The following is a 144,179-nucleotide window of genomic DNA, read 5'->3' on the forward strand; positions in this document are numbered from 1 at the left end:
AAGAACTAATTAAAAAGAGGAAGCTGAATTAGAACATAAAGAACATGTCTGTATTCAAGATGGAATGAAAGCACTGGAAGTAGTAGAACAGGGGAAAAATTTGCAAAGTTGAAAGATTAGTTGGAATATGCAATGAACACTCAAGGGAAGGTGGTCCTGGGAATAGGGCACCAGAGCTAGGCTCAGGAGGCTTGACTCCACCATTAGCCTTAAAGGACCCTAGTTTTAGGAAGCACTGAGTATCCAAACTCTGAGAAGCTGGCCAATTTAAGGTAATAGGAAATCACAGACCACAGTGGTTGATTCTGGAAGGTCCCTCTTTGCTTATGGGAACAAAATATACCCAAGTTACAGTTCTGAATTCATTTAATTATAATCATTTCCCTAGCTCTGCTTCATGTGCCTCTTTCCCAAGAGATATACTCATTTATTTCCAAAGGGGTCCTGAGAGAAGCAAGAACGTCAACAGCAGTATTGCAAAGCAAATAATTCACTGAGCTATCCAATCCAACCCTCTACACTCTAATACTTTTCTTTTAACTGCTGCCAAGTTTGCATCTTTATTATTCAGGAAAAGTATGTTTCCCCTCATAGCTACTCTGTGAGGAGCAAACATTATTTACTATATAACATTTACATTCAGAAAGAAAAAAACCAAAGGCATAATTCATCATCACTAAGCTTTACTTCAGGGTTGCTCAGCTGAATCAGTAGAATTACAGCAGAATAAAATTGGAGTAACTTGATGACGAATCAAACTCCCAGTCTCTGGAAATTTCAGGTTACTTGTGTCCTGTGAAATGGCAGCTGCTTACAAAATCACTGTAACAATCAATTTTTTGATCTTGGTTTCCCTATGATTTACGTCATGAATAGATGTATAAAAAAGATCACAAGGAAATTTAGGAAAGTATAAATTTAATGGGAACTGAGGATCATATAGATTAGGTTATGTAAGCAAGCCTCTGACTAGGCAATAAAGAAATTATTCTCACAATCCATGACAAAAATATCAGTTTTCTTACTGAGAAGTTTTGAAAATGGTGAAGAAAAAGCTTAAAAGGAAAGTCAATACCTGATCCACAGTCATTCAGGGTTTGCATTTTTGTAGTCATGAGTATGTTACCTTTCCAAACATTAGTTCACATAACAAAATGTCAGCATAAATATCTTGGGGAATTTGGGGGTCTGTTTAAGCCAACACAGTCCAGCAATATAAATATTAAATCATCAAAACCTTTGATCAACAAAAATATCTATTTTTTTAAATTGAAAAAAAATTAAGCCAGAAAAGTCATAGAAACATAGAATCACAGAATGCTTTGGGTTGGAAGGGACCATCAAAGATCATTTAGTCCAGTCCCCCTGCCATATGCAGGGACATCTTGCACTAGATCTGGTTGCTCAAAGCCCCGTCCAGCCTGACTTTGAACACTTCCAATGATGGGGCATCCACAACTTCTCTGGGAAACCTGTTCCAGGGTCCCACCACCCTCATCATAAAAAAATATCTCCATTATATCCAATCCAAACCTACCCTCTTTCAGTTTAAAACTATTGCCCCTTGTCCTGTCACTACACACCCCGGTAGAAAGTCTTTCCCTGTCTTTCTTATAAGCCCCCTTTATATATATGAAGGGCCGCAATAAGGTCTCCTCTCTTCTCCAGGCTGAACAACCACAACTCTTTCAACCTTTCTTTATAGGAGAGGTGTTCCAGCCCTCTGATCATTTTCGTGGCCCTCCTCCAGACCCGCTCTAACAGGTCCATGTCTTTCTTGTACAATCATCTGTATCAACATAGTCCTGAGCACTGAGGCAACCAGTCCCTTCTGAGCAAAACAAGCAAGCAAACATCAACTATTTTTCCTCCGAAGTGGCACAATTAATAGTGAGTCAAAGCCTAGGAGAGGGTAAGGAGTACCAAACACCAAGTAGCACTGCTTCATGTGGCAAATTCCTTCTTCACCATATTCAGGGCCTAATCTCATTCATACTCCATTTGTAAAATTTCCATCAGTGTCAAAACCAATTCCTTGTGAGAACATCAAGGGTAAGATGAGATCCCAAAGGGCTCCAAAAGCTCTGAAAAGACTTTTGATAAGGCCTAGGGGATGGTCCTGGCAGAAACAGTACAGAAAATAGAGAGATGACAATTAGAATAAGCACTTTCAAAGTTTTGTAGCCTGAAGTCAGGGCTTGACCACTGATATTGCAATAAATAATTTCAAGCCTGTTAAAAAAGGATTGGCAACTTGCTCATAATTTTAGGTCCAGATAAGTTGTCACCTTAAAACAAACGCTTGTTCTTTTTAATGCTTTAATTTGTATTAGAATTTAATTTACAAGTCCCACTGAAAGTAATGGTCTGAGTAACAAGCAGATGCACTTTCCCTTCACAAATGTCCATGACAGATGGGATGACAAAACCCTGAGCTGATCAGTAAATTACCTGCAGTGCAACATGCAGTAATTCACCTACCCTACCATTTGCTCTTCATTTTTTACTAGGCTGGGCCAATCCCTTACTTATGTATTCAATATTGAATTGTAACACTTTTGCAACTAAGTATATCATCTCTAGTCATCCCAAGTTTGCAAAGAACAAAGCACATTTCTTAATGCAGAAAGTACTTAAGAGCAGTTAGAGGTCTAAGTAAGTAGTAGCTACTTAATGGTAGTTAGAGGTCACCAGAGCCATCACATCCCCATTCTAGGATCGCTGGCCCCTCAGTTACACTGCTAACATATCAAAGCTTTTTGGAAGTTAGCTGACTTATAACCTGCTCGTTGTATAGGAATACATTTCAAATTGAGTTGGCAAAGCTGACTTACATTGTTAGCCTGCGAACAGCTCTGCACTGGGAAAGTATCTATTCTCCTAATATGCCTCAGCCAGCTACTTCACAGCTAGCTCAAGCTTGTATGTGTCCAGGAGACAGATTTTTTTTTTTGCTGTTGGTAGTTTTACTTTTGGAGAAGTAGGGGAATGTTGAGGCTGTACTTGCTAAGAACTCTTCTCCCCTTCTCTACTCTTTCCTTTCCCCCTCGCAGAAATCACTTGGAGGCTCAGCTGTGGCCAATGAACCAAACCAGCTCCTTTAGGGAAAATTTCACTTCAGTTTTGAGTACAATCCTCTCTGGGCTAAATGGCAACTTATTATTTTCTACTCCAAGGAAATACTCAGCAAAGCTAGTACTTCTCCTGAAATGCCTTCTCAATCTCCAGCAGGCAATATGTGGATACAAGAAACCAAATGAAAGTTGAAAGTTATACATCAAGAACAAGAACCATACACACAATTATCTGCTGCTCCTCCAAAGCCACTCTCTGCATTATATATTTTTTGATTTAGATTTCAAGGCAGAAACCTATATGGTCTCCAAAACTAACAAGGACTCCTGTATGCTTTGATAACATTAATATTCTTGATTTCCATACAGTAAGTCAATCTGGTTTTTACTGTCACTAAAATCTTGATCTCAACAACTTCCTGGGGCAGTAAGTTCCACAATTTAACCATATTTCATGTGAAGAAGTTCACTAGATTAGAATTCTGTAACTATTAAATCTACCTTATATTTCCAGCTCCTGTGTTACACACCAGGGAAAATGTGGTTAATAAAAAAATCTAATTGGAAAACCCAAGACTTCTCACAGCACCTACTGTATTTCTTACAAAACCTGTGATGTGTTCTTTGGCACAGCTCTCTCATCAGTGGTTTAAAAAATTTGGGCACAAATATGAATGGAGATTTTCCTACCAACAATGTGAATATACTACTGCATTTTGAACACAATAAAGCAAATTATGACTATTTTAATTACTGCCAAATCTACTGTGTGCTTTTGTTTCCATTCAGTTAAGATTACTGTTCTGTGACATCCTCAGAACTCGTAAAGACCAACTCCCAAAAGGTATCACTGCATAATTCTCATCTTTTGATCAGTAATAAACATTCCCCAGTAAAATGAATTTATTTTCAGTGTCATTGTACTGTGCAACAGTCTGGTACTGTAGCTTATGTACTTGGTAAGTGGCAAAAATCTTACCTTACTTCCTCAGACTTTTATTTGAGAATAATAATCATAGAATCATAGAATCATTGAGGTTGGAAAAGACCTCTAAGATCATCGAGTCCAACCGTCGACCCAACACCACCATGTCCACTAAACCATGTCCCTAAGTGCCGCATCTACACGTCTTTTAAATACCTCCAAGGATGGGGACTCCACCACTTCCCTGGGCAGCCTCTTCCAATGTTTCACCACTCTTTCAGTAAAGAAATTTTTCCTTACATCCAATCTAAACCTCCCCTGGCGCAACTTGAGGCCATTTCCTCTCGTCCTATCGCTAGTTACTTGGGAGAAGAGACCGACACCCACCTCGCTACAACCTCCTTTCAGGTAGTTGTAGAGAGCGATGAGGTCTCCCCTCAGCCTCCTTTTCTCCAGGCTAAACAACCCCAGTTCCCTCAGCCGCTCCTCATAAGACTTCTTCTCCAGACCCCTCACCAGCCTCATTGCTCTTCTCTGCACACGCTCCAGCACCTCGACGTCCTTCTTGTAGTGAGGGGCCCAAAACTGAACACAGTATTCGAGGTGCGGCCTCACCAGGGCCAAGTACAGGGGCACGATCACTTCCCTCCTCCTGCTGGCCACACTATTTCTGATACAGGCCAGGATGCCATTGGCCTTCTTGGCCGCCTGGGCACACTGCCGGCTCATGTTCAGCCGGCTGTCGACCAGAACCCCCAATAATAGGCACACAAATAATTAATTGCTTATTTTACTTTTTTTTGTGCAAATTTCCATCCCCTCACAGTTGTATTTGGCTAATGCATCACCTCGGTTCACAAATGTCTCAAAATTCTCCAATATTTGTAACTGTGAGTTTGTTGTGCATATATATATACACACACACACATATATATAGCACACCAGGACTCTGATTTCTGACTGCGGTTTCTAGCTAAATAATAGTAGATCATGTTTCTCAGTAGCCATACCAGTTTACCTGAACGATGTGAGAGCAGGCAAGCATGATATATGTTCTGTGGCCACATTTTTTTTCTTTTATATAAGAAATAATTTTGAAAGAGTACTCAGGGATATAATCAGATATCTTCACAGAGCATCTAAGAGAATTTGTGTGCCTCTAATAACATCTGCACTGATGAGTGACTCCCACTGTCCAGACCTGTAAAGTCAATAGAAAGTGGTAGGCTCCCCTATTCAGATTATTTGCCATGGGTGTATAACCTGGCTGTCATCCTTAATGCCCTCTGTATTGACTGTATTGGCAGAGATCCAAAACACGGCACCTTTTTGAGAGAGGATCAACTCACTTTCCTCAGCTTAATCATTATATTACACACATTAAAGAAAAGTAGCTTTCAGGCACCACAGTGATTAATGGGGCAAACGTATCCACCAGGCCAACCCTCCATTCTGGTCCATATGGACAAACTGGTGCATAGGAAACCTAGGGAGTGCCTGGTTTGCACTTCAACATCAGTGCAGAGACCAAACCAGGGTAGAGGCAAAGGACATTCACATAAAGCGCCAGCGGAGTGATTTGAACATTCAGAAGAAATCAACTTAAAAAAGCCTAGGCTAGGGTATGGTCAGAGTGAACTCTCCTGGGATTCTGCAGTTTCTTTGGACCCCAACAAAAATACAAGCCAGTTGAGATAAAAATGACCTAACTTTCCTATGAATTACATTATAAGCCAGCTGAAGTAAAAGTGACCCTACACCACCAAGTAGGTTTCTTATGAATTGCTTTGTCCTTGTCAACTGCTTAGATGACTCCTTGTCAATCTAATGCTAGCCTCAAAAGAGGAATATAAATAGAGCAGGGTAGTCACTGCATGCTTCTGATCCACTGCAGCAGCCAGAAACCCTGCTAACTACTTAAGAGAGAAACACATAACACAATGCTATAAATATTTCCATTTTCTTCTTTTCTCAGGCACTTTTTTCACCCCAGAGAGTGGAAATAAGACTGAGGAGGCTGATCATATGACCCTGGGAGTTACTGAAATGATTGCTCTGATATGAACAGTCTCTGGTGGGATCCTAATGAACCGTATGCGTTGGTGACATTAGCAGCAGTCATTAACTTTTGGCCTAGATCATCAGTTTCAGGAAATGTGTGGCTTGCAGCATGCTTCATACTTACTGCTGTTGTTCTCATACATGGGTTACTACTAAAAATGATCTTCCATTTTCAAAGACTTCTGTGTCTCAGCTATATCATGTTTAGTGGGGGGAATGTAACAGGAACTTGTAGTGTGTGTTAAAAAAGGAGAAATGTTTGACACAGACTTCTGTATCTGTGATTTCAGGTGTATTTTCTGTTACTATCTGTAAAGCTGTAAGATCATAGAATCATAGAATGATTAAGGTTGGAAAAGACCTTTAAGATCATCGAGTCCAACCGTCAACCCAACACCACCATGCCCACTAAACCATGTCCCTAAGCGCCTCATCTACACGTCTTTTAAATACTTCCAGGGAAGGTGACTCAACCACTTCCCTGGGCAGCCTGTTCCAATGTTTAACCACTCAAGATAAGATATTGTAAGTGACAATAAACCGAGATTCGGTTTCAGACAATTTTTTCAGCCCTCCCTTTTCTTTGACTTCTAAATCCCATATATTTCCTTCTTCAAAAACAAAACTTTCCAAGAGGCTAGTGTCTAGCTAATGACTGCTAGCACACACATTAATCATTTCCACAATGTCAAAGACTGGTGCAAGAAGCAAGTATCTGGTTTGAAAGTTCTGCAGCTGGCAATATCCACTTGCCTTTTAATGCCCTTCAGCCACCAATAAGGGCAAAATTTCCCCACAGTATTTGAGGCTTCATTTGTAATGGCACTCAAAAGTCCAAACTGGGGTTATTAATGCTGAATCAAAAATGCAACATCAGTCAAAGTCAAACTTTATTTTGTCATTTCTCTTTCTCTTCCATCAGCTTCAGAGCTGGATCCAATTTTTGCTTTGTATAAATGTCATAGTTCTGGCATGATCCAGCCAAAGGCAGGTCAGTGGATCAAAACCTCCATTGACTTCACTGGTGCGTGAGTAGTTCCTTAAGTCATTTAAGAACGAGTCAGGAAAGAACCATGGAAATGTACAAGCTTACAAGCTCTTACAGCAAGCAACTGAAGCCATTGAAGACACTGAAATTTTGAGCCAAAATAAACAAACTTCCCAGGTCAGGGGGTTACATGCCACCCTGGGAGTACTGACTAGTAGATTGCATTTTGATAGATGTGCACTTTAACTCAAGTTTGCTCTCTGGTTTCAATCCAATTAAAACATTCCCAGGTTAACCAGGTGATTTAGCTTTACTGCTCTTATTGCCATTAACTTACAAACATCAAGTGACATTTGCCCTGGAGATTGTTCTTAAGTTACATATTGGAAATGCATCCTTTCACCCTAATTTGTAGTGGTTTATTTAATGTAATGGGAATGGGAAAGAAGCACCTTGCGGTTGTCAGTAATCACAGGCTTGTGAAAATAACAACTCCATGCGATGTTCTTTTGAGGTGTGAAAGTGTGTGTAATAAGTTAATTAGTGTTTCCCTAGTGTCCAGGTGTCAGGGAGCAAGGCAGCAGGCCCTCACCCCTGCAGCACCCAGTCAGGTGAGGTGGCACGGGGCCCAGCTGCGTCCAGCAGTCCATGGGGACAAGCCCAGGACGAGGCCTGGCCAGGAAGCCATGCTGGCAGGAAGGACATTGCCGGGCATGGCGTGGCCATGACGTGGTGCGGGCTGAGACTGAGGGCTGAGATTAAAGCAGCACCTGAGCAAGCAGGGAGCCCCCAAGGTGACTCCTTGCAGCCCACACCCACACAGCTCCTTCCAAGCCATCCTGTCCCGGCCCCAGGGCTACCCCCAGCCAGTCTATCTGGGCAGCAACACCAGGTCCCCCAGGGCAGGAGGGACAAGGCCACAGAGCCCCGGAAGCAGGGGAGACAACATTGTTCACTCTCAGCTATTAATTTTCAGGTTACATCAGTAACAAAATCCTCCTTGACAGAGGATTTTTTCATACCTTGCGTATGCTGACTTCACTATCTTCTCTTTTTTAAAAGGCTGCCTTCCAAAACCCTGCGTGCTTCCCTGAGTAAGCGGTCAAACGACACAGCTTCGCTGAGGGAACGGTGATGCCAACACCTTGCGTGCCACCACGGGGTCGGGGTTTCCGCACTGCCCACACGTCTCTGCCGCATCATGGTAAATAAGAAGCAGCTCACGTAGGTAGGATAGTAACAGAAGATGGTAGGAGTCTTCCTCCTGGCTAGACTGAAAAAAAATTGGGAAGGACCTTCTAGAGAAGCTTTTACTTTTAATGTCATACTCAGTTTTGATCAAGGATATTTACAGTCTGGGCTGGCTATCAGTGAAATGTGACACTTCACAGAAGTCATACATAAAAAGATGACTTGGAAACCCTAGTACATGAATCACAAGTGATAATGATCTACATAAGTGGCAGAGTCATCCTCCATGTCAATAAAGTACATTGCATAAGTGCAAAATAGAGCAAACTTTCATTGGATGCTCACCATACTGTATGGATGGCCATTTGTAAATTCCACCAAACCCAGTTAGGCATCTATTCCCTTGGCTGTATCCTTGAACACGGAAACAAATGCTTCATAAGAGACACCATGAATTGTATTTTTTTTTTATTCCAAGGCTTTTTTTCTGGATAGTACATTACAGAAGGGGAAAAAGAAGTGAAGCATTCCATTTATAAGAAATATTTGGAAGACCAACAACCATATTTTTCCCTCCAATTAAGTATCCCCATGAGCTAGAATAGCATATATTCAACAAAGAGAATGTTGCTTCTATTTTTGCCTGTGAGCTGGGTGGTCCAATTGGTTAGTGCATTGGCCTTTCTCCTCTGAACACTTTGATTTTAATAATAGCATTGGGCACAACAGAATATGAATATGACAAATTCATCCTACTTGCCCCTACTTGTGTTATAAAACCTCTGTACAATATTTACTTTAATACACTGGGGAAATTTGGAAACCAAGGGAAAACATCAGCGTATAACTATTTTTGCATAAATTAATTTTACCAATATAATGAAAATTTAATGATGAATGCTTACATTGATCATATGATTTTTGACACCACACTTGTTACAGCTGCTGTAAAACTTGCATCAAGTTTTACATAAGCTAGCAATTTTGTCATCATTTTTTTCCTCAAGAAAATACGTGGCCCTTTCTTTTTACTTCTCCTTATATACAACTTTCTAACCTATCTAGAAGTCAAGATAAAGGGGGATAGATAATATTTTCCATCTGCTAACATGTTATTAATACCAGCAACATTTTAAAAGAACCTTAAATGCTGATTGGTATATTTCTGGAGGCCAAAAGTTTGTAAGACTCTGTAGTCTGCCCTGAGAGTGGAGAAACGCAGTGGTGGAGCTAATGTTTGACTGACATTTGTTTAAAGCCATTGAGCTAAAATGAAGGTTAACCTTTTTAAAGGAGGGTGTTAAGACAGTCACACACTGAGGTCCAAAAGGAAAGTTCTTGTTCTTTGAATTCTCCAGAGTGCAGAGTATCTCCATCATTAGACTCAAAGGCATTTGAGCCACACAGAAAGTGTACGGGAAGACCAGGAAGGATCAGATCCAGAAGTGTATTTCTTTGGCTGTTCATAAGAAGAGAATGTAAAATGACTGCCAAAGGATACACTTCTCTACTTCTTATCACACTTCTCCCACAACCTTCTCATCATGACCATCGGGGTGATATTAATCTGCACACTGAACATCCAGAGGAGAAAGACTTTAGAAAGCACCTTGTGTCTCCAGCCAGAGAGCTGGTCCTCCCTGTTACTGCTCTGACAGCAAAGGAGTCCAACTCTGATCTCTTACCATGAAGTACATTGGAAGAAAAATAATATTTTCATAATATTCTATAAATACCATACACTTAGAGAATGCAAAGCACAGTTTGAACCTGTACAATTATCCCACCTCTAACCTAGTGAAATCAAAACTTTCACATTTGAGAGCTTAAAGTGAGATACCCAAGTTAAAGGTAACTTGATTTTCAAGTACAGAGCAACTGAAATTCTTAACTAACCCCTGTTTCAACTGTCTGCTTTCAAAAAGCACTATGCAGATGATGATGTACTCCAGCCACAAAAATGCATCATCTCTCAATCATACTACATCAAACTTGTTCAGTATGGGGGCACAGGACTCTGCAAAGAGACTTCACAGTAAAGAAAGAACGAACTAGAATTCAGATAAATTGCTTTGACTATCGTGAGAGTTTTTAAGAAGATAAATTAACAGTTTAAAAAAAAAACCCCAACCCTCACTTATTGCATTACTGCAATGTCTTACTAGGTAGAATTTTGGAGAATTTTCAGAAGGATGGACCACAGCCAGCTATATAAAGATGCATGCAGAAAACACCTATGGAAGCATTGTGCTTTACAGATTTTATATGTCAAACTTCTTATACCCTGGAAGATTTTGGGGGTTTATTATAGCCCATATCATGACAGGTTTCCAATACTGTACATTGTTTTGGAGCAATGGTCTTCAGTAATATGCAAGATACTCATTCACTGCACAGAAACTCATATATTAGCTATACAAATCACTACTTGAGGAGGGATTTATGGATAGATCTCAGGATGCCTACTGTACATGATTAATTTATATGCAACATGCTGTGAGCACATCTATTGTCTCCTGTTAGCAAATTTTTTAATGTATCAATCTGGGAGAAGCAGGTCTCACTCTATTCTTTCTTTACCATGACTTTTCAACTTCAGTTATATTTCACACACCTTGCAGTAGATCTTATTAAATCTTTCCATTCTACCCATGAAATGTTACACAGTGTGCTGTCTAAGCAAGATCCAAACCTTTATTTGCAAGTTTTTCATGCTCCTTGGAGAAGTATGAGACATTTTTAATTAGATTTTTAAAAGACTATTGGTACGTTTGCTAGGATTCAAGTGAAACATAAATTATTTCTTTCCATAATCATATTTTCATGCTGAGTTAACAGCAATCAGACATTTATCTAAGTTCTCAGTGTCTACAACTTTGGATTCATCTGGATGCTTTTTACCCATTTCTTTCTTTCCTTTCTTTCAGCTAACCAATGATATAGATTTTTTAAAATAGAATTAGTCAGCAGAAAATTATAATGACTGACATATTTTGGTCTAATTGCACAAGTTCATTACAGAGAAAAAAAGGAGTAGTTATTATTATTATTATTATTATTATTATTATTATTATTATTATTATTATTATTATTATTATTATTATTATTTACTATTTTTAATGCAGTGGAGCCTAATGGCTAAGTACTGATAAAAGAGTTATTGTAATTCCCCCATGCACTTTCCACAGCTGCTGATACATTCAGATAATTTGGTTTGAAAGGCTAGATGAATGTTGATCATTCTTTAGTGTGTATCTATCACTTTTACAGACTGAGCAGCAGTATAATCAAAGAGTATTATCACATTTACATACACAGTCTTCCAAGTAAATTTTGCCATTATGGTGGTTACTGGCCTAAAGGCTCAGATCTCAGGCTAAAGTCAGATCCTTTGGTTTTCAGATTTCACTTCAAATCAATAGACATTTAGAGGCTAAAAATGTAATGCAATAGATAACACTAGGAGAATGCGAGCAGGGATATTGTGAAAAAAGAAAAAAAAAAAACACAAGATGAGCAATGTGGGTTTTTTAACACAGAATTCACTGCATTATGGTCTCTGGAATCCAAGTTACTTAAGTTGCACTCTGTTTTATAAATTTTACTTGATTGGCTCTGTTTGCTCTCTTGAATTTAATGTTCTTAAAACTTCTGGAAACCAGGACTATTAATAGCAGTAATACACAGCATGGCAAAAACATTTGACAGACTCAAATCAAACACTGTTTATATTTTGGAAAATTCAGAAGCTGATGCAGATCTAGGTCTTTGCTCTTTCAAGCATTCATCTAACTGTATTCTTGCTCTTTACCAAGGTTTGGGGTTTGTTTATTTTTAATAAAAGCCTCAACTGGCATAAACTTTCATACTGGATCCTTGATGTATCTAACCAAATATTATAATGTTGTTTTTTCCTCAGGAAAACCCTCTGGTTTCATTAGTATACTTTTGCAGTATCAGAAATATTTGTGGCCTATTACTGTCCTTTATTTCTATTTCTTAACTGTCACCCTACAGCATAAATTGACAGTACTGCATGTTACACAAAACATTGTATCTTTCAGTCTTATAATCTGCCAAATTCACTATATGTAGCCAGAGCCATTTTCCTTCACTTTTTGCAGTTAAATCAAAATTATTCAACCCTATTTCATAATTATTTCAGATTATATACAGCATGCAGATGGAGAGGATTCAGTGATCAATCACCACAGTTGAAGTACTAAAATTATGCTTATTGGCTTGACTTTCTTATACTCATTTCAGGAAAAGAAAGTTTGTATAGTAGATTTATCAGAGTATTTTGCATTAAGTATTATAGCTTATTAGAAAGGTGTTTTTAAATTTGGACTGCCAGTTCTGCTACTCTGCTAAAGAAAGTACTCGTAAAATATGCTATTTTTGCTAGCAAAATCAAATTGTTGAAAGGCAGAAAAAAATGGGAACTCTGCAAATATTCTGCCAACACGATTGTCAAATACTGGTGTTTCTCCAAAGGTTTTAAAAAGTAGTTTTAATGCCAGATGAATTCTTAAAAAGGGTAAAATTTGCTGGCAGAGCTTTTCACTTTAAAATAATCTGGGACAAATTAGGCAGTCCAAAAGAGCTGGGATTCACTCACTGCTGACAGGAAAATTCATTGCAAGCACCTCATAAATATTATACTCTAAGCAAATATCTCTCCTTAGAGACTGTGGGAATCCACTGATTCAAAATCCCAGCAAAGGTACATAGGTCTCTAAGATGCTGATCCTATAAAATTTCTATAAGTGGTGACCTCACTTATTAATAGTTGTCCTTAGAAATTATTTTCTTTGTCAAAACCCAGCAAACTCAAGTCTTCCCAAGTGAGGCTTTTAAGACTGCAGACTGACTCCAGATAGCCCCAAGCTGAATGAAGCACTCTTATTACAGTGCCCCATTAGGACTAATAAGATTTCCTTTAAAATTTGACCCAGCTGTTCCTTCAGTTCTGCTGGCTCAGAGACCATGACCCTGCCACAACTCTCTCTAACATCTTTATCTAGAGATGTCCCAAAAGACTAACCGGCAAACAACAGTGACATCTCACCAGTCACTAAACAGAAAGCAAGGCACCTACATTTCCAAAGTTGACTGGGGTGATAGCTTCATGCCTTTGAAAAAGCACACGTTTGACCTTAAAGAAAGTAATATACTTTTATACAAAGTCTATATTGCAGAGTAAACCAAAGCAAAAATAAATAAATAATTTATTTAAATAAATAAAATTCTTGATACTTCATAGAATATTTTGGCATTTTTATTTCTCTGTCTTCTTTACTTTTCTCTCTTCATTCAGGTTAAAATTCACACAAGTGGTGAAGACCCACTTAAAAATCAATGTGTAACTTCACATGCATCATTTTATTTAAAGTGAATATTTGGTTTATTTAAATTCCTACAGCTCACTCAAATCCAAGCCTCTTTCCAGTCATTTGGAATAGGAATGATTTAATGTGACATTGCCTTCAAAATTGGTTCCTATTCAAGTTCCTAACAAAACCACTTGTTTGTTTAATTCTGATAAAGTATGTATCTTTGCTTTTATAGCAGTTGACTAAATATAAAATACCTAACAGCCCTCTCCAGCTCTATCTGACAAGATCTGTAGGTAATGGTGTTATAGGAGTCTGATCAGACACAGGCATGCTTCAAGACTTGTATCAGTTGGTCTCCCCTGAGTATTTTGGTTCTAATGATGCTTGGCTCTGTGTTCTTGCTAGCGGCTGAAACATGCTGAAATGGCATACGTGCCTCCAATGGCTTGTCACGCAGATAAACTGGTGGGATTTCCTCTTTGCAGTGACAAGCACACACATAACCCTGACTGTTTTGAACAGGGTGTGTTTGTGCATCAAATATTGAGCAGATATACTATTCACACACAGTCATATGCACACAGTCGCGGAGAGGAGTCTCCATAAGGTATACACAAACTATTAGCCCAGCTGGAAAATAGCAGCACATCCCCTTGCAGCTACGTTACTGTCCTGTTAAAGGGAAGGGAGAAATAAGGTAGTCTCTTACATACATGACGGAGATAGTTAGGCTTTCTTCAGTTGTTTTTGAATGACTAAGCTGAGGTGTTTGTATGAGGTGAGCAATTAAATGTATCATAACTTCCTAGGATTTAAAGTGAAGTTGTGCCAGTGGAATTACCTGTGTGTTCCCACTCACTGTCTGTATACACACATATGCAGTCCCTTGATGTGCTCTCCAAGAATAGTTTAATTGGTTTCCAAGCCAGTCAACATATTTCAGTTTTAAGCAGCTATGTGCTAAAAAGCTTCCACTGTTGTCATTCTGTATCTTTAATGCTACTGAAACTGTCAGACAAAAATTGCATTCTCCTGCTGCTCTGAGCAGCAGAGAACGAAGATGACAAAAAATCCATGCTAATGATAATCATAGAGGGGAAATACAATGGCATTTTTCAAATATATAGGGCTGTGTTTTAACAGGCATAGGCTCTTTATTTCTCCCTTCTAGTCCATTTATTGTTTTAAAAGAATAACTGCAAAACAAAGAAAAATGACAACAAAGACAAACAATTAGCCAAATGGACTGAATCCTGAAAATTCTCCCTGCATGTACTTCCCATTGATTTTTTAATTGGTGTTGTTTTGAATTGTTAGATTGTTGTAAATATGTTCTACCTACTCAGTATTCTTTAACTTGTGATCATTCACGTTTTTATCCTCATAACACCCCTCTGAGATATTCCCTTTTCAGACAGGGCACTGAAGAATAGAGGACTAAGGTGCTTGGGAGCACGATTAATGTCCTCTATAATTTAGATGTCTACTTTGTAGCTGAGGCTACAGTGAGGCTGTCAATAGGATCCATTTGGTGGTTCCTAGAGAGCATTTCTGACCATTAATCTGACCAAAACCAGGTGTCTCCCTTAGAATGTGATGAAAATGAGATTAGAGAGCCTGCTCTCACTTAGATACCTACATTCTAGATATAAAAACTTACAAAGAAAAAAACATCCCACCCTGAAGGATTCAGACAGAATTCAGATATCTCTGAATGGCAAATCTTGAGGAATAATTCCAGCTACACTGCTGCCAGCCCTGTAGGTTCCCAAAAAAGCCAGTAACGTGCCTGGTAGTCTTCTCTGTATACTGTATACTCTCTATAGTCTGCATACTCTCAGGAAACCCTAGAAAGGCCCATCTTCTCCAACCCCATGTTTCAAGCTGTCTCCAGCCCAGCAGTCAGGTCATTGCATTAGCAAGGCTCTATGTCGAAGACAACACAACAAGGCACATCTCTCAAAGCCAAGTACAGTATCACATTAATGTGGCTGCAGAGACTTCAGAGCAGAGTTAGCTTTCATAGCGAGCTCTAAGCAGATTGGTGCCTATATGCTGCCTGTGACCACCCAGGATCCAGAAACATGCCATTTTCCTGCCTCCGTTCCCTGAGTGTCTTGGCCCAGTTGGTGTTGACAGAATATGCCCATTGTGCGCCATTACTATTTGTCTCCTTTCCAAATGTTCTGCTGAGATTTTACCAAAAGACAAAGTAGTAGCCTCGGTGCTCCAGAGCCTCGGTGCTCCAGAGCCTCTAGTGCTCTCCAGCTCTCAATACCTCAGATTTCCTATTATGCAGAAAATCTGCTTTTCTTATCAAATTCACAGAGCTATTTGGGGGTCTCAGCTCATTCTTGCAAAGTTCTGTTAGAGTAGCAGAAACACAGATTCTTGAACTAAAATTAAATAGCTTGTGCTATGTCCTGAAGTACTTTTCAATATTAAGGTAACACTGCATGCTCTTAGGTATTTCTGTCTAAGCACCAACAAAGCTTCATTCTTCTTGTATTCAGAAGCAATGGCAGTCATTAATTGCCCTTATCCTCCAAACACACCCATGAGGTAAAAAAACGCAACCTTTTGTTTTCCCTTTGGAACTCAGACACCGCAAATTCAGGTCAAGATCTTTCATTCCCTGAGAATGAAGTACCCTCATGCCTTCAACAATTACATCTTAAGAAAAATAATGTCCAGCATTGCAGCATTACCTACATATTGTCTTGCTGCCTCACAAAATTCATACTTCGCATCAGGTTCCAAAAGATACAAACAATGTATTGGAGCAGGTAGAAACCTGCTGCCAGGATAGGCAGAGACATCACCTACACCAGCCGAAGAAGGGGATGATCCTAGGTCTCATTCCCCAAGGTAGCAAATGACAGTCTGTCAGGCAGAGGGGTTCCCGGCCACAACTGACCTGCAGAAGTTACTAAGCCAGGCCAGCCTGAAACACAGAGACTCTTCCCAATTCAAAAAGTTCTGTAAAGTCTAAGGTCTATTTTCAAATCTCCACTTAGCCTTACCAGGATTGCAGATTCAATCCAGAGTTCAATCAAGCACTGCTGGATTCTGCATCTGGGATGGAGTAACGCCAGGTACAAGTCTAAACTGGGAGAGGAGTGGCTGGAGAGCAGCCCTGCAGAAAGGGGTCTGGGGGTGCTGGTTGACAGGAGGCTCAACAGGAGTCAGCAGGGTGCCCTGGCAGCCAAGAGGGCAAACCGCATCCTGGGGTGCATCAAACACAAGATAAGCATCTGGTCAAAAAAGGTGATTATCCCACTGATTATCCCACTGATTATTATGCCCTTTGATTTCCTCTTCGCAAAGGGCCCCCACAAGGCAAATGCATGTTGAAGTAACACATCCTGAAATAATTCACTATAGCGGCACTAATTGTATTCCCACACTGTGGGGGATCACAGTATGGGAATGCAACCCCATAAATTGGGCCCCACCATTTAAAAAGGATGTGAAGGTACATGAATGCGTTCAGAGGAGGGCAACAAAGGTGGGGAAGGGGCTGGAAGGCGTGTCCTCTGAGGAGCAGCTGAGGACTCTGGGTTTCTCTAGTTTGGAGAGAAGGAGGCTGAGGGGCGACCTCACTGCTCTCTACAGCTTCCTGAGGAGGGGAAGTGGAGAGGGAGGTGATGATCTCATCTCCCTGGTACCCAGTGCCAGGACGCGTGGGAATGGCTCAAAGCTGCAACCATCAGGGGATGTTCGGACTTGACATGAGAAAACATTTCTTTACCGAGAGGGTGGTCAAACCCTGGAACAGGCTTCCTGGAGAGGTGGTCGATGCCCCATGCCTGTCAGTGTTTAAGAGGCATTTGGACAACACCCTTAAAACTATGCTTTAACTTTTGGTCAGCCCTAAAGCGGTCACGCAGTTGGACTAGGTGATCGTTGTAGATCCTCTCCTCTCCCCTCCCCTCCCCTCCTCTCCTCTCCTCTCCTCTCCTCTCCTCTCCTCTCCTCTCCTCTCCTCTCCTCTCCTCTCCTCTCCTCTCCTCTCCTCTCCTCTCCTCTCCTCTCCTCTCCTCTCCTCTCCTCTCCTCTCCTCTCCTCTCCTCTCCTCTCCTCTCTCCTCCCCTCCCCTCCTCTCCTCTCCTCTCCTCTCCTCTCCTCTCCTCTCAAAATGAGTTGAATAACAATGAGACCATTATTTGCCTGAAATGCCAGGGTTTTTTCAGCTCCAAAAACTCTTTCAAGGACACAAATCACAAAGGTTACAAAGGTTACAAGTGGAAACGGGATTTTATTTTATGCTATTTTACGTTATTTTTCTGAATCCGCTTCAGAGCCGATGCTCACAAGCGTTAACCCAATGCCCACGTGGAGCCAGGAGCTGGCTGATGCATTCTTCAGTTTAGCTTGAAAAAACATGCCTTGCCGTCTGGCAAAGGAAAGCCACACAGACACAGAAAGCAGCAGCAGGAACACAGGCCAAGCAGTCCCTGTTTCCTGAAGAGTGAGAACTTGAAGAATGAGCATCCGTACCGACCACACACAAAAGACGACGACGACGAAGAAGAACAAGACGACGACGAAGAAGATGACCACGAAGAAGAAGATGATGACGAAGAAAAAGAAGAAGAAGAAGAAGAAGAAGAAAAAGACAATGACAAAGAAGAAGACAACGACAACAAAGAAGAAGAAGATGACAAGGAAGACAAAGACAAAGATGAAGATGACGACAAAGAAGACGAGGAAAAAGACGACGATGATGACGATGATGATGAAGAAGAAGACAACGACGACGACGAAGAAGATGACCACGAAGAAGAAGAAGACAACGAAATCAACGACGAAGATGAAGAAAACGACGATGATGAAGAAGACAACGACGATGACGAAGAATACGACGACGAAGAAGAAGATGATGACGAAGAAGAAGAAGAAGAAGAAGAAGAAGAAAAAGACAATGACAAAGAAGAAGACAACGACAACAAAGAAGAAGAAGATGACAAGGAAGACAAAGACAAAGATGAAGATGACGACAAAGAAGACGAGGAAAAAGACGACGATGATGACGATGATGACGAAGATGATGACGAAGACAACGAAAAAGACGAGACGATGATGAAGAAGACGATGATGAAGAAGATGACGAAGATGACGAAGAAGAATAAGATGACGATGAAGAAGACGCCGACGAAGAAGACGCCGATGAAGAAGACAACGCGAAGAGGCAGAAGAAGCAGAAGCAGAAGACGACGACGATGATGAAGAAGACAACGATGAAGAAGAAAACGATGAAGAAGAAGCAGAAGAAGCAGAAGAAGAAGACAACGACGAAGAAGATGACGATGAAGATGACAACGACGATGAAGAAGATGACGACAACCACGACGACGACGAAGAAGACGACAACGATGATGATGACGAAGAAGAAGGTAGGAGGAGGAGGAGGAGAAGGAGGAGGAGGAGGAGGAGAAGGAGGAGGAGGAGGAGGAGAAGGAGGAGGAGAAGGAGGAGAAGAAGGAGAAGGAAAAGGAGGAGGAGAAGGAGGAGGAGAAGGAGGAGGAGAAGGAGAAGGAGAAGGAGAAGGAGAAGGAGAAGGAGAAGGAGAAGGAGAAGGAGAAGGAGAAGGAGAAGGAGAAGGAGAAGGAGAAGGAGAAGGAGAAGGAGAAGAGGTGTGTGGTACCGCAGGGTATTTTCCAAAGTATGACACATATTGATGACAAGTATAGTTTTTGCCTTCCAAAACTTGCTCTGCTCTGCTTCTTGGCCAGTGGTGCACGAAAAGCGCTCTCGTGCCTGCCCTGCGCTTGCAATGCGTGCAGGGAGAGCTGGAAAGTGGCAGCTCCGGATGGGGCAGCAAGCCTGGAGCCCTTCCAAGCACAGGCTGTTTTGCACAAGCAAGAACCCCTGGGGAAATGGAGCCAAGGGGAGAGCAGAGCTCGCTCCCGCTCCAAACTTGCAATGGGCAAGAGAGCCAGAGAGAGCCAGGGCACGAGTGGCGCCTTGGAGGTGCAAGAGCAGCAGGCAAGGACTGAGCCAAAAGGGTCCAGAGGAGCCCTGACAAGGGGCTGTGCTCAGTGCTACAGAGGAAAAGCAGCAAACCCCGGGGGCCACCCTGGGGGCCCGCCCTGGGAGTCTAGAAAGCTTCCTCCCCCCGGACGCGGGGCACAAGGGCCACCTTTGTGGAGCACGAGCAGCAGGCACCTAGCCAAAATGGCCCAAAGGAGCCCTGGCAAGGGACCGAGCTCAGTGATGCAGAGGAAGGCAAAAAACCCCCGGGGACACTTGCTAGCCCACCGTGGGGGAAAAAAAGCCTTCCTCCCCCCAGCTGTAGGGCACAAGAGGCCATCTTCCTGGTGCATGAGCAGCAGGCAGGAACCTCGCCAAAATGGACCGGAGGAGCCCTGACAAGTGGTCATGCTCAATGCTGCAGAGGAAGGCAAAAAACCCCCGGGGACCAGTGCCAATCTGCCCCGGGGGAAAATTCCTTCCTGACCCCAGAGCTGGCGATCGGCTGTTCCCTGAGCATGCGAGCAAGACCTGCCTCCTCGTCCCACAGGCTGGTCATGCCTCCCAGGAGATGCCCAAGCCCTATTCTCCCTCAACCTGGCACCATCTCAGGGGCTTCCGAGAGTGGCCAAATGCCCCCAGCCTGATGGCCCTTGGGGGCAAGAATCCTTCCCACGCCTGGCAGGGCACCAGTGGCTGCTCCAAAGCACTGGGACCCCTGGCAATACCTGCGCATCCCATTTCTTACAGCTGCTGCCCCTGGCTCCACAGGGGATGAGGATGGCGAGCTCTGCAGTGCTCCTCAAGAAGGCATTCCCTTGGTCTTGCCTCTGCTATCCGGCTGAAAAGAATTTCCGTCCCTCAGATGAGCTTTGAAGGTGGCCCTGCCAGGAGCTGGCCTTGCAGCGGGGAACCTCCAGCAGCCTCGTCCAGCCTCCTCCGGTCTTCCTCCCTCAGCACCCTCCAAGTAATTCCACCGCCTCCTCAAGGACTTCCTCTCAGATGTCTTTGGGCTGCCCCCGGGCCAGCTCTGGCAGCGGGACACGGGAGGATGCTCCCTCTTATGCTGCCCCGGGGCATTGTGACTGCTGCGTTGCCGGGTGGTGGCACTGTGACATGGCGGTGATGAGGGCCCCCCCATGCGCAGCCCCGCCCACAGCCCCTCCACCCAGCATCCTTTGGAGGAAGGCCTTTGGGGTGCTGGCCCGGAGGCAGTCCCTGTGCCCAGGAGGCCCAGGGGGCTGTCCCTGCCCTTGGTGGCCATGCACTGGGCACAGTTGCTGGCGTCCCTGTAAATTCATCTGGATGTTCAGACTATGTAAATAAGTGCATTTATATCATAGACATTCATTTAGTTGTGGTGATACCAGTGGTGAAAGAGTTTTTGGTTCCCTCTGCATGAACTTTGCAGAAACATAGAGAGCATGCAGGATTTCCTCACCATTCCTTACCAATGTACCAAGTGACATTTGCTACTACCCTGCTTATGGTGAGGTCGTCTTGGAAAAAGTCCCAAATGCTTTTGTGTTCTTGACCATCTTTTTCCTTGCACTTCAGTAGCTCTTTTTCTCCTTTGGCCTTCACCCTTGGTATCTTTCTTGAAAGTGATGGCAGCCCTCTCAGCCTTTGTCTTGCTCTTGCTAGTCATTGTCTTCTTCTGTCAACTCTTTTCAGAGTTGACAGCATAGTCAACTATAGTTCCATTATACCCCATGGAAACACACACTTTCCCAGTTGTTCCTGAATGCAAAAAATCCCACAACTCACAGGAATTAAACAATGTCAGCTAGCTGCTTAGCAAGCCTGTCACTTCTCTTCTGGCCTAAGTATTGCTTGGGATCAACCACTGTTCCAATTCTAGGCGGGATTTTAAACCAGTTATTTTCTTTCTGCTTGAATCTCTGCCTATTTTCCTCTGAGATTCTGTTGTAACCTAGAATTAATTCTCAATTACAAAACGAGCCAGATTCTTGGTCCCAGATATGATTTTCTTGGCAATGGAAACAGGCTTTGGGGGAAAGGTAGCAAGCTCCATGCAGTAGAAAATAATCACTAATTCTCACTAACACATAGTAGAAGTTCTGTCAAAAGATCCAACAGTTACATTCTGGTTCCCGATTAATGTACACAGCTGTTAAGAACTGGACACCGTGGTTGCTTTTTTCCTTAAAAGACTATAAATGTTTCTCCAGATTTAACCACTGAGGCCGCATTAAATTAGCAGTGTCATCTCCCACACACTGTTTCAACTTCTCTGCCCTTCTATCAAGTATATAAAAAAAAATAGTGGAAGATCATACTTTGGATGGGGAAGACACACAAAAAAGATTAAATTTTCACATCCAAAGCAAACAGCAGCGACAGAATCCTTCCCCCTCCCCCACAGCACATGAAGGAAAATCCACTATCTTTTATTCTTTGAATCTTACATTTCTTAAAGTCTTTGAAAAGTTCACACTAGATTTTATTTTCAAATTAAACAGAATCTTTTTAAACATGGCATTTGTTTAAAGACCACAATACACATCTAGCAGTATGACGTCATCAAGGTGACAGTTTCTTCTCCATTTAGTACCCAGGCCAATCTGTTTTATGTTGAATAAGCTGGCTGATCTCTCTCAGATGACCTGTTGATCAGGTGAACACAGTTTCATATGAGCCAGAATTGGTCACGAATTTGCACCAAAGATGGCAATTAGGTTGAAATGAACATGTTTTTGAAAAAGTAAAAATTTTTGCTATGTGGCTTCCAAACTAAAATTTTGAAACTTGCTTTGAAGCTTGTTGAAATTTAAAGTAAAATTAGGATTAAAATGAAACTCTATGCAGAAAATTAAATTATTTGGTTTTGGCCACACAAAATACTTAACCAATCTTTTGGATCAAATTAATGGGTTGTTTTTTCACTTCACCACTAGTTTTGGTGGACCAAAACATTTTAATGCAGAAATAATAGTTAAGTAGAAAACTAAACCAAAATCCTTAGTACCTACATCATTCTTCTTTTACAAAGAGAAATTTTCTGCTAGCATCTAGAGAATGAAAAAGTATCATTGGAAAAAGACACAGTAAACACCTTAGAAAATGAATCATTCTAACATCAGGGTAATGAAAAAACAAGCCGGTGCCTTCAACCCTTGTGAAAGGATGTGAAAACAAACCAGTACAGCTACAGGTGTTCTTTATCTATCTACGTATAAGCAATTCCAGTAAAGGGGGCACTTCTAATTTGATTCAAGCCTGGAAACGCTTCTTATACACACAGACCTAAATCTCAAACACTGGGCCAGAATCTTAAAGGAGAAAATCTAACTAGCAGAGATATGAAACACCATTACTTAGCCATTCAACCTGTATTTTATTTGTGTGCATAAGGTATGGAAAAATGAAGAGTCAGTTGTAGCAGATATTGCTCACTTATAATAGAAGAGCATTTGACTGAAAGGCATTTTGTGAGATGACAGAAAAGAAAAGTTTACAACACAAACATAGACATTTTATTTTGGGCATATGATCTTTATTTAAACTGTTACATAGGAATAGCTTTATAGAATAAGATTTCTGTTTCTCTTTCCTCCTATGTCTGTTCCAAGCTTTGATGTTCATAGTTTAGTTCCCACACTCTTCACAGGATGAAGAATTATTTATGTACAAAATTATACTCTGAAAGGCACCTCAATCAACATGACACCTTTATATTTATTTGTAGGATATCACTTGCACAAACTGAAGTGAGAGCAGGGAGTATACAGTGAACACAAGTCATCAAGAATAATAGTTATAAAAGAAGAAAAATAAAGAGTGGCATACGAAAGTTTCTTCATTACTCCTTAGTATATTTATAATCAACCAATTTCCTCTCACATTTTCCAGCTCTGTAAAACATGACCTGTATATCTTCCCAGAGTTTGTAAGCCATACAATTCCAAGTAGCCATGGTTAAAGGCATTTAATAAACTATTTTATAACATGGCGTGATAATTTCCCCATGGGGATAGTCACCGGACACATAAATTGTTCCTTTGCCAGGACAACACTTCCAGTTCTTGATAATGATGTTTTTGACTAGCTTCCAGGAAAAGCTGCCACTTGGTTACATCCATGTTCGGTTCCTTTGCCAGTGATCTTCTATCCAAGTCACAAAGTTCACAGATAAAAACCTCAAGTGTCCTGCACAAAAACTCAAGAGATACCATCTCCCCCGCAGTCAATGTTACACCATGCGTACATACACTCACATACAGTTTTGCAAAACTTAGTTTACCAACCAGCTTTACCCATGGGAAAGTAACTTTACTGCTTTTGCAGCTCAGGGGTCCATTTGCCTGGGGACTCTTCTGTTTCTGGGAGCTGCCTGTGAATTCCATGATGATGAGGCCCGATGGAAGTAGAGAGCTTTGTACCAGCAACACCGATGGCCAAGCTCAGCAGCAGTGACTTGCTCTTTGTTCACAGGAGCATTGTGTCTGTCTCAGTATCTCACAGGTTCCATTTTAGCAGATCTGAAATCTTTATGGCGAGTTTCTCCCTTCGTCCTCCTTTCTTAGTGTTTTTGGAAGAAGGAAATGGAGAAAAAAAAAGCCCAGAAGAACAACTTAGACCAGGATATCACTTCTCTTGCTGCACCATACAACCAGTGTTATCATGGCACATGTCAGCATGACTGGGATCAAGATCAGAGTTGTGAGAATTTCATCCGGTGGATCTTCCCAGTGAACCTTTTCTGAAGTACAGTTTGAAAAGAATTGTTTATGAATTCCAGTGATAAAGCCCTCTGCGAGGGGGTTTGGCCAAAAACAACTCGCGTTGTTGGCTTCACGTTCTGTGCACTGGGTAAAGTTGTCATAATACCTAGGACAAGAAGAAAATGAAGAGAAGTTTAAATAGAACACATATGTGTATTACACTTAGAGAAAACTATATAGGTTGCCATATAGAATCCGTAAGAGTGGGTCTATCACATAGATGCTCCTGAAGGACCTTTAATGGAAGCTGTGGATACCAAATACTACACAGTGAGCCAGAAGGAGAACTGACTCACACGTACTCATACAACTGAGAGATTTCATGTGAAATCCTGAGATCCCAGATGGACAGTGGTCAAAACCCTGTCTTTGGGTGCTGTTACTACAGCCAGGACCTCCTAATGCCACTTAAGTAGAATTAGAACCCACTCACTACAGACATCTACAGTACCTTTAAAAAACATACACACAAATGAGCCAAGAACAGGACATTTTAAGAAAAATATGGATAATTCATGCCTCATCTGTCACTGGACATGATGTTGTGATGCTGGGACCAAGCCACAACATACATTACTGTCTAAGAATTTCAGTTCTGTTGTACTCTCAGGCAGTAAGAAGATAATGGGAAAATAAACACACAGAAAGTTAGCTTTTGACAACCTTTATCTTTTCCCCAACTCCAGCAAATGCCCAGCGGGGGGAAAAAAAAAAGAAAAAATCATTCCTAATGACACATGTTTGCAATGCTCATGAAAGATTGGGAACCCCTTGTAATGCCTAACACTTGATTTCAACACAGCATGTGCTGAAATTTACCTGTCCAGGGATAACATACTTATGAGAATTGGCTACCCCTCAGGAAAAAAAAAGGAAACAATAAGCCTAAATGAGTAATCGGATGGGTTTTGTGGTGTTATCATAAGCCAAAGAAATTCAGGAAGCGAATGGCGTTTGGGGACGGAGATCGGAAATTAAGAAGACGAAGACTGTCTGGTCAGTACATGAATAGGGCAAGAAATAAGGAAGCTGAATTATTGTCTGTTGCATTTTTAAGTATTTCTTTCAGTCCTGCGTGACTCAATAAACTCACTTCAAAGGGAAATTAAAAATAGAAAGGAGAGATACGAGAAACCACATGACACCTCAAGGGATAGCATCCTGCACTATTATCTGAAGGCCCTACCCTCCCTTTCAGTATGTATAAATATGGTAACTCCTGATGAATAACTTGTTCTGACATTAAGTACCACAGGGGACTAATGCTGACTCAGTCCTTTGCTGTGTAGTAGTGGAGGACAGACATTCAGTGTTTGGGTCAAGACTGAAGTCCATTGTCTATTGCCTGTCTGTCAGGGGAAATGTCTGCCTGCCCATGCTACAAGCACATAGGTTGAGAATACAGGCTGCAGAGCATTTACGTTCTCAGGGCTGTGTTCACAGAAGAAGAAAAAGCCTCACAGAAAGGTCCTTCTGCAGTCTCCTCACAGTTCTCATTCTCAGGGAGTTTGAGCTGATGCTGCTTTATTCATAAGCAAAAACACTGGATGATCTGACAAGTCCACACCCAGATGCTCTGGCACGCAGATGCATATATGCACAATGTATGTGTATTTTAAGCAAAGTAACTAGAAAGGAAGCTTTTGTGACAACGTCAGCAGCTGCAGGGAAACAACAGGAAATAAGCTAAAAATAAAATACAAATATTAGCTGTTTGTTATTTTAATAGTGTCATTCTTCCATGCGACCCAGTAGCTTCCATTCTTTATGTCCTTGGACTAAATTAGAAGCTAAAGATGTCTAGCTGAATAAGGGAGAGACAGTCCCAGAGGACCTGAATAATAATACATCTAAAGGCATGCTTACAAGGTTCGACAGACCTTGCAGAGATGGCAGAGCTAGTTGCCCAGACAGGTCAGTGCTCCGTCTAGCACAGACACCAGGCAGGGCTCCAGAGAGCGTCGGGCTCTGCTCTGGCCCTGCTCTGGGCCATGCTCTGGTGAGCAAGCTTGTCCCATCAATGGCTGCTTCAGCTCCCCGCTGCAGCTGCCACAGCCGCTGCAATTTGCCCATCTGTTCATGCAGAATAACAAAAACAACAATAAATCCTGGTGACCTTTCTTTTTTCCTTTTTTTTTCCCCTGGGTGTGAAATCCTATACGAAGTTCACTGTTCTTCCAAGAATTCTGTAGACTTTTTTCATAAGTGTTAGATGGTGTAAACAAAAACATTTCCACTGATTTTGCATTTCAAGTACAACATAACTAGAAAAATCTGGTTAAATGTTGCCAAAAGGCCAGATAAAAGTAATTAGGGTTATATTGTATTTGAAAGACCGAATCCCTAAGAGCCAAAATAGAATAAAAATGTTATCTTAATAGTTTGAATTCCTTACAATTTTCCCTTAATACCCTCTCCCTCAAAAAAAAAGCTACCTGCACTATAACTGTTTTTTCACACAATCATGAAATGTAGGTAAGAAAAAATCTCAACTATTTGAGAATTACATGTCTGCCAGTAAAGCTCAATTCACTTAAACATTTATGTAATTTAGTAATTTAGAGTTTATGCAGTGCAACATAAAGTTCACATTAAAAAAAAAAATCCTCTGCATGGTATTGTGTAACAGCTGCCTCAGAAGGGAGCGACTGAATCCTCATTACTACAGCATGGGCATTTTGTAGTTGATCAATTGGTTTGCAAGTTGTTGGGCTTTTTTAAGAGAGAGGTAGGGGTTAATAGATATTTAATTCTAATTCGATTCTCCTATGCTTAATTCTCTTATGCCTTATGTAATTTTCTTTATTCAAATGATAAAGGCTAGAGTAGGAAACCTTTTCATTCTGTATAATAAAATGCCTATCACAAAGACGCGCTGGCCTCTGACCGGAGGTACTTCAACACAAATGCATAAAAATTACATACTTTGTGAAAGGAAAGAACGAGAAATGACATCTTCTACTTATTCCCAGAACAAGTAATTGGAGAGCAGTACAGTAGCACAAGCTCCTTCACCTCTCAGATTATAAGGAGGTGTGGGAAGGTTATTAGTCTCCATGCTGAGTCACATTTTCATCTCTTTCAGGCTAGCTATAAGGACCCTAGTTAGGTAATACTCAGAAAAGGTGTATTCACTGGGAGCCAGGTCACAAGCTTTGTGATCAGTGGGCTGAAAAATTAATGTATCTGTGAGTTTCAACTCAGTTCAGTAGGCCAGTACTGAAAAACAAGAACTAAGCATAGTCTGAGCACCAAAATTCATATAAAGATATGCTTTCCCCTGATACGCTCAGGAGAATCATTGTAAGTTTTATTGAGGAACCAACTACTTGGTCACACTGCATCTTTCAGAGAACATGAAAAATACTTAATTCATCTTTGGAGCAATCTCTGAGCTGTAACACATTTGTCTTGAAGGACAATTTTCAATATTCTAGAACAATACTTCATTTTCAGAGCACAAACAGTTTTTCTTCTGTACTTTATGTTTCCACTAAAACAGATAATAACAATCGTGTGGTTAGTTTTTGTAAAAACTGTGGAAAATTACATTTTGTGAGTTATTTTACCCATAAGAAAACATATTTTTATATGTTTTTATATATACCTATAACCAAGAACCTGGACAATAGGCAGTTATTATCAGGAATGCTAGTGCACGTTTGCCTTCACGGGACAGTGTTTCATGGAGTGCCCACTCAAACTATTTAAAGAGACAGCTGGAAGTATTACATCTCACCCATCTCAGGGTAGCCAGATGCCTACCACTCAGGGCACTGCTCAGTCTAAGTAGGGGCTTGAATCTTATCCATAGTTTCCCACATCCCCAGGGAGGAATGTGGTAAATTCTTGTTCTTTCTTCCTCAACATCCCTGCACAGAAAAACTGCAGAGACGATTGGTTTACAAACACAAAAAAAAATACAACTCCCTCCTCCAAATTTTCATGAGACCAAGAAAACAAATAGATTGTTTCATTAAGAGTTCTAACAAATGAGCACTTTCCAAAGAAAAATCATTCTTTCAAAAAAGCCCAAACAATTCTCAAAATGCAGAGTACCATATATCATGTTACTGAAGACAAACTTCTGAAGGCATTTGCTGGCTGCAGCCAGTAGACCCACCCGCAGTTCCAGTAAGAGAATTTTGCCACCTCTCCAGCACTCATGGATAGACCACCCCAGAGACACTCTGCACACAAGCAGTCAGGGATGTTTTGCCATTGCTTAATGAGATGGGTCAGGAATTAAAAAACAAAACAATCACTGCACTTTCACTATCCCATTTTACATAAATCAGTTTCATGATTAGTGATATAATTATGGAAGGGTACAGCAGGGTACATACATTACAAGTTAATTTTGTTATTTTGAGTCCACTAAGTATTCAGAAAATACAGGGAAAATTCCCTCTAGCATAAACAAGTTTTGATGTAAATCAGGTAATAGATACTCAAGGGACACACACTCCTTCTGCTAATCTACAATCCTGGACAGGAATCTAGAGGTACTGCTCCAGGATACTACAAGTTATGTGGTGTATTTTAATAAAGATGTTTAATAGAGACTCTTTTTTTTTCCCCCAGATGGTTCAACCAAGAAATTTCTTCATACATAGCCATATATTAAATTAAGAGTTCAAAGTAAATCATCATCCTTGTAACCTTCAGACTGGGTAGTCTGGAATGAGAAATGCTGAATTAATAATAATTATAAATATCATATGATGAGAAAGGCTCTTCTTACAGCATTTCCAGATGAAGTGGAGGCAGGAAGTACCAAACAACCTCACTGAAAAAAAGCCTATTCTTGTGTGATATGCAGACAGATTCTATAGAATTTAAGGGTGTAACAGTCTGGATGAACTTCAAATAAGGATCCAAACCTTAAGATGATTATCTCCTGAGGTTTCACCATCACATTAAAAGGAAAGCTTTAGTTTTATAATCAGCTATGAGCCTACAAATACGGTGGAATATTTCTGAGCTTTTTTCATTCAACATCTCTCCAAACAGATTTGTGTCTGTATCTCACCATTCCTTTAATCACGTATCTCCTGCCAAGAGGCGCATTCTCACAGACACACTTCTACCTCCCCAATCAGATCAGATCTGCTGTTGTGCATCTCCAACATAGAATTCAGCCAGAAGAAAATAATGCACTACAAAACATAAGGAAGGAAATGAATGTGGGGGGAAAATAAAGGCAAAAAAACCCTTGCTGGTTTAATGACAACATTATAAAGTATAGTTTACTCTCATGCCACTAAATAATGGGCATTGTGACAGTTTTACTCACTTGGGTTGAAAATAATAAATACATTCTGCTGTCCTTTGAAATAATTACAGATCTCCACCCTTGGCTTCACATCAACAGCTGTATGGAAAATGAAAAACGGTTGAATAAACCTAACTGAAAACCCTAAAATGCACAACTATTACTAAATTGTTTTTAATTTGCTAAAGATACAGCAAGAAAATGTAAATATAAAGAGCAACTGTAGATGTAAGCAGTAGTTTATACACCTAATACCCACCTTCAATGAGCAACAGAAACTACTACATTAAGGAAACGTAGAACAAGGAGGGAAATGTAGCCTGACACCAGGTACTATGTTATAAAGATGAAAAATTTAGTAGCACTGGAATTTTACCAAGCCAGAAGCTTCTACTAGCAAGTGGGCTTTGCCTTCCACCACTCCTGCACTATATTTAATGATTACTTAGTTGTAAACTCAGCCCATTTTTGGGGAACACCAGTTCAGAGAGGAAGTATTCTCTGAAGCGATCACTACACCATGTCTATAGGAGCCAGTCCCATAACTCCCTTGAATTAGACAAAAATCAAAAGAGTAAGCAAAGGAAAATCCTAATCCCACAAAAATTTAAGCATATGTATCCAACTTCTTATATGCACCACACCTCCTAAGCAGCCATTGCCATCAGTGATGATGTGTGGAAAAAGACGTACTTAATATACTGAAGAGCCTGCACTGGGTCTCAGATGCTGTCAGCCACCTCACGAATTCCCACCTCTCCAGCCGAGAGAGAAACAGAGACATAGGGAATGCACGGTGGAGGGCACAGGAAAATGCATGATGCAAGAGCAGCATGTGGACCTGGCATCCTGCAATCCAAACGCTGAAATGCTCTGCAAATGTCTGGCTTGCAGATGTTCATTGATGTACTGTATCTTTCAGATAAGAGTTTGTTTTGCTCCTTAGAGATGATTACAACATTGCAGTGTCACTGCTCTATGCAGTGATCTGGCTCAAGAGCTGTGGCTTTAATATCGTTTGTCTAAACCATTATTTACTATGCTATTGCATGAACAACGAATTATGTCAGAATACATTTCTTAATCATGAACTCATCAGGGACAAACTGAACTACTCCAAAGCAATCCTTCCTGAGCTATCTTTCAGAGTAGCAATGAAGAAATACGTGCTATTTTAGTGATGAACATGAATTCTCCTGGAAGTTGCCACGTTGAGGCAAATCCCTTCACCAGTTTGACACAACAGATATTAAGCCGCTATGTTAATTAACACACACATTGGACTCTTTGCATTTCTGGCTTAAAATTGTACATTTCTTCATCGTAAGAATAGGGTCATCTGTGACTTGCTGCTTTTAAATCATCACTGCTCAGTTTCTAAAGATGACTTGAATTACAACTTTGATGACAGAGCAGCTGATAGAGACCACAGTTACAACCGCAGCTCATTTCTGCGTTAAGCTCCTGAGACACAGCAAAGTTGCTTGTTAACAAGTTCCTTGCTAAACAGATGTCCCCAGGTTTGCAGCAGCAACACTGCTATCTCAATTCAGAATGAGCTTAACATGAAACAGTGCAAACAGGACTGAGGATTTGGTACTATTTTAGGAAGCCTGATGCCTGCTCTTTGCCCTGGTCCAACACCAGCAGCTATTGTAGTAACACGGACATTTGATGGAAAACAGAGAGAATGGCAAGGGGGAAAGAAGGGCCATTTGTTATTCACTGAAAGCTGAAAGAAAGCAGAGTAATTTTTAAAACAGACTTTAGTGCTGTGAGCTAAAAAAGACACCTCCAATTCCCAAACCTTGAGAAGAAAGCTTAACCACAAAATGGTATTAGGAAAGAGAATAAGACTGTATGTGTAAGAGAAAGAGGATTAATTAAAAATGTACCTTTTTACTATATTGTACCCTTCATTTTAGAAAACTGTGATATTACAGCTAATGAAGATAACAACAATTCTGATGTATTTTCTCACTTTTCCTCTTTTTTCTGTCTTGTGTGAAGGGTTGTTTGGGACATATTTGTTTTTTTAATATTTTGTGCTTAATTTTATTTTATGAGCAGAGCTTAAGCGTGTAGTGTGGGTCTGGAGGGACATGAGCCCTTATGAGATCTACAGCAATTGTTTAGAGACAGATTTTTAAAACTAGTGAAATCCCTAAAGACAGTCACTAAAAGCCCTTGAAATTATGCATGTTATTTGTAATTTCAGCTACAATTACTCCAAAAGTATTTGGGAATTCAGGTCGTATCACCAAAAACCAAGGGCGCTTTAACTTGGCACAGATGACAAGGTTTCTACACTCTGCTGTATTCCTCCTCCTCCAGCACCACAATATGCACTCTTCACGAATCAGTTTCTGAACCATCATGCTGTACAGCACGACGCTGGAGCACCACAAGGAACTGTGGAGGTTTGTCATGCAGATGCTCATGAAAAAGAGGTGTTGCCAACCCAATCTGCACGTGCTCATCAGTTAGACATCTCTGTTCCTTATTTGTCCCTCTGTAAAATGAGGCTAACGAAGCATTGTCCAACCTCACAAAAATACTGTGTAATAAAAGACAATATGGTCTCTGATGACTACCTTAATAGGGACCATATGTGTCATATACAAATAGTTGGCACCCAGTTTAAATGTCCAAAAGGTTCCCAAGTATATTACAACAATCCCTGTATTATTTGATTGATAGCCTTTTAAGTGTTAAAATGAAGCCCACAGTAGCTGTATCTGTTTCTCATTCTGAATCCTGTTTGCTGTGCTGCTCAAACTGTACGTAGCAGGTTAAACAAAGCAAAGAAAGCCTTCCCTTTACAATTTCTGCTATGAAAGAGCCAGAAAATGTGACATATTTTCCATATCACTTCACAACATCTGTACTCAAAAACTCACGCATGTAAGTATCCCTGCAGTGACAGTGAGAGACCAGATACCACTGAAAAATGAATAAACAAATAAAACCAGTGTGGATAACTGTACGGTTTTGGTTTCAAAGTCAGAGAGCAGTTACGAAATGCTAGCTAAAATAAAACAATTTCTAAATAAGGAATGGTAACACAAAAAAAGCGTGCAAGATTACTATTTCAGACACTGACTTCTATACGCAAACAGTTTAGTGGTTTGTATTTTTAACTAATGGATATAGGCAAAAAAAATATTGCTAATAATGCCTATGTGTCATCTAATACCTTTCGTTCATTAATTTGCAAAGGAAGCAAATGTCCTCATTGTTTTCTAGATGAGAAAACTCAAACATAGTACGGAATCACAATTTGCCCAGAGCAGAGTAGTTCATGCCAGAACTGGGAATAGAGCATGGGTCTCCTGGGCTCAGGATGAGGCTCTAGATACAACCCACACTGCTTACAAGGACTCTGATTCTTATCCTGCAACTGGGGTACTGAAAACCACCCTCTCCTTGTGAAATCTCCACTGTTTGAGCTACGTACATACACACACACACAGAGCATGACTTACATATGACTGTCTGTTTTTTAAGAGAAAGCGGAGCTCCAGAAAAGCTCAGTCTTTGGGGATTACTTGGACAACAGAGCACCAGGTCTTCCAGAACCTGACAGAGGGGAATGGAAGGATGCCCTGAACTTCTTTCTGCTCTTTCCTCTGCACCTGACTGACATACACAGGAAAGGAAAATGCTGTCCACACTGAACTCAGGGACAGAAAACAAAGCACAAAGTTACACATGAGCAATTATCTCAGAATATACACAAAATTGCAACAGCCTGAAGGAGATCCATGAGTGACTGACACCCGAGCTGCTCATTTGCAAATAAGGAATATATGAACTACCATCTTTAATTCAAAGTATAAAAGACACCCTGTACCTCAGTCCTGAGCACATGCAAGACGCTCTGCTCCTAGAGAGTTCATGCAAGCTTTGATATAAATTCCAGTTTCATTTATGTTACTGAAGACTGCAACACAGTTCCCACGTTAAGGGGAACTCAGTTACAAACTAATTCTGCATAGTTATCCACCTCCTCTCTCCCTTTGTTTCCACAAAAAGCAAACCTCAGCACACAGGCCAGATGAGACCCCCAACATGCTTCATCAGAGGCCTAATAACGGGCTATCAGAAGAGAAAGCTTCTGGAGCATTGCACAGCAAGTGAACCACACCACAATACCAGAAATCAGACAAAAAAGGAGGTGGGACTCATTACATCTTGCTTTCATCTCGCTTCATTCCCCTGCAAATGCATCAAGTTTGTATTTTTCACCCGAAGACCAAACCCCTGCCTACATTCAACAAATGGCCTGCCAATTTTAAGTTCTGCACAGATCCTGCAAAGCTCACTGAAAGAAATTTATGTTACATAGACTTGCATTTCCTGACAACTGAAATCATACTTTTGAGACATGCTGCAATTAAGACCATAAAGGTGAAGAGGTAAAACAGATTTAAGAATTCACAATACTTTTGTGACTACTTTAAACTTGATTTTCACACCTACTGTTTCTCCCTTCCACAGTTTCTCATTAAAACGATGACCTCGACAAAGATCTTTGATGTCTGGGAAAATGCACATTTCATAGCAGAAAAGAATAAGTCAGGAAATAAATAATTCCATTTAACAATAGACCACAGATGTTTGAGTTCAGCCTAGCCACACAAAAAGAAATCTCAGTGTTCCTTAGATATATATATGGAACAGGAAATGCTCTTAAGAGACCAACAGCATTTATGTGCCCTAAAGAATCTGATCTTTCAGAATAAACTCAAGGCACTGATTCCAGTCTTAAATACAGAAAAATGCATGGACACCTGATAATAGTTTACTCCCTAGTGAGAGGCAAATTTTTGCTCCTGGCAATGCCTGTGCAGCAGGCTTGCTGTCACCTATGGAATCTCGTCACCGTCAACTCATCTGTGACCAATCACTACCTCTCCAGGTACTGCAGAAAGGGAACATGGTCCTTGACAGACAAAAAGCAGGTTTTGTACTTGCTCATGGGTAGCTAGGTTCTTCTGTACTTTCAAAACATGTCAGACTTCTCACAAGATCTGTTTTGCAAGCCTGTTTGTCCTAAGATTATATGAAGTACTGTTGTGGTGGGTATTACCAACTGATACTGTCTTCTACTCTCTCCAAGTGCTATTGGCTTTTTTTTTCCCCACAATGCAGAAGCAAGCTTTGCTTTTGGAATGACATACTGTGCTGCTAGCTTTAAAGTAAGCAAAATGATGCATGGGAGCAGTTTAAAAGACAAACCTGCATGAGCAGCAGCAGAGTTTGCAGTTTGTCTGGGGCCCTGGTTAGTCAACTCTCTTGAATAACTAAGTCTCAACAGCAAAACAAATGCATACAAAACCACAAAGACACCTTCCCTAACATTGCAGTCCCCAGCAGAACTCCTGCTGATTTGCAAAAAAAGATGTGCTCCTTGCCATCAATGGAACTCTGCAGCAATGAACTAGCCCCTAATCCTTTAAGAATTAATCCTACCATTAAACCAAACATATTAATCCTACTATTATTAATCTATTTCAAAATGTAGATGAAAATCTAGATAAGCATGGACATTAACTGCTTTACTGGCAAACCAATGTGGGAGTGGTCACTGCTAAGCTGCAGCAATGTTCTGCTAAACTTAGGTCTAATGAAATGTAATGTTCCCATAGGAACAGAGTTCCTCCTCCAGCCAAATCACTGAACACACTGAAAAATCCTAACCCTCAAATTCAGCAACAGGAAAAACAAAATTACAGCTAAACCACAGACCTAGAACGGAATTCCTCAATAGTAATGTTTTATTGCTATTTAAATCATCACTTCCAGACCCAGATAAAGGAGGTGGTGTTCTAGTGAGAACCAGCAGTAAAAAAGCCTCCCTGTAAACAGCCTACATAATGTTGTCAAAAAACTCCTACCTTCAATACCATAAAGTGGCAAGGGACTGAACTGTATTAATTTGGCCAAGCAGCAAGATAATCGTTTCTCACGAATCATTCCCTGGAAAGAACTTAGGTAACTCTTAACACAGCAACTTTCCCTGTAATTACAATTATACAACGTTAGTCCATAAGCTTTATTCCTATGGTAAATGAATCACAAATAAAAAGATGCTTTTTCAATCTGTAGATCAGTAAGCCACTAAACCAACACAGTGCAATACAATTATACCACGGTAACTTTCAATTAGCCAGCCTGAATATTAGAAACAATTTAGCCTTACCTACATGCACCTCAGAATAAGCTCATGTATCTCATTTTTGCAGACAGTTTTGCCCAGCTCCATTCTCCTGTGGAGCTGACTGGTATCGTTCCCAAACTACCTGGTGTAAAGGAAGGCAGTTGAGCTGACATTACACTGCAGCTGGTGCTGGAGCTTTTGTGTGGACACATCCACTGCAAGACTCCTTTTCTTCTGAAACTCAAATCACAGGTCCCTACTCAACTCCAAAAGCAATAATTCATACGAATGAGAAGAAAACTTGTTTGCTCTCATTTGAAGAATGGGGATCTCATTTGCAGAACTGTAGCCAATAGTGAACATCACAACTTATTAGTAAACATATTTTTATGCTTCTGCAAAGTGAGTCGTGCTTTCAGCACTACTTGGAAATGAAGAATAGCAAGACCCACATCAGCTAGACAAATGGTAAGTGCCCTTGTTGATCAAGTCCTATCCCATTTAAATTCAAAGCAATATCACTCAAAGTCTAAGGAATGCCATAGCAACATTTGTACAAGATTACTGAGCTTCGTTGTTCCAAGATTTCTATAGCCCCTCCAGCTTCTTTCAAGAAAAACAAAGCTGAATGTAAATGAATCTAACAACCAAGGGAAAGGGGGCTTGACATGTTCCTTGATATCTTCAAGTAAGCAGAGTCAGAGAGAACAAAATTAAAGGACACTGAACAATGTCTGTGAAGGTTAAATTTTGAGTTCTTATTGTTACAAAATAGCAGTTTTCCTTCCTGGAGTATTCTGACTGCACAAAGCACTATCTGTGTGTAGAAAACCTCAGTTGTGTCAAGTTTACAAATTGGCTGGTGACACTGCACCCTCAAATACCACCACCCCAATCACAAATGAACTCTTACATTTGTCACTTATTTCCTGCTCAGCATGGCTCTTTAGCTCCCAGTTGAAATGCCAGAACAGGTGGCTGTGGACTTTCCATGCACAAACAGGTATTTGCTTGCAGTCAGTAGAGAAAAAAAATACAACTTAACAGCACGCTGAAAGGAGGAATTGTACAAAAGCACAAGATAGCTCAGCAGCTCAGAGAATTTAATTGCATTAACCGTCCTGAGGACAGTTATCTTGATACAAGGGCATTATACTGAACAATTCAATACTGTCCAGCAGTGATTCTTCTTTAAGAAAAACAAACAAAAAACACACTTCTCCCAAAAATCAGCCTAATTAATTCATATTAGAGTATTACTTTGAAGCAGAATGGGTCTGAATGCTAAATGTTGTAAAAGCACTAAGTACTTCCAAACCTGTGTGACATAACATGGTTTTTGAGGAAAAGAAATATTTCATAAGGACAGTTCTCTCAAAAAAATGTTCCAGCTGTATTTTGCTGTCTCTAGAATGGGAAAATTTTATCAGTAGAAAATACCTTCAGTGCATGCAAGCAATACATTTTCAGTTTAGCAGCAAGGACATTACATAGAACTGTTATTTTATTTGAGGTATCACATGCTGCAATTTTGTTAGACACATCTCTAATGAAGGGGAACAGCCAATACATAGAACAAGTTACAAGGAACAGAATTGCTACAGAAGCCTGTTCTCTCACTTAACATTTAACAGTCTCCAACCACTGAATACTTTTCATGGGGAGCAGGTAGCACATTTCTGCTTGGCAAGGCCTAAAAGAAAAGCTCTTCTGCCAGCAAAACAAACGTCCTTCAGAGAGCTGAAGGGACTGCTGCTAGAAAACAGCTTTTTTGTTCACATGATCTACATGACCTGCTTCTAGCTTGTATGGGGATAAAAGACTGCTTCCAGTGATGATTAATGTCCCCCTAAAAACTAAGAAGACAAAATAGGTCCATGTCAGTTGTCATCAGTTTTCCTGTCTTATTTACCAGGGTGGGTACATTTTCTTTCATGTTCCTTTTTTCACCAACATACCTGTAGCCCTTATTATTCTTCACATCCCTTGCCAAATTCAGATCCAGCTATGCTTTAGCTTTCCTGATCACATCCCTACACACCTGGGCAGCATCCCTATATCCTTCCAAGAATACACGTCCCTGGTTCCACTGCCTGTGTATTTCATTCTTACACTTTTGTTTGACCAGGAGGTCCTTACTCAGCCATGCTGGTCTCCTGCCTTCCTTGCCTGATTTCTTACACATAGGAATCGAGTGCTCTTGCTCTCTGAAAAAAATGTCTTTAAAGAGCTGCCAGCTCTGTTCTGCTCCTTTATCCCTGAGGGCAGTTTCCCAGGGGGTCCCATCCAGTAATTCCTTAAACAACTGAAAGTTTGCTTTCCTAAAATTCAGGGTCCTGACTCTACACTTCATCTGACCCGTATCCCTCAAGATTGTGAATTCCACCAGGGCATGATCACTGCAGACCAGGCTGCCACCAATCTCGACCTCTAACATGAACATTTCCCAGTGTGCTTCCAAAGGCCTTGTGAGCAGTGGTACAGAGTAGCTACAGAGATGGCAGCAGGGGCAACACTCTTTGTTAAGCAAAAAGCGAGGGATGCAATTCCCTCTTCAGAGAAAACAGAGTAAATCAAGAATTGCTTTAGAAAGGCACTCAAGCTACTGCCTGTTTCAGCAGCCTCTTAAGTATTCACATCTCCTCAAAGGCTGAGGAGTTGCATCCACTTTAGGTTCTTTTTCTTCTAAAGTTGAATAGATCCTCAAGATAATGCTGTATTTCAGACCCTCACATGCACACCTGCAATGCTGAGATGCAAATAATATAAAAATAAATATCAGAATCTTTACAGAACCACACAGGTTTTGCTTCCAAAGAGATGTTTTAATATGGCTGTTTATCTTCCCCCTTCTAGTTTGCTTTCCAAGACCCATGAAATGCTGAGTGGCTACACCAGTGTGTCTAGTCCCTTAATCCTGAGCTTTAACATCTGCACTTTGGATAGAGCTTTCGAATAATTCTGTCAAGAATTAAGGCCTGTGTTTCCAGTGCTCATCAAACATCTTGTCCACTACTCCTTAGTGTCTCACGTTCCAGTTGTCTGGTGCAAGCTTGGCAACACTTTCTATGTAACAGCGACTTCTAAAGCTGTGTTGGGGCCTGGCCCATGTCTATCAAGCTGTTGCCCAGCACCCTCAAAGGGGCTCTGAGGCCACACAAATGGGTATGGAGACCAAACCAGAAACCTAACCCGCAACTATAACAGTTGCTCCTGTAGTCAAGAAGAAACAGTGGAAGCAGGGGTCAACTCGGTTAGTAAGAGGAGAAGAAGCTCCTCCTGAGAGGGGGAGAGAGGAAGAATCAGAAGAGGCAGCCTATTCTGCAGCAGGACAGGCGAGGAAAGAGATATAAATCATGAAAGAGGCAAAAACTATCCAGTCCCTATACATGACCAAGCTCCAAGAGAGGCAAAAAGATTTCACCCATCATCCAGGTAAGCAAATTTCTACCTGGTTGCTCCAATGTTGGGAACGTAAGAGCAAACTACTTATAGCTCGGTGGGCCCATGTAACATCAGGACACGCAATGTACATTTGGGCTCAAGATTGAGGGGTGGACCTAACCACTGAAGCCATTGCACAGGTTATTCATGAATGTGAAACATGCACCACAATCAAGTGAGCCACGCCAGTAAAGCCTCTCTTGTGTGGCTACAATATCAGTAAGGGAGGCCTCGCAGACTGATTATATCACACTGCCACAAACCCGCCAAGGCAAACGTCATCTGCTTACCATGGTAGAAGTAACAACCGGATGGTTGGAAACATACCCTGTAACCCAAACCACTGCCCAAAACCCCATCCTGGGCCTTGAAAAGCAAGTTCTGTGGCAACATGGCACCCCAGAAAGAACTGAGTCAGACAATGGGACTAATTTCCAAAACAACCTCATTAGCACCTAGGCCAAGGAACATGGCGCTGATATGATATACCACATTCCCTATCACACACCAGCCACCCGAAAGACTGAATGATACAATGAACTGTTAAAGACCATACTGAAAGGGGTGGGCGCTGGGACATATAAGCAGCGGGATGCAAATTTAGCAGAAGCCACTTAGCTACTTAATACCAGAGGATCAGGTAACTGACTTGGCCCTGATCAAACAAACCCCCTGCATATTGTGGAAGGAGGTAAGGTCCCTGTAATGCATGTGGGGAACTGGCTGGGAAAGACAGCATGGTTTGCTTCTCCCTTGGGAAAAGGCAAACCTGTTCGTGGGATTGCTTTTGCTCAAGGACCCAGTACACTTGGTGGGTAATGCAGGAAGATGAGGAAATCCAATGTGTACCTCAAGGAGATTTAACCTTGGGGGGAAATAACCGATGATCTGAGTTGTCTATTTTAGGAAGTACCACAGCAGGAATCACCTAAAGAAATAAAGAGCCTTGCAAAAGCTGAACATGTGCAGCAGTGACCTAACCTGAGCTGATTTTGGTGTCCAGTAACTTAACACATCTCTCCTGTTCAGAGCAACCACCTTAACAGAGAGAACCCAAGTCATGGACTAAATTAACTCAGTGGTCATGTTATGGACGTTTCACAGGGATGACCTGTAGACTAAGGGAAGGTATGTGTATAAATCAAAGGATGGGAAGGGGTGGTTAATGAGGATGTACTGGACAGTGTAGTTCCCAAGCAGGACGTAAATGGTATGGAGTAAGAGGTGGAGATTGTACTGGGCCTGGCTAGGATAGAGTTAATTTTCTTCTTAGCAGCTCGTATGGTGCTGTGTTTTAGAATTTTGACCTAAACAGTACTGATAGCACACTAATACCCTAGCTTTTGCTGAACAGTGTTTGCACAGTATCAAGGCCTTCTCTGTTTCTCACTCTGCCCTCTCCCCAGTGAACAGATTGGTGGGTGCGCAATAGCCTGGGAGGGCACACAACGAGGCAGATGACCTGAACTAACCAAAGAGATATTCTATACCATATAACATCATGTTCAGCAATAAAAGGGAAAAGAGGGGGTTTTAGGGAGGTTAGCCATCTTTTTGCTTGGGAACTGGCTGCACATTGGTCTACCCATGAGAAGTGGTGAGTGATTGCCTTTGCATCACTTGTTTTGTTTTGTTTTCTTCTTTCTCTTTCCACTTATCCTTCACTTTTTAAACAATCTAATTTTTAATTTCTTTTATCTTGACCCCCAAGTTTTCTTGCTTTTACTCTTCCTTTCCTCCTTCCCTGCCCCACTGGGGTGAGTGAGTGAGTGAGTGAGCGAGCAAGCAGCTGTGTGGTGCTTAGCTTCCCACCAGGGTTAACCCATGATATCTTTAATATAAATTCTTCCCTCTGGTTCAAAGTAGTATCTGAATTCAGAGCATTTTCTGTAGAAAATCGTTTTTAACTTTCCAAAAACATATATCCACAAGACACCTCATATTTAAAGTACAAGAATCGGAAAATGGAGGAAAGGCAAAAAAAAAAAGGTATGGCTCTGCAATTAACAGGGTTAATGTGTGACAATTCCTGCCAGCTGCACAGTTAAAATACTACCTAGGTAAGAATACAATTGGCCAGACAACATACCAGGGAACACCCTGCTGTTACAGATGTGTACTCTCTACCAGACCACACACGTACCTGTCAAGTGACGTCAGTTGACTACAAGTAGCACGAATCATTACATAACCACCCCTTACAGTCAAACAAATCAGGCTTGTGTTTCTGTAAGTGAAATGTAAATGTTAAATTTCTTACTTATGGATCAAGTTTCAAACTTTTTGTCAAGTTGGTAAACTAGTGAAAGCCCTTCGTCTTCTTGGGCTTCTCATGATAGGAGACAGCATGTTTCTGGGGCAAGCATTGAAACACATCACATGTTTTTGTGCCACTATATTCATCAGTATTTAAAATTTTACATCTAAAATTTTAATCCTTGTACTAGAACATGTGAAGGGAAACAGGAAGTACTCCAAAATTCAGACCCAAATGATCTTTTGATTTCTAGTAAATACTTCCCGGTGCCGAAAATCACAGATGCACAATCTCTGCTGACTCATCTGCTTTTTCTCTATTACAATCAGCTATTACTCTATCCAATTCAGATTATTTCACACTATGTCAAGGCAAAGGCAAAAACAGACTAAGATCTGGTATATTTTCTTTCCCATCAGCTTTGCCTCTCCCTTCAGTCTCATTAAGAAAACCATTAGCATTTTCTAGCACATATCCTCCTTCAAAGGCCAAGCATGAAGGAGATGAGAGCCCTGAGAAGCTAACACCACCATCTGAAGGTGCATTCCCACTATTCCCTGGCAGGTTAGATTTCAAAGCAAACTTCTGCATGCTTAGAAATGCGGCTGCCTTTATAGTCAGTGGAGACACTGGAATAATTGTAGGGTATGATGTATATGATCTCTTTTAAGACATCTTCCTTAAGTTTCCACCGACTATGAAGAGAGTCCAGGACAACTAGTACGTTGGACAGATGAATCCCACACCTGTTCTGTGTAGCAAAAAAAAGCATCACAAAAAAAAGCAAGCTAGTCAAGAATTACACTCAAATATGCCATCGTCAGTGATGGAGAAACATATAACCAACATTCTATCCTTGCATCTACCTAAGCTCAACTCCTTCCCAAAAGTATTACCATCAGAGTCACCATTGGTTTGCACAATCTTCCCTCCAGTCAGCCCTAGCAGTGACTCAGTCACCTGTTGAGGCAATTCTGCTTTCTCCCAAACACATCAGTCGCTTTGTTCATTCACCTCGTAAAGTTTGCTATGAATAAGAGCTTATTTGACACCACTTTTCTCAAAATGTTCCAACTCAATGCTAAAACCATTATTCCACCACTGCTTCCAAATGAAATGCTCACTCGACTTCAGTCCAATCCTCCAACACCGGGGGAGGAGCCAGAGTCAGGAGGGAAGAGACAGTCCCCAGCCTAGAGCTGCTCTGAGCTAGTTGTTCGCAGCACTCTCGGTACCATCTCAGCAGCTCAAGGCTTTTCTTTCCATCTAGATGAACCAAGCTGACACTCAAGCAGAGAAAATGTGGCTCTAATCCAGATCCGTACTACACAGCTGGGCCTCCAGACAGCTATGCAAAACAGGCACCTGTGAGCATAGTCATTTTTCTGACCAGCAGACAAAAACTCACTGGGAAAAAAATAACAGAAAAGCCCTCCTCATTCATTCCAGCTTACGTCTACAAACAACTGCTTCGGATTCCATTTTTAAAAGAATACTAATGTGTCATCTGCTGAGTGGAAGCTGTTACTAGATTCCACTTAGTCCAAAGTAGCACAAGCCTTTTATAACACCACAGCATCATTTCTTAAAGTGGAAACAGGGGAGAAAAGTATTGGATGATATCCAGCTGTGACACAGAAATCACGGGTCAACCAGGCTTGCACTTTAAGAAACATGCACTGCACCATGTGCACAGAGTGAAAAATAAATAAAATAAAAAAACAATTCATCTGCTCCTAAGTTGAACTTTCCATCATAATTTCCATACCCCTCCTTACTTAATTTTTATGAGCACGCCAAGAATGTAGATTTTTTTCTGATTATTTATGGAAAATGGGTTTTATATACACCAATAAAATTCCTGTAATTACAAAATCCATTTGCTTTGGGAGGAGAGTGGCAGTTGTTTTCTGTTCCAAGCAGAACACAAATAATGGGAGTAAAAAAACTAATTACAGATCTTAAACTTCAGATCATGTCAACTACTAGTTAACATGAAAGTGATTTCTGCAGTTTTGAATAATAAACATATTCTTCCAAATTGCAATCTGTCCATGGACAGTTCACAAACGAGACCAAAATTGATGAAAAGTTAACCACAGAATCAGAGGAACAGTAACAACATTACAAAAGAATTTAAGGTATAGCATTAAGATCTGATAGGGGAAGTGCCATGTATAGAAAAGTCCTGCTTAACTACTATTCAAGTACATGATTATGTTTTAACATGACTTTGACAGTGCAGCCTGTACACCATTGAATGTGGATTTTTTCCTTTCTTACATCTTCCCCTCTTGCTCGTGGAGGTAAAGACATGTGCCCTCTCCCTAAGTAACAACTTCTTGTGGTTTGCGGCTTCCTGAGTCTGTTCTGACAACTCATACAGACGACAGAAGCAAATGGTGGACCCAAAGAACCCTACTCCTTCATCACAACTGTTTATGGAAGACTTGAGTGTTGCAACACTCGCTGGAGTTGCTTAAGGACAAGTCAGCAGCCTTCTAAGCAGGTGCAAAAAATACTACGGCAGGAGATTTTGGATGACATTCAGAAAGACTGGCTGCAGATCAGAAGCAGGGGGACCCAGCATCTTGAGGGTGTCACCTGACAGAGGCAGCTAGTTCTCAGCTTCTGGCTCTGCTGAGTTTATGCAACTTCTTCTTAGGTCTTGCTAAGCTCTACCTTAATTTGAGAAAGAACAGTGTAATATTGCACATCACCTGTGAAAGATTAAAAACCCTTACCATAAGAAAGCTATTATGGGGTCTGTTAATTTTTAAGCACTGTGACTAGCCAAGTAGTGAGTTTACTTTTTGAGCCTTTATCTAATTCCTCTTTGGATGATGAAAACACTGCCTTATTTTCACACTGATGGTAAAAAAACTATTTTTTTCCATGCACAGTGATAGCCAAAAGCAGAAACAATCTTACATTTTTGTACCTACTTTTTCATAAGTAGTAACACTAATACCTTACACCTGTACACTACATGTCAGCCTAGATATGCATTAGGTATATATACTCCCTAGTAATATGATGCAAAAATCCATGATAAATTACAGTGCAACGTGATAAATTATACATAACATAGACCATCTTAAGATCATTCTGCTTCTTAAGCTACCTTCCTGCAGATAAAAATCAGACTCAGGGCCTCAGTGATAACTCCCAGTCCCACAAGCTCCATAATGGAGGCAGACACAGAACCCAGCTCTAGATGCCAGAATGTTCATTTTAACATTTCCCTTCCCAAAACCCATCTATGTTATGAACTGATACTCACCTTAATATGAAATGGTACATTTTAGCAGTCATTGAAATGTGTGAAGGACATTTGTATACCCAAGAAAAATGTAAACACGTCAGTTTCATGAAAGCTGAAAAGAATGGTGCTCTTAATTGTTCACCTATGCACTATGCTGTGGCAAACTTTGCTCTTTCCACCCCTTACACATTCAGCTTTTATCACAGAAAAAAATCTTTAATTTTACAAAGCTGCTGTACCTCTATTATTTTTCATAAGTACTATAGGCATTTCGTACATTGCCATCAAGTTTATCAATGCAGCTAGCAACTTATATGCCTGCCCTTTGCAAATTATACAATAGGCTGAAGAATGTGACTAATGTCTTTAAGAGTGCAGAACACTGCATTTGTTGTCTTGGATATACTTTCCAACATTGAATTATATACTATTTTGCAAGGGTAAATAGAAATGCCAGAACCCTGTCAATTAACCATGTAAAATACTTTTTTTAAAGTATCGTTATAATAATAAACTTCCGTAATTGAAACAAGACCCTGAATACAGAACAAATGGGTAGTATTAATTCATACCTCGTTGTGCTGTCAACAGTTAACCACATGACTAATACCACATGTAGCTTGAAGCAAGAAAATCTATTTTTTTGCCTCTGCTGAGTTAATCCGGGTTATTATACGTTCGTGGTTGATCCGTTTAGAAAACAAGAATGTAGAAACTGTCTTGCAAACCAAAACAGAAGAACCACAAAAGTTTTTATTAAGTATTCATTTTCATAACGCATTTATCTTCTTTTGCATTTTCACTGCCTCTAAAAATATACTGTCCATGATATTCGCATTGCATAATTGATATCAGTCTATCAGTTATGCCATATTATTTTACCACCAAGTAACTTTAGACAGAAATCTTATGTATTGCTTATTTTGAAATACACTCTTTAATAATAAGCTCCATGAAGATTGTTTTCTACTACTGATCTTGCCACAGTAAAATTCAAAGAGGGCATGAAAGGTGTTGAAAGGGCATATCAGCTGATAGTCATGAGATTTAACAGTGGAGTGCTTTCTAACATCACCTTTAAATTGCTTACATTATTTTTTGCAAGTGACTTACTCATTAGGATTATTATATTCTTATATCTTGAACTATTTGTTGTTTGACTTGGTAAAGTAAGCACTGACATGCCGATCCCACCTTGTGGGTGCAAGCTACTAGCCATTAGTCCGATGCATCTACTGTGGTACACATCAATTTGACTCACAGCACCCTTGCTGAAATATTGTAACCAATGTCTTCTGGTGACCTTAACTTCACCAGTGTTGGAAACTCTTTCAGAACTTTAAGAAGCAATTATCAATATTTACATTGGTGACCTTTTGGCAAATGCCAGATTTCATTCTCTTTTTGAAAACAATGACTCATGACAAATAAATGTAACAGATGTCAAAACTTGTTGAAAAAAGCACTTGAAAAACTGAAATCTTATTAAAAATTGAAAAGTTTTCAGCTATTGGTAATGAAAAGGTAATTTTTTTTTTCCTACTTAGTAGCAGGCTCAGAAGATCGCTCTCTTTTCTCACACTGGTGAGAACTTTCATAAAGATTTGCAAAATTATCTGTAAACTGAAGAACAGGAAGGTCTGAGCTCTTAAAAACATTGAAGAGATGAAGAATGGGCTGCAAAAGCATACTATTTTGGCATGATACAGTCATCATCATTTTCTCAATGGCAGACCCAGAGTCTCCAGTGGTTTAACAAGGAAGAAACAGTTATCCTTGATGAGGAACAAACTGCAACCATCTTCTCTTCTCCCCATTCCTCAGCAATGGTATCCCTGAGTTGAGGCTTTTGTAAACTGCAGTTACAACATGTGTTGTGGTATAAATAACAAATAACATTGTTTTATGTCACCAAATCTGAGCTCTTGGAAGTTTGTGTATTTAATTCAACAGCCTCCCAAAAGATTGGCCAATTTCTCCTTATCCTGTTCATTCAACCCATTTACTGGTTTCAAGAAAGCTCTTCAAAGCAAGGTTTTTTTTGTAAAAAGCAAGATTTTCCAGTGTCTAAAACAAAAACCCAAGAAATCTCATCATACAAAAAGCTGATAAGGCTTTACTGGTTTGTAGCACAGCTATTTCTACAATATGCTGCAGAACAAAGTGATGGCTTTGCATTTATAAGCAAAATGGTCTGCAGGTCTTCACAGAATTCATAAATGCCAGTGTCCTTAATACATCATTAATATTCAGAAGTCATATTTAGAATAATTCATTAAAAAGTCAATGTTCATGAATGTTTTTCACCACTTTTCTGCGTCATGTGAGGTGGCCACAGCAGAGACAGATTCAGGAGTGCATCGCCATAACTTTGCACTAAAGAGAGAAAAAATATTGGAAACGAGTGTCCAAAGCCATAAGCCTATTCAGTCCCTCATCTGGAATTATCAAATAAAGATTTCATTTTCACAGCCATGAATTGTATAAAATGTCCTTCCCTCTCCTATGTAGTAAAGGAGAAAAACTATACCTGCATTAAGTAACCATATTTCAGCCTCTTGCATCTATCAGGAGGAAAGCAATTATGCGGTAATGGAGTATTCTTGCCTGATGTGGAATCCTGGTCTCTGAATTCAAACTAACCCCTTTATTCACATTCATCAGGACATACTCTTATCTACACAATATAAAACAAAGCTAATATATTTCATATGAAAGTAATGGAGATTAATCTGAAATGCAGTTCCTCTTAAAGATATTATAATATAGCCTCATTCAGGGAAAAAGCTGTGCCTTTGCATTACATTCACAGCAACTTTGCGGCTAGAACAGCTGATCCCAAACAGCGCATGAATGTACACATTTTCAGCACAGCCCTGAATCTGGCAATCTGGTGAGATTTTATAAACTGTAGGGTTCTTTTCTTTCCAATTTTTTAAATAATAGATGGCAAACATTACTATTTCTGCAGCGAAAAATTGCTATTGTCAGCTACCAGCATGATGGCAACACAACTGCTCAAATATGACATTCTTTTCCATTGCTTTACTTGCTTGCACCTAACTGATTTATAAGCTGCTTTGCTTTGCTTTTGAAAAGAAAGGCATGAGTCACAGAAGGAAAATAATAGGTTCTTGGGCGTAATTAGTACCAGTCTGGGTTTGCCACTGCTGCCATGACCTCTAGGAGTTTTCAGAAGGATTTTTTAATACAAAATTACTGTAAGTTTTGATATTTGAAGAGGTGAAAAAAACACAGGTAGAAAGGATGAAATATCAGCATTATCTGCATTTCACTGAGAGCTTAAAAAAAAGCAGCAACGGTATCTGTATGGAAAGCCCAAAGGAAGACCACCCTATTAAAGAAGAAAATGCTAGCATCTACCACAGCAGTCCCTGTTTTTCTATACTACATCAAAAACTTAATGGTAAATAAATTACACTGACATGAGGCCACATAAAGTGCAGGTTTCTTCAACCTTCCTTCACAGAGACACTAAGCTGACAAAGAATATTTCCTTCTACAAAATCTGGCCTGACAAATCTGGGAGGGGTTACACCAGGCTAAATAAGGAATTTTGGTTCCCTTCCCCAGTAAATCTTCAGGGAAAAAAGAGAATTACTCTTCAGACACATACAGAACATTATTCAAAAACATTGCAGAAGATAGTCTGGAGAGCAGGCAACAATACAGTAAGCTTTTCTTGTGCAAGCATATTTGTGATTTGCAGCATTTTACCATGACTTTGTCCAAGATAAAGCATAACCAATGTACTAGTCTGTCTACCAGGATATAAATCCTAACACAAATACAGACACACACACTCCTACATGGCACAGCTGAGGAAGAGTGGGACTCCCTTTAATCAGTACTATTCTGGATCTAAAATCACGTGTGCTGACCACTCAAAGGTTCAGCTCCAGGCAGCCCCAGTTTGTCTTTCGTGTGAGAAAATCACATGCAAAAAAACAGAATTGAGACTTTTCTGATAATGTTGAAAAAAATGAGCCAAAGGTTGTGAGCTTTCTAGTTGTGAGACATGTTACTGTGGGAACGAATTGGCTCACACAAATCAGTGCCTCACCTTAGCTGCAAAACAAACCCAGTGGTTTGTCTGAGATTTTCACAGTACATTCCTCTTCTACAGATGTTTTGACATTAGCAGCTGGATGCAATCACTGATCAGCATCTAGATCAGACTTCCTGCAGCAGTCAATGGGGAAGATGAAAAAAACTTATCCAACCGACCAAGAAAATGACTCATTTTGGAGGGCTCTTACATAGACACTCGGCCAGCAGAATTTATTAGGTCCAAGCTTTAAGAACTGGGGGGACATAATTTCATCTTGGATTGCACATGTTTCTTCCACAGTTTGTTTTCCCATAGATCTTAATGTCATCTGGCTTTCTTTTCTTTAATATTTTACTATGTTTCTTTGAAAACTAGGCACTTCTATGATTAGTTTCGTTTAGTTTAGTTGGGCCAAATTGTAACAGGCAAAACTCCCATTGACTTTAAAATTGAGCAACAGCTTTAGGATTATTTTTCCAGAAGATTAGATCAAATTTGGCGCTAGTCATGTACATCTTTTTTCCTCAATTCCTTTTTCCAATCTTCAACATCTGTACAGAATATGGGTGGACCTCCTTTATCATTTTCAATGGGATTGAAGCCTATTGCTTCTGTTTATAGGATTCATTTTTGATGTAAAGGGTTCTGGAAAAACTACACTGAGGCTGTACAGAAAGTAAAATGGTTGTTCAGCGTGGGTACAGACCTTGGACCATGCTCACAGCAAAGCAGGGAATTCCACCAGGTACACACATACATGCAATGAATTCACTTCAGACTGTCCTGGTTTCGGCAGGGATAGAGTTAATTTCCTTCCTAGTAGCTGGTACAGTGCTGTATTTTTCTCAATCCCTTTGGCAGCAGAGTGCAGGCCACAGTTTGCTTTCACTTGGAGGGGCATCCAGTACACCTGGAACCGACTGCCCCAGGGGTGGAAACACAGCCCCACCATTTGCCATGGACTGATCCAGACTGCACTGGAACAGGGTGAGGCTCCAGAACACCTGCAATACATTGATGACATCATCGTGTGGGGCAATACAGCAGGAGTTTTTGAAAAAGGGAAAAAAATAGTCCAAATCCTGCTGAAGGCTGGTTTTGCCATAAAACAAAGTAAAGTCAAGGGACCTGCACAGGAGATCCAGTTTTTAGGAATAAAATGGCAAGATGGACGTCGTCAGATCCCAGTGGATGCAATCAACAAAATAACAGCCACGTCTCCACCAACTAGCAAAAAGGAAACACAAGCTTTCTTAGGCGTTGTGGGTTTTTGGAGAATGCATATTCCAAATTACTGTCTGATTGTAAACCCTCTCTATCAAGTGACCCAGAAGAAGAACGATTTCAAATGGGGCCCTGAGCAACGACAAGCTTTTGAACAAATTAAAGAGGAGATAGTTCATGCAGTAGCCCTGGGGCCAGTCCGGGCAGGGCAAGAGGTAAAAAATGTACTCTATACCGCAGCTGGGGAGAATGGCCCCACCTGGAGCCTCTGGCAGAAAGCACCAGGGGAGGCTTGAGGTCAACCCCTAGGGTTTTGGAGTCGGGGATACAGAGGATCCGAGGCCCGCTATACTCCAACTGAAAAAGAGATATTGGCAGCATATGAAGGGGTTCGAGCTGCTTCAGAAGTGATCGGCACTGAAGCACAGCTCCTCCTGGCACCCCAACTGCCGGTGCTGGGCTGGATGTTCAGAGGGAGGGTCCCCTGTACACATCATGCAACTGATGCTACATGGAGTAAGTGGATCGCACTGATCACACAACGGGCTCGAATAGGAAACCCCAGTCGCCCAGGAATCCTGGAAGTGATCATGGACTGGCCAGAGGGCAAAGATTTTGGAATATCACCAGAGGAGGAGGTGACGCATGCTGAGGAGGCTCCAATGTATAATAATAATAATAATAATAATAACTACTACCAGAAAATGAGAAACAATATGCCCTGTTCACTGATGGGTCCTGTCATCTTGTGGGAAAGCGTCGGAGGTGGAAAGCTGCTGTATGGAGTCCTATGCGACAAGTTGTAGAAACTGCTGAAGGAGAAGGTGAATCGAGCCAATTTGCAGAAGTAAAGGCCATCCAGCTGGCTTTAGACATTGTTGACCGAGAAAAGCGGCCAGTGCTCTATCTCTATACTGACTCATGGATGGTGGCAAATGCCCTGTGGGGGTGATTACAGCAAGGGAAGCAGAGCAACTGGCAGCGCAGAGGCAAACCCATCTGGGCTGCCGCATTGTGGCAAGATATTGCTGCCCGGGTAGAGAACCTGGTTGTAAAAGTCTGTCACGTAGATGCTCACATACCCAAGAGTCGGGCCACTGAAGAACATCAAAACAACCAGCAGGTGGATCAGGCTGCTAAGGTTGAAGTGGCTCAGGTGGATCTGGACTGGCAACATAAGGGTGAATTATTTATAGCTTGGTGGGCCCATGACACCTCGGGCCACCAAGGATGAGATGCAACACACAGATGGGCTCGTGATCGAGGGGTGGACTTGACCATGGACACTATTACACAGGTTATCCATGAATGTGAAACAGGCGCTGCAATCAAGCAAGCCAAGCGGTTAAAGCTTCTCTGGTATGGAGGACGATGGCTGAAATATAAATATGGGGAGGCCTGGCAGATCGATTATATCACACTCCCACAAACTCGCCAAGGCAAGCGCCACGTGCTTACAATGGTGGAGGCAACCACCGGATGGCTGGAAACATATCCCGTGCCCCATGGCACTGCCCGGAACACTATCCTGGGCCTTGAAAAGCAAGTCCTATGGCGACATGGCACCCCAGAAAGAACTGAGTCAGACAACGGGACTCATTTCCGAAACAACCTCATAGACACCTGGGCCAAAGAGCACGGCATTGAGTGGGTGTATCACATCCCCCATCATGCACCAGCCTCTGGGAAAATTGAACGATACAATGGACTGTTAAAGACTATGCTGAGAGCAATGGGTGGCGGGCCGTTCAAACATTGGGATACGCATTTAGCAAAGGGCACCTGATTAGACAACACTCGGGGATCTGCCAATCGAGCAGGCCCTGCCCAGTCAGAACTTTTACGTACTGTAGATGGGAATAAAGTCCCTGTAGTGCACATAAAAAATACGTTGGGGAAGACAGTCTGGGTTATTCCTGCCTCAGGCAAAGGCAAACCCACCCGTGGGATTGCTTTTGGTCAAGGACCTGGGTGCACTTGGTGTGTGATGCGGAAGAATGGGGAAGTCCGATGTGTACCTTAAGGGGATTTGATTTTGGGTGAGAATAGCCAATTGTCTGAACTATGTGATGTTAAGTGCTACATAATATTATATGCCATACTAATGATATTACAATAAGAATCACCTAGATTAATGAAGAATAAACTTCGATGAAACCAAGCAAAGCACAGTGATGATGGTACCAGAACTGACTTCAACATGAAACAATCCAACACCACATACCATCTCCATCTTTCCTGCCCTGGAAGATTATTACAACAGATGGAGCCCGAAGTAATGGACTAAATGAACTCACCAAACATTTTAGAGGGACGGCCCATAGACTAAGGGAATGATATCTGTGTGTGTATATATATACACATATAAATATATTATAAAAAAAAACCAGGAAAACGGGTGGTGATTAATGGAAATGTACTGGAAAATATGGGACTTGAGCATGACATAGATGGTATAGAATAAGGGGTGGATACTGTCCTGGTTTCGGCAGGGATAGAGTTAATTTCCTTCCTAGTAGCTGGTACAGTGCTGTGTTTTGGATTTAGGGTGAGAACAATGTTGATAACACACCGATGTTTTAGTTGTTGCTAGGTAGTGCTTACACTAGTCAAGGACTTTTCAGCTTCCCATGCTCTACCGACTGAGAAGGCTGGAGGTGCACAAGAAGCTGGGAAGGGGCACAGCCAAACTGGCCAAAGGGACATTCCATACCATGTGCTGTCATGCTCAGTACATAAACTGGGGAAAGCTGGCCGGGGGGGGCAGCTGCTCAGGGACTGGCTGGGCATCGGTCGGCGGGTGGTGAGCAACTGCATTGTGCATCACTTGCTTTGTGTATTATTATTATTACATTATTATTATTAGTTACTTTATTTCAATTATTAAACTGTTTTTATCTCAACCCATGAGTTTTTCTAACTTCTACTCTTCCAATTCTCTCCCCCATCCCACCGCAGGGGAGGGGGGGAGGGGGTAAGCGAGCGGCTGTGTGGTACTCGGTTGCCGACTGAGGTTAAACCACGACACAGACATATAGTTAAAGACAAATTTTGCCCCTTCCTATTCTGCTAAGGACTCAAATTTAAAACTTTGGAAAAATCAGAAATGTAACATCTTCCAGGTGCCATAGAGCAGTGCCACACAGCCACTGCCTCACAGCAAATTAGGGTCTCTCTGGGCTGTGAAGACAGGCTTGATGAGGTACAAAGAAATATAGGGACTGCAAGAAGTCTGTTACAATCAATTCCTTTGCTGAAACAGGGAAGCCACATCTTCTCATTACATGCGCTACTCTGCTAGAACTCTCTTCCAAAACACAAATGGCTATTTCACCCTCAGCCTCTCGATCCACAGCTATTCCTTGGCTGGTAAACACAGAATGATTGACTGGGAGCTCCCAGGGTAGCAGGTATGCGACTTCACACACTTGTGGGATGGCTGTTGCAACAGTAATATTGGCTTGAAGTAACAGAATGTCTTACAGTGAAGTAGATGACACCTGACTAGATCAAAGATAACAATCAAATCCTACATTTCTCAATTTCAGTCCAAGAGCAAATAAATGTTTCCTGAGGGGGCTGGTCTGCCCCCTCAGGAAATGTTTAGTGGACTCAAACACTGGAAATTACAGCACTATCTTTTGGATATTACATTATCAACTTATTTCATTTATTGATTCGGCTAAAGAAAAGCACTCTGTAGTTTGCTTTGGATCCGTGAGAAATCAGTTTGGGGATGCGCTCCTTAGACAACTCCGAGCTGGCATTCCTATATGGACTGTTGGAGTGACAAGATGTGTAAGGATACAACTGAGTAAGTGTGCAGCAAAAGACATGTATAAAACATGTAGGCGTCCATTTCTCTTTGGTGAAAGGAATGTCTTTGAAGGAAGATCACTTTCTGGGCTCATTTGCCATCACTGTCCCTAACGACATCAGAGAGAGACTGATCAGCTCTACTCAGAGACATAAGGATGCTCTCTGCACTATACCTTTCCCTGTCCAGAACCATGCAGTATCCTGCCCTCGTTTTGATTTCCTGATACATTTGCCTGAGTGATGGCAATAGGGTTGCATTCTTTAGTGGCATCTGCTGCCCAGTGCCCCAGACACACAATGTGCATCTTCTGCCTAAAACAGGATCCTTCTGGCAGCCAAGTAAATTAAGCATCAACTCTTAACATTTCAATCAAAGAAAGGAGATGGCCTGTGACGAAATATCTACATCATGGTCAACTTCGCTCTTCCAGGAGTGACTCCTTGATTATTTCTCTGCATTCTTACAGCCTAAGAATTTTTATTGCAGAAAAACTTAAAAAAGCCCAAATCAATGATAAAGAGATCCACATAATTCTAAACAGAGGAGGTGCTTGGTGGTGTGTCAACAAAGAGTATGTGAATGTCAGAGAGCAATACTGTTAGCCCTATTGCTACCACTGAAAATACTTTATTTCTAAATATAATGATACAATAAAATCAGGAAAGCTGACTGGATTGTGCTAATGTATAGTTCAATTTGGACAGGTTTTTTTTTAACTGCTGTCTTTGAATGGAGTTACTGGATGCCCTTGTGAAAAAAAAAGTGGTATAACTCTTTGTCTATAAGGAATGCAACACAGGATTAACCAACAGCAAAGATTAAAGTTAATCTAAGAAGACTTGATATCATATACTAAGCAAAATTTTCTAATTAATCAAAGCTCTTTATATATGTCTCTTTTTTGGTATACATTGGTACTAAAGCTTTTTGCATTGACATACCATATAGATCTGTATTTCTTACCTCTATAGTGTTCTCACAGCAGCCAATCAATCAGAAATGCATACATGGAGTCCAAAACATTTTCTTATTTTTCCAATTAATCTTTTAGGACTTTCATGTGAGCAGATACCACATGCTTCCTTATAATCACTGTATTTCATTCATTCATGTTTAAAGACTGAATGTTTTATCAAACTTTGTTTAAAATATTCTGATGAAAAAAAACATGAAAAATCATGGTAGCCCTTGAATTAATAATAAATGCAACTGGAAAACTAACGATAAACAAGTAGTTGCCATTCATGGAGGGCAGCTGCAAAAGTTTTGGCCCAAAATCAACAAAGTGAAGCAAATGAATAATTTTTGCTTAAGCATGCAAATAGTATAGCAAATGGTGAAGAAGGAGTAGAACATGTTGGTGTAGTTACACAGACTGCTTTGGATCACTTACAAATGTGGACTTATCTAAATCATATGCATTTTAACACTGGTGAATGCAAGATGATAGATCCAGAAACAAATAATGTATGTCACATTTACAAGTCACTCTGAAAGGGACTTAAAATCACGTACAGGTTTTAAAGCATGTCCTCCTGGACCTACTAGGTAGCTAGGAGTGTTAATGCAATACACAAATATTTTGGCAGAAGAAAAATGCTGAATACCCAATAGGATTGGAGGAAAAAATAGGGAGTCTATACATAATACTATGCAAACTACTGCTGGGTGAAATGTTCAATTCTAGACTGGAATCCACTCTCCAAAAGAAAAACTGCCAAAACTTGCAAAGGGTTTAAGAAGTCTGAAATACATGCATTATCATGACAGGCTTTAAAAGTTTGATCTTAATTTACAAAAAAAAAAAGTGATTGAGAGGTGACTTAAAAGTGACTTGCTTGTATTTAATTGGGAAAAAAGGATTTCTGACAACAGAAGGAATTTTACTGTATCAGGGAAATATGTAAGAAGGTATAATCACTGGGAACTGGCAGGCAAACTGATGAGAAATAAGACATTTTCCTCTGACTGTGAACAGTAAACCCTTTGGAACAATCTGTCTATAGATGTAATGGATTAATACCCATTTGATATCTTTTAAAGGAAGAGTTGATGCCTTCCCATAAGATACTCACTCACTCTTACAGGGTTTAAAATAGCGGCTGCTGGGCAGATTGTGTGGCCTATATTATTCAACAGCGCAGAGCAGATGGCCATAGCCGTCTCTCTGGCCTCAAAATTAGTGAAATGCTAGTAAGTACACTCAGAAACATTTGGAAAAGGGGGATGCAGAAGAGAGGGGAGATACTGGTGCTTGGGAGCAGGCCAAAAGCTTAACGAGCCACTGAGAACCAGCATGAGCACATTGCGGTCCCATAACTCCACAGGGGTTAGGGCTGGGAGAGACACGGAGATTTGTTTAGAGACTGACTGTTCTAGCCAAGTTGTTTCCAGGATCTAGTTAGAAGTATTTAGAAAACCCTTTCATTAGATAAGAATAGAAAGTAATCTACACAACTAGAATAAGCAACATTTTTTCAGGTTCATGTAAGACAGCTCTGGGTACTCCCATCTTCATCTGGCCTCTTGCTTAAGGAATTAGTCATACCTGGCTTCTCGACTACAGTCCCATTGTAACCAGACCAGGATTTATCACATACAGCACGGTGAAGAAAAATCTGACCATTAATAAGGAGCTTAAGTTTGTGGACAGTAGTAGATTTCACATATTTAACTGCTGTTGCTAAATATTAAGAATATAATACAGAAATATAATACATGTTATTATATATATCATATATATGTTATCATATATATTATATATAAAAAATACAGAAATATATTTTATATATGTTAGTGAGTGTGTATATATATATAAAAAAACCAGAAATACTACACATTAAGAACAAAAAACTTTCTGCAATTTCCAGTCTTCTGGCAAATTAAAAGTCTATTTGCTTTTGTTAACTCCCCACATAGCTTTCACCCACATTTCAGTCTCTGCTTGTTCACCTGCCATGTACCATAATTTCCTGTCATTTAAACCACCCAGTCGCATTTTCATCTTCAGGGCTCCCTCTGAATAGCCTAAAAGCATCAGCAAGATACTGATAAGATCCCCTCCTTTTATGTCCATTGACATGTCTCCAGCTGTTTTTTGAAGGTTTTACCTTTCTTGTAAGGTATTTCTGGTTGACTTTCATATTCCGGTGTCCAAGCATGAACCATTGAAACCCACGGTGTCTAAATGACTTAAAATATTTTAAAATCCCAGTTGGATCCCTCATCATATTTAAGCTTTCAAATACATTTGGACAATCTGACCCAGAGTATTTGTATCCTAATTTCTGTATGAATCCTCACAGAAAAATGCAAAAACTAATAGGGAATCTTTCTCCTGATAGTGCTTCTGTAAAACTTTACCTGAAATTTTACAGTTTATATGTGATTGTTACACATTTCCAGCAAGATCAAGATCGGCTGTGGAGGTTAAAACTTTTATATTGGTTTCCAGTACCAGCTGCCACACGAGAGCCTCATCTGTTTAAAATCAGTCAAAAGGCTGCTTTTGAAAGAACACAAGCTTGTTAAGAACAAAGTTAAGAAATAAGTAACGGAGCTGTCAGAAAATCTTACAGTATAATTAAGTTACAGCAAATTGAAGACACTGAAATCTCTCTCAGGACTGTTTGGCCAAACAGTGAAGCAATGCAGATAATTGCTATTTACAATCCCACAACCAAGGACAGCCATTTACCGTGAAGAGCTAAAACTCCTCCATAAAACAAAGAGTTTAGAAAAGAAGCAGATTTCCATAAATAATTACATTTTGATATAAGATACAAAGCCAAATTTTGCAAGATCTCTGTAAGTGAAAAGCGCCGTGCAGATATTACTGTATGAAGAAACAGTTTCCTTCATACAAAACTCACAGTTTTAACCCACTATCTGATCCAGGTTGACTATTTTTTACTGCTTGGAGGCTAGATGTAAAATCAGGGTAAACTAATAGTACCAGGTTTAAATATCTGAATTTTAAGTGACTATGGCTAGAAATACCATTTTTTCATTAATTTGTCAGAATACTCCAAATGAAGCAGTGTTTCAGTCCCATCCATCAGGGTTTCTCCAATGAGCTGGAAGAAATCAGCCTATATGCTCCTTATATAAAGCATGACATCAAATCACAATGTCTGTTCTCCAAAGAGTAAAATTCTTAAAGGTAGATGTAAATGTGCTGTTTCTTCAGTGCAATGAACCCTTAAGGTAACTTTGTAATCAGATGGATAATGCTTGATTAATACTTGATTCAGGAAATAAATTCCAAAACAAATTCCTCCCTCTACTCTCTCCTAAGCTAGAACTTGAAATATAAGTGATAGAAAGAAGTTTTATAAAACTGTATATTATGTAAAAATGTAAAAGATTTTTCTTTGGAAGAGGCTGGAATTCTTCTTCTGGTACTGCATATGGGGAAAAATGACGAAAGCCTCAGACTGACCAATTTCTTCAGACAAAACAATCTCCATAGATAGGCAGGAATTTCCTTGTGCAGGGAATGAAAGTGACACCAAAGGGGAAGTGCAATCGGAAAGGATAAAAACAAGGTGGATTCTTAACTCTAATTGAAAGTCAGGAGAACTCAGAGGCTTCAGTCACCTCCAAACCTTGGAAAAACCTTGCACCAAAACATTTAAACTCTTGAAGAAATTTTAGCACAAGGCTTGCGAAAAGCTGCCTGCTTCTTTACCTGCATTAGCAAAGGCAGAGTCTAATATTTTGACTCCTGTAGGTACCTTTCTCTGCTGCAAGTAGTCCCACCAGTTGAGAACACTTACCAATATGAACAAGATATTAACAAAGAACTCAGTTTTGTGATTATAATACAACTGTAACGAAGATCAAATGGAGCAAAATTACAGTGCTTCCTTCCAAATAAGTAAAACAACTTGTACCTAGATGAGTTGCAAAATTAAAATTGTTGCCCCATAACGTAGGTATTTGTTAAATAAATTTAGCAGTACCTGCACTGCAAGGATTTTCTTTTCCTTTGTATACGCACATTTCTTTGTCAGATTTGAATGCAATTTCTGGACAAGAATGGCTTACCTCCTCTTGCTCTTCCCCACAGTTCAAGAGAGCTGCATGAATGCATCTTTCATTCCAGTGCCATGAGTTTTAAGAATCTACCTTTTAAAAGGTTGTAAGGTTGTAAAGTCATCTAGGGTGTGCAAATAAAAGTGCTAAGAAGGAATAGCACCTAAATTGTTAATATGTTGTCAGATTATGAAATATTATCAACAGGTGGGACATCTCAACATGGGCATCAGCGTTAAGAGAAACATGGGGAACTGCTGCAACATAGCACAGCAGTCCAACATTTCGTTATCTATCGTGTCTGTTGGTGATCAGCTAGTTAAAATCTTGCATAAGGTGACTGCAAAATCTTGCATCACATGAAATGATACTAAATAGGAGATAAGACCAAAGATCACATGAGACAAGAACGTATCTGGAGCTAAATGACACTGTAACAGATGTGGTGACAGCTAGCTTGTGGCTACCCTGCCAGCCCCCAAAACAGCACCAGCAGAGTTTCAAATCCAGGAAGATGTTCTGCTTCAGGCTGGCTCGCACCACACCAGAGTTAATTCACTTGAGTCTCATTTTCTGAAGTGCTGAACACCTGCAGTTTCCTCTGATTTTAGTTGGTGTGGAGGGTACTCAGCGCTTCCGAAAACCAAGCATTATGCATGAGCAGACATGCTCTGAAGAAGCAGATGCTCCACAAAGCCAAAAATGCCACCAATTACACAAGCCCTGTGAGTTTCCTTCAGAGCAGTTTGAAGTGTGCAGCTTTACAGAGAGATGTTTAAATACCTCCAGCAACTACAGAATAGAGATAAGAAAATAAAAATGCTACCCTCACTACTGTCAGTCTTGCAGTATTTTAGTCATCCAAACGAGTGGTGCTCACTCTCTCCATGCTATCTGGCAGGCAAAGAAACAAGCCGCAGCAGTTTCAATAGGACGAATCATTTTACATTTGGACAAGAAGATTTCACACAAGAGGTGGATTCCTGAAACTGTCTGCGGAAATGTTCCTGTTGTCTTACTGAAAAAAAGAAATCAGAGGAGGGAACTGCATTGCTACCAACAGAGAAAACAGAATCGTGTGATTCTAAAAACACATTGCTTTAGTGGTTTCACAGAAAAAAAAATTGATTTAAGTAACATTTGCCTAAAATGCATAGAAATATAGATTAAATATAAACACAACTGTCTGAGATAAAACCAATAGCAGCTACTATTGATTAGCCCACTGGTTACTTTTTATCAAAATGCTCTATTTTGTGCACTCTGAGTTAAGAGCTGGGTCTCTGTGCACATGTGGCCATACTGCAGGGACTTAAGAGCTACAGCTTAGCCCTCGGCAACTGGCAACCAAATACATGAGGATTTCAATTTATCTGGAACACAAACATTTTACATGCATTAGGGATATATTAGGGATGTAGGCATTACAGTGTTCTTGGTATTTGAGGTGATCCTTTCTTTAAAGGACAAACACCATTATAAGGTGAGAACTATTAAAACCAAAACTAACTCTTACATGATAAATTCTGTCAGGTTGCACCATTTTTTAGAGTCCACTTTCTTCATCATCTCTTCAAAGGATTTTCCACAGGCAGGCAACTTTTCTAACATGAGAGATTCATTGCAGAGATTAGTCTGTTGACGTGCACCTAGGTAAAATCAGAAAGCACCTTAGATCTCAAACATTGAAACAGAAGAAGCACAAACACATCACTCACAAACTCCTTCACATAATTCTGCTTGCTGCTTACGTCGTTGTAAATCTAACGTTCAACTTTCTGAACAATTTTAGAAAATAGATAAAATATACCTTTACGTAAATTTATTAAAAACATAACTTAGTACAAAATACTATAGGTTACCATATATAGTATCATCTTTTAGACCTAGCATAGAGGAACTTACCCAGTCACTTTTCTAATCTTACTTAGCTTCTACTTGTACTAACTTACTGCTGTCCATTTGCATTTTTAGTTAAAAGCTAACTGGAGTTACTGATCAAATACTTCAGCGTAGAAAGCACTTCTCAAGCTTACACAGATGCATCCCGTTCAACTAACTATATGACTGTAAATGTACTTCAACATCAGAAACATTTGTATATCTCATCAACTAAAGGGCTTGAATTCCCACAGTCACAATTAAGCTTTTTTAGTATATCTACTAAAGGAATTATCTACCGTTATCAGATGTTGATGTTACAGCATACAGCTACTTGCAGAGAAAGAGTTAACCTTGACTTGAGCAAGCCTGTATCTTTTGCAACCTGTAGTGGCAACTCCACAATATTTAGAGTCAAAGACAAAGGTTTTTCTCATCCAGCCCATGCCTGCATTGGAATACAAAGATAGTATTTTGATATTTTTTATAAAATTAAAATTCTGAAAAAAATCTATTCAAATTAACTAAAGCATTTGATTTTGATAAGGCTGAAACATTTTGTTTTGATTAAGTAGTTAGTTAGATATGTCTTGCTTTACCTTTATAATTGCCACTATTTTGATTGTCCTTCTATATACAAAATGCATACATTTTGTAGAACATTAAAAATTACCTGCAAGTATATGTATGTCAACATGTTTAATACAAATGCCTAAATTAAATTAGTCAGAAAGAAAACAGTGTGATTTCTTCTCTTTACAGCAGCACAAATCTGAGAAAAGGATTTACCTGAACAAAACTGCAACCCTAACAAACCCGTGCATCAGGCAACCCTCCCGAGAACTCTGGAGGAACAACTTTTTTAATAAAGCCAAGAAGAACAGACCACTTCGTCCTTTTTTAATCATAGAAAAAGGAAGTCAAAGTAGAATCAGGTCTTGCACCTTTTTCTTCTGAACCTACATTTTCACTGAGACCCTATTTACACCAGGGAGAGGAGGTATTTCTTTTCCTTCTATTAGTTACTTTGAGAGCAGGATCCCATCATTGCTGAAAAGAGACAGTGGTTCTAATTTGTGTGGTGACAGCCAAACACGCTGCCAGGTGAAGTGAGGTCAAAGGCGTGCAAGCCTTCGCTTGATAAGAAGTCAGGCACAGCCCTCACTCTCAACAGGGCACTGTTCCTTACTATTTAGTCCAAAAAAACCTAAGGCAAGATGACTGGCTTCAGTCTTCACATCATGACCCAGGCATCAATCAGAAACTTGAACATCTCCATTCAAAATGGGGCATGTGACTGTGAAACAGGCTCGAGTGCACAGTAAGCATCTCACCCACGAAGGAGATAGCTCCTTTGGAGCCCAGGCAGGAGTGCCTTGCAATTTAACTCCAGCTATCGCAGCCAACTCCTTAGCTGGGGAAGTCACTGACTCAGTGATGCCATGTGCCAAACAAGAGACAGCCATCACATCTGACCAAAGAAATACTTTGCTTTCACATATTTTCCAAGAACAGCAGGCCCATAACTGGACAGCCTATGCTGCACCTGAGACCCTAAGCCTACTATTTCATACAGACCACAAACCCCTCCAGGCATACGGCTGACTCACTGGGACCTGACCTGACCTCCTTCGTCACGTCTGATTGTCAGAGCTCTTAGAGCTGATACTAAGCCTTCATCCATGTCAGAAAAAAAATCAGAACTACAATTAATCACCAGTGATAGAAATGGTGAAAGTTACGAAAAAGGGGCAGCGTAGTTTTGTCCTTGGGAAGTTAACATGATAGCATGGACCCTGCCTATTTAAGTGTTCCCACCAATTCATCTGGCAGCTGCAGCAGTTATAAGTTATACTTTCCACAGCTAGATCTGCAGATGAACACTAAAGCTGGGCAGAATTCAAAACCAGATATGAAAATTGCATAGCTGGCAACTTAAATCCTGCATTGATGCTTTGACAAAAGTTAAGCAAAGTTGCCTTCCCTGGCAGGGTATTCTAAACAGCCAGTTATCACTTGATTTATAACCCTGTAGATCCAACAGAATACAAGTTTCTCCTCCATTACGTCATGTTGCCTGACAATTTACTCCAGCCCCTTCCCAGCAGGGTGTTTAAGTGGATTTTCCATGGCCTTGGTGTTTTTGGTTGGCTCTCTTTAGAGCTTCAATATTTTGCAGGGTTATAGAAAAAGCTCTGATACAGTCATTTGACAGGAACAATCTGACAACATAAGAGTTTCTGTCTAAATCCCTGGCCAAAGGGGTTCAAAATTATGAATAATTCTACAATTTTACCATCGCTATTGAAACTGACCTTTACAAAACACTACAACACTCTCTGTTCATACAGCCGATGGACAAGACCAGTTGTAAAAAATGCATGACAGTTGACTAATTGAAATGAGAGAGGATGGAAGTGCTTCTCAAATGGCTGCCATTAACAAAACAGAAACAGAAGTTTGAATTTTAGAAGTAAAGCTCACCTGCAAATCCAAGCGTCATTAGACCATTAACTAGGGGGGGGGAAAAAGAGAGAGATGAGTTAGATACCTCCATACTATTATATAAAAGAATTAGTGCAGATACAAGCAAACTTGAGCATAATTTAGGTTTCAACAGAATACTCAAAATGTTCATTCAAACATTAGTTTCAGTTTTATTAAAGGGTGTGTCTGAATGGAAAAATGAACATTTAGAGAACATTATGGTTTTAAATTCCTTTTTATCTATCCTTTAAATGGCTGAGTTGTGCAGACTTGTTATGGGTCTGTCCACACCACTCTTTCCTGTAGCTTCCAACGTTAAGGATTAGGGACAGGGAAATACTTTAAGCTTCTTGAGGGTGAAAAAGTTGGAGAAGATAACACATTCGCTCAAAATGTAGGTGAACTGCACATTCTAAAGCGTAGAGAACAAAAAATAAATCATTTTGCTCTTAAAATTAAGCAAGCACAGAATCATAAATAAGTGTGTACTCTATTCATTTAGAAATGTAATGCTGTGTTTCATGGTCTCCATCTTTTGCACAGTGAAGTCATACATTTTGAAAAAACATTACGTTCAAAACCTGTAAGCTTCTCATGCGGATGTTACGCTAACACAGGTATGTCAGAAGAGCTTCCAAATGGAAACACAGACTATGCCAACAGAAGGAGTCTTCTGATCAGCGATTTGCAGTACGTCCAGATAGATTAAATTAACAGAAGCCCACTGTGTCTGCACAGCTCCAGCCACACTTAGGATTTTGCAAATACAGCTAAGAGGGATGTGGCTTCAATTATTTTTGATGTCCCACTGAAAAAAAAAAATGCTGACAAATCTTTATAGTGTTAACCTTGCATCAGAAATGTAATGAGTAATTTCACACAGATGGGTGCCTCTGCTCCTTGTTTATACCCTACGCATCACTCCAGTAAAATGTATCAAGATATATGTAGCAGAATATCAGTCCCAATCATATCGATCTAGACTGTGCATTCACTGAGATATGCCAAGCTCTCGACTGAGTTAAATGCAAATTGTTGCATATATAAAGTTGAGAAGAATTTAGATCCTTCTAAGGAACATATTTTTCTTCCAGACAAGCATTAATCTCTGTCTTAGTTACTAATGAGTCAGAATGTACTGAAACTGTGAAGAGCAGGAATCCATGTATCAGAAAATTCTGTTGCACCCAAACTCACAGAGCTGAAACTCCATTATACACCCTGATGGCTGTATCTCTTTCACAAATAGAGCACTTTTCCTTCCAGGCTATTAGCTGTTATACTAGTAAATATACTTGAGTCCCTGGGTAGGTTTTTCTTTAATCCTCACTTGAAAATGTGCCTTATCAACCGCAGAAAACTGAAGATCAAATTAAAAGCACACACTTTATGAGGAAGCCAAACCCACCCATTCTTAGGAAACAGTCTAGACGCACATAGGTGCCCTAGATGCTCCCCTTGAGGACCACAGACTGCACCTCCAATTCTTATTCTATCAATTCCTATCACTGATCTCTAGATCCTTCATAGTTATTGCTGCAGTAATCCTCACGAGACCACGGTGAGGCAAATAAAACAGGATTTATGAGAGAGAGACGGTAAGAGAAAACAACACATCCATGTTTTACAGATGAGAGGTTGAGTGACTACCCCAGTGTCAAGCAGGGAAGCTGAGATAAACTAAGTACCGAATAAAGACTCATAGGTTTGTGCCACAAAATCCTCCTGCTCACAGGAAAACATGCTTTTTGCATTTTCTGATCTGTTCACAACAAAGTAACACAGGATGTTTTGCACCTAGCCTCAACCAAAAGAGTCCAGATACCTTCAGAGAAGGGTAAAACAACAATCCAGATCACCACGTGCTACCATGCCCACCCCTCTTTGTTTTCTTAGCTCCCAGATATTCAACTCATAACAAAGATTTAATCAGGAGACTGCAGCTTGTTGGCCGTGATAGTTTACACAAAAAGTATGACCTTTCCAGCAGCTCTTTTAAGAAGGGGCAAGTTCAGCTTATTTCTTGAAAGGTTGATGCCATCACATCTCATTAGAAGATACACAGAAGAAGCAAAGTGGGTCACAGTGTTGGCAGATGTTGCCATGATCCCAAAACAAACAGTTGCCATACACTCCTACCTGAACCAACATTTAAGGGAGAGAAAAGGAGGTTCAGTTTAACTGTACCAGTTGCCTGTAGGTTAAATCACGCTAATAATGAACCATAGCAATGGCCTTTAACTTTTATTTTCTCCATACACATAGCAGCATGTATGGTCGCCCCTAGCATTAGTGGCATCAGATGTGAAGGGACCAACCAGCTTGGAGCCAGAGCAAGAGGTGAAGGAAAGCACCATCGAATGAAAGATGGGGAAAAATAGGTTTGAAGAGTCTTTGGAAAGAAAAAGAAAAGATAAGCAAAATAGGATAAAGTAATAGAATGAGGGGTGGAATGTATTGGGTTTGCATGGCAAGGTTTTGGTAGTGGGGGGGGCTACAGGGGTGGCTTCTGTGAGAAGCTGCTAGAAGCTTCCCCCATGTCTGACAGAGCCAATGCCAGCCAGCTCCAAGACAGACTCACCACTGGCCAAGGCCGAGCCAATCAGTGATGGTGGTAGCACCTCTGTGAGAACATAGTTAAGAAGGTGGGGAAAAAAGACCTGCGCAACTGCAGCCAGAGAGAGGAGTGAGAATATGTGAGAGGAACAACTCTGCAGACACCAAGGTCAGTGAAGAAGGAGGGGGAGGAGGTGCTCCAGGCACTGGAGCAGAGATTCCCCTGCAGCCCGTGGTGAAGACCATGGTGAGGCAGGCTGTGCCCCTGCAGCCCATGGAGGTCCACGGTGGAGCAGATGTCCACCTGCAGCCTGTGGAGGACCCCACGCTGGAGCAGGTGGATGCCCGAAGGAGGCTGTGACCCCACGGGAAGCCCACACTGGAGCAGGCTCCTGGCAGGACCTGTGTACCTGTGTAAAGAGGAGCCCATGCTGGAGCAGGTTTGCTGGCAGGACTTGCAACCCCGTGGGGGACCCACGCTGGAGCAGTCTGTTCCTGCAGGACTGCACCCCATGGAAGGGACCCACACTGGAGCAGTTCATGAAGAACTGCAGCTTGTGGGAAGGACTTATGTTGGAGAAGTTCATGGAGGACTGTGTCCTGTGGGAGGGACCCCACGCTGGAGCAGGGGAAGAGTGTGAGGAGGAAGGAGCAGCACAGACAATGTGTGATGAACTGACCCCAACCCCTATTCCCCGTCCCTCTGCGCTGCTGGCGGGGAGGAGGTAGAGAAAATTGGGAGTGAAGTTGAGCCCAAGAAGAAGTGAGGGGTGGGGGAAGGTGTTTTAAGATTTAGGTTTTATTTCTCATTACTCTACTCTGATTTGATTGGCAATAAATTAAACTAATTTCCCCAAGTCGAGTCTGTTTTGCCCGTGACAGTAATTGGTGAGTGATCTCCCTGTCCTTATCTCGACCCGCGAGCCTTTCATTCTGTTTTCTCTCCCCTGTCCAGCTGAGGAGGGGGAGTGTTAGAGCAGCTTTGGTGGGCACCTGGCATCCAGCCAGGGTCAACCCACCACATCAGAAAACCAAGAAAAACCCCAAGTTTTTATTAACAACCTACTTCAAAATCTTGTATATGAAATAAAAGAAAATCTGATCCTAGATCTTCACTGCAGCCTCTTATTATCTACTGTCTACTCTCCTTTTGTAAACAGACATGCTTCTGACATTAAAAAGGGAATTCAGAATGGGATTCACAGCAATATGTAAATTCACTATTGGGATACATGAGCAGGCAACTGTCCTATAGTTTTTCAAGTATATAAACTCCTGTTTTTCTGTGAAATGGATAAATATTTCTCAATGTTTATATTTCTGCTACACTGTTATTATTCACTGGTATTTTTTCCCAGAGGCTTAAAAGTAGCACTGAAACTCTTTGTATTGCAACTACTTCATAAATCTGAAGCAGCATATGAATTGCTGTGTGTTCTTCCTACTGCACCTTCCTCCAAACAGTTTGTAAGAATAATTTTCAAAACCTTGTATAAGTTTGTAAGAGGGAAATGTTAGAATATTATTTTCCCTTGCCTGAACATTTCTTCAGGATGCTGCAATTACTGACAGGATAGTGAGATTTTTGAGCAGCTCCAATACTGTCTCAGAATACAGACATCAAATAATTCTTGTTTTACCTGACCACTGTATGCAGTTTTTCCCCAGCAATTACAGCAGTGTAATCCTATGTATATTCTTCAAAATTTGTATATTCTTCAAAATTTGTGATGTCTGATTCAAAATCATATTTTTATCAATCATAATTTTTATCAATTTTTAACAATCATAATTTTCATAAGAAAACAAGAACATATAATGACCTCAAGTTAAACCTCATGTCAAGACCCTACTTCTATATATCTTTTTAAAGACAATCCTGCCAATTACCATCATCTAATCTTTAACTGTATGTCAGGACATCAGATCTACATCGGAAGTTATGCACTAAACAAACACCTGCCTCTCTGCAGAATCTGAAGTTTTATTGATAGCAGCATGTAACTGTGCAAGAACTCCGACATACAGTTCATGAAAGCAATTAAAACTGCAGTTTGAAATGGCAACTGCTGCTCTGCAGTCATTCACCTATGATTTGTTGGAAACACAGGAGAGAGATTAATACTCTATTAATACCATTTGATCATACTGATCAAATCTCATTACCCATATCGACAGCCGGCTGAACATGAGCCGGCAGTGTGCCCAGGCGGCCAAGAAGGCCAATGGCATCCTGGCCTGTATCAGAAATAGTGTGGCCAGCAGGAGGAGGGAAGTGATTGTGCCCCTGTACTCGGCCCTGGTGAGGCCGCACCTCGAATACTGTGTTCAGTTTTGGGCCCCTCACTACAAGAAGGACATCGAGGTGCTGGAGTGTGTCCAGAGAAGGGCAACGAGGCTGGTGAGGGGTCTGGAGAACAAGTCTTATGAGGAGCAGCTGAGGGAACTGGGACCGTTTAGCCTGGAGAAAAGGAGGCTGAGGGGAGACCTCATCGCTCTCTACAACTACCTGAAAGGAGGTTGTAGCGAGGTGGGTGTTGGTCTTTTCTCGGAAGTAACTAGCGATAGGACGAGAGGAAATGGCCTCAAGTTGCGCCAGGGGAGGTTTAGATTGGATGTAAGGAAAAATATCTTTACTGAAAGAGTGGTGAAACATTGGAACAGGCTGCCCAGGGAAGTGGTGGAGTCCCCATCCCTGGAGGTATTTAAAAGACGTGTAGATGAGGCGCTTAGGGACATGGTTTAGTGGGCATGGTGGTGTTGGGTTGACGGTTGGACTCGATGATCTTAGAGGTCTTTTCCAACCTCAATGATTCTATGATTTATTTTATAAATCTGATTTTAAATACTGAAGAAATCAATCTTACAGAAGTGTACCAATGTTTCTCCAGGTATTTAAATGTTACATAAAGCTACCTCTTGCATAGGTGGTATTAAAGATCATGTTAAATTCACCAATCTTTTATGTAAAACCCAAGTTATACCATTATACCGTTTCTGGCAGGAATGCACAGACACTTCAGGGTATCTAATGCATAACAAACTCCCATGGAAATAACTTCACCTATGCTCTGACATGATGTCAAGAGGCATCCTACTGCATCAGAAAAACACTGGTTACAATTGCAGTAGGGTTTCTTTATTATCTGTCTTCCTGGGCATTTACAAGCTCAAGAGCCTCATTTCACTAGGGTCTGTATGAATACAGAAGGAAAAGATGAGCTAACACAGGAGTCATGTGGCTGCCTTCCAAAGACTTCTCTAAAAGCCCTCTATGGGGGGCAAGTCAAATGTATGTGGCCAAGACACCTCAGACTCTGAAGAGGCTGAGCAATCCTGAAACTTGATGGGAAAGCCCACAAAGGTCCCACAAAGGTCTGAGCCCTCCTGCTTTGAATAATAGGACTGTAAGACAAAACAGTTTCTTCAAATATATTTCATTAAACGCACTTTTTTCCCTGCATAATCTCTATACCTAGCTTCAGCCAAATACCATCAGTAAGCACTTCTTAAAGGCATATGAAGGTACATCTCTCTGTTCCAATTTTGCATCGCGTTAGGGCACACAGTTTTGTATCTCCAGCTCGAGCACAGTGCTGGCAGGAGGGGCAGAGGTGAGACAAAGTTAGGATATGGCCACGGAGCTGGGAGTGCAGAAGCTGGTCCCGACAGTAAGAGAAACACGTGAAAGATCTTACCATTTCTGTCCTTTCAGCTAAAAGCCAAGGTTTGCTATGCCAGCTGGCGGGAGAAAAGGGGCTGATCCTTAGCACTCATTGAGTTTTGACCATCTCAGTCTGCTGAGCAGCTGACTGACATACATTGACTTACCAGACATGATAACCAAGTTACTGAAACAGATTTGGTGTAACACCTGCAGTGCCACTGCCTGCAACTTGAAGAGAAGAGACTTAACACAGATAGCTTCCTACAGGGCTGTGGAAGCTTGAAGCAATGTATTTCTCAACAGCCACACAAGACACCTTGCTCAAGTGCCGTAGGGAGCTGGCTGGTCCTCCCCTGCTGCAGCCTGTGCTTAAGGATCTAAGCCTTTATCCTTACTGCCCTTACAGACCTCCTTTGTACTCCCACAAACTGCAGCTCCGGGTTATTTTTTAAATGATAAATTGCTTCTCTGAGTCCTATTCTTATTCCAGTTAATCACACCAGGATGTTAAACCCTCAACAGAGATAACGAAGTGATAATTTAGCATGAAATTGCTATATAGATGGGCAAAGCATAAACTTCTGCTATGAAAAAGTCTGAAACACAGTCAGGAAAAAAAAAATTGCTGAAGACTGGTGATGAGCTGGGGTGACCCCGGCGCCACCCCCCCAGGCAGGCAGAGCCACAGGTAGGAAAGAGGCTCCATCGACGGCTCCGATGTGGCAGGGGATGAACCAGGGGACTGCAGACAGCAGCAGCAGGAGATAGGGCCAGAGGCGGGGTGGGAGACAAGGCAACCCAGTACATAGGTCAGAGCACGTACAGGAAAACAGCCAGTAAGCCAGGACCACTTATGGTGTAGCTCAGGGCACGATGGGGAACCCAGGCGCATACATGGGGGTGAGGGGGGACCCAGTGGGCTGTTCAAGGCACTGTTAATGCACTGAGAGTCCTAACAGCACGTCAGCAAGCAGCCAGCAAAGTGCAGCCTTCCACCCGGGCTTAATGAACATGATTCAAAAACCGGTCCAGCTGGATACCTCTACCTGCTACACAGTGAAATGCATGCATATATTTATGGGGAAAATGAAACATATCTTCTCAGGTAGCCTGCCCTCAGAGAGAAAGCTAACATGAATGACCATATTGTTTCAAGTCTAGAGGCTGTTGCAAAAGTACAGAAAGGAAAAATAATGCTACTGGTACAAAACTAAAACCCCACCTGCCCATCTTTAAATAACCCTCACTACAATATATATGGCTCAGAAGGTCATCTTTTGTTCTCAGCTACTAACTGTCCCTTTGACACTTTTCTTTGTAAGAGGAGCAGGACAGGGAGGGGGGGACAGGGACAGGAACATCATCACATAGTGTGAAAGCAGCTGAGGAAATGAGGCAACTGAAGTTCATGGAGCTGGGCAATGACAGGAACCCAACACAAAGAAAGGATACCAGGAATAAACAGAAGCTTGCAATAAATACAGTACTTGCAAGAAGTGTTACACTTACTTGCATTCAGAATTGGCCCAGAAAAAACATGCCTCAGCACATGGAGAGGCAGGAGCAAGGTAAACCTGTTGTCAGGGTGGACTGATCTGTCCCTATGTCCAAGAAGTTATTTAGAGAGCTAGTGTAACATGGAAGTCAGCTTTGCATTATCCCCTGCTTTGACGCTGAATTCTTTTTAATACTTTTTTTTTCCTTGTGTCAACTATACGGAAGATGTATATTAGCCATGGAAACGTAATATTCAAAACTAAAAGCACAGTTCAGTGCTGTACTTTATCACAGTTTGAAGCATTACGTTATTGCTTTTGAATTGGTAGGGTAATTTCAGACAGTTAACAATTTTGGACATTAGAGTCTTCTTCCTGCATAGCAAGAAAAGCACAAAAGGAAGCAATTTAAGCTTTTTCATTTCATCAGTGCAAATCAACAGGGAGCATTACTGAGGGCATCAGCTGTTCAGTCTCATGTTGGTTCAGAGTTCCCCAGCTTTCCAGTGACTGCAAAGAAATGTGACAATTATTCTGAACTCATATTTCAATGGGGAATTTTTCAGAGCAGAAATACAAATGACTGTCCTTCACATTCCTTTGTGAAGTTCTTAAATCACTGCCGGCAGCATATAAATAATACTTCATGATTTCTGAACAGTCTATGTCTACTTCCATACTTTGAAACCAGTATGTTTTACTTAAATAAATATATAACCAATATGTTCTATTTAAGTATTTATTTATTTATTATATGTTAAAATAAATATTTAAATTAACCATACCAGTTCAACGACATACTTAGGCAGGGGATTACTTAGCAATCTACTGAACGCTAAGATCTGTATTGTAATAGAAGTTGCATGACTCAACCTGAAATGTCACATAATGTTTTCTTCACCTCTTTTCTGTCCTGTTATGTTTTTGATGAAGCACTGTGTAACTGAAATATGAAATGGTATTTTTTACAGCCACTGACTTTCAGACAGTAGATGAACTAAATATTCCAACAGCAGAATCAATTGCTTGAAGTAAACTCACTTCACACTCTTTTAGAAGAGCGGTATAGACAAATATGCTCCTTGACGGAAATCCCAACTCGAGACTCCTTCCAGAGAGTAAAACTGAAAAAGAATAAGAGGACTACCTTTGTTTCTAGAGTAGAAAGAAATTTGTGGCATTAGCAACTGTTTAAAGATGACACTCAACAACAATGCAGGGACCACAATCTGATTTAAGGTGGCTGGAAGAGAGTTCCAGAGGACTATGCTCCTCAGGACATGCTACAGCCTACAGCCAGCAGAGATGAGCAGAACAGCTTTCCTAACAAACCCAAACCATCTCTGGCTGAATTCACTTCTGTGCGTGTTCCCCGGGATGTTAGGAAAAGATTGTTATTCGGGATGTATCTACAGGCCTTCCAAAGGCTTTGTGTTCCTCGTTGTCATCTAACTCCTTCCTATGAGATCTGGTCTTCTGGGTCTTGGGATACAGTGGTTGTCACACAGGTGTATAATCTCTAAACCAAACAGATCATAGCTCTTAATAATTTATGATTACAGATAAATACGCTTCTAGCAAGAGGAGGTGAATATCTTTTTTTCACCCCCTAAACATCTGCACTTTAAGTTCATTATAGCCTAGTGACATACCGCTACTGCAGTCTCCATTTTACATCAACTATGGAAATAATGACAGAACTAGTAAGAAATATGTCTAAGGTCACAAGCAGGAACCAGCACCATGCTGAGTACAGTGTGACCCCAGTAGTGGTCCTGTGGCAGGACCTCTGCCTCACCACTACCTCCTTCTCTCAGAAAATGTTACCAAAGCAGCTGAAGAACATGACAATCTCTCTCTGCCTAAAAGATAATTGTGAAATGTGTCTGCTCTGTAAGTCCTGGGAAAGGTACATCAACAAATGAGGCAGCATAGTTCAGATTTATTCCCCCCAAAAGGCCAGACAGCTTGCAATTACTGTGGAGAGACACACACCCCCAGTTCGCATGTGAACTGTGATAGCCACCAAAGTTGGTCATCCACATCCAGGACCTCAGTCTGACACTGTACCACCCGATCACCTAGAAGTACATATTTGAACTAATGGGTGCTCATTATTGTAACACAGCTGCCTGTCATTAGTCTAAAGGCAGGAAAACACAAAAGCAAATGTGATGTGACATAAGGTTTCCTTATAATAAGGAAACATAAGGTCAGCACAATACTTACGTTACTCTATACCTATCCACCTGTGAATGAATGTAAAAAACCAGTCCCTCAAGGCAAATAAGGACTCTAACCTGCTCCTGTGGAGTAGCCTGAAAGAGAAGCCAAGTAACTTTTTGTTTTGTTGTTTTGGGGTTTTTTTAAATAACCTTGGGAAGGGGAAATGACCCATGAAGGTTTCACAGACGAGGGTCACGGCACACTCCCTCCTGAGGAAGTGTTTAAAACCATGGGACACTTGAAGACATTAAAAGTTTCTTCTTCCCTTGACAGGCAGAACATTTAAATCAAGATACTGCCATCACAGAAGGCCTGGGAAAATGTTTTTTTCCTTTTCTGACCAGATAACAAAAATCCCCACCCTGTACATCCACCTTCTCTTGATGCTACGTGTACTCCTCTTGCAGACTCCTAATGCTGTTACATACTGTGTTGAGTCATTACATCAACATAATTTCAGTGGAGTCGTGCTTTCAGTGAACTCTATGTCTACCATGAAACAGTAAGTTGGCCTGACCGTTCAAATGTGGAGTGTTTTTCTTCAGTAGCCCAGTTCGCCCATCAGTGCTCCAGAGCTCTGGATAGTCAACTACATGATCACAGAATATTTTAAATGACATATTGCCATGAAGAACTCACAAGAGCAATAAAATGCTAAAAAAAATCTCAGAGCTTCATGTGTCTACTTATATTGCTATATATGTACCTGCTCATAGTAGGTGTGCGTGACTCTTCACAGTAGCATCCTTGCTCCAAGGAATAAACACTGAAAACAGATCCTTGCCAGCCCAGCATGGCAGCATAATCCCTGCACACCATAATTTTCCCTGGATGGATATCCACATAGGAAATTTTGCACAGCAGCAGACTGGCATAGGAAATTACTTAGGCCAATCCTGGAGTAAATCATTACTCTCAGTGGATCTGAGGAGCAGAACTGAACCCCAGAGGAACACAAATTCCCAGGTATCCCCTCTCAAGGCACACTGCCTAGCCGGCAAGGCAGGGCATGTCTGGCTGCTCATGCAGAACCCGGTGCTTCTCAGTTTGCACTTTCTGTATTTTCTTTCATTTCACGTTTCTTAACACAGTTCTTTTGCTTTGTTTTTCAAATAGCATGTGCCACTAAAGGAGCAAGAGGATATGACAGTGAAAGGTTTAAACTTCTCTGTCTTCTTTACACCACCCAAAATCTTCATACATTAACACTGTACTGAAAGTTGATTACAATTACTCACGAGTAATAGAAACAAAGCATTTACTAGTGTTTCATAAAAAAACTTACAGTAACAAAGGTATATATAAAGTAACAAGACAGTAAAATCTTTAAATTAAAGTTTTCTTTGCAGCCATTAATAATCTCTGTCCTGTTTTTCTTTCATGTCAGTATTTTATTAAGAAAATTTAAAGAGAAGGTAGTATGTCTGACCTTGTTTTCTCAACCAGCCCAAGACCAAAAGATATTTCAGCAACAGCAGATCAGCAGTGCTTACATTTACGTGGGAAAACGAAGACTGTGCTAGGAATATGCGAGTTAACAAGTATGGAAAACCAAAAAAAGTAAACATTGTACGGAAAAATGTTAAACTGTATTTCTTCTTGAGCTAAGAGAATTTCTAGGGAGTGCAGAAGCAATCATTCATCGCTATTTGTGGAGCCAGGTTGAAACAGTGAACACAACCAACCCTGAAGAGGGGGCTCCTAAGAAGATCTTCAGATCTGCACATTTTTGAGCTCTGGGATGGTTGATGCGTAGCCCTGAGTCCCTGCTGCACAGCCACCCTATTGTGGTCACTATCCAGACCTCCTTCGCAGAGGCTTTTTCTCAAGCTTTCACCCTATAAATAATAAAAATGCCTTCAATAACTTGAGAATAAAGCTTCTTTTGGGGGTTACACAAACATAAACATCTGCCTAAAGCCTAAAGCCAGCTGCAAAAAAACTTATGTCCTCCTGTTCAAAAAAAGTGTCAGAGCTAACTGTATTATTGTGTAACTGTCTCCTCAGCTAACACTTCTCTTTTGTCACCGGGACTTTAATTATTGGCATTAGAGCTGGCTGCTTAGTTTTGCATAAAACCAACCTCCCTGCATTGCTATGGGAGCCTTTTTATAACTCTTTACTGATGCCCTGAGAAGTGATGTGCTTTAACTCACTCTGGCTTAAAGAAAAGAGCACTCGATACACCTCCAGCCACTTCATTGCGTATTCAGATCTTTCAGCCCAAAAACCAGGAACTAAAACGCAAGTGTAGACATAATCTGACCAATATTGGTTATTTTCTATTGATCTATAGAACATAAGGGTTTGTTTAACTCAAACACCATCAGTGAAGCTGCAAAACAGTTTATCTAAACCTGACTGCTTTCACAGTCTCAGAGACCTTCTTCTTGGGTTGAAATTTTCCATGGTCTTGCTCCCATACTGGGGTGAACTTTTTTTCACCCTGAAGTCTGAGGAAAATCCTCCTCAGGATTTTTGAGTCATGCAAGAAATCAGTAGAAAGGGGAATAGGGAAGAATGAGGACTTCCTTCCCCCTCATTTTACAAATGTGTCAACAATTCTTTTCCTCACAAACTTACAAACTTCTTTATTTTAAAACCCTGTGGAGTGATACACTCGAAGGCCAGAAGGAATCCCTCAGATCATCCAGATCTACCCCTTTTGTAACACAAGGTAAAGAAAGTCTTCCAATAATTTCTGCACCAAACCAATAACGTCTACTCAAATGACAGGATATTCTTCATAAACATTTCCAGTGTAGATTTCCAGACTGTAAGTGATGGAAAATCCCCCACTTCCTACAGGAGGTGTTTATTTTTGATTATTTCTGCCAACACTTTTTATTTCTTTGACAAGGTTTTTATAATTCATTGCATGATAAAGTATGAAGTAGCTGGGAGGAAAAGAAAACCAAATAGTCTAAGGCATACTCAGCATGCAACAGCCAAAATCTTCAGCAGACCAGTATAGGATCAAACATCCCTACAGTGTTGTAATGCATATTCTACCTGTTCTGTACTGCCCCACCAGAAAGGTAACAAAAAGAGGAGTTGGAACCTCCTTTAATTAAAACTCAGTGAAAATACCAGGCTTAAAATGTTATGTTACTACACAGAGGGAGATTTTTTCCCCCATTATTAAAAATATTTAATTAAATGCCAGAAAAGAGCATTAACATTTCTTTCCAAAATCTTAACAGACATAAAACCACAAATGTTTTGAGGAGCTTAATTTTCCTTTAACCTTTCCTTCACATTGCTCTGACTTTCTTGGTGTTTCTGGTTTACACTAGAGCTAGTTAAAGAGAAACTGGACCAATGGTTATTCCAGCAACACTACCTCTACTTCATCGTGCATCACTAAGTATTTTATGGCAGAACACTTCCCACCCCAAATGTACCACTGGAAATATGTTCAGCAGCAACACTAACTAATGGCAAAGGTTGGCTTCCCTGAATGCAAATCCAGCCTAGGTCCACTAGTTAAAAACAAGGAAGGAGATTTCCATGATTTTTTAATACGATGCAGTAAGTTCTACCTTTGAGTTATTTTGAAGTATGCATTTAGCTTATAACAAAACTATATAATGATCTGCTTTTCTAAAAATAAAATAGGAATAAAGCAGATTTCACACATACTATATGACAATGTTTCTATGAAAATATTAGCTTTGAGCATCTCTGAATTGAAAGCCGAAACAAATTTATTTTTCCTGTTTCACTTGAACATGTAAGCTTAATGCCGTATCATAGTTAAGTGTACATCACACGTTGCTAAATACATTTTTAAAAATCTCTTCTAATATTAAATTGGACAAGTCATGTTCTTGATACCTGGATATCCTTGAGGAGTAAAGCTGGAATAGCTCGTGAACTCAAGGGGCGTGGAAGGACAGCGTAATACTTGCAGTGACTCACCAAAAACAAACGTGAAGAGAGGATCTGTTCCACAGCCCCATGTGGCTACCAGGCAGCAAAGCTCTGATGCCAAGGCTGAGATACCCTTCGAGCAAAGGGCCCCCTCCACTCCAAAGCTGCAGAATGTGTCCGGGTACCCCAGAGACAGCCGAGTCTCTTCAGACAATGAGACTGACTGCAAGCACTCGCATGGCCTTTGCACCACCACATCAGGAGGACATCTTCCTCACAGCCTTGAAGATATTCTTCTGTGCACCAGCGGGTGAGCAAGAGAAAAGACTATAGACCAAAGCTAAGGTCCAAGAGCTTAAGTCTCGGAAGAAACCTGGACTTTGCGTCCTATTGATGAGCACATGAATGACTTCTACAAGATGCTATTTCTGTCCCAGTACCTCCCAGTCTCTTTGCAATACCCTATGTCTGTGAACTCTCTTTTTCTTTCTACTGAAGGCTGGAGGGCCACGCAGACTGAGAGCAGCACACCGTGTCAAATCCTGAACGATGTATTTTGAGACACAAAAATGCAAGAATATTTTCTAAAGATTAGAGTCTTTAGCATCAATCTCTCTGCACACAAAGGGATGCAAAAGAAATCTGTCACTTCCAACATTTGGAAACAAAACTCTGAATTCCCATGAGAAGTGACAGTCATTACTGGCCAACGTGCATTACAGTATTTCCTTTCACACTGCCTGCAGAATTTTTCCCCCAACGATGCTCTCCAAAATAAGGGCAAATTAGTCACATTTATTAGGGTGTGAAAGTAATAAGACAGATGCTTTATTGTAGGGTGCGGTGCTTCTGCATAGTCCTTTGCTTACTCAGCTTAATCTGGTTAGATGCAAACAAGATGTGCTTTCGTCAGCCCGGTGCTGTGCTAGGGCCCCAGCATTGCCTATCACATTGTCCTCTTTAGATCAGAGTCTCCCTGGCTTGTAGCATAGGTGGAGCAAGTGACATCCCATCTGCAGAAGGCCGTACATCCGGCTTCACACAGACAAAATTCTGTATTCCAGGGGATAAATTGAGGCCACCAGCTGTTATGCAGACATGCCCCTTGTTCAAGCCAATATGGTAGGTCACGTCAAGCTGCTCTCAAGACGAAGGCTGGGACCCTCTCTAGCCTTCAGACCATTTCTAACAGCACCAATGCACTTTCTTTTAAGGCCTTTAGAGAGGAATGAAGCTGCTTCCTCTTTTCAGACTGGTTTCAGGGAAGCCAGCATATGAGCGGAGATCAAGCCTAAAAACCTGTGGAAAAGAAGGCTTTCTCCTATTCTGCTTTCCTACTCCTTTCTTTTTTCATACCCACACATCTTCCTCCCAAATGACCCAAAAGTTTTTCAGGCAGCTTTTTAGGTTGTTCTACGTATACAGTCAAATTGAAATAATGTCGTCTTTTTTCATTTATATTTTCCAGTTTATCTCAATGCAAGCCTGGCTGCGAAGAGACTCTTATTTTAGAAAAAAGCACAGGCTGTTTTCATAGAACACAAAATAATACACTTCTACACTTCTATTCTGAAATAAGATGGTTCATGCGACAGCTTTTGCTAAAACAAAAAGGTGTGAATTAAAACAGGCTTCATTATGTTTGTGTAGATTAATCTCTTTACGAGCCCTAAACGAGAACACAGTTTGCTTTCTTCATACCTCTCTCAAGCACTAATTTAATAGCAAAGACACAGATGGTAGCAAATGTTGTTTTATAAAGGACCCCCTCACTGTATTTCTTTCCTTTGTAGGAGAAACTGGAATTTCATTTGTTTGCCTCCAATCCAAGCCATGAATCATCTCTGTTATCAGTAGAGAGGTGGGAGAAACTGAAACAACAAACCATACAAAAACCGCTGGTGCTGCAATGTTTAAATACAACTTAATGGGCAAAACCTCCCAGAGTTCCCCTTGAGCCCACCCAGTCGTGCTCAAGACCCTTTCCTTAAAATCTCGTGGTTTGCGTGTATCTGTACCTATAGCAGTACCTGTCTATCTCAGTATATATTTCTAGCTTCAGTTCGCAGCCTCCGACAGTTTGCCTCACAGGTTTGGCTAAAACAAACCTAAAAGCTAAGGCCTCAGACCTCAAAGGTATTTAAAAACCTAACTACTATGCAGGTAGGAAAATCTTACTAATTTAAGAGCAAGAGTTTACTAGCTAAATGGTTTCCAGGATTGGTTCTCATTGGTGTAAATCAGGTTCAGAAAGCCCATTTTCTTCCCTCCCACCTTCAATCTGGAGTGTTCATATTCAATCACTTCAAACACGGAGTGCCATTCCTCCTGGCTGCTGGGACCAAGCCAGCTGGAGATGGCATCTGATGCTCTGTGCTACCACCTGCAGTCCACTTGCAGTCACCACAGAGAACTGAACCCTGAGAGAAAATACTGCCATTCGCCCTGCCAAGTGCATGTAGTATGAACCTGTCTCCTGTTCGTGCAGACCTCAGGAAAAGGGCAACACCCTCCCGAAAAAGGAATCAGGAGACACAAAAAGGGTGAAGGATGGTGGGAAGGATGTCTGGATCCAACAGCAAGTTGGAACAGAGGTGGCATTTACACACAACGCTTTGCTTTCAGGATGGATGTTGATGGGGTCTGCTGACTGTCTTCCTGTTTGCCTGGTGTTGAAAATGGTCTTTAGAAAATGAAGCATCGTTTTGGTAGAGAAGTGTTTTTGTTAACACTCTTTGGTCTGTCTCAAAATCAGATGTTCTGCTTTGCAAAGGTTTATTTGTTTTATATGCACATCCGCCTGGGTCTATTAAATTCAGGTCTCCCACAACGGTTTTCCCTTTCTTCGTTCCACCCTTTGCAGCTGCAGAACAGCATGATATATTCATAAGAAAATAATGGAAAAAAAACTTGATTTGGTTTTCAAACTTTAACCCTATAAAATTGTTTCCCATTTGTTTTTTTTTCCTCATTAGAGTCCAAACTCCCCAGGAGTTATGGACACCGTGCTCCACGCAAGGGGAGCTTGGGACCTTACAGAATTCAGACTTTAATACACAGCTTTTTCATTCTTGTTTGCAGGATGAGGTATGGTCTTTAAAATAGAAAGTAAGAACGGGAGTCTGGAGCCAGGCTCTGTTCCCAGCTTTTCAACTGTCCAGTTGTTCACCTCTGGCCACAATGCTAAGCTTTGCTAACCGCTGTGAAACAGGATTACAAAATGTGAAGAACTATAGACAGTCTTTGGGATCTGCATAGGAAAACTGCTCCAGATCGGAATCACACCATCTCTCTCTCTATGGGTATACATACATACACTGAGAAAGATTCCTCTAGAATTTAAAAAAAAAATCCAGCTTTACTCTGGTAGCATCTTTCAACTCACATACAAATAGCACCGCTGAAATGCAGGCGTTATGTAAAGGACAAAGAAGCAAATGTTTGGACAGGGATGCCAAAACGACGACTTGTGTAAAAAACCTACTTAGTCTGTTAAAAGTCTTGGTCAAGCCCTTAAGTTTCTCCTTGCCTCAGTTTCCATACGCAGAAGTGAAATAAAAGAATCTGGTATTATGGTAAATACATCATTATTTCTGAGGTGCTTAGATCCTGCAGTAAGTAGATATCTTCTAAGTGCCTACAGCTCTGCTAAGCAGAGTACAGAGGATTTCACCTGACAGCTGGCATTTCCAGCTCTGCATCTCACCCCATTCTGGATGTTATCAGCACTTCATAGGGGAAACAGGACCAATGACGTGCCTGTGTACCAGGTACCTCAGTTCACACGTTCCTTCCCCCCCACTACACCCCCCCCACACACACAGCAAATCCAACTTCTCCTATAATCACCGAGCTTCCAGCAAGCAAACACACTGCCTTTTTTGCTACCCTTGCTAAGGAGGGACAACACAGCAGATGGTTCTACGTAACGATAATGTTTCAAGAGCCCTAGGCAGAAAGATATACAGAAAGCAGTGGTCTGAGGTTACAGAAGTACGGTCCCGGTCCCCACCCAAACAGGCTTCACACTGAATTCAGTGAGAGCTAACACGGAGGAATCCTGGCAAGAGTTTTACCTTAATGAGAGAGGTCATGGATCTCTGGTTAATCAGAGGGATGAAAGCACATTCAATTCAAGTAAAAATCCTTCCAAAATAACTGACATTAAAAGTGTGTTTGTATTGCTCAAAGAAGAACTTTAGTTTTCTACCACTTAAGACTTTCCTTATTAAAAACCTCAATTTCACACCATAAAACTTTCAGGGCTTTTCTACTAGGAAATTAGTCTGATTTCATTAGTTCTTGATTATATCTATCCTTTCCAATTCCAAGAAAAAGTAATGCATTATCAATTAACAGATATCCTTAAAATAATTTTTTCTTGTGTTATTCTATTAAGAAAGCAACTAGCACAGTCAAAAATGTCTAGCACAACTGATTTACCTGTGTCTCTCTGGTGAAAAATGTCTTTCTGTAGCTTCCTGGGCTACAGGAACATTGTCCCTCTCTCCACTCACTCTCTGAAAATAAATCTCCAGTGAGCAATTTTGCTGTGTAAAAGTCACAGTAACATCAGGATGTCTCCCCATACAAAAAGATTACTGTCTGGTTCCCTAAGTTCAAGACTGCATAAATCCTTCACCTGTCAAGACAGGTGTTGGCCATTTTGTTATTCCTTTTCAGCTGGGAAATAACAAAAAATTTGAGTGGTCAAGGTAAGATTTTAGCAGTCCTCAAGCCACAGAGAATCAGAAAATTTATGCAATTGACATGTCATTCTTTTGACAGACCAGATCAAGACAATGCTACTGAACGCTGTCAATACAACTATCCATTTATTTGTGGGTCTTTTCATAGAAAGATGTCTGGTGTTTACCAGCTTTGTACTTTGGAAAGGGCATGAAGCTAGCAAACAAAGTTATAAAGTCCTCAGATAAACCTTCTAAACGTACGAGGCCTGATTTTCTTCTCCCCTATCCATGACTTGTGGGGAATTAACTACATCTCTGGCTTTACTGTTGAGTGAAGATGATCAGAACTGACTTCTCCCAGCACCTTTTGGCCTGACTGCAACATACTAAATCTGGGAGTCCTCAAACAAGCTACCTGACAAGGAAAAGAACAGTTTTCCTAGCAGTAGAGTTACTCTTATATGAAGCGAAAGATCGGAAGGACATCCGCACTTCTACAACTGCCTGCTTGTAACTCAACCACTCTAACGGGAATCAGCCCCTCGCCTGCAGCAGAAAACCTTCCCCAACGGCCAAACCTGCCTCCCCAGAATCGGATTCGGGATCCGAGACGGAAAGCCTGGCTAAGGCTAGAAGTTGGTGAGATCGCTTTCCTGGGGGGGCTGCGCGCCCCGTGCCGTGTTTCGGGGCTCCCCCCCGGCGGTAGGCAGCTGGCGGCGGGATGCTGAACTGGACCGGCGGCGCAGATGCTGCGCCCGACCACGCAGCCCGGCCCGCGCTGCCGAAACGCTCCCGCCGCGAAGCCGCCGCTCTGCTCGGGACGGAGAGCCCCGCAGGGAAAGCAGCCCCCCGCGGCCCGGCCAGACCCACCCGCCTGCCGGCTCTCCGCAAGGGACCCCCGGAGAAAATCCCCTTCCCCAAGGGATGCTCTCGCAAAGGGAGGGGGGGAGCTCACACCTCTCCCGAACTTCACCCCCACGCCCCGGCAGAAACCGCTGCCCGCGGGGGCCGCGCACACGCCGCGAGGATGCTCGGCCGGTCCCCGCCGCACCCCGCGAGGCAGCCGCCGGCGTCCCGGGGCGGTAGCGGCGAGCCCCGCCGCACGCCGCCGGGACGCCCCCGGCCAGCCTCCCGCCACTTACCCCACAGCAGCAGGACGGGGAGCTGCCGCCGGCGGCAGCCGGGCGCCTCCATCCCGGCGCGGGCGGCAGCGGCGGCGAGGGGCCGCGGGGGACGGAGCCCGCATGGGGCGGCCGGTCCGCAGCCGCGCAGGGCCCGGGCCCGCCTCAGCCCCCCTGCCGGGGAGGCTCCTCTTCATGCCTCGGCGTCCAGCCCCGGGCGGCGGCGGCTGGGGGGGCGGCGGGGGCGGGCGCGGAGGGGAGCAGCTCCCCCGCCCCCGGGGTGCTCCCGGCGCCGGGGGGGGCGGCCCCCGCGGCCGGGCGGGGCGGGCTGCGGAGGGGGCTGCACCGGGGGAACGGCTGCCGCGGAGGGGTGGGGGTGCGTGTGCAGGGAGTGTGCATTTGTGAGCGTGCGGGTGAGTGCGCGGGTGAGTGTGCATGCGCATGCATGTGTGCGAGTGCGTGCCTACATGCATGTCAGTGTGCACGTGCGAGTGCGGGAGTGTGCATGTGTGTGCATACAAGGTCAGCCATGCCTCCAGGCCCTCCAAAAGCCACAGCAAGAGGGATGCCTCTCCCAGCCCATGGGGCCGAGTGGGTGTTTGGGGGGGAAGGACCCTCCCCCCCATGGGGAAGATTCTGGTCCCAAGAGTCCGAGGGGTTCTGGGACCCCTCACCCCCTGCCCTGGGAGCCAAAGCAGCCTCTCCCCTCTTGCCACAACATCCTGGCAGTGGGGGTGAAGGCGTGAGGGGCTGGAGGGCCACCTGTGTTAGCCCACCTGCAGCCCTTTCAGTTCGGCTTCCACGGCACCGACATGTTAGCACGCTTAATATTTACATGGGCAGTGAGCTAGCCTAACCCTGCACAGCACCAGAGCAGAGCAGCCAGGAGCTCTAAGAAAATGCTTAATGTATTTTTATGTTGCCATTTCATCTCTGCATGGCTCTGTTCAGGGAATGGTACGGCTCCTCATTTTCATCAATATTTAAAGCCTGTCTTCCTGGAGCTCTCTCTCTAGGAAATGGGCATCTCCAGCAAGAAACACCAGGCTGAGAAGCTGCTAAAGAAGCCTTTTCTCAGCTAAAAATAATTGTACTGCTCAGTAATAAAGAGCCGGAGTGTGTTTTCTAGGTACATGGACACTCCACCTCAGTAACTGCCTTTCAGTAGAATGTAAAATCACTGTCATTGTTAAAGGTCAAATGTACCATAAAACTTTAAACTTCAAAAAGATTTTCATGCCATAAACAAGAACATATCAGTCGGGTTGTTCGCATTGGCTTTGTACACGTGCATAGCATGGTGCTTTCAAAAACTTTAGGAGAGTGGGACCCCAACACAGCAGCAGAAGTACTCATTGCATGTGCTTCCAAAAGCAAACTACTCAATACAGAAACTCTGTCTGATTTATGCTATTATCTAGGCTGAAGGAAATGGAAAACTTGGGAAACCACAGAGAAGGCTGGGAATCCCCGGTGTTGAAATAGCTCTGCAGACATTTAAGTGTGTCAGTTATAATGAACCTCCTATCATTTGTGGGCCACTTTTTCCTCTTAGCTGAAAGCAAATCTTTTAAAATACCATAAACCATAAATAAACCATAGCTCAGGGAGATCATCCTTCAGCGGAGGGGCTGCCACTTCTGCTTTGCAAGGAGCGTTTGCAAGCTGCCCCTGCCAGAAGGAGCTACGGTGAAGTGACAAGCGTGAAGGTGCGTACGCTGCAGACTTGCTGTAACATCCTTCCTAACAGTAAGATCTTGATTTCCCTCATAAAATCTGTTACTGGCAATATCTGGTTACGATTAGCATTTTCAAGAATTTGGACTGATCTTCAGGAGGGTTAGGACTTATTGTCCTTATTTATATGCAATATTACACATTAAAAAATATACAATATATTATACAATATACAGTACACAGGCAAGATTTTTGTCACATAGGATATGGAGATAACGCTGATAATTTTCCTTTACATCTTTTGTATTTGTTTTCTTCACCTGTTTCAGATGAGAAACTGGCAAATTTTATAAGTGAACATTACTGCTTTCAACTAGCAAGATTCAGCAAGCACTTCCCATTTTATGCTTGCAGCAGATAGTATGAAGGTGCAAATAGTATCCTTAAGGTAGAACAAAAGCTAAAATTTATAGGCAAATGCACTAATTTAGGGTGTTGTATTGAATCCCAAGCCAACTATGCTAGGTGGTATCTTCAGCAACACGATCTAAAATGAGTAGGTCTGATTCACAGGTGTATCTGAACAAAACTGTCATAGCATTAGAACCATCAACAAGAGGCAACTTGGGCTCTTTGAAGGTTTTCCTTAAGAATGCCTCTCCCCCTCCGTTGCAGTAATGCCAACAAATTTACTTCAGAAAGGCTGCGAACCTTTTTATTCTGCAAATCTGCCTTAGTAGCATCATGCCTCTACACCAGCAGTAGAAATCCAATTCACCTTCAGATAAGAAATGCTATAAATTCCCTTTGCTGTGCAGAGCTCTGAATCCTATCCCTGCCAACATGCTGTAACGATAACCTCAAAACCATAGTCTGTTGTCATTTCCAAACACGCAACCTCCAGAGGTCACACGAACCCCTTTTCAGGTACCCTGCAGACAGTGCTGCAATCACATTACTTCAGGCATTGTTTTAAAATACTTAAATCTGCTAATAAGCCACTGACTAAAAAATAAGGATAGCAATAGACGGGTAGGTAGTTGTTTCAGTATGGAAAGTTCCCAAGGAGACTGAGACGAGAAAAGATGGAAGGAGTCAAAGCCATCCAGGACCGGTATTATTGTTAGCACTAGAGTGTTCAGGGCAGTGTGGGATAAGGTAATAAACTCTCCCACTCCAGAGGTTAAATCCACCCAACGGAAAATAAAAAAAAAATTTAAAAAAGTAATAAAATAAAATTTAAAAAAAGCTGAAGACATTACACTATGGAAAGCAACCTTGCCTTTCCTTGTCACCTCAAGTATCGGCCCGGATAGAGTGGCCGCTTGCCTGCATGGAGAGACCTTGCCCAGTGTTGGACGGAAAGTTTTCTTCTCCTCTTCCTAGCACAGCAATTTTGTATAAAAGATACATTAAGATTTTAAGACCATGTTTTAATGGGATTGCTTGCTGGAGTGAGGTTTGAAAAAGTAGGTTCAGTTCATCTGTGGTTTTAAACTAAAGTAGGTCACCTTTCCCATTCAGTGCTCCTAGGAGCATGCCTTTCCTGCTCCAGAAATTTAAAAAACTGAAAGGCATCTGCAGGTCATTAAAATAATTTCCTCCTTTATATTCTGCTTGCATAATTCCACACAAATCTTTTCTCCTGTCTTTTTACCATCAATATAGGAAATGTACAAACATGCTAAAAAAAACATAGTTAAAAAAATGGCTTCTTCCTGTGACTCAAAGGCCACACCATGGTATATTGACTGCACGTAAAAGCCAAAGTGATTTCAAGTCAGTCACAGCTGATGAGCTGAAACTCTTTATGCCTATATTACCTGAACCAAAGAGGGAGAAAAAAAGGACATTTTTGTATGTAAAGATCTTCATTTTTTTACATAAGAGCAGACATGGATTAGGGGAGCGCACAAATATTTTGCCAGCCTTCTAAAACTGCATTTTTTAAGTGACGTGTGAATGTGCTCTGTGATTTCAGCAGGGTTCCTGTGTTCAGAGCAAAGCATCTAACTAAGCAGCATGTACATGTTTCAAACTGTACTCCATTTCAGAGGTGCTGAGCTGTGAATGTTCAGCACCTCTAAGACCATTTTATTTTGCATACGCAGCTATGACCTGACAGCCTCTCCACTGGCACAACATGTGGGCTTTCTTTGAAGGAACCAGAATGTTCAATTACTTTGCTTCCATACTAGTTTCTAGGATGGAAAACTTGACAAGGGCCGTGAGCACGAATCTGTAAGAGCTGGGATGTCTCACTGATTCCCATCTGGTTTTCTCTTATCAAAAGGAGCATCCCAAGGCTGCTGGTAACTGCATGTCATACATGTCATGATCTTTTCTTCCTGTTGCGCACAGCTATTCTTCTTTTTGCACATCAGGCAGAAGCTTTAGCATAACAGAAAGTCGTCGTAATTTGGCTCAGGCATGGGAAACAAGTCATGCCTTCATTTTTAATGTAAACATTAGTAAAATGCACACAACGCTCTATTCCTTCTAGACTAAATAAAGCCAAAATTAATTTATGGGTTTTTAAACAGTTCACTGTCAGTTATGTTCGAGAGGCCCTGAATTTTTACTCAGAAAATGCATTTATTTTTTCATGACAGGCTGTCTGAGCAGCTTGGGAAATGCCAGCAAGGGAATGTGTAGACTGTCTCCATACATGGTTGTGTCTCTGAGAAATAACTCAGCTTGAAAAATCAGGGAGAAAGGTACAAGAAGAGAGATGGAAACACACACACATATATTATTCTTTTTAGAAATAATAATGCTGTTACCATTTCTCGATTAAAATCTTACAGAGCTGAAGTCTGAAATCTTACATGATAGAGTCATCAATACTCTTGCAGCCATCTGAGGGAATATTCAAGGATCATTTTATAACCCTTGATATTCAGCTGACTCTGCAGAGATTGGTGAAGCAGCACACAGTACCAACATAAACCTACCCGCAACAGAAAGCAGCAAAGCCTATTCGAGTTCAGTCTGAGCCCAGGATTTCTGACTCCATACGTGGACTCTGATCAGTGCAATTATGAACCAGCCAGCATCTCCTTAGCATGAAAACAGACTAATTGTCCTTCTTAAGTGCAGGAAAGACTGGCTTCAGGGCTGAGCAAGACAGATCCTAGGACACTTCCTAGGTGGAAAATTCCATAAATTTCCATTCCATGGAAAAATGCAGCACTATATAAAATGGAAAATATTGCCATAAAAAATAAAAGGTTATTTGGAGGCACAAAATGAGTGAAATACATAACATTTCTAATTTTCTCCAGTCCTAATTCCTACTCTAGTTCTCCTTCTAAAGTAAAACAGAAAATTTTAAAAAAACAGCGTTTCATTAAGGCTGAGTTCAACTTGCTATTACATTCACACCGTTAGATTTCTATCAAAATAAATCATCCTATTTTAATCTTGACATCTTTACAGCCCCACGGCAATCCCAGTTCATGCGCAGATCACTTACACCTCTTTCCACAGACACGTCTCACAGCATTTGCTACAAATTGCGTAAAACGTGAACCCAAGCACAAAGATTGCCTCATGGTGTTTTACTTGTGCAGTTTCCCTTGCGGTGCGATGGTGCAGAGCTCCAGCTTCCCCTACTCGAGGACAAGACCCAGAGAGCTTCTCCAGTGTCATACATTTGCTTTACAAGTGCTGCCTCCCTTTCCCCTGATTGAGAAGCGATGCACAGTAAATACTTTTGCTTCTTTAATAGGAAATTCGGAGAAAATTTGTTGGCAGTGTGCCTAAAGCACATCACTGATCATCACTGCCACTGAAAAAGGGGAAGGGAGGAAAGAAAGATGATGTGTCAGAGAAACATCATTGCTCGTGTTTTCCATCACTGTCATAGATCTTTCCAGGGATCTCAAATATATCCATTCGCGAGGGTTTTTTCACCCTTTGAGCACATACTTTCATAAGCCTCGGGATTCCCTCCAAATGACTTCAATAAAGGAGACCAACTATTTCCTTCACATAGCAATGAAACTACTGTTTGCATTTACGAGTGCATCAATTAAAGGTTTAAGCGAGTTTATTGCACTTACAGAAAAGATGGCATCTGCTTGGATTCTGCTGACCCCAAACGACAGAGAGTAGCTCAGTGTGCCAAGTGACCGTAACTCTCATTTGAGAAAATGATGTGTCTCAAACATCTGGAGCAGCACAAAAATAAGAAGAGGACATGGGCGGGAACAGTGAGTTGAAGTTTTATCTTGGTAGCACTTGATATCTTCACTCTACATCAAACAGCAGCGTATGCTGCTGAAACGGCTGTGCTCAATCTCTGATTCACTGAGAATTAATCTACGTTTTAAGGAAATTCCAGCTATTTATTAAGAAAAGTAAAGTGTGTGTTTATGGATTAGTTAACATGAAATAATATCTATCCTCAAATAAAAGTATAAAATATAGAAGGAAAGAAAGAAGATTATCTTTTCAAATGTTCACTGTTTATGAAGGTTTTATTCGTCATAATTACCTTTAACAGAATATCTAGTCCTTCATATTTAATTGATTTGCTGTAAAAATCTCTCACTGTTTTTAACTCTAGTAGTACAATGTTACTGCATCTCATGGAATTATCAGTGAAATATTATGCAGGATCTCTTCTTACCATCGCTCCTTTTTGTTTTCAACTTAGAAAAGATCAGAAACAACAAAATGATATAGCAATAGTCTCCGTAACAAGTTAAATTTACCAGACATTGTTCCATGGAAAGGAAGTGAACAACTAATATAGATGAGCACGAATACTTTAAATAACTTAGAGTAACTGAGATAGGCAGCTATTTTGTTGGTAGATACAGATGTAAAATATTCCAAAGGCGAGCTATCTTTACCATTGTCTCTTGAGATTTCTAAATCAGAGGAAGGATGTGAGTAAGTGGATGACAGGCACAGCACAGCAGGTGGTGTACCACCGGCACGCATGCACACTCACCATCTCCATCTACTATATCAGCCGGTTGATTAATTAGTTGCAGCTCAATGATTTCAGATGGAATTTACTGCTTGATGTTGGCAAGGGTAACAGGAATACTTGAAGCAAAGCTCAGTGTAACAAGTACAGCGCTGCACTAGGGGAAGCTAGAGGTATCAGGTAATATGAAGTCTCCCCTGGCCAAAAAGCCAAACGAAGATTTAAAGTTTGTAGTGAAGTCAAGCAGTGTTGAACACATGCAAGGAGGATTTTTTTTTTCCACTGGTGTTGCAAGTGTGTTTTTTGCCTCAATCATCCATCAGAGGTTCAAATAAATGGGAGTTTCAAAATCAACCCCAAACAGAATAACCCGAAACAAAAATATAATTATACTTCCCCAAAAGTGCTTAATGCGCATGTTGGGGTGAAAAAAGAAAGCATGACTATTTAACCAAAAACATATACCTGTGCACAGCATAAATTAGGCAACTACTTTTAAAAGACATTATTACCTCCAAATATTTTTAACTTGCTCTGTCTTCTCCACACTTGTCCCAACTATTCCTCTATTGGAACAATCGCTGTTTATTTTTTGTCTACTCTTCAGAACATTGCTATTCTAATTCTGAATAAAATACATGTCTACAATGACTGAGCTTGTGAGGAAAGCTGTTTTCATGAATTGAGATAGCAATTCCATCTCTTAAAGGAATAAATTTCCTTTAACAGATTTCTTTTAACATTTCTTCCTTTCCTGAAAGAAATTAATAAAAAGATCAAAAAGATCATAATTTCCTGAACAACATTTCTTTCATTTGTCTGTTTTGCTGAGTATGAAATCAGCATTTTGGGTAGCATTGTGACAGTTTGTGGGATGGGCTCAGAAAGCCCAAGCATGAGACTGTTCCTCAGGTGAACACTTCCATGGATTTACATTAAATCGGTCTGTGTAAGAGATGGGCACAGATGTTTCCTGCAATTACATCAAATAGATTTACTTTTCACAATTAATTCATTGTGGAACCTAGCATATATTAATTAATTGATAGAAGGGCTTCCATTAAAGTAAACTTCAAAAGACGCTGATCTATCTTAATGGACTATAGAAAAATGTGATGTCCAAACAGTAACTGGGAAGACTCAAGCAAAGAAGCATTAATATTATCTACAGATCATACTAATGGATTTGGGTAATCAAAGAAATCCTTTGAAGTGAATTATCTTGACCAAATAAAAGAAAGTAATTATCGGCCCAGAGTTGATATGGGTCATAATGGATAGGATGCCAAACTCTACCAGTGAGAGACACCCTGTGGTAACAGCCTAAACTGTCACTTGCAGTTGCCTGCAAAGAAACAGCAGAAGAAAGAATGATTTACCATGATTAAATAATAAAAGCCATCTCTTTTAATAATATATGTAACAACAACACGGATCTGATGTAAAAGTGGCAATTTCTGTTTCCAAAACACTGTTCACAAATTTAAGCTCATCTTCAAGCTCACAAATCAAAGTGTTGATCTCTTTTGTGCCTTCCTCTGCCCTGCCTGAGGTGTGACTGTCCATGCAGCTTGTCGTGGTTTAACCTCAGTTGGCAACTGAGCACCACACAGCCGCTCGCTCACTCCCCCCACCCCGGTGGGATGGGGGAGAGAATTGGAAGAGCACAAGTGAGAAAAACTTGTGGGTTGAGATAAAAACAGTTTAATAATTGAAATAAAATAATAATAATAATAATACTACACAAAGCAAGTGATGCACAGTACAATTGCTCACCACCTGCCGACCGATGCCCAGCCAGTCCCCGAGCAGCGGCCCCCCCCGGCCAGCTTTCCCCAGTTTATGTACTGAGCATGACGTCACATGGTATGGAATGTCCCTTTGGCCAGTTTGGCTGTGCCCCCTCCCAGCTTCTTGTGCACCTCCAGCCTTCTCAGTCGGTAGAGCATGGGAAGCTGAGAAGTCCTTGACTAGTGTAAGCACTACCCAGCAACAACTAAAACATTGGTGTTATCATCAACTTTGTTCTCACCCTAAATCCAAAACACAGCACTGTACCAGCTACTAGGAAGGAAATTAACTCTATCCCTGCTGAAACCAGGACACAGCTAAAGCTCTCATTCTGCCTATCACATCCTCTATTAATTCAATTCACAATAACCACTTTTGCCATCAGTTCACACACTCCCACCAGCTCATCACATTAAGAAAATCGTACTGCTTAAATTTGTTTTTTCAAACTTCTTGTCTTCATTTGCAAGGTCCTTCAAAGTCCTCCCCTCCTCTGCCTTTTGCTGACAACTTTGTATGCTTACATTACCCCTAGACCTCTCTAATCCCCAAACAAATAAAGGATATGAAGGAAAACGAGGCTCCCCTGACTGTAAGAGCCACAAGGACTCACACCCATGGAGGTCACCGTGGCTTTGGTCAGATGTGGTATCATCATGTGCCCAAGCTGCGTGATGAGGTCTCCTCACCTCCTCTGCCCTCTGCTCTACTTTGCTGCTCCCACCCAGGGGAGGCCACACAGCAGACATGCCCCGACAGGCAGCAGGTTAACCTGGCCCCTCTCTGCAATTAGGAAAGCAGCTGGGCCCCAGCCGAATTGCTCAAAAGAAGTTCTGCGCTCAGCAGAGCACAGAAGCCACCCCGTGCTCCTCTGCACATATTCAGAGATGCCTCCAAAATGGCAGGATTGGGTAGGGCTGCTGCCAGGTAGGTCATTTTTCTAACACAGCCAAAGGACAGTGAAGAAAATGGGGCATTTTGTTCTTTGGAGGGTTTCCTGATCATTAATTCCCATGTGTGTTGGAAATAAACACCAATTGAGGGACCTTTCATTAGAGCGTGCGTGGTGCCTGTAGCTCTGGGAAGGCAAGAGATAAGACTGGTTTATATTTTCTTTCAGATCTACCCGACCAGCTAAACATGCAGCCTCTCCTTTGCCCGGTTTTCTCAAAATGGGCCTAGCATAAATAGTTTAATCCTATGCAGGTGGGAGAACGAGAGGTTAACCTGGATCATTTCCACAGAAACAGGCTCAGGGGCAAGTACGTATGCCTTGATACTGGCAGCTCTGACGGACTGAATCTCAGGTTTGACCAAAACCAGTCTGACAGCAACTAAAATAAACAGATGAAGAAAAAACCCAACACTTCAAGAATCTGGAAAGATTATTTAATTCTCAAAGCATCAAAAAGTAACTGAAAAATTTCTCTTATAGATATATATCTCATTTAAATTGTTCAATTAAATGAGTATTTCTGAACATAAATAGCATCAAGGTAAGCTGTAGTTTAATAAAATCAGCTGCAAAGCATACGGTTCAGCAGCATGTTCCCTCTACTCTGCTGTCTTACGTTCTGCATGGCACTGCTCCCAAGACCATTAACGCCACTGACTTAAAATCCTGACTCATTTCTACTTAATAGCTTGGAATAAATATCCATCATCTTCCTGAACTGCAATGCTAAAACCTCATGCATTATTCCACCCACATTTCTCATCTTTACAGGCAACAACACACTGAATATATTTTTTTAAATTTCAGCTGCCTCTACTGTAAAAACATATTTTAAAAACAGAACCTTAGAGTTTTGTTATTTAAAACAATGTAGGAGTGAAAAGATTTAGACCAAAAATAATGTAAGAAAATACTCAAAGTTATTTTCTTGTTTTCCGCTGTGTTCAGCAGCAAGGTTTTGAGCTTGTTCTGTGCTGATAAACGGAAATCTGGGCATAATGGACCTCATCTTATATTAACCTAGAGCACGACATCCCCATAGAGCAACTCCACAATCCTCACAACAGCCTCTGCATACTCCTTTAAAACCTCAGTCAGATGCACTGGACATCAGTACTTAAAGAACTTCATGCAGCCGCAACGCGCTAATGGGACCACGCCAACTTGCTTCAATATACGTGTTCTGTCTGTGAACAGCTGCCTCCATATACATCATCACAAAATATCAAACCACTGCAGAAAACAAAAAGAAAAGGAATACACCTGTAAGCATCAATGAAGCTTATAGTTCTGCTTCGTTAGGAGCGGGTTAGCTGATACTCAAAATAAAAATAAAAATAATGAGAAGCATAACCACGGTTGTCTTTCAGTCTGTAAAACCTCCTGCAAAGAAAGAGCTCTAACAAGTTAAACCAATTCTGAGTCGTGGATCTCAGGCCCAAGAGAAACCTTCGGCCCAATGAAGAAGATGATGGAAAAAGAGAAGGCAGTGTCTCAGTGCATGATTTGCCACAGTGCACAGCAGAGGCATTAGCAGAAAGAGACCACTTCTGATTGAAAGCATTTAATTTAGAAATGATTGAGGATGGGAAAAAAAAAAATTACCGCCATCTTCTTTTCATTATGAATTCCCAGAGCAGACATGTGCGAACAAATACTCTCAGTTCTGGAATTTAAAATACCTTAAAGTTGGGAACAAGGTGGAGATTTGCTCATCTTCCCTCCAAAGACACATAATTCGTCTTTGCTCTGGATGGGCCATGGTGCTCCACTTACAATCCTGTGATACAACGTTGCATAAAGTCTCCACAACCTACCTTGAGATTAGAACTATCTTTAGGATGATTTTGTAAAACTTCCTTGGATAAAATTAAGCAGTATCAACATAGTTGTACCTTAGAGAGCAAATTATCTTTGACCTCAGGACCTGGAGGAATGATGGAGAAGGTCATGCTGGGTGCTACTGAAAGGCTTTTAAAGAACAATGCAGTCATCAGGCACAGCCTTTCTCCCCCGAGCTGTAGGGCACAAGAGGCCATCTTCCTGGTGCATGAGCAGCAAGCAGGAACCTCGCCAAAATGGACCGGAGGAGCCCTGACAAGTGGTCATGCTCAATGCTGCAGAGGAAGGCAAAAAACCCCCGGGGACCAGTGCCAATCTGCCCCGGGGGAAAATTCCTTCCTGACCCCAGAGCTGGCGATCGGCTGTTCCCTGAGCATGCGAGCAAGACCTGCCTCCTCGTCCCACAGGCTGGTCATGCCTCCCGGGAGATGCCCAAGCCCTATTCTCCCTCAACCTGGCACCATCTCAGGGGCTTCCGAGAGTGGCCAAATGCCCCCAGCCTGATGGCCCTTGGGGGCAAGAATCCTTCCCACGCCTGGCAGGGCACCAGTGGCTGCTCCAAAGCACTGGGACCCCTGGCAATACCTGTGCATCCCATTTCTTACAGCTGCTGCCCCTGGCTCCACAGGGGATGAGGATGGCGAGCTCTGCAGTGCTCCTCAAGAAGGCATTCCCTTGGTCTTGCCTCTGCTATCCGGCTGAAAAGAATTTCCGTCCCTCAGATGAGCTTTGAAGGTGGCCCTGCCAGGAGCTGGCCTTGCAGCGGGGAACCTCCAGCAGCCTCGTCCAGCCTCCTCCGGTCTTCCTCCCTCAGCACCCTCCAAGTAATTCCACCGCCTCCTCAAGGACTTCCTCTCAGATGTCTTTGGGCTGCCCCCGGGCCAGCTCTGGCAGCGGGACACGGGAGGATGCTCCCTCTTATGCTGCCCCGGGGCATTGTGACTGCTGCGTTGCCGGGTGGTGGCACTGTGACATGGCGGTGATGGGGGCCCCCCCATGCGCAGCCCCGCCCACAGCCCCTCCACCCAGCATCCTTTGGAGGAAGGCCTTTGGGGTGCTGGCCCGGAGGCAGTCCCTGTGCCCAGGAGGCCCAGGGGGCTGTCCCTGCCCTTGGGACATCTTTGTCCTTGCACTTCAGTAGCTCCTTTCCTCCTCTGGCCTTCACCCTTGGTATCTTTCTTGAAAGTGATGGCAGCCCTCTCAGCCTTTGTCTTGCTCCTTCTAGTCGTCTTCATCTGTAGGCCCTCCATGCCCCTAATACACTGCTTAGTCTTTGTTTACCTTCATCCCACACGGAATTTGTCTGTCTTGAAACTGAGGAACGAGGAAGGTCCCTAGTGGTACCGGTGACTTCTCACCAGGGCTTTGCACAATGCTTGTCTTTCCTATGGAAAGGCTTGTAGCGCTTAAGAAATCTCTTTTGCGTTTGTTACAGAGGGTGTTTAGGAATTTGCTGGTGTTTATTAACGTTAGTAAGTGTCTAGTTTGGGGGGTTACCTGTTGTATTACTACTGTGGATCTTGATTGCAACACTTCACCGATTGCTGCTTAATTTCATGTTGTTGACAGATCAATAAAGCGCTTCGATCCCAATTTGGTTTGAGCCGCGTGGACTGAGCAGGCTTTCCCTGCAACACTCGCGAAAAACAAGTAACTGACTCAGTTGTGCAGATCAGTTTAAAAAACCTCAGCCAAATACCACTGAAGGAAAGGGTACTGTACAGAGAGAGGGTAGAGATTGGGAGATTGACAACAAATCACCCCAGGAAGTTTGTTCACATCCTTGAAATGCAGGACTGTTGCATTTCAACAAATGTTGTTGCACTCTCCCAGAAGCCTTATTTCTTGAGCGGTCTATCAGGGGACAAGGGAAAGCCACCGAGTTTGGTATTGGAGATGTTGCTGTAGGCTGCAGAAGACAGCCCCAGCTGGCTTCCTATCTGAAATGAGGACATTTTTGTGTCTGTCCAAACAAACTGTTCTTTTAGGCAAAACACCATTATTCACAGCGAAAACAACAGTAGAAAATGCTACTGCCTCTGCCCACTCCTGGTACAAAACGAGCATAATCACCTCTTAGAAACAACCAGCAAAAAATAATACACACACACACACACACACACACACACACACACACCCCTGTGTCTATCTCTACACCTGTCTCCCGGGTTAGTGCAAACAGACCCTCACATCACAGCAGTACCGGTAAGGCCAATGGAGGGCAGGTGCTGAGGACACCAGTTCGAAACAGCAGAGCTGCAGCCAGGGCAAAGGGAGACAAGCTGGAGGGAACCGCAGCAGCAATGCTCTTGCAAGAGCTGTTCATAAGCAAAGGCAGGAAACAGGAGAAGCCGTGAAGGGACGGCTTGTTGCCGATTCACACGATGTCCTGAGTTGGTACCGAAAGGGAAGGGTGGGCTCTAGAAGTAAAGGATCAAGAAACAGTGACCTCCCTAGCCGGGAGAAGAGCCGGGCCGTGGGGGAAAGGAGGCGATGGACTGAAACCTCTTCTCTGTGTTAGAGAAACACATGGCGTGCTCAGTAAAGGGCCGTACTGATGGGTTCTGCTCTGCCGGGCAAAGGACCGGTGTCCTTTGGCACTGGCTGGCATGTCCATTCATGGGCCCCAATGTCAGCCCCATATCAACGGTCTCTTGACAGAGAGAGCAGTCTTCACAGCCTGTAACAGCCCAGGAGCTGCTAGAGCACCTGTCGCTGTCATAGCTACCCACAGACTCACACCACAAATATCAAAAGCGGGGACTTGCAGCGGTTTCTGCGGCATAGGCTACATTTCAGAAAGCTTTCCAGGTACCACCTGTTCTCCTGACCACAAAAACCACCTCTCTTCTTACCATTCCTGCCAACATCTGTGTTACGCTGATGCCGCGCACTGATACATGCAGATAATGCATTAAATTACTACAAATGATCCCCTTTGTGATTGTTATAATTCACTGGGTTTACCTGTCAAGCTGGTGAGAAGCTGGGATACACATATCTCCTCTGCCTACATTCTTCCACCAGAAAACTCTACAGCGAGACCTAAACCATAAGCTTCAAGCATATAAACTCTGAAGTATCATGGCACTGAGTATATTTAAATATATTATGACCAATCTCTCATGATGACCCTTATTAGACCTTCCTGCTTGGAGGAATTCTGTGTACAGTGGCTAAACCCGATACCGATGAGAGAGAAACTAATTCCCCTACAAGGGAATGTGTCCTGTGAAGCATCTAAAGGGATCAAACCAAGGAAAGCGAGCCTTGGGAGGTCTGAAGTTTCAGCCTGAGTAAGCATGCAGGAAGGATAAACTCTTGTGTTGAATCTGCTGAGGTGAAAAGCTGAGCTGTGACTTGCATGAGAAGTGTGCTCCTGTGGACTTCTCTTCCCTGCTCTCCTCCCTTCAGGTAGAAATATTGTGAGAAAAAACCTCAGAAGTTAAGCCCAAAAAGGAGCGTTTCAGTATGAAAAATGTTCATGCAAAACACCAATTTGCTTCAATACACATGTTCTGTCTGCGAACAGCTGCCTCCATATACATCATCACAAAATATCAAACCACTGCAGAAAACAAAAAGAAAAGGAATACACCTGTAAGCATCAATGAAGCTTATAGTTCTGCTTCGTTAGGAGCGGGTTAGCTGATACTCAAAATAAAAATAAAAATAATGAGAAGCATAACCACGGTTGTCTTTCAGTCTGTAAAACCTCCTGCAAAGAAAGAGCTCTAACAAGTTAAACCAATTCTGAGTCGTGGATCTCAGGCCCAAGAGAAACCTTCGGCCCAATGAAGAAGATGATGGAAAAAGAGAAGGCAGTGTCTCAGTGCATGATTTGCCACAGTGCACAGCAGAGGCATTAGCAGAAAGAGACCACTTCTGATTGAAAGCATTTAATTTAGAAATGATTGAGGATGGGAAAAAAAAAATTACCGCCATCTTCTTTTCATTATGAATTCCCAGAGCAGACATGTGCGAACAAATACTCTCAGTTCTGGAATTTAAAATACCTTAAAGTTGGGAACAAGGTGGAGATTTGCTCATCTTCCCTCCAAAGACACATAATTCGTCTTTGCTCTGGATGGGCCATGGTGCTCCACTTACAATCCTGTGATACAACGTTGCATAAAGTCTCCACAACCTACCTTGAGATTAGAACTGTCTTTAGGATGATTTTGTAAAACTTCCTTGGATAAAATTAAGCAGTATCAACATAGTTGTACCTTAGAGAGCAAATTATCTTTGACCTCAGGACCTGGAGGAATGATGGAGAAGGTCATGCTGGGTGCTATTGAAAGGCTTTTAAAGAACAATGCAGTCATCAGGCACAGCCAACACGGGTTCACAAACGGAAAGTCCTGTCTAACTAATTTGATATCCTTCTGTGATAAGGTCACCCGCCTGGTGGGTGGTGGATGTAGTTTTCCTGGGTTTTGGTAAAGCTTTTGGTACTGTCCCTCACAGCATCCTTCTGGACAAGCTGTCCAGCTGTAAGATGAGCAGGTAGACGGTGCGCTGGGTGAAGAACTGGATGAAGGGCAGGGCTCAAAGGGTTGCAGTGAACGGGGCTACATCTGGCTGGCGACCAGTCACCAGCGGTGTTCCTCAGGGCTCAATTCTAGGGTCAGTTCTGTTCAATCTTTTTATCAGTGATCGGGAGGCAGGAGTTGAATGCACGGTTAGTAAGTTTGCTGATGATACTAAACTGGGAGGTGCTGCTGACTCTCTCGAGGGCCAAGAGGCCTTGCAGAGGGACCTGGATAGATTGGAGCATTGGGCAATCACCAATGACATAAAATTGAACAAGACCAAATGCCAGATTCTGCACCTGGGATGGAGTAACGGTGGGCACAAGTCTAAACTGGGAGAGGAGTGGCTGGAGAGCAGCCCTGCAGAAAGGGGTCTGGGGGTGCTGGTTGACAGGAGGCTCAACAGGAGTCAGCAGGGTGCCCTGGCAGCCAAGAGGGCAAACCGCATCCTGGGGTGCATCAAACACAGCATAACCAGCCGGTCAAAAGAGGTGATTATCCCGCTGTATTTAGCATTGGTGCGGCCTCACCTTGAGTATTGTGTGCGGTTCTGGGCCCCACCATTAAAAAGGATGTGAAGGTACTTGAATGAGTTGAAGAACAATGAGACCATTATTTGCCTGAAATGCCAGGGTTTTTTCAGCTCCAAAAACTCTTTCAAGGACACAAATCACAAAGGTTACAAAGGTTACAAGTGGAAACGGGATTTTATTTTATGCTATTTTACGTTATTTTTCTGAATCCGCTTCAGAGCCGATGCTCACAAGCATTAACCCAACGCCCACGTGGAGCCAGGAGCTGGCTGATGCATTCTTCAGTTTAGCTTGAAAAAACATGCCTTGCCGTCTGGCAAAGGAAAGCCACACAGACACAGAAAGCAGCAGCAGGAACACAGGCCAAGCAGTCCCTGTTTCCTGAAGAGTGAGAACTTGAAGAATGAGCATCCGTACCGACCACACACAAAAGACGACGACGACGAAGAAGAACAAGATGACGACGAAGAAGAAGAAGAAGACGATGACGAAGAAGACGATGATCACGAAGAAGAAGACGACGAAGAAGATGATGAAGAAGATGATGATGACGATAAAGATGACGACGACGAAGAAGAAGAAGACGACCATGAAGAAGAAGACAACGAAGTCGACGATGAAGAAGATGAAGAAAACGACGACAAAGAAGACGACGATGACGATGAAGAAGACGACGATGATGATGAAGAAGACGACAACGACGAAGACGACGATGACAAAGAAGAATAAGAACATGATGACAAAGAATAAGAAGAAGAAGAAGAAGAAGAGGACAACAACAAAGAAGATGACGACAAAGACAAAGACAATGACGAAGAAGACGATGAAGAAGATGAGGAAGAAGACGACGAAGACGAAGATGAAGACAACGATGACGACGAAAATGATGATGAAGAAGACGACGACAAGGAAGAAGACGATGACGACGAAGAAGACGACGACGAGGAGGAAGAAGATGACGACGACGATGACGATGAAGACGATGAAAAGGAAGAATAAGGAGACGACGACGAAGAAGAAGAAGAAGAGGACGACCACAAAGAAGACAACGACGACGAAGACGAAGACAATGATGACGAAGACGACGAAGAAGATGAGGAAGAAGATAACAACGAAGACGAAGACGACGATGAAGACGATGACGAAGATGATGACGAGGAAGAAGACGACGATGAGGAAGAAGACGATGACAAAGAAGAATAAGAAGACGACGACGACGAAGAAGACGACGACGATGATGAAGAAGAAGAAGAAGAGGACGACCACAAAGAAGACGACGACAACGAAGACGAAGACAACCACGAAGAAGACGACGAAGAAGACGACGAAGAAGACAACAACGACGACAAAGACGAAGATGACAATGAAGAAGACTAAGAAGACAAAGACGATGACGAAGAAGACAAAGACGATGATGAAGAAGATGACGAAGATGATGACAAAGAAGAATAAGAAGACAATGAAGAAGACGACGACGAAGAAGCAGAAGAAGCAGAAGAAGACAACGATGACGAAGAAGATGACGATGAAGAAGATGACGACGAAGAAGAAGCAGAAGAAGAAGACGACGACGAAGAAGACGACGGTGAAGACAATGACAACAACGACGAAGAAGATGACGACAACCACGACGACGACAAAGAAGACGACGACGATGATGATGACAAAGAAGAAGAAGAAGGAGAAGGAGGAGGAGAAGGAGGAGGAGAAGGAGAAGAGGTGTGTGGTACCGCGGGGTATTTTCCAAAGTATGACACATATTGATGACAAGTATAGTTTTTGCCTTCCAAAACTTGCTCTGCTCTGCTTCTTGGCCAGTGGTGCACAAAAAGCGCTCTCGTGCCTGCCCTGCGCTTGCAATGCATGCAGGGAGAGCTGGAAAGTGGCAGCTCCGGATGGGGCAGCAAGCCTGGAGCCCTTCCAAGCACAGGCTGTTTTGCACAAGCAAGAACCCCTGGGGAAATGGAGCCAAGGGGAGAGCAGAGCTCGCTCCCGCTCCAAACTTGCAATGGGCAAGAGAGCCAGAGAGAGCCAGGGCACGAGCGGCGCCTTGGAGGTGCAAGAGCAGCAGGCAAGGACTGAGCCAAAAGGGTCCAGAGGAGCCCTGACAAGGGGCTGTGCTCAGTGCTACAGAGGAAAAGCAGCAAACCCCGGGGGCCACCCTGGGGGCCCGCCCTGGGAGTCTAGAAAGCTTCCTCCCCCCGGACGCGGGGCACAAGGGCCACCTTTGTGGAGCACGAGCAGCAGGCACCTAGCCAAAATGGCCCAAAGGAGCCCTGGCAAGGGACCGAGCTCAGTGATGCAGAGGAAGGCAAAAAACCCCCGGGGACACTTGCTAGCCCACCGTGGGGGAAAAAAAGCCTTCCTCCCCCCAGCTGTAGGGCACAAGAGGCCATCTTCCTGGTGCATGAGCAGCAGGCAGGAACCTCGCCAAAATGGACCGGAGGAGCCCTGACAAGTGGTCATGCTCAATGCTGCAGAGGAAGGCAAAAAACCCCCGGGGACCAGTGCCAATCTGCCCCGGGGGAAAATTCCTTCCTGACCCCAGAGCTGGCGATCGGCTGTTCCCTGAGCATGCGAGCAAGACCTGCCTCCTCGTCCCACAGGCTGGTCATGCCTCCCAGGAGATGCCCAAGCCCTATTCTCCCTCAACCTGGCACCATCTCAGGGGCTTCCGAGAGTGGCCAAATGCCCCCAGCCTGATGGCCCTTGGGGGCAAGAATCCTTCCCACGCCTGGCAGGGCACCAGTGGCTGCTCCAAAGCACTGGGACCCCTGGCAATACCTGTGCATCCCATTTCTTACAGCTGCTGCCCCTGGCTCCACAGGGGATGAGGATGGCGAGCTCTGCAGTGCTCCTCAAGAAGGCATTCCCTTGGTCTTGCCTCTGCTATCCGGCTGAAAAGAATTTCCGTCCCTCAGATGAGCTTTGAAGGTGGCCCTGCCAGGAGCTGGCCTTGCAGCGGGGAACCTCCAGCAGCCTCGTCCAGCCTCCTCCGGTCTTCCTCCCTCAGCACCCTCCAAGTAATTCCACCGCCTCCTCAAGGACTTCCTCTCAGATGTCTTTGGGCTGCCCCCGGGCCAGCTCTGGCAGCGGGACACGGGAGGATGCTCCCTCTTATGCTGCCCCGGGGCATTGTGACTGCTGCGTTGCCGGGTGGTGGCACTGTGACATGGCGGTGATGGGGGCCCCCCCATGCGCAGCCCCGCCCACAGCCCCTCCACCCAGCATCCTTTGGAGGAAGGCCTTTGGGGTGCTGGCCCGGAGGCAGTCCCTGTGCCCAGGAGGCCCAGGGGGCTGTCCCTGCCCTTGGGACATCTTTGTCCTTGCACTTCAGTAGCTCCTTTCCTCCTTTGGCCTTCACCCTTGGTATCTTTCTTGAAAGTGATGGCAGCCCTCTCAGCCTTTGTCTTGCTCCTTCTAGTCGTCTTCATCTGTAGGCCCTCCATGCCCCTAATACACTGCTTAGTCTTTGTTTACCTTCATCCCACACGGAATTTGTCTGTCTTGAAACTGAGGAACGAGGAAGGTCCCTAGTGGTACCGGTGACTTCTCACCAGGGCTTTGCACAATGCTTGTCTTTCCTATGGAAAGGCTTGTAGCGCTTAAGAAATCTCTTTTGCGTTTGTTACAGAGGGTGTTTAGGAATTTGCTGGTGTTTATTAACGTTAGTAAGTGTCTAGTTTGGGGGGTTACCTGTTGTATTACTACTGTGGATCTTGATTGCAACACTTCACCGATTGCTGCTTAATTTCATGTTGTTGACAGATCAATAAAGCGCTTCGATCCCAATTTGGTTTGAGCCGCGTGGACTGAGCAGGCTTTCCCTGCAACACTCGCGAAAAACAAGTAACTGACTCAGTTGTGCAGATCAGTTTAAAAAACCTCAGCCAAATACCACTGAAGGAAAGGGTACTGTACAGAGAGAGGGTAGAGATTGGGAGATTGACAACAAATCACCCCAGGAAGTTTGTTCACATCCTTGAAATGCAGGACTGTTGGTCCCTCTCCCAGAAGCCTTATTTCTTGAGCGGTCTATCAGGGGACAAGGGAAAGCCACCGAGTTTGGTATTGGAGATGTTGCTGTAGGCTGCAGAAGACAGCCCCAGCTGGCTTCCTATCTGAAATGAGGACATTTTTGTGTCTGTCCAAACAAACTGTTCTTTTAGGCAAAACACCATTATTCACAGCGAAAACAACAGTAGAAAATGCTACTGCCTCTGCCCACTCCTGGTACAAAACGAGCATAATCACCTCTTAGAAACAACCAGCAAAAAATAATACACACACACACACACACACACACACACACACACCCCTGTGTCTATCTCTACACCTGTCTCCCGGGTTAGTGCAAACAGACCCTCACATCACAGCAGTACCGGTAAGGCCAATGGAGGGCAGGTGCTGAGGACACCAGTTCGAAACAGCAGAGCTGCAGCCAGGGCAAAGGGAGACAAGCTGGAGGGAACCGCAGCAGCAATGCTCTTGCAAGAGCTGTTCATAAGCAAAGGCAGGAAACAGGAGAAGCCGTGAAGGGACGGCTTGTTGCCGATTCACACGATGTCCTGAGTTGGTACCGAAAGGGAAGGGTGGGCTCTAGAAGTAAAGGATCAAGAAACAGTGACCTCCCTAGCCGGGAGAAGAGCCGGGCCGTGGGGGAAAGGAGGCGATGGACTGAAACCTCTTCTCTGTGTTAGAGAAACACATGGCGTGCTCAGTAAAGGGCCGTACTGATGAGTTCTGCTCTGCCGGGCAAAGGACCGGTGTCCTTTGGCACTGGCTGGCACGTCCATTCATGGGCCCCAATGTCAGCCCCATATCAACGGTCTCTTGACAGAGAGAGCAGTCTTCACAGCCTGTAACAGCCCAGGAGCTGCTAGAGCACCTGTCGCTGTCATAGCTACCCACAGACTCACACCACAAATATCAAAAGCGGGGACTTGCAGCGGTTTCTGCGGCATAGGCTACATTTCAGAAAGCTTTCCAGGTACCACCTGTTCTCCTGACCACAAAAACCACCTCTCTTCTTACCATTCCTGCCAACATCTGTGTTACGCTGATGCCGCGCACTGATACATGCAGATAATGCATTAAATTACTACAAATGATCCCCTTTGTGATTGTTATAATTCACTGGGTTTACCTGTCAAGCTGGTGAGAAGTTGGGATACACATATCTCCTCTGCCTACATTCTTCCACCAGAAAACTCTACAGCGAGACCTAAACCATAAGCTTCAAGCATATAAACTCTGAAGTATCATGGCACTGAGTATATTTAAATATATTATGACCAATCTCTCATGATGACCCTTATTAGACCTTCCTGCTTGGAGGAATTCTGTGTACAGTGGCTAAACCCGATACCGATGAGAGAGAAACTAATTCCCCTACAAGGGAATGTGTCCTGTGAAGCATCTAAAGGGATCAAACCAAGGAAAGCGAGCCTTGGGAGGTCTGAAGTTTCAGCCTGAGTAAGCATGCAGGAAGGATAAACTCTTGTGTTGAATCTGCTGAGGTGAAAAGCTGAGCTGTGACTTGCATGAGAAGTGTGCTCCTGTGGACTTCTCTTCCTTGCTCTCCTCCCTTCAGGTAGAAATATTGTGAGAAAAAACCTCAGAAGTTAAGCCCAAAAAGGAGCGTTTCAGTATGAAAAATGTTCATGCAAAACACCAATTTGCTTCAATACACATGTTCTGTCTGCGAACAGCTGCCTCCATATACATCATCACAAAATATCAAACCACTGCAGAAAACAAAAAGAAAAGGAATACACCTGTAAGCATCAATGAAGCTTATAGTTCTGCTTCGTTAGGAGCGGGTTAGCTGATACTCAAAATAAAAATAAAAATAATGAGAAGCATAACCACGGTTGTCTTTCAGTCTGTAAAACCTCCTGCAAAGAAAGAGCTCTAACAAGTTAAACCAATTCTGAGTCGTGGATCTCAGGCCCAAGAGAAACCTTCGGCCCAATGAAGAAGATGATGGAAAAAGAGAAGGCAGTGTCTCAGTGCATGATTTGCCACAGTGCACAGCAGAGGCATTAGCAGAAAGAGACCACTTCTGATTGAAAGCATTTAATTTAGAAATGATTGAGGATGGGAAAAAAAAAATTACCGCCATCTTCTTTTCATTATGAATTCCCAGAGCAGACATGTGCGAACAAATACTCTCAGTTCTGGAATTTAAAATACCTTAAAGTTGGGAACAAGGTGGAGATTTGCTCATCTTCCCTCCAAAGACACATAATTCGTCTTTGCTCTGGATGGGCCATGGTGCTCCACCTACAATCCTGTGATACAACGTTGCATAAAGTCTCCACAACCTACCTTGAGATTAGAACTGTCTTTAGGATGATTTTGTAAAACTTCCTTGGATAAAATTAAGCAGTATCAACATAGTTGTACCTTAGAGAGCAAATTATCTTTGACCTCAGGACCTGGAGGAATGATGGAGAAGGTCATGCTGGGTGCTATTGAAAGGCTTTTAAAGAACAATGCAGTCATCAGGCACAGCCAACACGGGTTCACAAACGGAAAGTCCTGTCTAACTAATTTGATATCCTTCTGTGATAAGGTCACCCGCCTGGTGGGTGGTGGATGTAGTTTTCCTGGGTTTTGGTAAAGCTTTTGGTACTGTCCCTCACAGCATCCTTCTGGACAAGCTGTCCAGCTGTAAGATGAGCAGGTAGACGGTGCGCTGGGTGAAGAACTGGATGAAGGGCAGGGCTCAAAGGGTTGCAGTGAACGGGGCTACATCTGGCTGGCGACCAGTCACCAGCGGTGTTCCTCAGGGCTCAATTCTAGGGTCAGTTCTGTTCAATCTTTTTATCAGTGATCGGGAGGCAGGAGTTGAATGCACGGTTAGTAAGTTTGCTGATGATACTAAACTGGGAGGTGCTGCTGACTCTCTCGAGGGCCAAGAGGCCTTGCAGAGGGACCTGGATAGATTGGAGCATTGGGCAATCACCAATGACATAAAATTGAACAAGACCAAATGCCAGATTCTGCACCTGGGATGGAGTAACGGTGGGCACAAGTCTAAACTGGGAGAGGAGTGGCTGGAGAGCAGCCCTGCAGAAAGGGGTCTGGGGGTGCTGGTTGACAGGAGGCTCAACAGGAGTCAGCAGGGTGCCCTGGCAGCCAAGAGGGCAAACCGCATCCTGGGGTGCATCAAACACAGCATAACCAGCCGGTCAAAAGAGGTGATTATCCCGCTGTATTTAGCATTGGTGCGGCCTCACCTTGAGTACTGTGTGCGGTTCTGGGCCCCACCATTAAAAAGGATGTGAAGGTACTTGAATGAGTTGAAGAACAATGAGACCATTATTTGCCTGAAATGCCAGGGTTTTTTCAGCTCCAAAAACTCTTTCAAGGACACAAATCACAAAGGTTACAAAGGTTACAAAGGTTACAAGTGGAAACGGGATTTTATTTTATGCTATTTTATGTTATTTTTCTGAATCCGCTTCAGAGCCGATGCTCACAAGCATTAACCCAACGCCCACGTGGAGCCAGGAGCTGGCTGATGCATTCTTCAGTTTAGCTTGAAAAAACATGCCTTGCCGTCTGGCAAAGGAAAGCCACACAGACACAGAAAGCAGCAGCAGGAACACAGGCCAAGCAGTCCCTGTTTCCTGAAGAGTGAGAACTTGAAGAATGAGCATCCGTACCGACCACACACAAAAGACGACGACGACGAAGAAGAACAAGATGACGACGAAGAAGAAGAAGAAGACGATGACGAAGAAGACGATGATCACGAAGAAGAAGACGACGAAGAAGATGATGAAGAAGATGATGATGACGATAAAGATGACGACGACGAAGAAGAAGACGACCATGAAGAAGAAGACAACGAAGTCGACGATGAAGAAGATGAAGAAAACGACGACGAAGAAGACGACGATGACGATGAAGAAGACGACGATGATGATGAAGAAGACGACAATGACGAAGACGACGATGACAAAGAAGAATAAGAAGATGATGACAAAGAATAAGAAGAAGAAGAAGAAGAAGAAGAAGAGGACAACAACAAAGAAGATGACGACAAAGACAAAGACAATGATGAAGAAGACGATGAAGAAGATGAGGAAGAAGACGACGAAGACGAAGATGAAGACAACGATGCCGACGAAAATGATGACGAAGAAGACGACGACAAGGAAGAAGACGACGACGACGAAGAAGACGACGACGAGGAGGAAGAAGATGACGACGACGATGACGAAGAAGACGATGAAAAGGAAGAATAAGGAGACGACGAAGAAGAAGAAGAAGAGGACGACCACAAAGAAGACGACGACGACGAAGACGAAGACAATGACGACGAAGACGACGAAGAAGATGAGGAAGAAGATAACAACGAAGACGAAGACGACGATGAAGACGATGACGAAGATGATGACGAGGAAGAAGACGACGATGAGGAAGAAGACGATGACAAAGAAGAATAAGAAGACGACGACGACGAAGAAGACGACGACGATGATGAAGAAGAAGAAGAAGAGGACGACCACAAAGAAGACGACAAAGAAGACGAAGACAACCACGAAGAAGACGACGAAGAAGACGACGAAGAAGACAACAACGACGACAAAGACGAAGACGACAATGAAGAAGACAAAGAAGAAAAGACGATGACGAAGAAGACAAAGACGATGATGAAGAAGATGACGAAGATGATGACAAAGAAGAATAAGAAGACAATGAAGAAGACGACGACGAAGAAGCAGAAGAAGCAGAAGAAGAAGACAACGATGACGAAGAAGATGACGATGAAGAAGATGACGACGAAGAAGAAGCAGAAGAAGAAGACGACGACGAAGAAGACGACGGTGAAGACAATGACAACAACGACGAAGAAGATGACGACAACCACGACGACGACAAAGAAGACGACGACGATGATGATGACAAAGAAGAAGAAGAAGGAGAAGGAGGAGGAGAAGGAGGAGGAGAAGGAGAAGAGGTGTGTGGTACCGCGGGGTATTTTCCAAAGTATGACACATATTGATGACAAGTATAGTTTTTGCCTTCCAAAACTTGCTCTGCTCTGCTTCTTGGCCAGTGGTGCACAAAAAGCGCTCTCGTGCCTGCCCTGCGCTTGCAATGCATGCAGGGAGAGCTGGAAAGTGGCAGCTCCGGATGGGGCAGCAAGCCTGGAGCCCTTCCAAGCACAGGCTGTTTTGCACAAGCAAGAACCCCTGGGGAAATGGAGCCAAGGGGAGAGCAGAGCTCGCTCCCGCTCCAAACTTGCAATGGGCAAGAGAGCCAGAGAGAGCCAGGGCACGAGTGGCGCCTTGGAGGTGCAAGAGCAGCAGGCAAGGACTGAGCCAAAAGGGTCCGGAGGAGCCCTGACAAGGGGCTGTGCTCAGTGCTACAGAGGAAAAGCAGCAAACCCCGGGGGCCACCCTGGGGGCCCGCCCTGGGAGTCTAGAAAGCTTCCTCCCCCCGGACGCGGGGCACAAGGGCCACCTTTGTGGAGCACGAGCAGCAGGCACCTAGCCAAAATGGCCCAAAGGAGCCCTGGCAAGGGACCGAGCTCAGTGATGCAGAGGAAGGCAAAAAACCCCCGGGGACACTTGCTAGCCCACCGTGGGGGAAAAAAAGCCTTCCTCCCCCCAGCTGTAGGGCACAAGAGGCCATCTTCCTGGTGCATGAGCAGCAGGCAGGAACCTCGCCAAAATGGACCGGAGGAGCCCTGACAAGTGGTCATGCTCAATGCTGCAGAGGAAGGCAAAAAACCCCCGGGGACCAGTGCCAATCTGCCCCGGGGGAAAATTCCTTCCTGACCCCAGAGCTGGCGATCGGCTGTTCCCTGAGCATGCGAGCAAGACCTGCCTCCTCGTCCCACAGGCTGGTCATGCCTCCCAGGAGATGCCCAAGCCCTATTCTCCCTCAACCTGGCACCATCTCAGGGGCTTCCGAGAGTGGCCAAATGCCCCCAGCCTGATGGCCCTTGGGGGCAAGAATCCTTCCCACGCCTGGCAGGGCACCAGTGGCTGCTCCAAAGCACTGGGACCCCTGGCAATACCTGTGCATCCCATTTCTTACAGCTGCTGCCCCTGGCTCCACAGGGGATGAGGATGGCGAGCTCTGCAGTGCTCCTCAAGAAGGCATTCCCTTGGTCTTGCCTCTGCTATCCGGCTGAAAAGAATTTCCGTCCCTCAGATGAGCTTTGAAGGTGGCCCTGCCAGGAGCTGGCCTTGCAGTGGGGAACCTCCAGCAGCCTCGTCCAGCCTCCTCCGGTCTTCCTCCCTCAGCATCCTCCAAGTAATTCCACCGCCTCCTCAAGGACTTCCTCTCAGATGTCTTTGGGCTGCCCCCGGGCCAGCTCTGGCAGCGGGACACGGGAGGATGCTCCCTCTTATGCTGCCCCGGGGCATTGTGACTGCTGCGTTGCCGGGTGGTGGCACTGTGACATGGCGGTGATGGGGGCCCCCCCATGCGCAGCCCCGCCCACAGCCCCTCCACCCAGCATCCTTTGGAGGAAGGCCTTTGGGGTGCTGGCCCGGAGGCAGTCCCTGTGCCCAGGAGGCCCAGGGGGCTGTCCCTGCCCTTGGGACATCTTTGTCCTTGCACTTCAGTAGCTCCTTTCCTCCTTTGGCCTTCACCCTTGGTATCTTTCTTGAAAGTGATGGCAGCCCTCTCAGCCTTTGTCTTGCTCCTTCTAGTCGTCTTCATCTGTAGGCCCTCCATGCCCCTAATACACTGCTTAGTCTTTGTTTACCTTCATCCCACACGGAATTTGTCTGTCTTGAAACTGAGGAACGAGGAAGGTCCCTAGTGGTACCGGTGACTTCTCACCAGGGCTTTGCACAATGCTTGTCTTTCCTATGGAAAGGCTTGTAGCGCTTAAGAAATCTCTTTTGCGTTTGTTACAGAGGGTGTTTAGGAATTTGCTGGTGTTTATTAACGTTAGTAAGTGTCTAGTTTGGGGGGTTACCTGTTGTATTACTACTGTGGATCTTGATTGCAACACTTCACCGATTGCTGCTTAATTTCATGTTGTTGACAGATCAATAAAGCGCTTCGATCCCAATTTGGTTTGAGCCGCGTGGACTGAGCAGGCTTTCCCTGCAACACTCGCGAAAAACAAGTAACTGACTCAGTTGTGCAGATCAGTTTAAAAAACCTCAGCCAAATACCACTGAAGGAAAGGGTACTGTACAGAGAGAGGGTAGAGATTGGGAGATTGACAACAAATCACCCCAGGAAGTTTGTTCACATCCTTGAAATGCAGGACTGTTGGTCCCTCTCCCAGAAGCCTTATTTCTTGAGCGGTCTATCAGGGGACAAGGGAAAGCCACCGAGTTTGGTATTGGAGATGTTGCTGTAGGCTGCAGAAGACAGCCCCAGCTGGCTTCCTATCTGAAATGAGGACATTTTTGTGTCTGTCCAAACAAACTGTTCTTTTAGGCAAAACACCATTATTCACAGCGAAAACAACAGTAGAAAATGCTACTGCCTCTGCCCACTCCTGGTACAAAACGAGCATAATCACCTCTTAGAAACAACCAGCAAAAAATAATACACACACACACACACACACACACACCCCTGTGTCTATCTCTACACCTGTCTCCCGGGTTAGTGCAAACAGACCCTCACATCACAGCAGTACCGGTAAGGCCAATGGAGGGCAGGTGCTGAGGACACCAGTTCGAAACAGCAGAGCTGCAGCCAGGGCAAAGGGAGACAAGCTGGAGGGAACCGCAGCAGCAATGCTCTTGCAAGAGCTGTTCATAAGCAAAGGCAGGAAACAGGAGAAGCCGTGAAGGGACGGCTTGTTGCCGATTCACACGATGTCCTGAGTTGGTACCGAAAGGGAAGGGTGGGCTCTAGAAGTAAAGGATCAAGAAACAGTGACCTCCCTAGCCGGGAGAAGAGCCGGGCCGTGGGGGAAAGGAGGCGATGGACTGAAACCTCTTCTCTGTGTTAGAGAAACACATGGCGTGCTCAGTAAAGGGCCGTACTGATGGGTTCTGCTCTGCCGGGCAAAGGACCGGTGTCCTTTGGCACTGGCTGGCATGTCCATTCATGGGCCCCAATGTCAGCCCCATATCAACGGTCTCTTGACAGAGAGAGCAGTCTTCACAGCCTGTAACAGCCCAGGAGCTGCTAGAGCACCTGTCGCTGTCATAGCTACCCACAGACTCACACCACAAATATCAAAAGCGGGGACTTGCAGCGGTTTCTGTGGCATAGGCTACATTTCAGAAAGCTTTCCAGGTACCACCTGTTCTCCTGACCACAAAAACCACCTCTCTTCTTACCATTCCTGCCAACATCTGTGTTACGCTGATGCCGCGCACTGATACATGCAGATAATGCATTAAATTACTACAAATGATCCCCTTTGTGATTGTTATAATTCACTGGGTTTACCTGTCAAGCTGGTGAGAAGTTGGGATACACATATCTCCTCTGCCTACATTCTTCCACCAGAAAACTCTACAGCGAGACCTAAACCATAAGCTTCAAGCATATAAACTCTGAAGTATCATGGCACTGAGTATATTTAAATATATTATGACCAATCTCTCATGATGACCCTTATTAGACCTTCCTGCTTGGAGGAATTCTGTGTACAGTGGCTAAACCCGATACCGATGAGAGAGAAACTAATTCCCCTACAAGGGAATGTGTCCTGTGAAGCATCTAAAGGGATCAAACCAAGGAAAGCGAGCCTTGGGAGGTCTGAAGTTTCAGCCTGAGTAAGCATGCAGGAAGGATAAACTCTTGTGTTGAATCTGCTGAGGTGAAAAGCTGAGCTGTGACTTGCATGAGAAGTGTGCTCCTGTGGACTTCTCTTCCTTGCTCTCCTCCCTTCAGGTAGAAATATTGTGAGAAAAAACCTCAGAAGTTAAGCCCAAAAAGGAGCGTTTCAGTATGAAAAATGTTCATGCAAAACACCAATTTGCTTCAATACACATGTTCTGTCTGCGAACAGCTGCCTCCATATACATCATCACAAAATATCAAACCACTGCAGAAAACAAAAAGAAAAGGAATACACCTGTAAGCATCAATGAAGCTTATAGTTCTGCTTCGTTAGGAGCGGGTTAGCTGATACTCAAAATAAAAATAAAAATAATGAGAAGCATAACCACGGTTGTCTTTCAGTCTGTAAAACCTCCTGCAAAGAAAGAGCTCTAACAAGTTAAACCAATTCTGAGTCGTGGATCTCAGGCCCAAGAGAAACCTTCGGCCCAATGAAGAAGATGATGGAAAAAGAGAAGGCAGTGTCTCAGTGCATGATTTGCCACAGTGCACAGCAGAGGCATTAGCAGAAAGAGACCACTTCTGATTGAAAGCATTTAATTTAGAAATGATTGAGGATGGGAAAAAAAAAATTACCGCCATCTTCTTTTCATTATGAATTCCCAGAGCAGACATGTGCGAACAAATACTCTCAGTTCTGGAATTTAAAATACCTTAAAGTTGGGAACAAGGTGGAGATTTGCTCATCTTCCCTCCAAAGACACATAATTCGTCTTTGCTCTGGATGGGCCATGGTGCTCCACTTACAATCCTGTGATACAACGTTGCATAAAGTCTCCACAACCTACCTTGAGATTAGAACTGTCTTTAGGATGATTTTGTAAAACTTCCTTGGATAAAATTAAGCAGTATCAACATAGTTGTACCTTAGAGAGCAAATTATCTTTGACCTCAGGACCTGGAGGAATGATGGAGAAGGTCATGCTGGGTGCTATTGAAAGGCTTTTAAAGAACAATGCAGTCATCAGGCACAGCCAACACGGGTTCACAAACGGAAAGTCCTGTCTAACTAATTTGATATCCTTCTGTGATAAGGTCACCCGCCTGGTGGGTGGTGGATGTAGTTTTCCTGGGTTTTGGTAAAGCTTTTGGTACTGTCCCTCACAGCATCCTTCTGGACAAGTTGTCCAGCTGTAAGATGAGCAGGTAGACGGTGCGCTGGGTGAAGAACTGGATGAAGGGCAGGGCTCAAAGGGTTGCAGTGAACGGGGCTACATCTGGCTGGCGACCAGTCACCAGCGGTGTTCCTCAGGGCTCAATTCTAGGGTCAGTTCTGTTCAATCTTTTTATCAGTGATCGGGAGGCAGGAGTTGAATGCACGGTTAGTAAGTTTGCTGATGATACTAAACTGGGAGGTGCTGCTGACTCTCTCGAGGGCCAAGAGGCCTTGCAGAGGGACCTGGATAGATTGGAGCATTGGGCAATCACCAATGACATAAAATTGAACAAGACCAAATGCCAGATTCTGCACCTGGGATGGAGTAACGGTGGGCACAAGTCTAAACTGGGAGAGGAGTGGCTGGAGAGCAGCCCTGCAGAAAGGGGTCTGGGGGTGCTGGTTGACAGGAGGCTCAACAGGAGTCAGCAGGGTGCCCTGGCAGCCAAGAGGGCAAACCGCATCCTGGGGTGCATCAAACACAGCATAACCAGCCGGTCAAAAGAGGTGATTATCCCGCTGTATTTAGCATTGGTGCGGCCTCACCTTGAGTACTGTGTGCGGTTCTGGGCCCCACCATTAAAAAGGATGTGAAGGTACTTGAATGAGTTGAAGAACAATGAGACCATTATTTGCCTGAAATGCCAGGGTTTTTTCAGCTCCAAAAACTCTTTCAAGGACACAAATCACAAAGGTTACAAAGGTTACAAAGGTTACAAGTGGAAACGGGATTTTATTTTATGCTATTTTACGTTATTTTTCTGAATCCGCTTCAGAGCCGATGCTCACAAGCATTAACCCAACGCCCACGTGGAGCCAGGAGCTGGCTGATGCATTCTTCAGTTTAGCTTGAAAAAACATGCCTTGCCGTCTGGCAAAGGAAAGCCACACAGACACAGAAAGCAGCAGCAGGAACACAGGCCAAGCAGTCCCTGTTTCCTGAAGAGTGAGAACTTGAAGAATGAGCATCCGTACCGACCACACACAAAAGACGACGACGACGAAGAAGAACAAGATGACGACGAAGAAGAAGAAGAAGACGATGACGAAGAAGACAATGATCACGAAGAAGAAGACGACGAAGAAGATGATGAAGAAGATGATGACGATAAAGATGACGACGACGAAGAAGAAGACGACCATGAAGAAGAAGACAACGAAGTCGACGATGAAGAAGATGAAGAAAACGACGACGAAGAAGACGACGATGACGATGAAGAAGACGACGATGATGATGAAGAAGACGACAATGACGAAGACGACGATGACAAAGAAGAATAAGAAGATGATGACAAAGAATAAGAAGAAGAAGAAGAAGAAGAAGAGGACAACAACAAAGAAGATGACGACAAAGACAAAGACAATGATGAAGAAGACGATGAAGAAGATGAGGAAGAAGACGACGAAGACGAAGATGAAGACAACGATGCCGACGAAAATGATGACGAAGAAGACGACGACAAGGAAGAAGACGACGACGACGAAGAAGACGACGACGAGGAGGAAGAAGACAACGACGACGAAGACGAAGACGACGAAGAAGATGAGGAAGAAGATAACGAAGACGAAGACGACGATGAAGACGATGACAAAGACGATGACGAGGAAGAAGACGACGATGAGGAAGAAGACGATGACAAAGAAGAATAAGAAGACGACGACGACGAAGAAGAAGACAACGATGATGAAGAAGAAGAAGAAGAGGACGACCACAAAGAAGACGACAACAAAGAAGACGAAGACAACCACGAAGAAGACGACGAAGAAGACGAGGAAGAAGACAACAACGACGACAAAGACGAAGATGACAATGAAGAAGACTAAGAAGACAAAGACGATGACGAAGAAGACAAAGACGATGACGAAGAAGATGACGAAGATGATGACAAAGAAGAATAAGAAGACAATGAAGAAGACGACGACGAAGAAGCAGAAGAAGCAGAAGAAGAAGACGACGACGAAGAAGACGACGATGAAGACAATGACAACAACGACGAAGAAGATGACGACAACCACGACAACGACAAAGAAGACGACGACGACGATGATGATGACAAAGAAGAAGAAGAAGGAGAAGGAGGAGGAGAAGGAGGAGGAGAAGGAGAAGAGGTGTGTGGTACCGCGGGGTATTTTCCAAAGTATGACACATATTGATGACAAGTATAGTTTTTGCCTTCCAAAACTTGCTCTGCTCTGCTTCTTGGCCAGTGGTGCACAAAAAGCGCTCTCGTGCCTGCCCTGCGCTTGCAATGCATGCAGGGAGAGCTGGAAAGTGGCAGCTCCGGATGGGGCAGCAAGCCTGGAGCCCTTCCAAGCACAGGCTGTTTTGCACAAGCAAGAACCCCTGGGGAAATGGAGCCAAGGGGAGAGCAGAGCTCGCTCCCGCTCCAAACTTGCAACGGGCAAGAGAGCCAGAGAGAGCCAGGGCACGAGCGGCGCCTTGGAGGTGCAAGAGCAGCAGGCAAGGACTGAGCCAAAAGGGTCCAGAGGAGCCCTGACAAGGGGCTGTGCTCAGTGCTACAGAGGAAAAGCAGCAAACCCCGGGGGCCACCCTGGGGGCCCGCCCTGGGAGTCTAGAAAGCTTCCTCCCCCCGGACGCGGGGCACAAGGGCCACCTTTGTGGAGCACGAGCAGCAGGCACCTAGCCAAAATGGCCCAAAGGAGCCCTGGCAAGGGACCGAGCTCAGTGATGCAGAGGAAGGCAAAAAACCCCCGGGGACACTTGCTAGCCCACCGTGGGGGAAAAAAAGCCTTCCTCCCCCCAGCTGTAGGGCACAAGAGGCCATCTTCCTGGTGCATGAGCAGCAGGCAGGAACCTCGCCAAAATGGACCGGAGGAGCCCTGACAAGTGGTCATGCTCAATGCTGCAGAGGAAGGCAAAAAACCCCCGGGGACCAGTGCCAATCTGCCCCGGGGGAAAATTCCTTCCTGACCCCAGAGCTGGCGATCGGCTGTTCCCTGAGCATGCGAGCAAGACCTGCCTCCTCGTCCCACAGGCTGGTCATGCCTCCCGGGAGATGCCCAAGCCCTATTCTCCCTCAACCTGGCACCATCTCAGGGGCTTCCGAGAGTGGCCAAATGCCCCCAGCCTGATGGCCCTTGGGGGCAAGAATCCTTCCCACGCCTGGCAGGGCACCAGTGGCTGCTCCAAAGCACTGGGACCCCTGGCAATACCTGTGCATCCCATTTCTTACAGCTGCTGCCCCTGGCTCCACAGGGGATGAGGATGGCGAGCTCTGCAGTGCTCCTCAAGAAGGCATTCCCTTGGTCTTGCCTCTGCTATCCGGCTGAAAAGAATTTCCGTCCCTCAGATGAGCTTTGAAGGTGGCCCTGCCAGGAGCTGGCCTTGCAGCGGGGAACCTCCAGCAGCCTCGTCCAGCCTCCTCCGGTCTTCCTCCCTCAGCATCCTCCAAGTAATTCCACCGCCTCCTCAAGGACTTCCTCTCAGATGTCTTTGGGCTGCCCCCGGGCCAGCTCTGGCAGCGGGACACGGGAGGATGCTCCCTCTTATGCTGCCCCGGGGCATTGTGACTGCTGCGTTGCCGGGTGGTGGCACTGTGACATGGCGGTGATGGGGGCCCCCCCATGCGCAGCCCCGCCCACAGCCCCTCCACCCAGCATCCTTTGGAGGAAGGCCTTTGGGGTGCTGGCCCGGAGGCAGTCCCTGTGCCCAGGAGGCCCAGGGGGCTGTCCCTGCCCTTGGGACATCTTTGTCCTTGCACTTCAGTAGCTCCTTTCCTCCTTTGGCCTTCACCCTTGGTATCTTTCTTGAAAGTGATGGCAGCCCTCTCAGCCTTTGTCTTGCTCCTTCTAGTCGTCTTCATCTGTAGGCCCTCCATGCCCCTAATACACTGCTTAGTCTTTGTTTACCTTCATCCCACACGGAATTTGTCTGTCTTGAAACTGAGGAACGAGGAAGGTCCCTAGTGGTACCGGTGACTTCTCACCAGGGCTTTGCACAATGCTTGTCTTTCCTATGGAAAGGCTTGTAGCGCTTAAGAAATCTCTTTTGCGTTTGTTACAGAGGGTGTTTAGGAATTTGCTGGTGTTTATTAACGTTAGTAAGTGTCTAGTTTGGGGGGTTACCTGTTGTATTACTACTGTGGATCTTGATTGCAACACTTCACCGATTGCTGCTTAATTTCATGTTGTTGACAGATCAATAAAGCGCTTCGATCCCAATTTGGTTTGAGCCGCGTGGACTGAGCAGGCTTTCCCTGCAACACTCGGGAAAAACAAGTAACTGACTCAGTTGTGCAGATCAGTTTAAAAAACCTCAGCCAAATACCACTGAAGGAAAGGGTACTGTACAGAGAGAGGGTAGAGATTGGGAGATTGACAACAAATCACCCCAGGAAGTTTGTTCACATCCTTGAAATGCAGGACTGTTGGTCCCTCTCCCAGAAGCCTTATTTCTTGAGCGGTCTATCAGGGGACAAGGGAAAGCCACCGAGTTTGGTATTGGAGATGTTGCTGTAGGCTGCAGAAGACAGCCCCAGCTGGCTTCCTATCTGAAATGAGGACATTTTTGTGTCTGTCCAAACAAACTGTTCTTTTAGGCAAAACACCATTATTCACAGCGAAAACAACAGTAGAAAATGCTACTGCCTCTGCCCACTCCTGGTACAAAACGAGCATAATCACCTCTTAGAAACAACCAGCAAAAAATAATACACACACACACACACACACACACACCCCTGTGTCTATCTCTACACCTGTCTCCCGGGTTAGTGCAAACAGACCCTCACATCACAGCAGTACCGGTAAGGCCAATGGAGGGCAGGTGCTGAGGACACCAGTTCGAAACAGCAGAGCTGCAGCCAGGGCAAAGGGAGACAAGCTGGAGGGAACCGCAGCAGCAATGCTCTTGCAAGAGCTGTTCATAAGCAAAGGCAGGAAACAGGAGAAGCCGTGAAGGGACGGCTTGTTGCCGATTCACACGATGTCCTGAGTTGGTACCGAAAGGGAAGGGTGGGCTCTAGAAGTAAAGGATCAAGAAACAGTGACCTCCCTAGCCGGGAGAAGAGCCGGGCCGTGGGGGAAAGGAGGCGATGGACTGAAACCTCTTCTCTGTGTTAGAGAAACACATGGCGTGCTCAGTAAAGGGCCGTACTGATGGGTTCTGCTCTGCCGGGCAAAGGACCGGTGTCCTTTGGCACTGGCTGGCATGTCCATTCATGGGCCCCAATGTCAGCCCCATATCAACGGTCTCTTGACAGAGAGAGCAGTCTTCACAGCCTGTAACAGCCCAGGAGCTGCTAGAGCACCTGTCGCTGTCATAGCTACCCACAGACTCACACCACAAATATCAAAAGCGGGGACTTGCAGCGGTTTCTGTGGCATAGGCTACATTTCAGAAAGCTTTCCAGGTACCACCTGTTCTCCTGACCACAAAAACCACCTCTCTTCTTACCATTCCTGCCAACATCTGTGTTACGCTGATGCCGCGCACTGATACATGCAGATAATGCATTAAATTACTACAAATGATCCCCTTTGTGATTGTTATAATTCACTGGGTTTACCTGTCAAGCTGGTGAGAAGCTGGGATACACATATCTCCTCTGCCTACATTCTTCCACCAGAAAACTCTACAGCGAGACCTAAACCATAAGCTTCAAGCATATAAACTCTGAAGTATCATGGCACTGAGTATATTTAAATATATTATGACCAATCTCTCATGATGACCCTTATTAGACCTTCCTGCTTGGAGGAATTCTGTGTACAGTGGCTAAACCCGATACCGATGAGAGAGAAACTAATTCCCCTACAAGGGAATGTGTCCTGTGAAGCATCTAAAGGGATCAAACCAAGGAAAGCGAGCCTTGGGAGGTCTGAAGTTTCAGCCTGAGTAAGCATGCAGGAAGGATAAACTCTTGTGTTGAATCTGCTGAGGTGAAAAGCTGAGCTGTGACTTGCATGAGAAGTGTGCTCCTGTGGACTTCTTTTCCTTGCTCTCCTCCCTTCAGGTAGAAATATTGTGAGAAAAAACCTCAGAAGTTAAGCCCAAAAAGGAGCGTTTCAGTATGAAAAATGTTCATGCAAAACACCAATTTGCTTCAATACACATGTTCTGTCTGCGAACAGCTGCCTCCATATACATCATCACAAAATATCAAACCACTGCAGAAAACAAAAAGAAAAGGAATACACCTGTAAGCATCAATGAAGCTTATAGTTCTGCTTCGTTAGGAGCGGGTTAGCTGATACTCAAAATAAAAATAAAAATAATGAGAAGCATAACCACGGTTGTCTTTCAGTCTGTAAAACCTCCTGCAAAGAAAGAGCTCTAACAAGTTAAACCAATTCTGAGTCGTGGATCTCAGGCCCAAGAGAAACCTTCGGCCCAATGAAGAAGATGATGGAAAAAGAGAAGGCAGTGTCTCAGTGCATGATTTGCCACAGTGCACAGCAGAGGCATTAGCAGAAAGAGACCACTTCTGATTGAAAGCATTTAATTTAGAAATGATTGAGGATGGGGAAAAAAAAATTACCGCCATCTTCTTTTCATTATGAATTCCCAGAGCAGACATGTGCGAACAAATACTCTCAGTTCTGGAATTTAAAATACCTTAAAGTTGGGAACAAGGTGGAGATTTGCTCATCTTCCCTCCAAAGACACATAATTCGTCTTTGCTCTGGATGGGCCATGGTGCTCCACTTACAATCCTGTGATACAACGTTGCATAAAGTCTCCACAACCTACCTTGAGATTAGAACTGTCTTTAGGATGATTTTGTAAAACTTCCTTGGATAAAATTAAGCAGTATCAACATAGTTGTACCTTAGAGAGCAAATTATCTTTGACCTCAGGACCTGGAGGAATGATGGAGAAGGTCATGCTGGGTGCTATTGAAAGGCTTTTAAAGAACAATGCAGTCATCAGGCACAGCCAACACGGGTTCACAAACGGAAAGTCCTGTCTAACTAATTTGATATCCTTCTGTGATAAGGTCACCCGCCTGGTGGGTGGTGGATGTAGTTTTCCTGGGTTTTGGTAAAGCTTTTGGTACTGTCCCTCACAGCATCCTTCTGGACAAGTTGTCCAGCTGTAAGATGAGCAGGTAGACGGTGCGCTGGGTGAAGAACTGGATGAAGGGCAGGGCTCAAAGGGTTGCAGTGAACGGGGCTACATCTGGCTGGCGACCAGTCACCAGCGGTGTTCCTCAGGGCTCAATTCTAGGGTCAGTTCTGTTCAATCTTTTTATCAGTGATCGGGAGGCAGGAGTTGAATGCACGGTTAGTAAGTTTGCTGATGATACTAAACTGGGAGGTGCTGCTGACTCTCTCGAGGGCCAAGAGGCCTTGCAGAGGGACCTGGATAGATTGGAGCATTGGGCAATCACCAATGACATAAAATTGAACAAGACCAAATGCCAGATTCTGCACCTGGGATGGAGTAACGGTGGGCACAAGTCTAAACTGGGAGAGGAGTGGCTGGAGAGCAGCCCTGCAGAAAGGGGTCTGGGGGTGCTGGTTGACAGGAGGCTCAACAGGAGTCAGCAGGGTGCCCTGGCAGCCAAGAGGGCAAACCGCATCCTGGGGTGCATCAAACACAGCATAACCAGCCGGTCAAAAGAGGTGATTATCCCGCTGTATTTAGCATTGGTGCGGCCTCACCTTGAGTATTGTGTGCGGTTCTGGGCCCCACCATTAAAAAGGATGTGAAGGTACTTGAATGAGTTGAAGAACAATGAGACCATTATTTGCCTGAAATGCCAGGGTTTTTTCAGCTCCAAAAACTCTTTCAAGGACACAAATCACAAAGGTTACAAAGGTTACAAAGGTTACAAGTGGAAACGGGATTTTATTTTATGCTATTTTACGTTATTTTTCTGAATCCGCTTCAGAGCCGATGCTCACAAGCATTAACCCAACGCCCACGTGGAGCCAGGAGCTGGCTGATGCATTCTTCAGTTTAGCTTGAAAAAACATGCCTTGCCGTCTGGCAAAGGAAAGCCACACAGACACAGAAAGCAGCAGCAGGAACACAGGCCAAGCAGTCCCTGTTTCCTGAAGAGTGAGAACTTGAAGAATGAGCATCCGTACCGACCACACACAAAAGACGACGACGACGAAGAAGAACAAGATGACGACGAAGAAGAAGAAGACGATGACGAAGAAGACAATGATCACGAAGAAGAAGACGACGAAGAAGATGATGAAGAAGATGATGATGACGATAAAGATGACGACGACGAAGAAGAAGACGACCATGAAGAAGAAGACAACGAAGTCGACGATGAAGAAGATGAAGAAAACGACGACGAAGAAGACGACGATGACGATGAAGAAGACGACGATGATGATGAAGAAGACGACAATGACGAAGACGACGATGACAAAGAAGAATAAGAAGATGATGACAAAGAATAAGAAGAAGAAGAAGAAGAAGAAGAGGACAACAACAAAGAAGATGACGACAAAGACAAAGACAATGATGAAGAAGACGATGAAGAAGATGAGGAAGAAGACGACGAAGACGAAGATGAAGACAACGATGCCGACGAAAATGATGACGAAGAAGACGACGACAAGGAAGAAGACGACGACGACGAAGAAGACGACGACGAGGAGGAAGAAGATGACGACGACGATGACGAAGAAGACGATGAAAAGGAAGAATAAGGAGACGACGACGAAGAAGAAGAAGAAGAAGAGGACGACCACAAAGAAGACAACGACGACGAAGACGAAGACGACGAAGAAGATGAGGAAGAAGATAACGAAGACGAAGACGACGATGAAGACGATGACAAAGACGATGACGAGGAAGAAGACGACGATGAGGAAGAAGACGATGACAAAGAAGAATAAGAAGACGACGACGACGAAGAAGAAGACAACGATGATGAAGAAGAAGAAGAAGAGGACGACCACAAAGAAGACGACAACAAAGAAGACGAAGACAACCACGAAGAAGACGACGAAGAAGACGAGGAAGAAGACAACAACGACGACAAAGACGAAGATGACAATGAAGAAGACTAAGAAGACAAAGACGATGACGAAGAAGACAAAGACGATGACGAAGAAGATGACGAAGATGATGACAAAGAAGAATAAGAAGACAATGAAGAAGACGACGACGAAGAAGCAGAAGAAGCAGAAGAAGAAGACGACGACGAAGAAGACGACGATGAAGACAATGACAACAACGACGAAGAAGATGACGACAACCACGACAACGACAAAGAAGACGACGACGACGATGATGATGACAAAGAAGAAGAAGAAGGAGAAGGAGGAGGAGAAGGAGGAGGAGAAGGAGAAGAGGTGTGTGGTACCGCGGGGTATTTTCCAAAGTATGACACATATTGATGACAAGTATAGTTTTTGCCTTCCAAAACTTGCTCTGCTCTGCTTCTTGGCCAGTGGTGCACAAAAAGCGCTCTCGTGCCTGCCCTGCGCTTGCAATGCATGCAGGGAGAGCTGGAAAGTGGCAGCTCCGGATGGGGCAGCAAGCCTGGAGCCCTTCCAAGCACAGGCTGTTTTGCACAAGCAAGAACCCCTGGGGAAATGGAGCCAAGGGGAGAGCAGAGCTCGCTCCCGCTCCAAACTTGCAACGGGCAAGAGAGCCAGAGAGAGCCAGGGCACGAGCGGCGCCTTGGAGGTGCAAGAGCAGCAGGCAAGGACTGAGCCAAAAGGGTCCAGAGGAGCCCTGACAAGGGGCTGTGCTCAGTGCTACAGAGGAAAAGCAGCAAACCCCGGGGGCCACCCTGGGGGCCCGCCCTGGGAGTCTAGAAAGCTTCCTCCCCCCGGACGCGGGGCACAAGGGCCACCTTTGTGGAGCACGAGCAGCAGGCACCTAGCCAAAATGGCCCAAAGGAGCCCTGGCAAGGGACCGAGCTCAGTGATGCAGAGGAAGGCAAAAAACCCCCGGGGACACTTGCTAGCCCACCGTGGGGGAAAAAAAGCCTTCCTCCCCCCAGCTGTAGGGCACAAGAGGCCATCTTCCTGGTGCATGAGCAGCAGGCAGGAACCTCGCCAAAATGGACCGGAGGAGCCCTGACAAGTGGTCATGCTCAATGCTGCAGAGGAAGGCAAAAAACCCCCGGGGACCAGTGCCAATCTGCCCCGGGGGAAAATTCCTTCCTGACCCCAGAGCTGGCGATCGGCTGTTCCCTGAGCATGCGAGCAAGACCTGCCTCCTCGTCCCACAGGCTGGTCATGCCTCCCAGGAGATGCCCAAGCCCTATTCTCCCTCAACCTGGCACCATCTCAGGGGCTTCCGAGAGTGGCCAAATGCCCCCAGCCTGATGGCCCTTGGGGGCAAGAATCCTTCCCACGCCTGGCAGGGCACCAGTGGCTGCTCCAAAGCACTGGGACCCCTGGCAATACCTGTGCATCCCATTTCTTACAGCTGCTGCCCCTGGCTCCACAGGGGATGAGGATGGCGAGCTCTGCAGTGCTCCTCAAGAAGGCATTCCCTTGGTCTTGCCTCTGCTATCCGGCTGAAAAGAATTTCCGTCCCTCAGATGAGCTTTGAAGGTGGCCCTGCCAGGAGCTGGCCTTGCAGCGGGGAACCTCCAGCAGCCTCGTCCAGCCTCCTCCGGTCTTCCTCCCTCAGCATCCTCCAAGTAATTCCACCGCCTCCTCAAGGACTTCCTCTCAGATGTCTTTGGGCTGCCCCCGGGCCAGCTCTGGCAGCGGGACACGGGAGGATGCTCCCTCTTATGCTGCCCCGGGGCATTGTGACTGCTGCGTTGCCGGGTGGTGGCACTGTGACATGGCGGTGATGGGGGCCCCCCCATGCGCAGCCCCGCCCACAGCCCCTCCACCCAGCATCCTTTGGAGGAAGGCCTTTGGGGTGCTGGCCCGGAGGCAGTCCCTGTGCCCAGGAGGCCCAGGGGGCTGTCCCTGCCCTTGGGACATCTTTGTCCTTGCACTTCAGTAGCTCCTTTCCTCCTTTGGCCTTCACCCTTGGTATCTTTCTTGAAAGTGATGGCAGCCCTCTCAGCCTTTGTCTTGCTCCTTCTAGTCGTCTTCATCTGTAGGCCCTCCATGCCCCTAATACACTGCTTAGTCTTTGTTTACCTTCATCCCACACGGAATTTGTCTGTCTTGAAACTGAGGAACGAGGAAGGTCCCTAGTGGTACCGGTGACTTCTCACCAGGGCTTTGCACAATGCTTGTCTTTCCTATGGAAAGGCTTGTAGCGCTTAAGAAATCTCTTTTGCGTTTGTTACAGAGGGTGTTTAGGAATTTGCTGGTGTTTATTAACGTTAGTAAGTGTCTAGTTTGGGGGGTTACCTGTTGTATTACTACTGTGGATCTTGATTGCAACACTTCACCGATTGCTGCTTAATTTCATGTTGTTGACAGATCAATAAAGCGCTTCGATCCCAATTTGGTTTGAGCCGCGTGGACTGAGCAGGCTTTCCCTGCAACACTCGCGAAAAACAAGTAACTGACTCAGTTGTGCAGATCAGTTTAAAAAACCTCAGCCAAATACCACTGAAGGAAAGGGTACTGTACAGAGAGAGGGTAGAGATTGGGAGATTGACAACAAATCACCCCAGGAAGTTTGTTCACATCCTTGAAATGCAGGACTGTTGCATTTCAACAAATGTTGTTGCACTCTCCCAGAAGCCTTATTTCTTGAGCGGTCTATCAGGGGACAAGGGAAAGCCACCGAGTTTGGTATTGGAGATGTTGCTGTAGGCTGCAGAAGACAGCCCCAGCTGGCTTCCTATCTGAAATGAGGACATTTTTGTGTCTGTCCAAACAAACTGTTCTTTTAGGCAAAACACCATTATTCACAGCGAAAACAACAGTAGAAAATGCTACTGCCTCTGCCCACTCCTGGTACAAAACGAGCATAATCACCTCTTAGAAACAACCAGCAAAAAATAATACACACACACACACACACACACACACACACACACCCCTGTGTCTATCTCTACACCTGTCTCCCGGGTTAGTGCAAACAGACCCTCACATCACAGCAGTACCGGTAAGGCCAATGGAGGGCAGGTGCTGAGGACACCAGTTCGAAACAGCAGAGCTGCAGCCAGGGCAAAGGGAGACAAGCTGGAGGGAACCGCAGCAGCAATGCTCTTGCAAGAGCTGTTCATAAGCAAAGGCAGGAAACAGGAGAAGCCGTGAAGGGACGGCTTGTTGCCGATTCACACGATGTCCTGAGTTGGTACCGAAAGGGAAGGGTGGGCTCTAGAAGTAAAGGATCAAGAAACAGTGACCTCCCTAGCCGGGAGAAGAGCCGGGCCGTGGGGGAAAGGAGGCGATGGACTGAAACCTCTTCTCTGTGTTAGAGAAACACATGGCGTGCTCAGTAAAGGGCCGTACTGATGGGTTCTGCTCTGCCGGGCAAAGGACCGGTGTCCTTTGGCACTGGCTGGCATGTCCATTCATGGGCCCCAATGTCAGCCCCATATCAACGGTCTCTTGACAGAGAGAGCAGTCTTCACAGCCTGTAACAGCCCAGGAGCTGCTAGAGCACCTGTCGCTGTCATAGCTACCCACAGACTCACACCACAAATATCAAAAGCGGGGACTTGCAGCGGTTTCTGTGGCATAGGCTACATTTCAGAAAGCTTTCCAGGTACCACCTGTTCTCCTGACCACAAAAACCACCTCTCTTCTTACCATTCCTGCCAACATCTGTGTTACGCTGATGCCGCGCACTGATACATGCAGATAATGCATTAAATTACTACAAATGATCCCCTTTGTGATTGTTATAATTCACTGGGTTTACCTGTCAAGCTGGTGAGAAGTTGGGATACACATATCTCCTCTGCCTACATTCTTCCACCAGAAAACTCTACAGCGAGACCTAAACCATAAGCTTCAAGCATATAAACTCTGAAGTATCATGGCACTGAGTATATTTAAATATATTATGACCAATCTCTCATGATGACCCTTATTAGACCTTCCTGCTTGGAGGAATTCTGTGTACAGTGGCTAAACCCGATACCGATGAGAGAGAAACTAATTCCCCTACAAGGGAATGTGTCCTGTGAAGCATCTAAAGGGATCAAACCAAGGAAAGCGAGCCTTGGGAGGTCTGAAGTTTCAGCCTGAGTAAGCATGCAGGAAGGATAAACTCTTGTGTTGAATCTGCTGAGGTGAAAAGCTGAGCTGTGACTTGCATGAGAAGTGTGCTCCTGTGGACTTCTCTTCCTTGCTCTCCTCCCTTCAGGTAGAAATATTGTGAGAAAAAACCTCAGAAGTTAAGCCCAAAAAGGAGCGTTTCAGCATGAAAAATGTTCATGCAAAACACCAATTTGCTTCAATACACATGTTCTGTCTGCGAACAGCTGCCTCCATATACATCATCACAAAATATCAAACCACTGCAGAAAACAAAAAGAAAAGGACCTGTAAGCATCAATGAAGCTTATAGTTCTGCTTCGTTAGGAGCGGGTTAGCTGATACTCAAAATAAAAATAAAAATAATGAGAAGCATAACCACGGTTGTCTTTCAGTCTGTAAAACCTCCTGCAAAGAAAGAGCTCTAACAAGTTAAACCAATTCTGAGTCGTGGATCTCAGGCCCAAGAGAAACCTTCGGCCCAATGAAGAAGATGATGGAAAAAGAGAAGGCAGTGTCTCAGTGCATCATTTGCCACAGTGCACAGCAGAGGCATTAGCAGAAAGAGACCACTTCTGATTGAAAGCATTTAATTTAGAAATGATTGAGGATGGGGAAAAAAAAATTACCGCCATCTTCTTTTCATTATGAATTCCCAGAGCAGACATGTGCGAACAAATACTCTCAGTTCTGGAATTTAAAATACCTTAAAGTTGGGAACAAGGTGGAGATTTGCTCATCTTCCCTCCAAAGACACATAATTCGTCTTTGCTCTGGATGGGCCATGGTGCTCCACCTACAATCCTGTGATACAACGTTGCATAAAGTCTCCACAACCTACCTTGAGATTAGAACTGTCTTTAGGATGATTTTGTAAAACTTCCTTGGATAAAATTAAGCAGTATCAACATAGTTGTACCTTAGAGAGCAAATTATCTTTGACCTCAGGACCTGGAGGAATGATGGAGAAGGTCATGCTGGGTGCTATTGAAAGGCTTTTAAAGAACAATGCAGTCATCAGGCACAGCCAACACGGGTTCACAAACGGAAAGTCCTGTCTAACTAATTTGATATCCTTCTGTGATAAGGTCACCCGCCTGGTGGGTGGTGGATGTAGTTTTCCTGGGTTTTGGTAAAGCTTTTGGTACTGTCCCTCACAGCATCCTTCTGGACAAGCTGTCCAGCTGTAAGATGAGCAGGTAGACGGTGCGCTGGGTGAAGAACTGGATGAAGGGCAGGGCTCAAAGGGTTGCAGTGAACGGGGCTACATCTGGCTGGCGACCAGTCACCAGCGGTGTTCCTCAGGGCTCAATTCTAGGGTCAGTTCTGTTCAATCTTTTTATCAGTGATCGGGAGGCAGGAGTTGAATGCACGGTTAGTAAGTTTGCTGATGATACTAAACTGGGAGGTGCTGCTGACTCTCTCGAGGGCCAAGAGGCCTTGCAGAGGGACCTGGATAGATTGGAGCATTGGGCAATCACCAATGACATAAAATTGAACAAGACCAAATGCCAGATTCTGCACCTGGGATGGAGTAACGGTGGGCACAAGTCTAAACTGGGAGAGGAGTGGCTGGAGAGCAGCCCTGCAGAAAGGGGTCTGGGGGTGCTGGTTGACAGGAGGCTCAACAGGAGTCAGCAGGGTGCCCTGGCAGCCAAGAGGGCAAACCGCATCCTGGGGTGCATCAAACACAGCATAACCAGCCGGTCAAAAGAGGTGATTATCCCGCTGTATTTAGCATTGGTGCGGCCTCACCTTGAGTACTGTGTGCGGTTCTGGGCCCCACCATTAAAAAGGATGTGAAGGTACTTGAATGAGTTGAAGAACAATGAGACCATTATTTGCCTGAAATGCCAGGGTTTTTTCAGCTCCAAAAACTCTTTCAAGGACACAAATCACAAAGGTTACAAAGGTTACAAAGGTTACAAGTGGAAACGGGATTTTATTTTATGCTATTTTACGTTATTTTTCTGAATCCGCTTCAGAGCCGATGCTCACAAGCATTAACCCAACGCCCACGTGGAGCCAGGAGCTGGCTGATGCATTCTTCAGTTTAGCTTGAAAAAACATGCCTTGCCGTCTGGCAAAGGAAAGCCACACAGACACAGAAAGCAGCAGCAGGAACACAGGCCAAGCAGTCCCTGTTTCCTGAAGAGTGAGAACTTGAAGAATGAGCATCCGTACCGACCACACACAAAAGACAACGACGACGAAGAACAAGATGACGACGAAGAAGAAGAAGAAGACGATGACGAAGAAGACGATGATCACGAAGAAGAAGACGACGAAGATGATGAAGAAGAAGATGATGACGATAAAGATGACGACGACGAAGAAGAAGACGACCATGAAGAAGAAGACAACGAAGTCGACGATGAAGAAGATGAAGAAAACGACAACGAAGAAGACGACGACGAAGAAGACGACGATGACGAAGAAGACGACGATGACGAAGAAGACGACAACAACGAAGACGACGATGACAAAGAAGAATAAGAAGATGATGACAAAGAAGAAGAAGAAGAAGAAGAAGAAGAAGAAGAAGAGGACAACAACAAAGAAGACGACGACGACAAAGACAAAGACAATGACGAAGAAGACGATGAAGAAGATGAGGAAGAAGACGACGAAGAAGACGAAGATGAAGATGACGATGACGACGAAGACGATGACAAAGAAGACGACGACAAGGAAGAAGACGACGAAGAAGAAGACGACGACGACGAAGAAGACGACGACGAGGTAGAAGACGACGACGACGAAGAAGACGATGAGAAGGAAGAATAAGGAGACGACGACAGAGAAGAAGAAGAAGAAGAGGACGACCACAAAGAAGACGACGACAACGAAGACGAAGACAATGACGACGAAGACGACGAAGAAGATGAGGAAGAAGACGACAACGAAGACGAAGACGACGATGAAGACGATGACAAAGACGATGACGAGGAAGAAGACGACCATGAGGAAGAAGACGATGACAAAGAAGAAGAAGAAGACGACGACGAAGAAGAAGAAGAAGATGATGATAAAGAAGAAGAAGAAGAGGACGACCACAAAGAAGAAGACGACAACAAAGAAGACGAAGACAACGACGAAGAAGATGATGAAGAAGACGAGGAAGAAGACGACAACGACGACAAAGACGAAGACGACAATGAAGAAGACTAAGAAGACAAAGACGATGACGAAGAAGACAAAGACGATCACGAAGAAGATGACGAAGATAATGACAAAGAAGAATAAGAAGACAATGAAGAAGACGACGACGAAGAAGCAGAAGAAGCAGAAGAAGAAGACAACGATGACGAAGAAGATGACGATGAAGAAGATGACGATGAAGAAGAAGCAGAAGAAGAAGACGACGACGAAGAAGACGACGATGAAGACAATGACATCAACGACGAAGAAGATGGCGACAACCACGACGACGACGAAGACGACGACGACGATGATGATGACAAAGAAGAAGAAGAAGGAGAAGGAGGAGGAGAAGGAGGAGGAGAAGGAGAAGAGGTGTGTGGTACCGCGGGGTATTTTCCAAAGTATGACACATATTGATGACAAGTATAGTTTTTGCCTTCCAAAACTTGCTCTGCTCTGCTTCTTGGCCAGTGGTGCACAAAAAGCGCTCTCGTGCCTGCCCTGCGCTTGCAATGCATGCAGGGAGAGCTGGAAAGTGGCAGCTCCGGATGGGGCAGCAAGCCTGGAGCCCTTCCAAGCACAGGCTGTTTTGCACAAGCAAGAACCCCTGGGGAAATGGAGCCAAGGGGAGAGCAGAGCTCGCTCCCGCTCCAAACTTGCAATGGGCAAGAGAGCCAGAGAGAGCCAGGGCACGAGTGGCGCCTTGGAGGTGCAAGAGCAGCAGGCAAGGACTGAGCCAAAAGGGTCCGGAGGAGCCCTGACAAGGGGCTGTGCTCAGTGCTACAGAGGAAAAGCAGCAAACCCCGGGGGCCACCCTGGGGGCCCGCCCTGGGAGTCTAGAAAGCTTCCTCCCCCCGGACGCGGGGCACAAGGGCCACCTTTGTGGAGCACGAGCAGCAGGCACCTAGCCAAAATGGCCCAAAGGAGCCCTGGCAAGGGACCGAGCTCAGTGATGCAGAGGAAGGCAAAAAACCCCCGGGGACACTTGCTAGCCCACCGTGGGGGAAAAAAAGCCTTCCTCCCCCCAGCTGTAGGGCACAAGAGGCCATCTTCCTGGTGCATGAGCAGCAGGCAGGAACCTCGCCAAAATGGACCGGAGGAGCCCTGACAAGTGGTCATGCTCAATGCTGCAGAGGAAGGCAAAAAACCCCCGGGGACCAGTGCCAATCTGCCCCGGGGGAAAATTCCTTCCTGACCCCAGAGCTGGCGATCGGCTGTTCCCTGAGCATGCGAGCAAGACCTGCCTCCTCGTCCCACAGGCTGGTCATGCCTCCCAGGAGATGCCCAAGCCCTATTCTCCCTCAACCTGGCACCATCTCAGGGGCTTCCGAGAGTGGCCAAATGCCCCCAGCCTGATGGCCCTTGGGGGCAAGAATCCTTCCCACGCCTGGCAGGGCACCAGTGGCTGCTCCAAAGCACTGGGACCCCTGGCAATACCTGTGCATCCCATTTCTTACAGCTGCTGCCCCTGGCTCCACAGGGGATGAGGATGGCGAGCTCTGCAGTGCTCCTCAAGAAGGCATTCCCTTGGTCTTGCCTCTGCTATCCGGCTGAAAAGAATTTCCGTCCCTCAGATGAGCTTTGAAGGTGGCCCTGCCAGGAGCTGGCCTTGCAGCGGGGAACCTCCAGCAGCCTCGTCCAGCCTCCTCCGGTCTTCCTCCCTCAGCACCCTCCAAGTAATTCCACCGCCTCCTCAAGGACTTCCTCTCAGATGTCTTTGGGCTGCCCCCGGGCCAGCTCTGGCAGCGGGACACGGGAGGATGCTCCCTCTTATGCTGCCCCGGGGCATTGTGACTGCTGCGTTGCCGGGTGGTGGCACTGTGACATGGCGGTGATGGGGGACCCCCCATGCGCAGCCCCGCCCACAGCCCCTCCACCCAGCATCCTTTGGAGGAAGGCCTTTGGGGTGCTGGCCCGGAGGCAGTCCCTGTGCCCAGGAGGCCCAGGGGGCTGTCCCTGCCCTTGGGACATCTTTGTCCTTGCACTTCAGTAGCTCCTTTCCTCCTCTGGCCTTCACCCTTGGTATCTTTCTTGAAAGTGATGGCAGCCCTCTCAGCCTTTGTCTTGCTCCTTCTAGTCGTCTTCATCTGTAGGCCCTCCATGCCCCTAATACACTGCTTAGTCTTTGTTTACCTTCATCCCACACGGAATTTGTCTGTCTTGAAACTGAGGAACGAGGAAGGTCCCTAGTGGTACCGGTGACTTCTCACCAGGGCTTTGCACAATGCTTGTCTTTCCTATGGAAAGGCTTGTAGCGCTTAAGAAATCTCTTTTGCGTTTGTTACAGAGGGTGTTTAGGAATTTGCTGGTGTTTATTAACGTTAGTAAGTGTCTAGTTTGGGGGGTTACCTGTTGTATTACTACTGTGGATCTTGATTGCAACACTTCACCGATTGCTGCTTAATTTCATGTTGTTGACAGATCAATAAAGCGCTTCGATCCCAATTTGGTTTGAGCCGCGTGGACTGAGCAGGCTTTCCCTGCAACACTCGCGAAAAACAAGTAACTGACTCAGTTGTGCAGATCAGTTTAAAAAACCTCAGCCAAATACCACTGAAGGAAAGGGTACTGTACAGAGAGAGGGTAGAGATTGGGAGATTGACAACAAATCACCCCAGGAAGTTTGTTCACATCCTTGAAATGCAGGACTGTTGGTCCCTCTCCCAGAAGCCTTATTTCTTGAGCGGTCTATCAGGGGACAAGGGAAAGCCACCGAGTTTGGTATTGGAGATGTTGCTGTAGGCTGCAGAAGACAGCCCCAGCTGGCTTCCTATCTGAAATGAGGACATTTTTGTGTCTGTCCAAACAAACTGTTCTTTTAGGCAAAACACCATTATTCACAGCGAAAACAACAGTAGAAAATGCTACTGCCTCTGCCCACTCCTGGTACAAAACGAGCATAATCACCTCTTAGAAACAACCAGCAAAAAATAATACACACACACACACACACACACACACACACACACCCCTGTGTCTATCTCTACACCTGTCTCCCGGGTTAGTGCAAACAGACCCTCACATCACAGCAGTACCGGTAAGGCCAATGGAGGGCAGGTGCTGAGGACACCAGTTCGAAACAGCAGAGCTGCAGCCAGGGCAAAGGGAGACAAGCTGGAGGGAACCGCAGCAGCAATGCTCTTGCAAGAGCTGTTCATAAGCAAAGGCAGGAAACAGGAGAAGCCGTGAAGGGACGGCTTGTTGCCGATTCACACGATGTCCTGAGTTGGTACCGAAAGGGAAGGGTGGGCTCTAGAAGTAAAGGATCAAGAAACAGTGACCTCCCTAGCCGGGAGAAGAGCCGGGCCGTGGGGGAAAGGAGGCGATGGACTGAAACCTCTTCTCTGTGTTAGAGAAACACATGGCGTGCTCAGTAAAGGGCCGTACTGATGGGTTCTGCTCTGCCGGGCAAAGGACCGGTGTCCTTTGGCACTGGCTGGCATGTCCATTCATGGGCCCCAATGTCAGCCCCATATCAACGGTCTCTTGACAGAGAGAGCAGTCTTCACAGCCTGTAACAGCCCAGGAGCTGCTAGAGCACCTGTCGCTGTCATAGCTACCCACAGACTCACACCACAAATATCAAAAGCGGGGACTTGCAGCGGTTTCTGCGGCATAGGCTACATTTCAGAAAGCTTTCCAGGTACCACCTGTTCTCCTGACCACAAAAACCACCTCTCTTCTTACCATTCCTGCCAACATCTGTGTTACGCTGATGCCGCGCACTGATACATGCAGATAATGCATTAAATTACTACAAATGATCCCCTTTGTGATTGTTATAATTCACTGGGTTTACCTGTCAAGCTGGTGAGAAGTTGGGATACACATATCTCCTCTGCCTACATTCTTCCACCAGAAAACTCTACAGCGAGACCTAAACCATAAGCTTCAAGCATATAAACTCTGAAGTATCATGGCACTGAGTATATTTAAATATATTATGACCAATCTCTCATGATGACCCTTATTAGACCTTCCTGCTTGGAGGAATTCTGTGTACAGTGGCTAAACCCGATACCGATGAGAGAGAAACTAATTCCCCTACAAGGGAATGTGTCCTGTGAAGCATCTAAAGGGATCAAACCAAGGAAAGCGAGCCTTGGGAGGTCTGAAGTTTCAGCCTGAGTAAGCATGCAGGAAGGATAAACTCTTGTGTTGAATCTGCTGAGGTGAAAAGCTGAGCTGTGACTTGCATGAGAAGTGTGCTCTTGTGGACTTCTCTTCCTTGCTCTCCTCCCTTCAGGTAGAAATATTGTGAGAAAAAACCTCAGAAGTTAAGCCCAAAAAGGAGCGTTTCAGTATGAAAAATGTTCATGCAAAACACCAATTTGCTTCAATACACATGTTCTGTCTGCGAACAGCTGCCTCCATATACATCATCACAAAATATCAAACCACTGCAGAAAACAAAAAGAAAAGGAATACACCTGTAAGCATCAATGAAGCTTATAGTTCTGCTTCGTTAGGAGCGGGTTAGCTGATACTCAAAATAAAAATAAAAATAATGAGAAGCATAACCACGGTTGTCTTTCAGTCTGTAAAACCTCCTGCAAAGAAAGAGCTCTAACAAGTTAAACCAATTCTGAGTCGTGGATCTCAGGCCCAAGAGAAACCTTCGGCCCAATGAAGAAGATGATGGAAAAAGAGAAGGCAGTGTCTCAGTGCATGATTTGCCACAGTGCACAGCAGAGGCATTAGCAGAAAGAGACCACTTCTGATTGAAAGCATTTAATTTAGAAATGATTGAGGATGGGAAAAAAAAAATTACCGCCATCTTCTTTTCATTATGAATTCCCAGAGCAGACATGTGCGAACAAATACTCTCAGTTCTGGAATTTAAAATACCTTAAAGTTGGGAACAAGGTGGAGATTTGCTCATCTTCCCTCCAAAGACACATAATTCGTCTTTGCTCTGGATGGGCCATGGTGCTCCACCTACAATCCTGTGATACAACGTTGCATAAAGTCTCCACAACCTACCTTGAGATTAGAACTGTCTTTAGGATGATTTTGTAAAACTTCCTTGGATAAAATTAAGCAGTATCAACATAGTTGTACCTTAGAGAGCAAATTATCTTTGACCTCAGGACCTGGAGGAATGATGGAGAAGGTCATGCTGGGTGCTATTGAAAGGCTTTTAAAGAACAATGCAGTCATCAGGCACAGCCAACACGGGTTCACAAACGGAAAGTCCTGTCTAACTAATTTGATATCCTTCTGTGATAAGGTCACCCGCCTGGTGGGTGGTGGATGTAGTTTTCCTGGGTTTTGGTAAAGCTTTTGGTACTGTCCCTCACAGCATCCTTCTGGACAAGCTGTCCAGCTGTAAGATGAGCAGGTAGACGGTGCGCTGGGTGAAGAACTGGATGAAGGGCAGGGCTCAAAGGGTTGCAGTGAACGGGGCTACATCTGGCTGGCGACCAGTCACCAGCGGTGTTCCTCAGGGCTCAATTCTAGGGTCAGTTCTGTTCAATCTTTTTATCAGTGATCGGGAGGCAGGAGTTGAATGCACGGTTAGTAAGTTTGCTGATGATACTAAACTGGGAGGTGCTGCTGACTCTCTCGAGGGCCAAGAGGCCTTGCAGAGGGACCTGGATAGATTGGAGCATTGGGCAATCACCAATGACATAAAATTGAACAAGACCAAATGCCAGATTCTGCACCTGGGATGGAGTAACGGTGGGCACAAGTCTAAACTGGGAGAGGAGTGGCTGGAGAGCAGCCCTGCAGAAAGGGGTCTGGGGGTGCTGGTTGACAGGAGGCTCAACAGGAGTCAGCAGGGTGCCCTGGCAGCCAAGAGGGCAAACCGCATCCTGGGGTGCATCAAACACAGCATAACCAGCCGGTCAAAAGAGGTGATTATCCCGCTGTATTTAGCATTGGTGTGGCCTCACCTTGAGTATTGTGTGCGGTTCTGGGCCCCACCATTAAAAAGGATGTGAAGGTACTTGAATGAGTTGAAGAACAATGAGACCATTATTTGCCTGAAATGCCAGGGTTTTTTCAGCTCCAAAAACTCTTTCAAGGACACAAATCACAAAGGTTACAAAGGTTACAAAGGTTACAAGTGGAAACGGGATTTTATTTTATGCTATTTTACGTTATTTTTCTGAATCCGCTTCAGAGCCGATGCTCACAAGCATTAACCCAACGCCCACGTGGAGCCAGGAGCTGGCTGATGCATTCTTCAGTTTAGCTTGAAAAAACATGCCTTGCCGTCTGGCAAAGGAAAGCCACACAGACACAGAAAGCAGCAGCAGGAACACAGGCCAAGCAGTCCCTGTTTCCTGAAGAGTGAGAACTTGAAGAATGAGCATCCGTACCGACCACAAACAAAAGACGACAACGACGAAGAAGAACAAGATGACGACGAAGAAGAAGAAGAAGACGATGACGAAGAAGACGATGATCACGAAGAAGAAGACGACGAAGAAGATGATGAAGAAGAAGATGATGACGATAAAGATGACGACGACGAAGACGACGACCATGAAGAAGAAGACAACGAAGTCGACGATGAAGAAGATGAAGAAAACGACGACGAAGAAGACGACGATGACGATGAAGAAGACGACGATGATGATGAAGAAGACGACAACGACGAAGACGACGATGACAAAGAAGAATAAGAACATGATGACAAAGAATAAGAAGAAGAAGAAGAAGAAGACAACAACAAAGAAGAAGATGATGACAAAGACAAAGACAATGACGAAGAAGACGATGAAGAAGATGAGGAAGAAGACGACGAAGACGAAGATGAAGACAACGATGACGAAGAAGACGACGACGACGAAGACGACGAAGACGAAGAAGACGACGACGAGGAGGAAGAAGATGACAACGACGATGACGAAGAAGACGATGAAAAGGAAGAATAAGGAGACGACGAAGATGAAGAAGAAGAGGACGACCACAAAGAAGACGACGACGACGAAGACGAAGACAATGACGACGAAGACGACGAAGAAGATGAGGAAGAAGATAACAACGAAGACGAAGACGACGATGAAGACGATGACAAAGACGATGACGAGGAAGAAGACGACGATGAGGAAGAAGACGATGACAAAGAAGAATAAGAAGACGACGACGACGAAGAAGAAGACAACGATGATGAAGAAGAAGAAGAAGAGGACGACCACAAAGAAGAAGACGACAACAAAGAAGACGAAGACAACCACGAAGAAGACGACGAAGAAGACGAGGAAGAAGACAACAACGACGACAAAGACGAAGACGACAATGAAGAAGACAAAGAAGACAAAGACGATGACGAAGACAAAGACGATGACGAAGAAGATGATGAAGATGATGACAAAGAAGAATAAGAAGACAATGAAGAAGACGACGACGAAGAAGCAGAAGAAGCAGAAGAAGAAGACAACGATGACGAAGATGATGACGATGAAGAAGAAGCAGAAGAAGAAGACGACGACGAAGAAGACGACGATGAAGACAATGACAACAACGACGAAGAAGATGATGACAACCACGACGACGACGAAGACGACGACGACGATGATGATGACAAAGAAGAAGAAGAAGGAGAAGGAGGAGGAGAAGGAGGAGGAGAAGGAGAAGAGGTGTGTGGTACCGCGGGGTATTTTCCAAAGTATGACACATATTGATGACAAGTATAGTTTTTGCCTTCCAAAACTTGCTCTGCTCTGCTTCTTGGCCAGTGGTGCACAAAAAGTGCTCTCGTGCCTGCCCTGCGCTTGCAATGCATGCAGGGAGAGCTGGAAAGTGGCAGCTCCGGATGGGGCAGCAAGCCTGGAGCCCTTCCAAGCACAGGCTGTTTTGCACAAGCAAGAACCCCTGGGGAAATGGAGCCAAGGGGAGAGCAGAGCTCGCTCCCGCTCCAAACTTGCAATGGGCAAGAGAGCCAGAGAGAGCCAGGGCACGAGTGGCGCCTTGGAGGTGCAAGAGCAGCAGGCAAGGACTGAGCCAAAAGGGTCCAGAGGAGCCCTGACAAGGGGCTGTGCTCAGTGCTACAGAGGAAAAGCAGCAAACCCCGGGGGCCACCCTGGGGGCCCGTCCTGGGAGTCTAGAAAGCTTCCTCCCCCCGGACGCGGGGCACAAGGGCCACCTTTGTGGAGCACGAGCAGCAGGCACCTAGCCAAAATGGCCCAAAGGAGCCCTGGCAAGGGACCGAGCTCAGTGATGCAGAGGAAGGCAAAAAACCCCCGGGGACACTTGCTAGCCCACCGTGGGGGAAAAAAAAGCCTTCCTCCCCCGAGCTGTAGGGCACAAGAGGCCATCTTCCTGGTGCATGAGCAGCAGGCAGGAACCTCGCCAAAATGGACCGGAGGAGCCCTGACAAGTGGTCATGCTCAATGCTGCAGAGGAAGGCAAAAAACCCCCGGGGACCAGTGCCAATCTGCCCCGGGGGAAAATTCCTTCCTGACCCCAGAGCTGGCGATCGGCTGTTCCCTGAGCATGTGAGCAAGACCTGCCTCCTCGTCCCACAGGCTGGTCATGCCTCCCAGGAGATGCCCAAGCCCTATTCTCCCTCAACCTGGCACCATCTCAGGGGCTTCCGAGAGTGGCCAAATGCCCCCAGCCTGATGGCCCTTGGGGGCAAGAATCCTTCCCACGCCTGGCAGGGCACCAGTGGCTGCTCCAAAGCACTGGGACCCCTGGCAATACCTGTGCATCCCATTTCTTACAGCTGCTGCCCCTGGCTCCACAGGGGATGAGGATGGCGAGCTCTGCAGTGCTCCTCAAGAAGGCATTCCCTTGGTCTTGCCTCTGCTATCCGGCTGAAAAGAATTTCCGTCCCTCAGATGAGCTTTGAAGGTGGCCCTGCCAGGAGCTGGCCTTGCAGCGGGGAACCTCCAGCAGCCTCGTCCAGCCTCCTCCGGTCTTCCTCCCTCAGCACCCTCCAAGTAATTCCACCGCCTCCTCAAGGACTTCCTCTCAGATGTCTTTGGGCTGCCCCCGGGCCAGCTCTGGCAGCGGGACACGGGAGGATGCTCCCTCTTATGCTGCCCCGGGGCATTGTGACTGCTGCATTGCCGGGTGGTGGCACTGTGACATGGCGGTGATGGGGGCCCCCCCATGCGCAGCCCCGCCCACAGCCCCTCCACCCAGCATCCTTTGGAGGAAGGCCTTTGGGGTGCTGGCCCGGAGGCAGTCCCTGTGCCCAGGAGGCCCAGGGGGCTGTCCCTGCTCTTGGGACATCTTTGTCCTTGCACTTCAGTAGCTCCTTTCCTCCTCTGGCCTTCACCCTTGGTATCTTTCTTGAAAGTGATGGCAGCCCTCTCAGCCTTTGTCTTGCTCCTTCTAGTCGTCTTCATCTGTAGGCCCTCCATGCCCCTAATACACTGCTTAGTCTTTGTTTACCTTCATCCCACACGGAATTTGTCTGTCTTGAAACTGAGGAACGAGGAAGGTCCCTAGTGGTACCGGTGACTTCTCACCAGGGCTTTGCACAATGCTTGTCTTTCCTATGGAAAGGCTTGTAGCGCTTAAGAAATCTCTTTTGCGTTTGTTACAGAGGGTGTTTAGGAATTTGCTGGTGTTTATTAACGTTAGTAAGTGTCTAGTTTGGGGGGTTACCTGTTGTATTACTACTGTGGATCTTGATTGCAACACTTCACCGATTGCTGCTTAATTTCATGTTGTTGACAGATCAATAAAGCGCTTCGATCCCAATTTGGTTTGAGCCGCGTGGACTGAGCAGGCTTTCCCTGCAACACTCGCGAAAAACAAGTAACTGACTCAGTTGTGCAGATCAGTTTAAAAAACCTCAGCCAAATACCACTGAAGGAAAGGGTACTGTACAGAGAGAGGGTAGAGATTGGGAGATTGACAACAAATCACCCCAGGAAGTTTGTTCACATCCTTGAAATGCAGGACTGTTGGTCCCTCTCCCAGAAGCCTTATTTCTTGAGCGGTCTATCAGGGGACAAGGGAAAGCCACCGAGTTTGGTATTGGAGATGTTGCTGTAGGCTGCAGAAGACAGCCCCAGCTGGCTTCCTATCTGAAATGAGGACATTTTTGTGTCTGTCCAAACAAACTGTTCTTTTAGGCAAAACACCATTATTCACAGCGAAAACAACAGTAGAAAATGCTACTGCCTCTGCCCACTCCTGGTACAAAACGAGCATAATCACCTCTTAGAAACAACCAGCAAAAAATAATACACACACACACACACACACACACACACACACACCCCTGTGTCTATCTCTACACCTGTCTCCCGGGTTAGTGCAAACAGACCCTCACATCACAGCAGTACCGGTAAGGCCAATGGAGGGCAGGTGCTGAGGACACCAGTTCGAAACAGCAGAGCTGCAGCCAGGGCAAAGGGAGACAAGCTGGAGGGAACCGCAGCAGCAATGCTCTTGCAAGAGCTGTTCATAAGCAAAGGCAGGAAACAGGAGAAGCCGTGAAGGGACGGCTTGTTGCCGATTCACACGATGTCCTGAGTTGGTACCGAAAGGGAAGGGTGGGCTCTAGAAGTAAAGGATCAAGAAACAGTGACCTCCCTAGCCGGGAGAAGAGCCGGGCCGTGGGGGAAAGGAGGCGATGGACTGAAACCTCTTCTCTGTGTTAGAGAAACACATGGCGTGCTCAGTAAAGGGCCGTACTGATGAGTTCTGCTCTGCCGGGCAAAGGACCGGTGTCCTTTGGCACTGGCTGGCATGTCCATTCATGGGCCCCAATGTCAGCCCCATATCAACGGTCTCTTGACAGAGAGAGCAGTCTTCACAGCCTGTAACAGCCCAGGAGCTGCTAGAGCACCTGTCGCTGTCATAGCTACCCACAGACTCACACCACAAATATCAAAAGCGGGGACTTGCAGCGGTTTCTGCGGCATAGGCTACATTTCAGAAAGCTTTCCAGGTACCACCTGTTCTCCTGACCACAAAAACCACCTCTCTTCTTACCATTCCTGCCAACATCTGTGTTACGCTGATGCCGCGCACTGATACATGCAGATAATGCATTAAATTACTACAAATGATCCCCTTTGTGATTGTTATAATTCACTGGTTTTACCTGTCAAGCTGGTGAGAAGTTGGGATACACATATCTCCTCTGCCTACATTCTTCCACCAGAAAACTCTACAGCGAGACCTAAACCATAAGCTTCAAGCATATAAACTCTGAAGTATCATGGCACTGAGTATATTTAAATATATTATGACCAATCTCTCATGATGACCCTTATTAGACCTTCCTGCTTGGAGGAATTCTGTGTACAGTGGCTAAACCCGATACCGATGAGAGAGAAACTAATTCCCCTACAAGGGAATGTGTCCTGTGAAGCATCTAAAGGGATCAAACCAAGGAAAGCGAGCCTTGGGAGGTCTGAAGTTTCAGCCTGAGTAAGCATGCAGGAAGGATAAACTCTTGTGTTGAATCTGCTGAGGTGAAAAGCTGAGCTGTGACTTGCATGAGAAGTGTGCTCCTGTGGACTTCTCTTCCTTGCTCTCCTCCCTTCAGGTAGAAATATTGTGAGAAAAAACCTCAGAAGTTAAGCCCAAAAAGGAGCGTTTCAGTATGAAAAATGTTCATGCAAAACACCAATTTGCTTCAATACACATGTTCTGTCTGCGAACAGCTGCCTCCATATACATCATCACAAAATATCAAACCACTGCAGAAAACAAAAAGAAAAGGAATACACCTGTAAGCATCAATGAAGCTTATAGTTCTGCTTCGTTAGGAGCGGGTTAGCTGATACTCAAAATAAAAATAAAAATAATGAGAAGCATAACCACGGTTGTCTTTCAGTCTGTAAAACCTCCTGCAAAGAAAGAGCTCTAACAAGTTAAACCAATTCTGAGTCGTGGATCTCAGGCCCAAGAGAAACCTTCGGCCCAATGAAGAAGATGATGGAAAAAGAGAAGGCAGTGTCTCAGTGCATGATTTGCCACAGTGCACAGCAGAGGCATTAGCAGAAAGAGACCACTTCTGATTGAAAGCATTTAATTTAGAAATGATTGAGGATGGGGAAAAAAAAATTACCGCCATCTTCTTTTCATTATGAATTCCCAGAGCAGACATGTGCGAACAAATACTCTCAGTTCTGGAATTTAAAATACCTTAAAGTTGGGAACAAGGTGGAGATTTGCTCATCTTCCCTCCAAAGACACATAATTCGTCTTTGCTCTGGATGGGCCATGGTGCTCCACCTACAATCCTGTGATACAACGTTGCATAAAGTCTCCACAACCTACCTTGAGATTAGAACTGTCTTTAGGATGATTTTGTAAAACTTCCTTGGATAAAATTAAGCAGTATCAACATAGTTGTACCTTAGAGAGCAAATTATCTTTGACCTCAGGACCTGGAGGAATGATGGAGAAGGTCATGCTGGGTGCTATTGAAAGGCTTTTAAAGAACAATGCAGTCATCAGGCACAGCCAACACGGGTTCACAAACGGAAAGTCCTGTCTAACTAATTTGATATCCTTCTGTGATAAGGTCACCCGCCTGGTGGGTGGTGGATGTAGTTTTCCTGGGTTTTGGTAAAGCTTTTGGTACTGTCCCTCACAGCATCCTTCTGGACAAGCTGTCCAGCTGTAAGATGAGCAGGTAGACGGTGCGCTGGGTGAAGAACTGGATGAAGGGCAGGGCTCAAAGGGTTGCAGTGAACGGGGCTACATCTGGCTGGCGACCAGTCACCAGCGGTGTTCCTCAGGGCTCAATTCTAGGGTCAGTTCTGTTCAATCTTTTTATCAGTGATCGGGAGGCAGGAGTTGAATGCACGGTTAGTAAGTTTGCTGATGATACTAAACTGGGAGGTGCTGCTGACTCTCTCGAGGGCCAAGAGGCCTTGCAGAGGGACCTGGATAGATTGGAGCATTGGGCAATCACCAATGACATAAAATTGAACAAGACCAAATGCCAGATTCTGCACCTGGGATGGAGTAACGGTGGGCACAAGTCTAAACTGGGAGAGGAGTGGCTGGAGAGCAGCCCTGCAGAAAGGGGTCTGGGGGTGCTGGTTGACAGGAGGCTCAACAGGAGTCAGCAGGGTGCCCTGGCAGCCAAGAGGGCAAACCGCATCCTGGGGTGCATCAAACACAGCATAACCAGCCGGTCAAAAGAGGTGATTATCCCGCTGTATTTAGCATTGGTGCGGCCTCACCTTGAGTATTGTGTGCGGTTCTGGGCCCCACCATTAAAAAGGATGTGAAGGTACTTGAATGAGTTGAAGAACAATGAGACCATTATTTGCCTGAAATGCCAGGGTTTTTTCAGCTCCAAAAACTCTTTCAAGGACACAAATCACAAAGGTTACAAAGGTTACAAAGGTTACAAGTGGAAACGGGATTTTATTTTATGCTATTTTACGTTATTTTTCTGAATCCGCTTCAGAGCCGATGCTCACAAGCATTAACCCAACGCCCACGTGGAGCCAGGAGCTGGCTGATGCATTCTTCAGTTTAGCTTGAAAAAACATGCCTTGCCGTCTGGCAAAGGAAAGCCACACAGACACAGAAAGCAGCAGCAGGAACACAGGCCAAGCAGTCCCTGTTTCCTGAAGAGTGAGAACTTGAAGAATGAGCATCCGTACCGACCACACACAAAAGACAACGACGACGAAGAAGAACAAGATGACGACGAAGAAGAAGAAGAAGACGATGACGAAGAAGACGATGATCACGAAGAAGAAGACGACGAAGAAGATGATGAAGAAGAAGATGATGACGATAAAGATGACGACAACGAAGAAGAAGACGACCATGAAGAAGAAGACAACGAAGTCGACGATGAAGAAGATGAAGAAAACGACGACGAAGAAGACGACGATGACGATGAAGAAGACGACGATGATGATGAAGAAGACGACAACGACGAAGACGACGATGACAAAGAAGAATAAGAAGATGATGACAAAGAAGAAGAAGAAGAAGAAGAAGAAGAAGAAGACAACAACAAAGAAGAAGATGATGACAAAGACAAAGACAATGACGAAGAAGACGATGAAGAAGATGAGGAAGAAGACGACGAAGACGAAGATGAAGACAACGATGACGAAGAAGACGACGACGACGAAGACGACGAAGACGAAGAAGACGACGACGAAGAGGAAGAAGATGACAACGACGATGACGAAGAAGACGATGAAAAGGAAGAATAAGGAGACGACGAAGAAGAAGAAGAAGAGGACGACCACAAAGAAGACAACGACGACGAAGACGAAGATAATGACGACGAAGACGACGAAGAAGATGAGGAAGAAGATAACAACGAAGACGAAGACGACGATGAAGACGATGACAAAGACGATGACGAGGAAGAAGACGACGATGAGGAAGAAGACGATGACAAAGAAGAATAAGAAGACGACGACGACGAAGAAGACGACGACGATGATGAAGAAGAAGAAGAAGAGGACGACCACAAAGAAGAAGACGACAACAAAGAAGACGAAGACAACCACGAAGAAGACGACGAAGAAGACGAGGAAGAAGAAAACAACGACGACAAAGACGAAGACGACAATGAAGAAGACTAAGAAGACAAAGACGATGACGAAGAAGACAAAGACGATGACGAAGAAGATGATGAAGATGATGACAAAGAAGAATAAGAAGACAATGAAGAAGACGACGACGAAGAAGCAGAAGAAGCAGAAGAAGAAGACAACGATGACGAAGATGATGACAATGAAGAAGAAGCAGAAGAAGAAGACGACGACGAAGAAGACGACGATGAAGACAATGACAACAACGACGAAGAAGATGACGACAACCACGACAACGACAAAGAAGACGACGACGACGATGATGATGACAAAGAAGAAGAAGAAGGAGAAGGAGGAGGAGAAGGAGGAGGAGAAGGAGAAGAGGTGTGTGGTACCGCGGGGTATTTTCCAAAGTATGACACATATTGATGACAAGTATAGTTTTTGCCTTCCAAAACTTGCTC

General features: G+C 44.0%; 1 protein-coding gene across 3 annotated transcripts; it reads right to left on the reverse strand.

Moving 5' to 3' along the window:
• Window positions 1–23,230: 23,230 nt before the first annotated feature.
• Window positions 23,231–88,696, reverse strand: RAMP3 (receptor activity modifying protein 3). 3 transcript variants are annotated; one of them, XM_076330733.1, is made up of 4 exons: window positions 88,593–88,696; window positions 63,219–63,248; window positions 60,370–60,502; window positions 23,231–24,402 (listed from the first exon to the last, which is right to left on the reverse strand). In XM_076330733.1, the coding sequence occupies exons 1-4, from the start codon at window positions 88,672–88,674 to the stop codon at window positions 24,147–24,149; spliced, it is 501 nt and encodes a 166-aa protein (XP_076186848.1). In that variant the 5' UTR covers window positions 88,675–88,696; the 3' UTR covers window positions 23,231–24,146. The 3 variants fall into 3 exon arrangements, with proteins under 3 accessions (XP_076186848.1, XP_076186849.1, XP_076186850.1); XM_076330734.1 differs by lacking the exon at window positions 88,593–88,696 and adding an exon at window positions 82,873–82,965; XM_076330735.1 differs by lacking the exons at window positions 63,219–63,248; window positions 88,593–88,696 and adding an exon at window positions 82,873–82,965.
• Between the last annotated feature and the right edge of the window lie 55,483 nt (window positions 88,697–144,179).

Source organism: Aptenodytes patagonicus, chromosome 2 (genome assembly GCF_965638725.1).
Source record: "Aptenodytes patagonicus chromosome 2, bAptPat1.pri.cur, whole genome shotgun sequence".
Taxonomy (NCBI): domain Eukaryota; kingdom Metazoa; phylum Chordata; class Aves; order Sphenisciformes; family Spheniscidae; genus Aptenodytes; species Aptenodytes patagonicus.

What these genes read in the sequence shown, in the direction of transcription:
- RAMP3 (XM_076330733.1), bottom strand. Translation starts at nt 88,674, where the DNA reads ATGAGAGTTACGGTCACTTGGCACACTGAGCTACTCTCTGTCGTTTGG. An exon ending in AAGCAGATGCCATCTTTTCT is followed by an intron (nt 63,249 to 88,592) that starts GTAAGTGCAATA and finishes CCCCCCCCCTAG; the next exon opens with TTAATGGTCTAATGACGCTT. An exon ending in AATGACGCTTGGATTTGCAG is followed by an intron (nt 60,503 to 63,218) that starts GTGAGCTTTACT and finishes GATTTTACCTAG; the next exon opens with GTGCACGTCAACAGACTAAT.